Genomic DNA, 121,896 nt, shown 5'->3' with positions numbered 1-121,896 from the left:
GGCAGACTATTTAAATGCTTCAGTGGCTGGGATTGTAATTTACCTTGTTCTTCCAAAACCAGTGGACTGTTTCCCTGCAATGATGGAGCATCAAACCCTGTGGGATCATTTCTCCTTGTGTGTGTCCCTTCACTCAAACACACAAAAATGATCCTGGAATTGAGAGTCAGCTCCTCCAAACTCCTCACGGTGTCCTTGCTCCTCTTGAGCACTCCTGATTATCCCTTTGACCCAGGGGTGTGCTCACCTGGGAGGGAGACTTCTCCCTGCCCCCAGAGCATCAAAATGACCCATTTTACCACTTGTTTTCTCATTTTGCCATTAGTTTTCTGTCTTTCTAGAGGCACAAATGTCAGGGCCATACTCACAGATCTCTTGGGCCCAAGGTAGTTTGAAAGCCATTCTACACTGCAGACAGAAATGCTTCAAGCCAACAAATAATTAAGGGCTTTATTTTGACATAAGTGAATTCTACCCAATACTTATTCGATGTTCCTTCACACTTAAAGGCAACTTGTTTGTAGCTGACACTGCTTTTTCTTAGAAAAGTCTAGACAATGTCAGACTATACAAACAGAAAAAACTAAAGAGAAAAATATACTGAAGTACCATCAACGCTCACTCCCTCCTAAAAAAAAAAGTAGAAAACCCTTCAAGACCACAAAATGTATCTGCTTCCTTCCAGGATCTTGTCCGTAAGTCCTGCCTCCCTGGGGAGGAGAAGCTTGTTTAGAGATGGGCATGGGATGGCAGGAAACCACACCTCTCCTTTCCACTCCAAACTCAAGAGAAGCTTGTCAGGGCTAACGCAGAGAGAAGCAAGGCTCTTGCTGGAGGTCTAAGCTTGTAACCCATCTCATCTGAGAATTAACCAAGAGACAGCAGTACCAGCTGCTCCTGCGGGGAAGCAGCAAGGACAGAGCTGGTCAAGTGATGTTCTCATATGGTCGTTGTTCAAAATTCCTTCTGAATGAGCACCCAGGGATTGCGTGTGCGTGTTCAGGGGAACAGGCAGTGCTCTGTGGGAAAAAGCTGCTACCTTCTGAATGATGGGAGCTTTACAAAACACAGATTTCAAGCACCTAGGGAGGCATATGGGAGACTGGGAATGCAGTTCACCCAGATGCAGTGCATGCATTCCTAAAGACACTCCCACAGGAATCCAGTAGTGTTTGAAATGAGAGGGGGGTGTGTGTCAAAGTCAGGGCACAGCCACTCACATTAACACACAGCTACGTTGAATTAATTAACTTTATAATTTGGATAGAAGAGTTCAAACTTCCAACAGTGACAGTAAAAGTTCAAGTGAGATACACAAATAGATACCCTGTGAGTTGCTCTCTTATCTTCACCTGAGACCTTGTGACCGAGACAAAGGCAACTCGTGCTCAGAGGCAATTAACTCAAGCCCTTAGAGTGGTTTTCAAACACACAGATCTCACTCTGGGTGTTTGTGGCCTATTTCTCAAGGATTTGTGAAAGGCAGCTGAGGAAATCAGGGCTACTATCAGTAAATCTGCTATTCAAGCATGCTTGTGTGCTCTGAGAAACTGTTAACAGATCCCAAACTGCACAGTGACTGCACCCCAAATCTCTGGGCTGTAAGGAAGGCTCTACCATGGACACACTTGCCCTGGGGTCTCACAGCAATCTGGGCTCTTACAGTGGCGATGTTACCTTGGTACTCTGGAGATGCAGCTTGTGGAAAGCACTTCATGCATAATCCAAGCCAGGTTTCTCTCAGCAGCTTCATTTTCCTTGGGATATCACCCAGGTAGGAATGGTGCAATCAGCCCTGGGGGAACTCTCATCCCGGCTCTGCCACATTCTCGGTAGCTGAGTTTGGTCCCAGCTCAGATGCTCTCCTCTATGCAAACGAAACAGTCCTTCATTACCGTCAGGAATAAAATGCTTAAAGCTCTAAGGAAGCCACACAGAAAGCTTCAATAGTGTGCCCTTGCTTTGTTAAGGATGGCTAAAAGACGTTTCACACTAAACCTAAGGTCGTGCTTTGGAAAAACCTGCTCCAGTCACCAGCCCAGGCCTCGCCACCCATTCAAGGTCTGCCCTTCTCAGCTCTGGGGTGCTGTGTGTGCCTTTACAGCCCCACCATCCATGCAGGGGGTGCCCTGCTCAGCTCTGGGGTGCTGTGTGTGCCTTTACAGCCCCACCATCCATGCAGGGGGTGCCCTGCTCAGCTCTGGGGTGCTGTGTGTGCATTTACAGTCAGCCACTTTGGGACACTCGGCTGAGCATCACTGCAGACTCCAAATGGAGGCTGGCTTCAAAGAGCCAAAATTTTTGCTTTTATGGGAGACCTTTATCTCTCACACTGCATCCTCTCCAGAGCCCTGACCAGATAAACTCCCTCTTCCAATTATGCTCTTGGTTAAGACACTTGTCCCTACGCATGGTCCTCAGGAAAATGAGAACTTGGGATTAAGAAACTCTCAACCCCTACCCAAGGTCCATCATGGCCAACTACTCTGCACCAGGGAGAGCTTTTCCATTTTGCTTCTCACTCCTGTGTCAGACCCTGAACGCAGTTTGGCAGCTGGGGTATTGATCACTCTAGCCTGCTTGTTATTCAGCTGGTACAGGGCAGAGTCACCACTTCAGCCAAGCAGGTACAAACCTCCCATTTCCCTAAGTTATGTGTTGATCCAGCTGGGACTCCAGCTTACTCAGACAGGTGGGTCTGTAGGAGGAAAATGATTTTAATTGCAAGAGCTGTAGAAACAGCAGAGATGGATTTGAGGTCCCATGACTCTGGGCTGTTTCACGACTGGTTTGAAGCTCACAGCTGCCACTACAGTGACTGTCTGCTGTCCTCTGTACACATCTTCTGCTCTGGCTAATTTGATTACGCTCCCCCTCGGCTTTCCATCAACATCACCCCATGGGAAGTTGGCCCCACCACATTTGCAGAATGAGGTCTAAAGAGAACATGAACAGAAGGCAACGTAACATGCAACAGAAAATGAAACAAAAATGTGTACTTTATTCTTAATACTCTTCACTCATGTAACCATTTATTAATGTTAATTTTGTTTTAAACTACCTTTCTCCCAGTGACAGCTTTAGCACCAGTGAGTTCTCCTCATATCAGCTATTTTGGGACTCATTATAAGCAGAAGGTATAAGAGACTGTAGCTCAAGGGACAGAGCTGCACCTTCTTACTGAAGGTCCAAGTTACTCAGTTGTACTGCAAGACAAACTGTGGCAGAGTTCAATAACGACACAAAGCAAAGATATACTCCATAAAACATTAATATTTTAATGAAAAATCTTAGCTTCATGTTTCTATCCAAAGACACTCAAAACTAGTTTTTTCTCCCCCCTTAATTTTGACCTATAATGGGACCAGTTTGGAGACTTTTTTTTTTTTTGTATTTTGGAACTTTTTTTTTTAAAGATTAAACAACCAGGCTAGCAAAAAGGTACCCAATACATACTTTTCTTATATCAAACAAGCTAGTATTTCAATACAATGTAACTATACAGAATATATACATTACACGTATGATCACAAAGCAAACACTACAGGCTCAGAACAGATTTGAAAAAACATGATATTCACATTGATTACAATAACTCTAAAAATGATTGTAACGTTGAAACGGCACTTAGTTTACAAAAAAAGTCACAAAAATATATATAGCCACCAAGAACTATGGTTCCTGAAAAATACTAATAGCCAGATAGTATATAAAATGTGAAGTGTATTTAAACATCGTATACATTAAAAAACAAAACCAAACCCCAAAACCAATTCTGTTAGGTCAATAAACATGCCAAGTAATCTAGCTGTGGCCAGCATCAACAAGAGAAGCTGTACTGGGGATGAGATGATGACTGGATATACGGCTGGTGACTGGAGACTGGCACAGTTAAGGGGGTTTCACTGTTACAAAAATGCACAAAGAAGCCCAACAATAATTTAATTCACATTTTTTTCCTCCAGCTTCCGCTTTTCCCTCTTCGGGGTTTCACCACAGGGCAGCACCTCGAGTGAAGGCACTGCAGGAACAGAGCAAGGAAGCTGTCCAAGGACTCGGTGTAGCCAGGGTTACAGGTCAGAATATCAAAAGCATGCATCAGCTAAATGAATGGTGAAACAAAATCACTCTTCTGGTGACTTCAGCAACCCTCAGGAAGACTGTAGGTACAGTTGCCACACAGGCTGGCAGCACCAGATTCCACTTTTTTTTTAGTGCAATCAGATTTGTAGCTGAGACCTGTGGGACACGGAGTTACTGCGCTAGCACACACGGAGTGAACAAAAACCCGGAGCAGTAAGTACTGTTGCACTAAAAAAATTCACATTTGTTTCTTTTATGGTACATTTCCTCAACACTCGGAACCCACTCTATTTACCATGTACCTCTGATGTGGCTGAGGTACTGTCTGGCCTTGAACCCTCTTACCTGCCATCACGATGCTATGGGATTTATTATGTCTAGAGTTGGAGATGAGAACCCTCCAAAACTGGATTTCACCTTGTGAGCAAAACTCGAATGTAACCGGCCTGAATGAAAATTAGCTGTTTTCCATATTCTGATGGTGTGGAAGTTGCAATGGATGTAGGAGCAGCAGGTGCTCCTCCATCTGAATTCTCTCATCCCTGCAGGGTGCACAAAGCTCCCGTTGGATTTGCATATAAAATGCTTCCTGGTTTCTCTCAGAGAGAGACCAGCACTCATCTCAGCGCTCCCACACCCTGGGCTGCAGGGTGGAACCAGCAACCAAGAAGCGACTGAAGCCCTCATATAAAAACTTTAAACCCTAGCTTAAAAACAATAAAATTTCATCCCGCAGGGGACATATAGGGATCATAGTCTTATAAAATATACTTGACTGCATTGGCAGCTATTACTTTTTTAAAAAGTTTAAATTCACACCTTTTAGACTCAGAATCCTTGTGAACCCAGAACCTTTTTCAATAACCGAGTCTACTGATCTCTCAGTATGAGAGACTTGACCGTGGTCTCTGCGAGCCTGACAACTGAACTCCAGCTGTGGGAAACACCACTTGTGGCTGACTCTGCTTTGAGCATGAGGGCTGAACCAGATCAACCTTGACTCTTGTCAAGCAGAAATAGAAATGCATACTAAAAAATGGATTGGGGGGGCAGGGAGAAGAAATGAGAAAATGCATTCCAGAATTCAAAACCCTCTACTAATGTACTGAAAGAAATTTTTGTTTTAGGTTTAATCCCAAGTGTAGTTTAAGGCAAGTTTTTTCTATTTATCTCTCTTGCTTTATTTGGAATCCAAGCACATTAACAACATAAATTGTTTTAAGATGCCTGTGTTTTTACATTTCTCTTGTGAAGAACACCAGCATTTCAAAGAACTGAACATTTCCAACAAGTTGGAGAGGAGAAATAAAATGGTATTTGCATTTAAACTATATTAATTTCTATGGAGAAAAGAGATATTAACGAGAAACAATTACAGACAGGAAAATTAACAAGTAAACTCAACCCTAGACCAACCAACCAACCAAAATCCTCCAAGAACTCTACTGTTCCTCCAGTTGAACCAGATTGAAAAGTGAGAACTAAATTAAGATGTTACCCAGAGATCAGGAGGTTGAAAAGATAATGTGTAACGCACAATGCAATGAATAATGAACCCCAGGCCTTGTCTTGTACCTTGGTGTTAATGATCTTTACTTCTTTTCAAGGAAGAACAGATCAGAGCTATAAAGTCTTTGTAACTTTCCCCCTTCTCTTTGGTATTCTGAAAGCAATTTGCCTTCCGACTCAAAATTTTAAGTCTTAAAAATCCAATATCCAGATATGTCTATTGAGTATTTGCACCTTCTCACAGATGAACTCTTTAGGAAAATACTTAAGGGATGACAATGATCAGATTCTAATGATCAAATTATGTCCACCACCCTATACCTGACCACCTTTGATTATTACATCTCTGCAGTCAGGAAACGTGGTTGTGGGTGAAGCACTTTTCAGAACACGAATCACAAAGGACTCTCATTTACCTGCATAACACGTCAGGAAAAAAGAAAATGCTGTCTTTGAGTTCAGTGTTGTAGCCCTCTAATTCAGGATAAAGCTCAGCAAAAGGCATTGTCTTGTCTCACTGGCTTCTCAGTTGGAGAAATCAGAAGTGGAAGAGAAATGGTCTTTAAATTCAGCTCATCAACAGGCACTGGGCTATTTCACAGTACAGCAGCCCAGAAAAAGCATTTCTCCTTCAAGCCCTTTTAAGAAGCCTCACAAAGGTAGATATACAAGACTGAATTGCAGCACAGAACTTTGCAGCATGTTTCTAAAACACCCTTTGGATCTGGTGGAGAAACCTCATTCCAGCAACTTGGAAAGTACTTAAATCCCAACTGTTTTCACTCTATTTAACTAAAATATGTGGGTTTTACCTAAAAAAAGAAAAGTTGCTTAAGTCACTGAAACACTTTAAACTCTTTCCAAAGGTCAATAAACTCTTTTCCTTACAAAAGTTGGCTATTAATAGAAAGAACTCAGAGCCAGGGAGTATCAGGGCTGCCTAGGCTGACTGAATACAAATTGATGTGCAATATAATACGACTTTTGTGTCTTCTGTTTCTTCAGGAGCAACCTTTCTCTATTGGTTTCATTTCCCCCTCATGTTTGCATAAAACAAATCTGATCAGAAAACAACAAATTTACAAAAAACAAGACTCAAAACTAAGGGAATATATCATGCCTTTGGAATACTGAGATCAAGCAATACCTACTCACTCAGCACATCATCTGTAGGCCATGGGCATTTGGCACCAAACACTGAGTTAACTTCAGAAGCTGTAAGAAAAATCACAAATCTCCTAATATACTTCCTAATTTAGGTTTGTGTTAGTTTAAAAGCAGTCTAGTTTTTTAGTGGGCAGGAGAAGCTGCTCGAAGCTTCTACTGTGCCTGGCACAGAGCCAGCAGTGGCAGGCTCTGACGATGGGCAGGTTGCTAGCTCCATCAGAGCAGTTGGAAACGCCTCTGTGCTGACATATTTAAGAAAGAAAAAAGTGTGGGAAACTCTTTCATCCTCCCCACCAAGGGAGCTGCCAGGGCCCCTCCTGGTGCAGCGGCCAGGCCCTTTCCTGGCGTGGCAGCCGGGGCTGTGCCACCCATGCCGGTGCCGTGAGCGCCCACGCGGCTGAGGCGGTTTGGAGCCGGCGGCCGGTGTGGCTCGTGCGGTGCTGGCAGGGACCACGTGGCCAGTGGCGAGGGGCATGGCGAGCAGCTCCGCAGTGCAGAGCCCGGACAGCATCACCCTCTCGGTGTTGTAGAACTCTATAAAAACTTTTCAGCTGATAGAACTTGAGAACAAATGAACCTACGGACACCAAGCCTCTCCCGAGTCAGAGAAAAGACACATGAAGAGACCCAACATGGCAGCACCGAGGTCGGTGAAAAGAGGGAGGGGGAAGAAGTGCTTTGAGCGTTGGAGCTGAGATTCCTCTGCAAGCCGTGGTGAGGACTATGGTACAACAAATTGTTTCCCTGTAATTCATAAAGTGCATGGGGGGATGCAGAGATCCACTCGCAGCCCGTGAGGAAAAGTGCCCACACTTGAGCGAGTGGATGCTGGAAAGCTGTAACCTAGTGAGGAACTCGAACAGAGAGGGAAGACCATTGCTTCCAGAGATAAAGAGAACCATTGCTTCCAAACTAGAATAGCTTATCCTTAAAAGACTAAACCCCATGAACTAAAATGACGTACTTTCTTCCCAGCCCCTCCTTCTTTCCCACCGACTGCACAAGGAGACAAAACATGGGGTTTTTGGTCAGTCTTTCATTTCCTAGAAATCTTTCTTCAGTACTTAGGGAAAAGAGTTTCTTTCTTCTGCTGTGCCGTGGGATCCTTACCATGGGAGATAGTTCTCCGCGAATTTTCTAGCGTGGTCTTAATTTTCACAAATACCAGCCCCACCTGACCTGCTGTAATGCAAGTCCCTCCCATGAACATAATCTGGCCATGGTTTAAGAATTTCAGTTTAGGAAAACCTTCATTTTCCTTTGTGGTTCCCCATCTACAGACAGATGCAGTCAGCAGGTATTTGTCAGGCTTGCATGGCTATACACTTTTCCATCATTCCCAATTCCTGGTGCACCTTTAGACTTTCCATGTCTAACCTTAGCTGGGCAGATCTGTTTAGGCTATTTGATCAAGCAGTTTCTAAAAGGACTGGAATAGAAGAAGTAGGAATACCTGGCATTCATCTGGGATGGACAGGGATCATGTGTTTTGAAGAAGTGACTGTTCCTTTCAAAACCACTCACCATTTCCAAGCACGCGGGCACAGTAAGCGCTTTGAAAAACAGCAGGCACATATAAGAAGTGTCACTTCTTTATGCAGAAGATTAAAGTATCCACTGAAAACTAGTCACAACTGTTCAATCATGATCTCTAATGCATCCTTTTGTTTATCATTGAAAAAGGTTTCCTCTGATTTCTTTCCCTTAACCAGAGGGCCTGCAGAAGCAAGAGAAACTTAATGAGCTGCTCTAACTGTGGAAGAAGGAATAAAGTGATCTGAATCAGTTGTTCTTCTTTAGAAGTATATCACAGCTTCCATGATGTTCTGACACGATCTTTTTTTGTGCAATCAGTCTTAAATATTTTCACAGAAGTGATCATTCAGTCATGAAAAATAATGTAACATCTGTCGCAGTTTTCAGTTTAAAGCGTAGCTTACAAAGTAATAAGGGGAAAATATCCCCACTTTTTGTTTACAAAAATTAAATTAAAATGTACAGGACCAAACACAGGCACTTCCCAAAGAACAAAAATTAAACCAAACCATGAATTATTCGATAGTAATAGATGACAGCTCCGGTTTCGGAGGGTCACCCGCGGCTCCCTCAGCAGTGGCGTTAGTCTTTGGCTGCTCTGGCACATCTTCTTCCTTCTCTGCCAACCCACCCAGAGACCCCAAGGGGAAAGTGCTTTCACAATTCTGAGTTGACGACACCTGTGAAATGACAGGCATTTGGACAGAAGAGTTGTTTTCAAAGCCATGCTCCCCTAGCTCATACTGCCCGAGGGTCTCCTCTTGTTCCTGGTTTAAGTAGTCCGGTACTAGGAAGTCACTAGAAGAGGGGTAAAGGACAGAAGAGAAATGTCATTTCTCACACCATGGTATCAGCTACATCACATAAACTACACACGGCATTGCACAGAGAACAAAGGTACTCATTTCACATTGCCCAAGACTGTGGCAGTGACACACTCCACTAAGCACCATAACCTGGTTCTCATTTCCACGCAGAGAATTTATTCAATGGCATCTATTTCACATCTGTATTTCCTACACAGCAACTTCTTATTATTAGATTGTATCACCTTGATGAGAATGAAAGTTAATGTCTGGAACACATTTGGCACTGAAAACCTCATTGTAAAAAAGGGAGCACTCAAGCTTTAAAAATAGAGACAAAAAATGAGTTTAGCACTGGCAAAATGTGGCCCTTCCCATGTCTGAGGTACAATATCCCCCAGAGCAGCAGCAGGACTTCCTTTTAATCCTTTCTGGACAACCCTTCTGCTATGTACTCCTAACAGCTGAGGGCTGAGTGGATCCAAAGAAAACCTATCAAATGCTCCAGTTGTATTTTCAGAGCATGAGGACATAATGAAAATAAATTTCTTTGCAAGTTTTCAGCACCAGACATGAAGTTTGTACTTGAGACAAGTATATACATCTATCACATATATGCACTTTTGTATGCTTTGGTTCCACCTGGCAATGTGTCAGTTAAAAGAAATCCTTAAATGACAGCAGCATTCACTGCTCCAACCCAAACTCACAGTCAGCTCTGCTAAACCTCGTGTTTGTCAAATCAGACTGAAGGAATTGTGAGATATGCCAAGTCTTTTGTGCCCTGATAAAAAATGTCCAAGTGGCCCTTACTATTTCCAAACCTATTAGTCTAATCACTTAGTAATGTTATCTAGAAAAGGAAAAAGGAGAAGGTTTGGAGTCATGCAATCTTTCCACAGTGTTAAGCAAGCACTTAAAAGGAAGTCTGTGCCCTATGAAAGTGAACAGGCTACGTACAAGATTTTGAATAGCAAATCAATATCAAATCACAGATACTGTAGTATAGAACACTATGGCTTCCCACCATTAGCTTGGCCATAGATACTACTGAAAAGAGAAATTAAGTAACCCAGAACCAGCCTCTGCATATCACTGAATTCTTCAGTGGCTTCCTATATAGCTCCCGTGCTGTAAGACAGATCAGATACAACAGAGAGTGGAGCAGGAATCAATCTGACTGGAATTAGCTGGCAGCCTGATGAGAGGCACAGCAGGCTGCCCTGAAAGCAGGAAATGATGATCTAAGAAAAAAAAAAAAAAAGAAGAAAAAAAGGCAAAAAAAAAAAAAAGCAAGTTTCCCTGTTAGGTTTTTGCTGTGCACCTCACCTGCTCTGGAAGTAGTTTGCTAGCTCTGACGCTTCATGGTTCAAGCTCCTCAGGTGAACGATTAAATTTCCAGAGTTGGTGAACATGGCGCCACATGTTTTGCACTCGTAAATCCGAGGCTTGCGGATAATGTGCCGGGAAACGCGCATGTGGTGTTTATATTCCCCGAAGGAAGTGAAAGTGGCACTACATATCTGGCACCGGAAACAGCGTTTACCTTCGTGCTTCAGGCGATGCATCTTGAGCGAGTAAGCTCGGGTGAACTTTTTCCCACAGCGGTCACACTGAAATGGTTTAATGCCTGTGGAAGAGAGAGCGCAAACACGTTCACCTTTTGTAACCACGAGCCACGGGCAAAATCCTCCCCGAGTGCTACAGCACAGGGACAGCAGCTGTAGCTGGTCACAGCAAAGCCCTGTTTGAGGAAGAGATTCTCTGGTTAACTTTAAAACAATTAAAGCGGAGCTGCACTCCCTCAGTAACAACCTCCAGCAAATCTCATCGCTGTGACCTGTCCCGAGGCTCCTTCCCCACGGTTTGAACTGAACACAAGCCCCCATGGATTAAAGCATGGTTAAGATCCCGAGGCACAGGCAACAAGGACCTGATGCTGCAGTCATCTCCAATGCCTTTGAACTCCTTTGATCTCGGGAGATTCTTGTGCCAGACTGGTTCCCAACAATGCAATTATCAGCCTACCCTTAATTGCAATGTTTTTTTCTGGCTGCCTTTGGCCTCAGAGAAGTGTTCTGGCAGGGGGACTGTGTGCACACGGATGCCCCTGTAATGCAGCAGGAATGGTGATAAAAGGGAGCAGTGGGAGCCTTTATATTGCGTGGGAACCTTGCTACATGTCGTGGTTTGACACTGGCCCGATGCCAGGCACCCACGAGAGTCACTTGCTCATCCTCCCCTGCCACAGCTGGGCAGAGGAGAGAAGGAAAAAAATTAACGCAGGCTTCATTAATTGAGATAAGAACCAGGAGAAACACTCCAAGGGCAAAACAGGCTTAACTTAAAGTTACAAAGTGAATTTATTGCTAACAGAATCAGAGGAGGACAATGAGAAATAAAATAAGCCCTAAAAACACCTTTTCCCCCCAGCCCCTCCCTCCTTCCCAGAGACAGCACAGGGCATGGGGGTTTGGTCAGTCCATCATCATGATTTTCTTCTACTGCTCCAGGAGCGGAGTCCTTCCCCTGTGAGGCCATGGGGTCCCTCCCACGGGAGACAGTTCTCCACGAACCTCTCCGACGTGGGCCCACTCTCAGGAGCGCAGCCACACCACCCCTGCTGCAGCCTGAGCCCCTCCCACGGGCACACAGCCCCCCAAAACTGCTGCACTGTGGCTCTCTCTTCCACGGGGTGCAGTGCTCCAAGGCCAGGCTGCTCCAGCCTGGGAGCAGGGGCCCTCTCCATGGGTCTCCCACTGGATCACAGCCTCCTGCAGGCATCCACCCGCTCTGGCACGGGCACTTCCCCCAGGGGCTGCGGGTGGATCTCTCATCCCCCGTGGATCCCCAGGGGCTGCGGGTGGATCTCTGCATCCCCCGTGGATCCCCAGGGGCTGCGGGTGGATCTCTGCATCCCCCGTGGATCCCCAGGGGCTGCGGGTGGATCTCTGCATCCCCCGTGGATCCCCAGGGGCTGCGGGTGGATCTCTCATCCCCCGTGGATCCCCAAGGGCTGCAGGTGGATCTCTCATCCCCCGTGGATCCCCAGGGGCTGCGGGTGGATCTCTGCATCCCCCGTGGATCCCCAGGGGCTGCGGGTGGATCTCTGCATCCCCCGTGGATCCCCAGGGGCTGCGGGTGGATCTCTGCATCCCCCGTGGATCCCCAGGGGCTGCAGGGGCACAGCTGCTCCCCCATGGTCTCACCACGGCCTGCAGAGGAATCTCGGCTCTGGCTCCTGGAGCACCTCCTCCCCCTCCTTCTCCACTGCCCTTGGTGTCTCCCTGTTGTTTTCCCTCACATGTTCTGACCTCCTCCCCTTTGACTAGAAGCAAAACCTTGTGACTTTGTTTTGAATTTCTTCTTAAACACGTCGTCACAGAGACATTACCAGCCTCTTTCATTGGCCCAGGTTTGGCCAGCAGCATGTCCATCTTCAGAGCCATCAGAGATTGGGTCTGTTGGACATGGTGGAAACTTCCAAGAGGTTCTCAAAGGGCCACCTCTGTGCCCCCCCACTACCAAAAACCAGGCCAAGCAAAACCAATACACGATACAAGAATTTTTGGCAACTTTGCATGACAGACAGCTCTCTCAGACAGTTTAGCTTCATGCCTCTCATTTTTTTCTTGTATTAATTCAGAAATTCAGTTCCTAGCTCATTTTTCATTTCTTACCCAAAACCATATGAGCTCTGTAACATGTTGCAGTGGCTGAGTGTGTAATGACACCAACAGAACTATTACAACATAAAAGTCTGAGTCACCAAAACCTTCTGATTTAATAAAAAGTCTGAACTCCAGGAAGTGGGAAAATCCAAACATGAGGCTAAGAATCTGGAATATAGAGCTCTATTCATAATAGGGCTGTCAAGGAATAGAAAAGATTTTTTCAAAAGGCTGAATGTGCATCAGCCCTGGCTGTTAATTCCCCCAGTCTTTCACTCTGCTTTCCTTACTTTCAAAGCAGGAGGTGAACTTTTAATTGAGGGCTTTTAGACAGAGAAAGCTGTAGTTAAGGTTACACTGAAATGCCCTGTTAAGCATTTGAAAACAAGTTAATAAACTGGAATATGGTCTGGTGGAGCTCAAACTTTTCATGCTTTCCTACTGCCCAAGGGCATCTATTTCCTCTGGTAGTTTGAGGGAAATGTCTTTAGCCATTTTGCTCACGTGAAAACACTTTCAACATTTACAAGCTTTGAGAGGTTTTTTTTGCGTGGTAATTATTCTAAACCAGCTATTCAAATCTCTCCCAACTTTACCGAGGGGTTGCCAGCTGACAGGTTGGCCAGGGATGCTTTGCTGTCAGATTTTAACAACGGGCTTGGGCTCATTTCACACCTGATATGCCCACAGAATTTGCTTTTTAAAGTATTAAACACGTATTTTTATTTTGTTTGAAAGGATTCGACAAATAATTGCTGACAGTGAAAAAAATAGACCTTGTCAGTTGTGGCTGCTCTGTCCCAGAATGGTACAGCCTCTGTGTGCAGGTAAGAGTCAGACTCAAACCAGGAGATGCTAAAACACGAGGCTTAGTGCCCAAGTGCAATAACCCTTCAATATTCCCTTTATTCCCTCAAATGTCAATGCTATTGCCAGATAATGCTGACAAGTCTTGAAAAAACCAATAGCAAAGACATTAGGGAGTTCATGCTTGGTTAGAAATCAAAATTAATTTGGGGATCAAGGCCCAGAGGAGGCGTTCACACAAACCTCTGGCTGCTTGTGCTATCTGCAGGAGCAAAATTGATTATCAAACCAACTCAGTTGTCCTGCAATCCCTCCAAAAATTCTGAGATCCAAAGGCATACAACATTCTTCAGTGCAAGGACACAGACAGATAATACTTTCTTATGGTTGCAAGTCTCCTCTAAAACACAGCAGAGAATTACAACATGGCAGAGGAAGAATTTCAATCTACTTCTTTAGTGCCATAAAAGGGCCAAGTATACTTTATTTCATCTCAGATCTTTTTCAGGAAAATGACTTATCCTGATGAGTTCCAGGCAATCAGGTTTTTTCAGTCCATACAAATGCTAATCATCCATGAGCATAAACTATCAGTCAGACTCCAGGGAGCAAAACAAGCATTCAGTGAGAAAAACCTCTACCCAGTCTTTCTAAATCAGCTCTCAAACACTTGGCAGGTGAGTAAAAAACCTGCATTATTCCAGTTGCTGCACAGCGAGGCTGTGGATCAGGAATTCTGGGGAGCAGTGGTGTTTCTTACCTGAGTGGATAAGCATGTGTTGTTTTAGGTTCTGAATGCGAGTGAAGCGGACCCCGCACGTGGGACACTGAAAGGGTCTGTCGGGACCGTTTGGGCTGGGCCTCTCTGTGCTGCTGGTGGAAGGAGCAATGTAGAGTTGGTAGGGATACTGAGCGTTCTCCAGACTACAAAGAAAAAAGGCACTGTTTTACAAACAAGCCAGAGAAATGACTGAAGAAGCCTTGTCCGTGAAAATCTGACCCTTGAGCACTTTTGTGAAAGAAGAAGAAAGAGAGTGGCACGTCACAATTCTGCTGGAATCTCCATTTATTCTGGAAATCTCTGGGTCTGTAGCGACATGTCTGATCTGCACCTGAAGTCTTACAGTCACTGACTCTGCCTATCTGAACAAACCCAGGGAATAAGCTTGGATTCCTGTTTCTTTGGGCAACAGGCCTCAGCACAACTGCAAACTGAACATTATTTTCCAGGCGTGGGCATTTTCTCCAGCATATCGATGACTTGCAATCACTAAACAGTCCCTGAGCAAGAGTTTAAAGAGCTGAGCAAATGAAAAGCAAAGGAGTATTTTGCAGCTTCAGTGATATTTACAAATGAAATTAAAGCAAATTAATTTTTCATCTCAATCCAAGCTCCCTGAACAAATACTAGTATCTATAACTGCATATTTCTAAGTTTAAAATATTAATCTAATGAATCAATACTTGCTCTTTTTCTGATCTAAAGAACTCCATGAGCACAGCTCCAGCACTATGTTTAAAAAACAGCACACAGACTGCAATAAGGAACAATTTAACTTTCAAAGTAATTTATTTAAAACTGACTAATTGCTCCTTCACAGCCTCTGGCTGCAAACTGTTTAAGGGAACTACAGCGCTCTAATCCAAGTCCTCAGGCAAGGATCTGGCTAAAGGGCACAGTGAAATAAGAACAAATCTTCTGGTACAAACATGGGAACAACAGGATTTGTACCTACCTGGGGTTTCCCTTCCCTGAGCATTAAGATCTATAGTTTTTGGTGAAATAGTCACTTCAGCTTGCTCACAGCCCGCTGAAAGATCACACATCACTGGCAGCAGGGAACTGCTCTGACCCTGACTATTCATTCCATGGCCAGCACATTGCAACTTTAGCTCTACCAAATTGTAATGCCTGAAATGTCCTGAGAAAAGATACAATGATGCCTCCTCACAGTCAGAAAGTTTTCCTAACTGAGGAAATCCTTCGGCTGCTCTGCTTCCACAAGCCCAGAGGGCTGGCTTCAGGGTTATGCTGGATTTGGGGACTTTGCACAAATACATCTTCTTAGACATCGTACAAAAATCCACAGAGCAGATCAGCACAGGAGGGCAAGAACTAGGATCATCTCTTTAAAATCAACACTTACACTGTTTTTACTCCAGGAAAGGATGTCACTACAACTTTGAAGACAAGGGGTATCTGAATTCTGAGTGCAGAATTCTCAGCAGCAAAAGTTCCAGTTGTAAAATTTATCAGGAGAGAGAGCACAAGGTATCTCTTGATACACACAAGATTAAAGAGTTTCCTGTAGGAGTTGAGTATCACTCAGTCTGTAAAACCCATAAGGATTTCTGATCTCACATGGCATGGAGGTAAATATTCTTTCCTTCTCTGCATGGAAGAGATCTTTCAGTGGGAATTTTCAGTGTGTTTAAAGAATTTTTTGTTTTGAGTTTTCTATGCAGTTTGTGCTGAAGCTCTGCAGCTTTATAGGAAATTTCTGAAATAATCCACTGCTGAAAATATGTGTGCCACTTGACTTCAGAATTATAGGTGTAAAAGCCTGGATTAGTTCTACTGCAACATGTGCTCCTACTATTAATTCAACCCTTAAGTGCTGGGTGTTATTTTTATACTCAGGTTTGTCAGCAGATAGGTAAAATCTTCCATGTCATCCAAAAAGTCTTATCTAAGCAGTTATTTTCCCTTTTTAATCCTACAGTGGGACAGATTTTAGATGGAAATGACGGGAAAGGTTTTATGAGCTATGAAACGCAGCTCTTGGTTATTAGCTCTATAGGGAGCTTCTCTTGACACAGTTTCTGGAATAACTTCCAAAGGTTCACACTTCTTCCTCAAACCCACTTGTCTTACAAACCCCTGCAAAAACCAGTTTGGAAAATTGTGCTTAGAGAGGGAATAACTAAGAACTAGAAGTCCAAGCAGTTGTGTGCACCCCTGTATGCCATGTGGGGGTACCTCACTTGGCTCTAACAGAACTACAAGGTCTCTTTGACCAAACAGACACGGTTTAGTTTGGTTTTTTCTGCCAGCCTTCCCTTTTAAGGGATTCCCTTAAAACATCACTCAGCTCAGCTTGGCAAAAGCCTGCTAAATATTTACAGCAAGTGCCACACAGCCTCTTGGTAAGAAGCTACAGGCAGAAAGTTTGGGAGAAGAGATTTAAAGCTGCTCTGCCTGTTCTGTGGCTTGCAGTAGCGAGGTCTGGTGAAGTCAGGGCTAGGTCCTTGTTTTCAGTTTGCTGCTTTTGGGGCTGGGTATCACCTTCAGCATGCATGCTTCACATAGAGGTTTAATTAAAATTTATTAATAAGGAGCGATGATGAAGACACAGCAAAAACATGACTATCTTCACCAGTGCTGCCTGGAAATAGGAAATAAAAAGCAACGAGTAAGCAGAGTCTGACTTTCATCACCTACATTCCTCTAAAGCATCTGCCCCTCCAGGCACTGATTGTACTTTGATCAACAGAGAGAGCTAGATGTAGGAACAACTAAACATTGTGGGATTAAGGCTGGGGAGGTTAATTACAGCACAGCACTTGCTGCAGAACACTTTGCACACCAGGTTGGTACATACCGATCATCATCGTCTGCATGAGCGTTAGTGCCAGAGGTGCTTTGGAGTGTGGGCAATCCCTCTGTAACCCCCTCATCTATTGAGCCTAGGCAAAGAAAAAAAGGGCAATTTAATGCAAATAACTGTTCCAAAAGGGTTGGGGGGCAGGTAAATACACATTAAGCTTGCTTTCCCAAATCTCTGATAGATGCTGCTTCCTGGGTGATAATAAAAGTGCCTTGGGAAAGTAATTTAGAACTCCCAGAAGCAACTTGTTCCAAATCAGCTTCTCTCTGCACAGATTATCCAGTAAATTGACAACTCAATAAAGGGCACATATTTGGTACACCTAGAAAATGGAAATGTTAAATACAGTCAGTTTTCAAAAGACATCCAGTAGCAGTGTAAAGCAGAAATGTTACATTCACCTAAAGGGACTATTTTGTCAATTTTTCAAGACTTCCTGAGCAATCAGGAGTTCAAACCTGCTACACTAAATGGCTTCTGTGTTCCAAATCTTCCATAAATATATTAATTGATAATGTCTTCATTTATCAATAAGCAGCTGAGACAGGAAGAGCCCTCTGGGAAATGAGAAATGCAACACAAAAGAGAGCAAATACCTCTTAGAGAAATGTATAAACAAAACCACTCCAGAGCTCCGCTCAGTGCACCAGCATTGGGGCAAATGTAGTTCAAGGGGCTTGGGGAACAGAATGCAATGGAAATGCAGCACTAAAACAAACCCACACCTTAATTCACTGATGTGGCTGTTGCCACACCTCTCATCACCTCTGGGAGTTTGGTCAAGCCTCTGATCTCCCCCTCTGAATACAAGGACAGATGGGGAAGGAGATTTCTCTCCCTACCCCTCGAGGACAAGGAAAGCACAGGACAGTGCTACGAGCTGCTCTTGCTGCTGTGGTAAAATAATTCTGCTTTCTAAGAGTGGGGTACGTGAGCAATCTGAATTAGGGAACCCTAAAGCTCACCAGGAAAATCAAGTAGCATTAGGTGTACACTGGCAAGTGTGAGACAAAAGAGAAAACGAAAGAGAAGGAACAAAGATGTGAAAAGTAAAGCAGAAAATGCGCATATTCTGTCAAAAAGAATGAGAGATCTGAAGTGAAAGATTCTTGTCTTAATGTGATGCCATGTTATGGGGCCAGTGACGAGGAAAATTGCATCTCTGGCAGCTTCACAATTAGTAAAAGCAAAACCTTTGGTTTTGTTAAGAGGTGACAAACTATGCTTGGGAAATTCATCAACTAAGCAATCTATAAAGTTACAAAAGTTGATCCCATTTTGATTTATCCTTCTTTCTCATGAAATATTTAAATGAAAGTCTACTGAAAAACAAGCCTAACTGCTCTTAGGTTTAATTTCATGCCTTCACCTCTGAAATGCCAGAACTGCCAATGAATTATGAGAGTATCTTCTCAGACACAGCTGGTTTTGTACCCATAATGACTTATTTATCAAGTTCCTGCTCCATGTCTCCTTCTGTATTATAAAGTGCTTCCAAATATAATAAATTGCAAATGAACAATTCTTAAATTTCCCAAAGAGTGAATAAGAGCTTTCTGCATATCAGAGAGAGAGGCAAGAATGCTTTTGTAAGTGCACTATAAAACACTGAGATAAATATATGCAATTATATGAGGAAACTATGTTCAGGGAAGAAAAATCTGTACTTTACCAGATCTTGCTGCCTCCATTTACTGTTCTTACATTACTGCATAAAGTAATGCATCTTTGGGAGGTAAAAAGTGCTCTCTAGCTACAAAGTGTGCTGTATCAAAACTGTGCTAAAAAGCAAGAACACTGTTTCCCTTTATAGCAAAACATGAATAAAACCCCTTCTGAGGATGGTTATTATGCCAAGACCACTAAATATTAATTCAAACATATTCAAAGACAAAGAGCAGATTTGTATTTTAAAGATTTTGCCCTGGCATATTTTTCTTCTCTCTGCAGCTGTTTTAAGGCAGAACATGCTGTACTAAATGCAATGACAGATATTTAAGTTTAAAAATTATAATTGCTAAAGCCTGAGATTCTCTACCCCATGCACACAAAACTACTCATCTGTAGCCTGGAGTTTACACCTAGTTTGTTCTTTAAGCTGCCTTGGTGTGATATTTATTTATATATTTATGATATATATCACTTGATACGCTATTTTTAACTTTCCCTAATCATTATTGCTACTTGTTCTATTTTGTCTCTGATGATATAATTACTTTGATGAAATAATTTGCATCTTTTATCACATGTCCCTGGCAAAGTCTTTCAGTTCTGACTATAACGAGTTAAAAACTGAATCAATCAAAACCTGGTTTTGAACAAGGACCTCTTTTCCTGGTGACTCCCCAGCAAACAAATAGTTACTTTTAGTTTTTAATTTATGCACTATTTTGGCAAACTACATTTAAAGATTTAGAGTTAAACTATAAGATATTAAGTCTGTTTCTCAGCAAAGGTAAACATCCTTGTCCCCAATAAAGAAAATATTTTCATTTGGAAAAAGTATTACAACCTAAAACATCAACACGTGAGCTGTAAAAACTGGAGAACAACCCAACAGCAAAGGATGGCATAAATGGGAAATATTTTTATCTCTTTTTAGTGCCTATTACCTGAACAGTTTGACACTGATTGTATATTGCTACCCTGGAAGGTCAGCCTGATCTCACCTTCTCCAGAGAAGGCACAGTGTTGCACTGACCAAAGCAAGCAAATAATGCAGACTACAAGGCTATAGCTAATTACTTTGTTATAGTTATTTATTTAATTAACTGGGGCAGCCTTTCACATACACGTTATTTGAATGATGCAGAGCAGTACATTTGCCATTCTTATGGTCTTCAAACAGAACAGGCTTTATTAAAAATCTTTCAGTAAACAAACTCTGCTGAGCACAGATCAAGCCACTTGAGAGTAAAACAGCTGACTTGGGCAAAATTTTGATAATTAAACTAGAAATACTGCAAAACCTCTATCTTCTGATTTACTAAAAGCCATTCAATGCATTCTGTGCAGAGGAAAAAGCGGATTGTTCCAGTAAACTTTAAGTATTAGCTCTTAATAAAGAACAGCCTCCTATAAGAACCCAAAACTGGTTTCAAATTGTCTTTCATGGAAAAAAGATTTTTCTCAACAACCAGCAGCATTTGAAGAAGCAACTTGAGAATCAAATCCCAGAGAAATGGAAAGATTCTCAATGTTATGACTGTGTGGTTTTATTTTTGTCTGGGGCATTAAGATGACAGTGTTTCACCACTTATTTTGCAAATCCTCTTACAAAGGCTCTCTGTCACGATTATACAAGATTTGATGTCTGATGCAAAGTACTACTCTAACCCTTTGTGGCTACAGGCACAAGCCTTTCAAATCTGGTGCTGCAGCTCAGATGAGATCGTGCCTTTTGACACTAATGAAAGCAGAATTAAGTTTCCCCAGTCAGGCAACTAGAGGTAAAAAGGAGTTATCAACCTCTGCTGAATAAAGAGGGCTGCCACAGGCTTACCATTCTCAGCTGCCTTCTGCAAAGTTATTTAAAGAATTCCAAGTTTATGTGTAACATTTCATAAATCAGGGAAATAAAAGGGAGTTTCACAAAAGTAAAGCATGAAAACCCACGAGACAGATTTCCTCCAAGAAAATCACCAGTGCTCATGTGCCTGTTGCTATACGTAACTCCAGAAATGCTCATACCTATAGATGAAGACTGAGGGCTGATCAGGAGATCTTCCTGCACCTGCTCGCTCCCTGGGACCGTCTGCTGGTCACTCAGGGAGCTCTGGGATGCGCTCACAGGCTGTGACACCTCCTCGTGAACCTCCTCGTCACTCAGCCTTTCCACTTTGACACGCACATCTTCCTCGATCACCAGGGGAGAACTGGCTTTCGTGCTCTCACAAGTCACGTAATCCGTCATTCTCCTGTTGGACTCGGAGGGCCCAGGCATTTCCAAAGTCCTAGAGTTCTCCCCCTGCTTCACCTTTTCTGACTGAAGTCTTCGATCAATTCCAAAAGGAAAAGTCCAGGGAAAAGCTAAGGACGAGTCCACGGGCTGATTTCTGGACTCTGGGTAAGAAGTTGAAGGATTGAGCACTTGGGGGGAACTGGTCTGTGTGTTACACTTGAGGGGGCTCTCAGGAGACATAACGATGTAGCTTTTCCGCTTTCTCCGAGACTCCCGGCAAACGGGAATGGTTCTTTCCACTACACTGCACTCAGAGGAGACGGGAGACAGGCTGCCATCTCGGGAAGTGAAATTGCAGTTTGCACTGTTCTCCTGTCCCGCATCCAGCACCTTCTCCTGCTGGCTGTTGGGTGTATTCCATAAAATGCTGGACTTCATGAACTCTGAGCACGTGCTGGCCACGCTGAACATCTGCATGTAGCTGGCGGCAGCCAGCACATCGATAATGTTTTCTGTGTTAATGGATAGTGTCGCTGTGTAAGCGTATTCCAGGAGAGGGATGAACCCTGTCACCGTCACGTGGTGCAGGTCCAACACGCTCTTGCTCTCATCCTCTGCTTGGCCAACGAGTTTGGAGCGGAAGAAGTCACTGCAGGCTGCCAGAACCACCTTGTGTGCCCTGAAGATCTTGTCCTGGACGCGGATGGTGATGTCACAGAAGTGTCCGTCATTCCGGAGCATGTTCAGCTTCCCCAGCATCTCCTGACTGTGAGCAGGGGAGTTATGAGTGAATGTTTTAACACCCATTTTTAGCTGGTTCTCTTAGCGTTCTTCCCACATACGACAGATCAAAGGTATCCTGAAATAAAGAGGAAAACTGTCATTTTCATCTCTGAAAGCAAAAGTCAAGTGGATTCATGATTACAAGACTGTATGAAGAAAATTCATCTGAATTCTCTAAGGCCAGGTTCTTCTAGGACCCAGACTGTGCAAGGGACTAACTCTACAGAAATGCAATGACTTACTTGGAATTTTCATAATCACAGGTTAAACTATTTGCAATCTATCCCCATCATCTTCCATACATCGATGTATCTGTATCTCCCTACACACATGGGGGTATCTCTCTCTCTCTCTCCACATTCCTGTTACTGCCCGCTCAAAACCAAATTCCCAACACAGTTCAAAAAAATGTTTGTAATACGACAAATACAGCATTTTTGAAACTATTATCTGTGTAGAAACCTGTATTTTTATTTTCTGGGCCCAGAAAACTATTGTTCACGGTTCTTATACCTGACAGACTACCCAATGTGCCTTTTAAGCAGAAAAGTCATCAGCTTGAGTCAACAAGGGTGCAGGAGTAAGCAAATCTCCCAGGGAAGGTATTTAATACCAGAAAAGCCTTAGAGAAACTACAGCATGAATTTTCAGAGACCAGAGTACAAACTAGTAAACATAAAACAAAAGTTGCCAATAATTCTGATTTCCTGCTGTAGTGCAGGTATTGATTACCTAAAGCTGCTTTTAACAAATAGTTTTAGACTAGGATGAGAAGTTATTGAAAATTCATTCAAAATCACAATGCATTATAAATCTGAAAGGAAAGTTTAAGTTTAAATCAAATACACATAAACTGGTTTTATATATGTGATAAATAAAACAAGGAGGGCAACTTCTTTCTTCTGAAAAACACAAACCTGCCTTCTTGGGGACCAGCTCTCTCCATGTGGGAGCAAATGAATGTGTTTTGGGCAAGGTCCTGATGAGAATGGCATGTTTGACCCCTGGATTTCTCAAAAAATTTCAGAAACATTTCACTGTAAAGGGAACATAAACCCCCGTGTTTCACCTCCTTAAGCCCCTTCCAAGCTTCCATGGAAGTTTTCCGTGTTGTACATGCCTCACACAATTAACATGATATAGAATTGCCTCACTGGTTAAACATCAACAACATTATTGGATTTGATTAGTTCCTGGAGTCAGCCAGCTTCTGCGCATCATCCTTCTTTCCCTTTCACATAAAAAAACATACCATGCTTGCAAATGGCTCACGTGGAGCTTCGCAGATACAAAGAACAACTTCAAGTGTGGAACAACTTACCCCAAATGTGACATATTGAAACAGCAGCTGTCACAGCCCACCTGGTTCTACAGACATTTACACTTGGCTGCTTCTTGTTCCTGGGTTTTCACTTTTGATACTCAAACCCTTGCAGACAGAGGAAAACCGTTCAAGAGAACAGATTAACTAACACTTGATAATATATATAAAGTCTGGTGGAAACTATAAGGGCCATTTGGGTTTAAAATGAAATTTCACACTAGCGCAGAGGAAGAAGTTAAGCACAAGCAAAACATTCCCTTCACTGAAAGAAAACGGATCAACCTCAAGAGGCATCTGAATATCCAGACTGTTTGTTCTCCAGCATGAATCAAATGAAAAGCATATTTCATTGATCTCAGACCAAAACACTACAGCAAAATCTTGTAACAGCATATTCAGAAATGGCCTTTGGATACCCTTCCCTCTGAAATCCCGGTCGCTGCAGCAGTTCCTTGGCACATCAGAAGTCCACAAGCACTTCTGTTCAGCAGCTCGTACAAGAACAATACATTCACAAGGACAAGCCATGGAATAATTTGGTACTTAGAAATAGTACCAATACATCATTATAAACAAGCAGAAAAATCTCAGAGAAATCCTCCCAGTTCCTACAGGCCCAAAAGACAAAGCCCATTTTCCTCTCTGTTCTTCTGAACAAGCAATGCTCATCCCTCCAGTCCCAAAGTGAGACCTTGATTCTGCTACCCTATTCTAAACCATTCCTTGTCCTGCTCCCCGCTTCCTGCCTCCTCTCCCCTCTTGTGGCTTCCTTTCTCCTTCTCCTTTCATTTTTTGCTTCCTTGACCTTGATCTGGTTACAGAATTTAAAATAAAATAGCGGAAGTCAGTGATGTGCAATAAATTGATTTAAATTTATTACAGGAGCAGTGTTCCTGCCACGAATGTGGGATATTGCTCTGTTAAATCACTTCTGCAAAATGAGTTTCACCCTCATTGCACTGACACCTCCATTCAAACAAGTGGCTCCTACCCAGGCCTCAGTGTGAACAAGGAGCAGGCACACACATGCTATTTTCAGGAAAATCCAAAGGGTTGGGCTGAGGAGGGGGATCAGTATCAGTTCCTTACAGTTAATGATGTAGTAAAAACATCAAATATTTTTAGAAGGTAATTTAAACAGTATGAAAATATTTTCCACATGAAAAGACGAGTGTGCTAAAGCACAGCCAGATTATACAATGGTTCAACTCTCTTTCTAATCTTTCAGTGGCACAGGGCACTTTTACAGCTGCACTCCATTCACAGTGACCTAAGGGAGTAAAGTGCTGCATCATTACAGCTTCACCCCAAGTCCATCATCTCTGTGTCACCGCCACTTCAAAATAACACTTTGCCATGTTTTATTTCCCATTCTCAGGCAGTCCCTGACAGCAGCTCCTGGACCATAAGGTGCAGGATGCCACATCCATAGCGATTCCAGAACCAGAAACCAGAACTAAATATACCCATGCCCTTGGGAATGCTGGGGTGAGGAGATCAAGGTGCACACCTAAACTAAGTGGTAAGTGGGTTGGAGCCGGAAAAGTTGTTAATTTTGGAGCCACAAACCACCGGGGATTCTCTAAGCAGGGACCAGGGATGGAATCACAGAGACAGTGGCTTTTCCTTCCCAGCTGCTGAAAGCAGGGCTCCTCTTCCCAATCCCCAGGCACACACTTATGCCCAGGCCCACAACACATTTCAAACCTCCAGAGAAACACAGTGAAATTCAAAGACACTTTTACAAGTTTTAAAAATATTCACAGTGGGACACTTCAGTCCATATTTAATGGGCTGCATTTAACTTTGCCACAGACATTTACAGCTGGAGAGAATGGTTTTTCCAGCATGCATTCCTGCCCTGGAAACATGTGAGGAATCACCATCACAGCACAGATCCGTGAACAAGGCGAGAACTCAAACACGAGCACTTCAGGGCTTCCAGAGCAAGGACAATTTTGTCCACTATTAGCCAAAAGCAGTCTGAAGGGAAGTGCTACTGTACCAAAGACTCTGTACAATTAATTTGAAAATTAGTTGGGATTCTTTTTACTCCTAGGAGCACGAATGAAGACCTGACCTTTAAGTGGTTTGGAGTAACTCAGCTCATTCTCACTGTTTCAAGGCTACTGAAATGCAATTTTTAGCAACAGCTACCACGTCACATACACTGTTTTAGGATTAAACAGGTGTCAAGTTTCTGAGCTTAGAAAGAGCAAAGATGAAACTGTACACTCTAAGTGTAATGTTATAATGTAATGAAACTGTAAATGGAAAAGAAACTATAATGGAATTGAAAAATATCGCTTATGTGACCTTGTGTACTTCCATGTACACAAAATTTAGCTCCTTAGTCACCTGCTGCCTAATGTTATGGCTCAAATCACTGGGTTTGAAACATGGTATCTATAATAACTTTTTGGAAGAGTCAGTGAATCAAACTCACAGAGCTGTCTGCATTCAGTTTCTCACTTAGTCACATCATTTCAAAACAAAAGTAATTTGTAGCACCACAAAATGACCACCCCACCTTTAACCTCTCTATCCTGACCCGTGGCAATTTACAGCATGAAAACATCAACTTTTTCTGAATACGGAAACCAACAGACTTCATACCACTTTGCAGCCACATAAGTCCTAAAAAGATTAGGAAATTCCCACCCTGGTGCTCACCAAGCCCTCAGATACGTTCATCCAACTGCGAGCCCATGGTGTAAATCCAACCACTGGTTGATTTACTATTATTAATTTTTAATGCAGATCACTCCTTGGGCATTGGTTAGAGCAGCATCCCATCAACAGCAGCAGTCCAGACACAGACAAATCTTCCACAGGGATAAACGTGTGACCTGGATAATTTTATCTCTGTCATCCTCTGCAGTACACAGGTACCAGCACCCCTCCCTCCCTCAAATTAACTGGTTAGTATAATTAAGTACAATTAAGTTCATAATTGAATCAGAACAGCTGTTTCAATCAGAACAAATTTCAAGTTTGCTATTTTTATTTCTATCTAAACACACATCTGTTTCCCAAAAGCAGCTGGCCTAATAAAAGGTACTATCGCCACTATGAATCTTGCCCTGCTTCACTTCACAAACTGCTGGCCACAGCTACTACACCATTCTAATTTCAAATCAACAGCACTTTCTAAACTTTATTTAAAAACATATTTTAGGTCAGCAAACCCAGTCTGACCTCAACCCACTGCCAAGCCTGACAGTATTCATGTAAAAGAAAAGGCAAACACGAGGTTTCTGTGCTCAAGATGATGTCAGTTCGTAGCATTCACTTTGGCGCTCTGGAATCTCTGGAATGCAAACCTGTAACCTTTGTCTGCAGCGGGTGAATGGACCAGGGAAATGGCCCATTCTGGGAAGTATGCAGGGCTTGAGAACCTCACTTTCCTCCAGGAGAGCAGACTCCAAACGTGAGTGCACAAAGGAGCCAGTGTTAAGGCAGCTACTGCATAAACACTGTTATGTTAAACCTGAAAGAGATGCCAAGCTCCAGCCTGTACTGGGAGTGAGGTGATGCCATATCCTGCAAAAAACTGGGAGCATTCAGTGCTGGGGCTGACCTGGTCCTTGGTCTCTCAGTTCAGGAACCAGACACTGACTCTCCAAACCATTTCACTGAAATATCCCAGGACACTGACACTGCTCCTGTATCCCTTTCCTCTCAGCTTCTCAGAAGAGGCCTATTTTCAGGCACTTTCTGTTTTAAAGACTTTGGAGGTGTTTTGTTCTTGGGCAGGGCTCAAACTGCACATTGAACAGTCCCCTGGGAAGATCTCTGTCTGCCCAGCAAAGAGTGGCTGATGACAGGTTAGTAACTCCAGAGAACTCCACTTGGGAGCTGGAATGGAAGAGCAATTTCACCTAACGAACGGAAAGCTTGAAATACTACAACCCACCTATTTATTGTTAGCAGTTAATGCTCCCTTTCACAGCAGAAGGCATATAAAGAGTGTGTTGTGCTTTCCCAATTTGCTCCAAAAATACTGCATTTGACAGGACCATATATTTTGTAAAGATTGGGGTTTTGGCATACCACTGTTGACAAGCTCATGTGCCACAGCTTTTGAGGCCACTGACTTCGTGACCATTAGTGTCGCTCACAGAGAGCATTTGTTGCGTGCTCTGTACTCACCCCAAAGCCTGTTCCTTTGTTCCACACTTCATTTTTTAATTTTTTTTTTAAAAGGGTACTTTCCAAGGATGCTACAGTGGCAAATTGCTTCAAAAACAGCCACCTCTTCCTCTGAACAACTCTTGGCAAAGAGACTTTCCAAATTCTAGAATTTAGATCTTCCTAAATTTTAGGTATAGCCCACCAGAAGCTGCTGCTGAAGGGTGGCAGGCAGTACTCCAGAACTAGACTTCAGCTCCATAGAGGGAGACTAAAATACTATCAAGGAAGCAGCCGTGGCTCAAACTGATCCAGGTCAATGTAAACAACCTACATAATTTTCAGAGGCTCTGAATGTTTATCACTCCCAGAAACTGCATTGTACCAATAAGCTCCTCTCATCCCCTGATTTTAAATGAATTTGTAAGCATTTAGGTAAGTTTCTTGTGAGTGCTGTAAGAGCTGAGGTTTACAAAGTCAACGCATCAAGGCTGCAACTCTTCACAAAAAATTGCTGAAAAGATTTGCACATCTGGAAATCCTGAGCTGTGACAGGGCCCACCATAATTTTTGGTAGCAACCAAGGTAAACCTCTTCAGGGCAGGAAAGAGATAAGGGCAAAAGCACATAATATTTCTTTACTGTAAGTCCTCCAACAGACCAGGTACAGTGTTTATCTGCAAAGGACAAGGCAAAAAGCATCCAACAATTCCTCTTCCAAACTAATTACTCAGGAAAAAAGCATGCCCAGTATCCATGAAATACATGTTTCGTATTCCTAACAGATCTCTTCAGTTTCCCCAAAATTAAACCCTGTAATAACAGAAAACAAAAGCTTTAACTGTACCATGCCACAAGAGGAAAGCAGATGTGTGCGGCCATGGCAAAGCCCCAGCTCGCAGTTACAGCTCTGACTCACACTGTCACTGCTATCGAAAACATTAATCTTTCATGGGGGTAGGAAAAAACTGACTCAGATCATGGAAAAATGCATTTGCATGATGCAAATCTAGTAGGTGTATTTTAATTCTCAGGGCTGGTGGAAGCATAGAGACAAGTAGTGGGGTGCCAAACCCATCAATTTACTCTACAAAATGGTTTTATTGTAAGTCGAGATGGGATGTCAGCTGCAACAGAACACTTCTGAAAGGATAAAATTAGAAAACATTTACATACACATTTTAAGGGAACAGTACCAACAGACTTTCCCCAAGCAGAAGAGCACAGATTATCTTAGACTGGTTTGCATGACTGGAACTTCAGCTGAGTGTTGAATCCAGGAGCTGATACCCCTCCTCTTGGAGGTGCCAAGGCTCCCAGCCACTTATCACCCCTTCAATTTATCACTCAAAACCAGCCACTGGTTTTGGAACAATGCCTTAATCACTGTTAGCTTTTTGAAAAAAGTTAATCTAATTAACTGCTTGATGTATATTCCCATACAAGAGAGAGCAAAAAATTCTCCTATTTTGGCATTCTGTTTTAATTCTTACCAGCAGCAAGGTGTAAGATATGGTCAGACACTGCACCATCCTTGCAATCAACTTCTACACCTTCCTAGTACTTCATTTAACTTCCCTTGCCAAAAGATGGACAACACCTTAGCATGTACTTCCTGTTCCTCTGTGGTTTTGCAGAATTTTTGTACTTTAACACCATGGATGCTAAGCACACCATCTGCTGTTAAAGCAATACAGACCAAGAACAAATCAGAAATATTTGCTTAATTCCAAATATCTCAGTTGTCCTCATTCAAAACTGTAAAACTTGAAAAAAAGGTTTACAGTTTCCAAAGTGAGATGACCAAAGTCTTCCTCATGTCACAAGACTGCCTTAGCATATAAAAGTCAAAAAAACCCCCCAAAAGATCTACTGTAATGGAAAAGATGTATATACGTGTCTACTACTTTTAGTTTAGAGTATTAAAACCAACACAAAACACATCCCAGAGCTCTTGTTCCTGTACTGTGAGGTCACAACAAAGAAAAAGCTGAAAACCGTTAGTTAAACCATCATGGTTTTTCAGGAGTTGCTGCTTCTACATTTAAGGTGAAGCACAACGTGTCTTAGGGATTTTTGTTTGTTTTCCTGACTAGCCATTTGCATGGAAATTAAGAAGCTGGACGTTAAAATTCAGCAGTTGTGTTCTGACAGTGTGAAAGGAAATATTAGAAAGCCTGTGCGGGCTGATAGGAAGAATTACAGCCTGCAGAGGAGAGCCCAGCACACGGCAGAGGATGGAAATGGTGTGCATCCAAACCAAACCAAACCAAACCTGTCGATCACAGCAACTTCACAAACCTTCAAAAACCTCCCAGCGATGGAACAGAACAAGGCACAGAACTTACCTATTTGGGCTGATGCATCTTCCAGAGTGTTTCTGCAGAGTGTATCTGTTTGAAACACCCAGGCATGTCCTAGAGTGGACAGAGTGGAACTCTCCCATCTGGCAGAATTAAGCACTCATCTGCCTGACTGTCATAATTACAGATTCCAAGGCCACATTCATTAACTTCACCAGCAGCCACATACTTGCAGCAGACTCTCATGCAGCTCTGGCTTGTCATTTCCTCATGAAAGTGACACTTCTAGATTTATTCTTGTCCCTTATCAACCCTTATATATGGCCTACAGGAGGGGGCCTGCAAGACTTTCTCCTGTCTGATCTCAAATTGGCAGGAGAGTTTAATCCTACCTCAATCCTTTCTTTCTAATTTTTATGGCAGGAATTGCACATCAGTTATGTCTCAGGCAAATGAGAGTTCTGGTCTCTGCAGCTGATGGGCTCACAGCTGCCATGAAGCAGGTCTAGAGTGGGAAACCGATACACAGATAAATGGGGACATCATTAACAGCAGAAATGTCACAGAGCTGGAATTTAAGTCATCCATAGTGAAGTTTCTACTGCTAAATGCTCCTGTTGGCTTCAGGGCAATGGAAATTCATCTGTACAGCTCTGTAAATGGCCATGGCTGAGCACAGACCCTTCTGACTGATGGGAAAAGCTGCGAGTTGGCAACAGCTTGTAATCCAAATGCTTGGGAATCACTGAGAGCCGACCTGGAGCTCTGTACGTAGGCACTGAGTGTGCTGGATTAATGCAGCAAGATTAAAGCATAGCTACAACTCCTGGCCCAGATAAAACTTCCAGATTAAATGTCCCGTTGTAGGTGTGTAGAACATGTTACCACTCCTTTCATTAGAAGGCAGTCTAAAAGTGTTTCCATTAGACACTGCTGTGATTAAACACTGATACTTTAATTCTCAGGGAAAAGGTGTCAGTGTAGCAGGAGCAGAGGCAGGACTGTTCAAAGACTGCCTCATTTTGTGGTACACACCTGCAAAAAAGCTTGGCAACATTAGCACTACGATAATTTTGTCTCTCAAATATTTAGTGTACAAGGTCTGATTATTAAAAAATATAGAGATGTTTTCATCTCTCAAAGATACATGATTGCAGGTGTTTGCGTACAACTGCAGAAATCCAGCCAAAAGAAAACAAATGGAAGAAAAAAAGAATGAAGAATAAGAAAACAAACAGAAATTGGGATAGCACCGGCGTTTACTGAAGTATCTCAAACTGAATTGCTAATACATTTTTCAGAAAAAGAGGAAAGGCCACCTATGATGAGAACTTCATTAGATGTTTGACTAACATGACAGAGAGAGCTATTACTGAAAACACGGAGATGAACGGACAAATTGAAGGTGAAGAGCCAGCTGAAAGAAAGTAATTCACGTACTTGGAATAACAAATTAAAGAATTCACCTATGAAGTGCCATAAGAACTTATTTTAGCAAAGATCTCCAAGACACTGGCTCAAAAAACGCTGATCAAAAGGTTAAGATGCATCGTCAGCATAACACACAAAAACAAATGACTGAGAGCTGGAGCTCCAGGAACAGAACAAAATTCATAGGAAATCCAACAGTATGAACTTAACACTTGATGTGATACATCAGGGAGCTAGAATGGACTTGAGCTGTAAACTGGAAGCTAATGAGTTAACAGTGACTTTGGAGTAGGATCTCCATACTATTGAATTAAATTAACAGCTAAGTAAAAGGCACACAGAACACCAGCCTACTGCAATGCTTCCTTTTTTGCCAGGTATTTGTCAATATCTATTTTAACCTCCTGATAGCTTCTCAAGAAGGGGGGTTTGGTGTATTTTTCTTCTCTGTGCAGCTGTCCCTTAATGTGTCTGTAAAGTAAACTGTGCTTAGATCTTTTCAGAGCATCTTTCACAAGGGACACCGCAGCAGCTAGGACGAGTGCACTGAGCAGCACAACAGCTCCTAATCTCAGCATCTAATTAAAAGCAGAGATTACAATAATCAGGGCAGGACAGTAGTGCCTGCTGTATGTAAACTGATCTGACGCCACAGACTGCTTTTATGCAACAGGAAGATGTTTCTTGAGACCATTTACAGATAGAGAAAGATGTATGTCCTTTTTTACGACTCTCTACCTTTTAACATTCTGTTCTCCAAAACCCATGTGTCATGCAACAGTGATACTCTGAAATAAGATTTATCTGGGGAGAATTGTCTTGTTTTCCTCAGCCATGACAGTTTTTTGAGGTTTGGTGTGATCATTTGAAGTCATCTCTTTTGGAGAACAGAATGTTACCATTCACTACTTCAAAGGACCTAGATTTAACTTGTTGCCTTTTTGAAGCTGCAGTGTAGTGTAGAAAGTTTATGTGCCTAATATAGCTTTCACATGGTTGAATAAGCAAACCAGATAAATGCCACCTTCCCCAGCCTCTGCTGCTTTAAACTTTGCATTGTAGGAATCTCACATTAGCATTCCATATAACACATAAAAGCACATTTTCTGAGAGCACTTAAAACTGAGGCTCGTTTAACAATATGAGCAGTAACTGTGAAAAGGTCTTGTTCCACACTGAATTTCCTTTATTCTCATAATTAAAATTAATGTGTGAACTTCACTAGTCAGAGTGTTTTGGGATATTTCACAGCAGATTCACTACCCTGTACTTTTGGTTTTCACCAGTTCTCCAAAAAAGCACATGAGCAAACTACTAAATGTGCCATCAACATATGAAATAAATCTCCATTGGTTTTTTTTTCTTGGTAGAATAAAAGCAACAAGTGAATTCAGTCCTCATCATATCCTTATGCAGGGAAGCGCCTCAGAATGTAATCAGATTATAGCGAACAGACTGATGTGTTACAGCCCTAAGGCACACATTCAAATTTAACCACGCTTTCCATGACAGTGTTCGTGCATAATTTTTATGTGATCTCAGTAACTTTTTTATACTTTTGCTCCATGCAAATTCAGGTTAAATTCTTCCCGAATTTCTTAGTGTAGAAAAGCTGTTACATGACCATTTCCCACTCTGTGTAATAAAAAGCAAGGCTTCAGTTTTATAGTCCCTGGTCTTTAACAACAGTACAAAAAAGCCCAGTTGAATATTAAATACTTTTAAGTACTGCAAATTGCCAAAAAATGTCCATATATTACTTTCATTTGCACATGGCAGCAACTGCTGCAACCTGCTAATTTAAACTAATTCCAGAAAGCTATTTTTTCTTGTTTTACCATGGCTACCCACAGCATTTGAGCCTTCATTTTCAGAAGCTCTGCAAGCATATTGACACAAAGTCAGGAAAAATATACATGATGAAGACTACTCAAGCCAGCCTCCCAAATTAGTCACAAAAGCAAAAATCTCCAAGCCCTTTCAGGTGATGGCATGTGGAAGTAATATCAGGAAAAATGGCACACCAAAGCAGTATGGCTCAAGATTTTCTTGGTATCACTCCTCCGCTGAATCCCTGAAAGAGTCAAAAAAGACAAAAATAGCAAAACCCTCCCTATCTGTGGTTCCCCACACATCATTTTTTCCTTTCCTCCAAGGCAAAATCAGGGCCTATCTGGGTGCATGACACCAAGAGCAGCCGAAGTGCAGAGCCCCTCCTCTCCACTATCCCTCAAACCATGCCTCCCACCTCACTGTGTTTCCTCCTGTCCCTTGGAAACGACTCCCTTGTCTCCTCATTTGACAGATATAAATGACTGGAAGGCATACCACGACCAGTAGGTTTGTGACAACCAAATTTGGCTAAGTGCTAGTTTTCACTAGTTCAGCACAAAGCTTACCTGTCAACTGACTGGTTGTTTGAAATAGTGAGGTTTATTACACAAAATGACAGCTTTTCTCTCTCACTTTTATTCCAGGAAGCATTACACCCTAATGAAATCTACATTAACTATAACAAACGATTTTTTCTGAAGGGCAATGCAAATCTGAACTCTCCCTGAAGCACACCAGCCCCATTAACACCCCGAGTGCTGGAAGCAACACTGAAGAAAAACCTTCGTAAAGAGCAGAAGGGAGAGATCAAGGCAAAGTCTCACATCCCGTACGATCCGAGGAGGAGAAAAGGCACTGCTAATCCAGACAGCATGGACTGCTGCCAGCCAGTCAAGGTGTCACAGACATATAAACAACAGCCACCTTCCCAACGGAAGCAGCTATAAAGAATCCTGAACAAGTTCAAGCAAGGCAGGAATGTGGTTGTGTCATCACCCTTTCAGCACTACGTGTACCTTTATTTTCCTAATGACTCATTTATGCAGATAAATGCCTAAAAGGAGTTCTTCTTGGCTCCGAGACCTAAAAGTCCTTGTATTTGTCCACAAATCACGTTATCAGGTGAGCAGCAACTCCACAGGCTGTAGTTGTCTGCCCTTGTATGGCCAAAGCTGGCCTGGCAGAAACATATCCATGATTTGTGCTGGGCATAAGGAGAGTTTTGGGGTTTTTTTTTTAACTTTCAGTATCTTTACTAACATTTTACAGAAACTTCTCACAGTAGGTATTTCAAAACAGGGGTATTTATCCGCTTAAAAAACCAAAAACAAGACTTTGAAAGAAAACTGCAGGAACTGTTGGACCACAGAGCTCCAACACTGTCAGTATCTGTCCCTAACACAGAAGTGTCCCTTAACCCACCAGTTATTCCCAAACCCATCAGTAATTTCTAGGACTCTTAGGTCTCCACAGGACACAGCATCTTCATGCTTCCAACAGACTTAACTCTGGCAAGCATCCACCATGACTGTAGTTTTTCCATAGTGCTCTCTTGGTAATATCCAAATACAAAATGCCTTATCAACTGCCATCTGTAGCTGTATTTATAAACGAAGATCTTCTTCAGTATCTGTACTTCCACTACAGTATCTTTCACTACGATTACTATGTTCACTTGTACTTTGAATATAAAACATTACCCACAGTAAGTGTTTACAACGTTATCACAGATGAGCTACAAAGTATCCCTTAATTAGAAAGCCTATCTCCCTTTATTCTTGGGTAAAGCAACCAAGCAAATGGTATGGCCAAATCACCTCAAAACAATAGAGCAGAGCTCAAAGGGAAAAAAACCCCCAAAGTGATGTAGAGCTGCCTCTGCAGACAGATGTACTAAACAGACTGGGACAACGCAGCCTGGAAAAGGAAAAGAACCCAAAGAGAGAAAACTGAGAACATGGAAACCTATAAAATCACAAATGAGGTGCTGATGGGAAAAAGATTCTTTATTCTTTCCCATACTACAAAAAGTAGGAGGGACTCAATGAGACCACAGTTTAAAAAGAAGCAAAAAAACCCCAGAAGCCAGGTATTATTTTTGTACAAATTGAGGGATTCATCACAGGGTATTCCGTGGAAGCTCCAGGTATAAACTGTTCAAAATGTTTAGGCAAATCCCTCAAGGACAGGTCCGACAGGCACTGCCAGCTCAGACCCTCTTGCTCAGGACACCTCGAAACCCAGGAGTTGGGGATGATGACTGAGCTGTCTGGGGTTGCTCCTCCACTCTTCCCTAATGATTTACTTCTGGCCACTGTCACAGACCACATGCTGAGCCCAACACACTTTTTGCAGCCCTTATTATCCCACCCTTCGCGTACTCTGATAAATATATTCACGTGAAATAATTATTTCCCCAGCTCTAAATTGGAACGCATTAAAAACACGCTATTTACAAATAATGCACAGTTTAAGTCACTTCCTTAACCTGATTAAATGGAATGTAAGAATTAAATGAAATGCTGAGCATTTACATTTCCTGTCATCCCATTTTATCAGGTTTGCAGCTCGTTTCCTACCACCACCATTTCATTTCAGCACCTTGCACAAAGCAGTCCTAGACATCTGCTTTCATCCAGAGAAACCATTAGAAGAATCAATTTGCTCTCCAACGCAAGAACAGTGATGGACTCCTATGTTTACTTAGCAATAAGCACACAACTATTTAATTAGATCTAGATGCTGGAAACTGCATCTTTGAGGCAATAGCCGCAGCCACAAAGAATGAAGCGTTTCAATTTGTTATATAAATCAATGTTTTCAGTATTTTTTTTTTTCTGCTTGTAACTGCTGACTTCCATATGGGAACACTGTCACAGGTATAGAGGCACATCTCCCACCCGGTTTGGCTCTTGTACTCTCACACAACACTTCCTCAAAGAAACAAGCAATTAAGTTGCTGCCCCTTCTCAGCCACATGCGATTCCAAGATTGATGTCGTATTTCAAGCGACAGACTGTGAACACGCTCTGCAACCGTGGCATTTAATTTAGAAGTCAGCACTTGACACATTGAAGTATTTGGAATTCCTGAAGTCTGGCTGTCTGCACAGTTGCATAATTTGAGCAGGGATAACCTACTTATAACCGGGAGAGGGAGAAGAATGTCAACAGACAATCCCTTCTACGTCAGGGGACATCTCCTTCCTCGTCACATGCCAGCAAAAGCATCACTGCTTTGTCACAGGTTGACTTTCTTTTTCTTTAAACTAGGGGATTACAGTTCCTAAAAGGAGTGAAGCTACATATATCACCAGATGCTCTCCTAGGAATACACTCAGATGTTCTCAAAGCTCACAGAAAAACAGCTTTACCAGACATAATGGATGAGGCCAGAGAAACACTGATGTGAAATGCCCCACAAGGGTGAAGGACCCAAGACTTGATGCTGGTCACATAAACACCTCACAAGGCACAAGCACCACACATCCATTCAAAGAAAGGCCATAAAGATACAAAACAAGTCACAGGATACAACCAAAACCAATGTCTGGGTGGTTGTTCACCCTCAGACAAGGGGGAAGCTGTATTTGCTTTTGATCCTCTTGGCAAACAGCTGAGCAGACCCTCCGAGCAGCACAATTCCCTACCGACACTGCAGAATGAAACCACCCCTTTGGAAAGTGCCACAGTTTATGATTAACCTCCTGTTGCAACAAACATGGCAAGGATTCAGTTTCACTCTCTGACTGCTCCTCTTACATACTGCAGAAAGAATACATAAGGACACTCTCTCCCCTCCAAACCTCACAGTCACTGAAGCAGGAATTCCCTCACCCTGTAAACAAAACCAGGGCAAAACCTCCCAAGCATGATCCTCCCTCAGCATCCATGCATCATCCACCTGGGGAGACTAAAGTAGGGCTGGAAATTCCCTTCCCATGGAAAGAGACTGCTTGGAGTGTTCGCACCAATTAAAGCTTCGGATCAAAACCAGCTGTTTAAATAGAAGTAGTCCCAAGGGAGAGGCACTTAGAGCATTGTAACTGGTTCCTGGAATAAACAGTTTGACATCAATGGAGGCATTTACACTGGGAGAGCTGTGTCTGAGCTCTCAGGCTCAGCTTCACCTTCTTAAATAGCTACACTTAAACCCAGGCAAGGTCTCCAGGCTCATCGCACCTTGGATCTGCGTCACATGTAGACACCAAGCTGCAGTAAGAGACCTCGAGGGCAGAAGAAAAGCACATTGCACTCCAAATACCCTGAAAGACTCCTGGATGCTGGTCTGCGACCTGCCTGCATAGGAGTCACTGCCACTCAGCATCACCTTGCAGGGTCCACAGAGCAGTGCCACAGGTGTGTCCCACATATGACAAGTAACACATCACCTCGTCTACGGAAATATCCAGCTCAGAGCCAGGGATCCATTCAGGAGTGAACTGGGTGACCTCTACCTAAGTAAGAGCTGTCATGTGGATACCTGGTGGATACACCCCGAGAATAAATAAAATAGAAATTTAAAAAGGGGAAAGGTAAAGCCTCGTATCAGGCAGAAGCATAGAAAGAAAGCAGGGGCAAACATGTAACTAGGAACACTGAGAAACTCCCCATGTGGGCATGGCAAACCCAGAATATCAGCTGAGGACAATTATGGAAGTAGAAGACTTCTAGAAACATCACAAAATGGTTTGGGTTTGAAGGCACCTTAAAGATCACGTCCAACTCCCCTGCCACAGGCAGGGACACCTTCCACTAGACCAGGCTGCTCCAAGCCCCGTCCAATCTGGCCTGCAATGTTCCCAGGGATGGGGCAGCCACAGCTTCTCTGGGCAACCTGTGCCAGGGCCTCACCACCCTCCCAGGGAAGAATTTCTTCTCAATATCCCATCTAACCCTGCCCTCTGGCAGTTTGAAGCCATTCCCCCTTGTCCTGTCACTCCATGGCCTTGTCAAAAGTCTCCGTCCTGCTTTCCTGGAAACCCTTCAGGCACTGGAAGGGGGTGTAAGATCTCAGAAAAAAATCCTGGAGTGGACAAATTATGTATATGACCAGAAAAAGAGAAAGTGATGGTATTTTAGACCCATGGGATGTGCAGATACCTAGGAAGTACACAGACTACTTAATTGTATTCTGCTGGACTGCTCAGCAAAGGAAACCCCAGAGTCAAAGCAAAAACCAAGCTAGGCTTAACCTGAGAGTCTCACACTGCAGGATCAGCAGGGCCCAGGAAGGACAAGGGTGGAAGTTTCAGCCATGGAAGATTTAATAGCCAAGAAGAGATCAGAGTGGGTACAGGGGTGACCTCTCTGGCACGTGCAGCAGGGAAGTGATGGGAGCAAGCACGGGAACAGCTGCCACTGGGCATCTGTGGGAACATTCAAGACATGAAAGGACAACAGTGGAAACCTCCACATGCATGAGCAGTGCCTGTCTGCAGAAAGGCCGCTGGCCTGCACCTTCCCTGGGGTGTACAAACACACACAATGCGGGATGCACCAGCTTTTGGCAGGAAATCAGTGGGATAACCCTGGTGAGTGTGGAGGAGGAGCCAGACATCCCTCATCAGTGGGCAGAACAGGCTCCACAGCACAGGAGATGGGCTGGAGGAGTCATCCCTTAGGATTTGGAGGAGGAGATGTCTTTCTGGGTGGGGAAAAAGTCAGCAGCTTTTTGCAGACAGGTAGGAGCCCCCTGAGGTGTGGGATTTAACAGGCTGTGCTGGTCAAGCATGGAGTTCATTCCATCTGTGCGTGGAAACAGGTACAGCAGATTTTGGGAGGCACTGGTACCCTGTGTGTATTAAATGAGACAACAGGCTTTTGGCAAGCAAGAAGCTGATGATACCCTCCCAGAATCTGCTGATTATGTTTATATAGGAAAATGACTCTGGAGAGATGGAAGGAGAGCAGGAAAACACGAAGCGGTTCTTGGCAGATGAGCACTATATCACCCTCATGGTGCGTGGACACAGAGACAGCACAGCAGACCCTGGCAGATGGACACTAAGGAACATGCAGAAGGGGCTGTTGTAGGAAAAAAACAAACAACAACAAAGGGACAGCCTAACAGCTAGTGGGAATCCCTCTATTTCCTCCCATAAGCCGGCACTGGATGCAGCAGGTATCCCGTTGGGACGAAGGAAACAACACAACTTCCCCCCCCGCCCCCCCCCACCCCTTGAAACTACAGGTTTGCGTGCGTACCCACAGGCTTCGCCAGCCAGTGCGGCTCCCTCGGGGCAGGGGACATCCCCGGAGGGCCGACCACCGGCACAGGGGACACCCCCAAACACGGCGACACGAGGCAGGGGACACCCCTAAACACCGGAACACGGGGCAGAGGACACCCCGAGGGAGGTGACACCCCCAAACACCGGCAAAAGGGACAGGAGACACCCGCGGAGAAAGGTGACACCCTCAAACACCCGCACAGGAGACACCCCTCGCCCCGGGAACCGACGGTGAGGCGCGGGGGTGACACGGCCCCGCGGGAGGGGGACACACGGGCTGTGCACCACGCAATGGGATCCCCCGGGGGGGTGAGCGCAGCCCCGGGGCCGCGGGGCACGGACGGGAAACACAGGGCAAGGGACGGGACGGGACTGTAAGGGAGTGGGGAGAGGGGCCGGAGCCAGATCCCTCCCGCCCCCCGCCCCTGAGGGGCACCAGCGGCCGCCGCGCCACCGACCGGCCCCCTCCCGCGCCAGGCCCGGCCGCGCTCCCCGGTTACCTGCGGGCGGTCGGTGAGGCCGGGCCGCTATCTGGGGGCCATGACGGCGGGGCGGGATGACCGGGATGAGCGGGATATTGTCGGGGGGCGGGGGGGGGGGGGGAGCGGAGGCCGCCGCCTCCCCCTCAGGCGGCGCGCGGGAAACTCGGGGAGGGGGGGAAGGGGGGGGGGGAAAGCGGGGGGCGCGCGACCCCCCCGCGCGAGGGGCGTGAGGGGCGCGCGCGCGCTGCGCGTGCACGCGGGGGAGGGGGGGGCGGCGGGGGGGGGGCAGCGCGCGCCTCCGTCCGAGCTCCCGCGCGCGCGCCGCCCGGGCACTTTGTTTGTGTCCCACAGTGCACCGCGAGCGGCGGCGGGGGCGGGGGCCCTGCGCGTGCGCACTGAGCGCCCGGCGGCGCCGAGCGGAGCCGGGCACCCCGCGGAGGGACCGCGCCGCAGAGCGGGGGGAAAAGGGGTTCTGCGGCTCCCAACGGCGGACACGGCGGCCTGCTGCGTCCCGACGGGGCTCCTAGTGACCCCCAGCGGGGCTAACGGGGTTTAGTGTCCCCCCGCAGGCGGAAAACGGGGCCCTGGTGCCCCGCAATGGGGTAACGGCGGCCTAGTGCCGCCCGACGGAGGCTAAGCAGGGTCCTAGCGCGCCCTGCCGAAGAGGGCACGGAGTCCCCACGAGCCGGGCAGAGAACGGGGTGATAGTGCCCCACACCCCCCCACAGCCGGGGGAGGCACCGGGGAGTGAGGGGCTCCGGGACGTGCGGGCAGCGGGGAGTGGGCAGCGGGGAGTGGGCAGTGCCTCCCCTCGGCTGCGCACCCCCGAGCACGGGGTGCCCCGCTGGAGCGGGGTGCTCCAGTGGTGCATCCCCGGGGAGCGGGATGCTGCAGTGCTCGCGTTCTCCTCCACCCCCGGCACGCGGTGCTCCGGCGCAGTGGGATGCTCTGCTCCTGCATCCTCCGGCCGCGGGATGTCCGGCATTGCGTTCTGCCCCGCCCGGGATGTGGGGTGCCTGGTGCATGCACCACGCCCCAAAACCCCTCAAACCACCCACCAGTTTGCAACCAGTCTTTAATGAGTCTCTAAATAATCCACCCTGATAGTTTGGTCCAAGTATGCACTAATTCGGGTAAACACAGCTTAATCCAACAGGATTAACGCAACCCTTTCCTCCGTGGATTGTTTTATGGCATGTTTTTTTTGTTGGTTTGGATTTGTTGTCTTTGGTGATGAGCACTCGGTAAATTGGAGCAGGAAACAGATTGAAGGGCCACAGTCCAAAAGTGTTAATCAGCAGTGAAAAATTTAACACCCGTCCCTGGAAAAGCCACACTGCTCCATGAGCATAAAGAAAAAGAGGCCAACCCCTCCCGCCCCGTGCTGTTGTGAAAACTCAGGGATCCTTTTAGGTGCTTCCTTGCAAAACTGGGGGGAGAACCAGAGCACAGAGTTGGACTCTGCTTAATTCTCATTTCACTTCCTCTTATATTGGTTTTATATTCCCAAGGCTCTCTCTTGCAATCCTGACAACATGCAGCCTCCCACTGCAATCTACTCCTGTGTAAAGCAGGAGTCAAACAGTGCCAATTTCAGAGCATTACACGTGTGCAGGTGTTGTTTCCACTTTAGGAGACATAATTTTCAAGGAAGTCTGCTCCTGGCTATCCATGGTAACTCCTGAATCACAGAGGATTACGGATAAAACCTCAGGCTGCTATCCCTTATCTTCAAAAAGCTCTGAAAAGTCTCGATCAGGGCCTGTTTGATGGTGAAATTGTAGAATGAGTGATTTTAGTCAACTGAGAGCCAGTGCTGTTTCCTGTAGATGCAGAATCTGATGTGCCTTTTCTTGTTGACTTCCTAGATGTGTTGTTGCGACTTTAAAATTGCTTTAAAATGCTGATTTGTAACAATTCCATGCATAAAGTGTCAGGTAAGCACAGCAGAGACACTCAGTGCTGTGGGTTGCCACCAATGCTCGTATCCAGCTTGAAACTTGCTCTGAGCAGGTCATGGGCTTTGCACAGGGGGGAAAACAGGTCTAAACTACACAAATTTGTGGCAGGAGGACAGTAGAATTAAGCATGGCCTGTGTCCTCACTGTGCTTCAGAAATGAACATCCTCCAAGTGAAGCATTGAACCAACAGTCTTTAAACCTGCTCCATGCGACCTGGAAATAAAGCCATAAAACTTCAAAATAAAGAACTACCTGAACTTTCTTTTTAAAGAATTAATCCAGTGATTAACTACTCACTGCTGCGTGCAGGAAGCTGGCAGGTTTGGGCTACAGAGCACTCTACACATCATCACCATGGAGGGGCACATCAGCCTGGCTCTGACCTCAATTTCTTCGCCCTGCACTGGAAGGGGCTGTTTTATTAACACCATTTTATCAGCCCTCGATACCTGGAGAGGTTCTCCAGTGATTCCCAGAGCTGTGTCATTTGGTGGAAGGAGCTGCACTGATTCACACCTGCTCAGGTTTCCTAAGTGACTGGGTTGTCCTTTATTACTCTGCTTTTTCCACGGAGTTGCAGTTTCTCAGCGAGAGGCATTGCACTGAAATGCCAAATCCTGACTCCTGGTATTTGCCCAGGGATTTGCTCTTACATGCATTTTACAATATTCTGGGATTGATTTGTGGACATAGATGGAGCAACCCCAACATAAACCCTGAGTGATTCAGTGATAAAACTGGTCTGTGCATCTGCTGCTCGCTTATAGGGACGTAGAGGGATCTCAGGAGCTCCTGGGTGGAACCACCTGGAACTTGATGGGTATAAAACAGGAGAAAGCTTTCAATGGGATTCCTGTCTGCAGCGTGAGGGAAGTGACTGGAGTCTCTGCCATCTCTGTAAATTAGCCTCCTTTGTCTGTCTGAACAGAAGTCCTGGTTTCCCATACATCCAGAAAACACCCAGATGTATCTCCCATCCATTCCTGGGATCTGTCCCTTTTTTAAATCCTTGAATCTCTCCCTTGCTTACCCCATTCAAGCACCCAGAAGGTGCAATTTCTGGCTGGAAGCTGGTTTACCCTCTTTTTGCAGCCTGTGGGATGTGTTTTCCTGTGCTCCAGCAGCTCTCGGAGCAGATGCTGCGCTCCCAGGAGCCTGCTCCTGGCAGGATTCATCCATTAGCAACCAAAGCAAGTGACACCTTCTCTGCACAGCCTTTCTCTCACCTCCCTGACCCAGCAGCTCCTGAGGGAAAACCTCTTTGCTCCCACGCTCAAGGACTTGTTGCCTGCTCCTGAATTTACCACCGGAGTGCAGGAGCTGTTTCCTCTCCATTTTCCTGTCTCTTGTGGTCTCCAGGGCTCAGTTGATCTGCTTTCACTCAATCCTGCTGACTTCTCTCTTTGGAAATCCCTGATTTTCTCCTGACATGGGGAAGATTTGGGGTTTATGTCTTCCCCAGACCTGGAAATGCTTTACCTGGTCCTCAGTGAGTGTAGTCCCGAGGGCTAAAGCAGCCTAGTTGGCAGGAGAGGAGGTTGAAGCAGGAATTTAGGAGAGAAACCTGTTTTCTAAAATGCTCTGAATTACAATAGCCCCTCAGAAATGCCATCACCAAGGAACCAGACCAGTTGCTTGGGCACCTGAGGATGGATTTATCAGGTATCTGTATGGAGAAAGAGGGATGTAACAGAGCAGAGGGGTCATAAGACCAAGATGGATGAGCAGAGCAGAGGATAACGGCAGAAAAGGGACAGTATGGTTCTAGGACATGGCAAAGAAGGATGTTTCCATCAGGAATAAGGATGGATTTGTGGCTGAAGCACCAGCTGCTGGTGTGACCCTGCTGGGACACTGTGGTCCCTTCTGTCCAGGGATAATAAATTCAGCCGAGAGCTGAGGAGGGTGTTTTATGAGGTGAGCCTTGCAAAGTGTAGCAAAATAAGGCTGGAAGAGGTATGACTCCTGTCCACAAACACATAGGGAGGGAGGGATGAAGCCAGGAGAGAGGAAAAGCGTTGAAATAAAGAACAGTTTTAGCACAAGGACAAGCGGGAGCAGCTATCCAGCAAGAGCTGGGGTTGGAGATCAGGAGAGCCCAGTCCTTGGAGGGAGGAGTTCTTGGGATCAAGGGGCAAACCACCTTTTCAACACATACCTGGTAACGTTCATGCCTGGGGGAGAAGCCTGTGGCATCCTACATCCTTTGAAAGTGCCTTTTAAGAGGAAATATGCCCATAAATATAATTACCCTGACTGGGGAGCAGCATTATGTGCAGCACAGGCTGGGGAGGTTCAGCCATGGGTTGACCCCAATCATTTCCCCTGGTGGGACTGCAGAAATACATCTCTGCCTGCTGGTCCCCATTCTCTCTATGGTACCATCATGGTACCAGTGTAAGAAACGTTCCCATAAGGTTTATTTCTGACCACAGAGTTTATTTTCTTATCCCACTATTTTTTTTTTTTTTTAAAGTTAAATTATGATAGTTACACTGCTATCATTAATTAAGGGCTTTTCCCCTACCTGGTAGTATCCCAAACCCTTTGGCATTGTTTGAAATTCCAATCATTCAACTCAAACCCAGCGATGGCAACAAAACGAGGAAGTAAAAATGTGGGGGAAAAGCCAGGGCAGGCTTAATGAGCTGAAAGCCAGGGCCTGTCCGTGTGCCAAGGGAAGTCATCTGGAATGAATGTCACACCTGGTTATAAATAGGGTGGCAGGAGTGGCTGTGCCCATTAATGTGGGGACACGTCCCATGGTGGCTTAACCCGTGGCAGGGTGAACACGGGCAGCCTCTGCAGCATCGTTTTCTCACTGCATCAGTGGATGGAAATCCCCAATAAATAGACAATAATAATATAATAGAACGCTGTAATAATAAAATTGTATATATTACATGTATTATGTATTATAATAATGTGGTATAATAATATAATGGTTATAATATAAATAACAGTAACAGCAAATACTACATAGAACATCATAATGTCTGGAAAATAAACCAGAGCTGCTGTTCAACGTCAGGGTGGGCTTTCACCCAGGACAGCTGGCAGGTGTCCAGATTCCCCTGTAGGGAGCCCATGCTTATTCCAAAGAGATGGCTCCAAAATTCCCGTTGCCATATAGCAAATTTAGCCCTCCTGTGTTTCAGAGAACTACAGCACATCTAGGGAGACAGCACCGAATTCCCACTGCCTGTGGTTATTACACAGTTAAGTGAAGGAGTCAGAATCCCCTCTGGTTAAGTCCTGTTTAGGCTGTCTGTCCTCCTAGTCAACAGCAGAATTATCGATACGTAGGAACAGATTTATATTCTGTATGTATATATAGATATACTGTGTCTGTGTTATGTCTATATAATATATATAATGTATATATAATACACATTCTGTATATATAGATACATTATACAGAATATGACTATTAATTATAATTATTACATATTGTAATAGTTATAAAAGTCTATGACAATGTGTGTATGTATGTATTATGTATATATAATATATATATGACATATATAAAAATATATCATCATAGAATAATAGGGTTCTATGATAATATAATTTATATATATCTAATATATGATGTAAATATAGATACATAATAAAATTAGAGTTCTATGATACTATGTGTATAATATGTATATTATACATATATAATATATATTATATATAGCTATATTATTATAGCTCTTATATCTATATAATAGATCTAATAATATATTATATAATAGATAATATATATTATCATAGACCCATATAATTCTATAATGATATAAGTATATAATATGCATAGCTAGATATACTGTATATATATAGAAAGGAGGTAGGTGCTCATAAGGCATCTGCAAAACAGACTTGATTCAAAATTTCTGCAGAATCATTTTGGCTCCATGGATTCTGTCTATTTTCTCATGTAGTATTTCAGTTCAGCTTCTTAAAACTGAATGAGCCATTTATTATCAATAAGATACAGAAAAGAGAGATTTAAAATCTCTCTGGGATGGAGATAATAATAATCCTGAGGAAAGTGCAAATAAAGACAAATGCAGAGAGATAAAAGGCAGGAAATCCTTTATTGAATGGGTAAAGGCAGAGCCACAAACAGACTGTTTTCAAAATTAAAAACAAATACAAACAAGAGGCTAAAAATCAGAAAATTGTATTTTTCCCCCTCTCCTCAAGATGAATTCCAAAGCTTAATTTTGGCCGGATTTGTTATGCTTGCACAGCTTGGTTGGTACACCCGGGAGGAGGGAAACACCAGTCAGATACCAGAGTGGATAAACAATGAGCAAGGACATCCCTTCTCCGACCTCACTGCAGCTTTCAGAGAGGGGATGTGGGAGCAGCATGTTAAAACACAGTCTTTTTAAATCTCTTTTTTCCTTCTTTTTTTTCCCCTTTCCAGACCACTACTGTACAAAACCAAACAGAAATTTATAATAAATACCTAACACAAGAGGCTCAGTACATTGCTACAATCCTTCACTGAAGGGAAACATACATATATATATACATATATATAGCCTAATATATAACCTCTTAGACTTAAATCAGCATAAAGGCTACTTGTTTTTACAGAAGCCTGGGGCAGGAATTCCACTTGGCATCACTCAGACCCCACACCTCAACAGAGCATCACTGCCTCTGGTTCCCCCCATCCCAGGGGGATCCCCCACCTTCTTCCTTGCTGGAAAAGCAGCAGGATTTGCCCTCAACAAGGAGTCTTTACATCTAGGAAGCTCCAGCTAAGCAGCTGCACAGTGATTATAAAAAAACTGGAAAAGCCCCTTGGCGTGCACGACTCCTGTGTGATAAATACAGACGTTTTCCTTGGCACTGTCTCAGACTGATATTCCTGACCCATCCTAAATGCTGGTGGTGACACTGGAGAGGAAACACATGCTGGCTTTGAGTTAAAACCCTGCCAGACTCAGAGGGGAAAAAGAAAATAACCCTGCAAGGCTACATGACTTTAGCATCCAGCTATTTGTTAGAACTTAAATTCCTGGAGATTAATTAGCAGATGCAGAACATTGCCCAAAGGTAGGTCTGTACCACAGCCCAAACAGCTCTGCATCCAAACGCTGCAGCTGGCCTTTGGTTTTTTCCTCCCTTTCCTAAAAAAAATAAATGAGCCAAGCCCTTAATACCCTCAATCCTGGGCTGTAGCTCCCGTGGTTTTGATAGAATCATGTATGGGAGACGGAACAGGAATATTTCATGTTTTCAGGTAAATAGTAGGGTTTCTGTCTTCAATAGAGCAGCTCACCCCACCATCCCATTCCAAACCTGTCTGGACAGCGAGTAAAGGGTCTCACACGAGCTTGGCTCGCTCATGCAAAAGGGACAAGGAAAAGGATTCGCTCCATAAATGTGAATGGGGAATCTGAAACATCAAAAATTCCAGCCCTCCTCCCCTTCCTATAAGAAAAAGGCAGATCCCACTGGAAATTCAACATTTTGCTGCCAAGAAGGAAGCCAATGCAGGGTATGAGAGAGGAGCATGGAGATACTGAATTGCTCATCCAGCAATAGCAAAACCTTTCCAAATTCCATCCCAGCTCCCCAGGCACTGGCTGCTGCCAGCACATGGCCAGAGATTGCTTCGGAAAGGGCAAAGTTCAGGGTCTGAACAGCCATCTGTGCTGGGGCCAGGCAGCAGCTGGGCTGGTGAGAGGGATGTGGCTGCTTCCCACTGGGAAAGAGCAGCTCCAGCCTTGCCAGGCTTGGTTTTGGACTGAGAATTGCTTAAGCAAGGCTGGAGCTGGCACCAGATCTGAGCATCTTCACATATCCCAGGAAAGCAGAGGTGAACAGCAGCACTGGTCACCTCTGGCATGATCTACAGATCCTGGGCTCATCCCTGCTGCAAGCCAGGCTATTGAATTATCTCCAAAATTAGAGCAGAGCTGAAAAAATGAGCCCACAGGGGACTGAAAGCCAAGGATGGGAAAGGAAACGCTGGCACACCAGAGTGCCTGCTCCAGAGGGCATCCCAATACGCATTTCACAGTCAGAGCACTGCAGAATTAGGAATTAATTAATCCTCACAGTGGCCCTGTAAGACAGATCAGGTGTAATTAAGCCTTGGTTTTATAGCTGGGGAAACAGAGGTGTGGGGTAACAGCTCTAGGAATAACTGCAGATGCTAGGGGTGTTTGGAGATAGAGATTTGTCACCTTGTAGATTATAAATCCAGCAGAAACCACCAGGACCACCTCTCACCTGTCCTCCTGCCCAATTCATACTAGGATCTGGCCCTCAGCTTATTCCTTCTCCCATCCACACGAGCAATTCATCTCCCAAGTTAAACCCACAGCTGATAAAACACTCCTCATGCTCAAGAACACCCACGCTGCTGCAGGGAGGGGATGGCAACCCATTCCATGCCTTTTGTGAAGGGATCCCAGTTTTATCAGCAGACACCCACCCCGGACCTCCTTGACCTGCAGCTGGGATGGGGCGACGGCAAAACCAGGCTCCACATTTTCTCCAGTGCCAAACCCCAGCAAACCTTACAAAAGGAACCTGCAACCACATTCAACAACAGCTCTTCGGAAACACCCTACGGATACGCTTATTTTTCCCTTTAAGTTACAACTTGCCTGCGAGCAGCCAGCCAGAAAGAAAAGGAAGAAAGAAAGGAAAAGAAGTGATTCCTCCCTGTTTTGCCGCCGTTATTCTCCCCTCTGAGGTAGACATCGATGCGGTGGGGATGAACCACTGGAAAGTGGTTATTTATCTGGCGAGCAAGCCCACGGCACCCTCGCTGTCCCGCCCCAGGGTGGTGGAAGCCCGTGGCACCCTTGACTCTGAGCACCCCGGCAGGGCTCAGCACTGACGCAGCACGCAGGCCGTGGTGGCCAGCGGTGGCCCTGGCGAGCTGCATTTCTCCGGGGCAGTGATTTTACCAGCGTAGTCAATGCAAGAGGCGTTGCGCGTCCGCACGCCCTCCCCGCACGTTTGGGAGCACGGGGACCAGGGACCCAGGCGCCAGAGAGGGCAGGGCATGTCTCCACAGGGCTTGATGTCCTCAGGCTTGAGGGATCTGTTGCAGGCTGAGGAGGTTTGACCCTCCACATCCCGGCAATCCACCGTCCGCCGCTGCCAGCCGGAGCCACACGTCTTGGAGCACTCAGACCAGTCACCCAGGACCCACTGGGAGGTCAGCATTGGTCGGATGACGTTGACTGACTTCTTCTCTTTGCCTTTCTGCTTGCTGAAAGGGACGTCCTTGGGGATGAAGAAGGTGTACTTGACTTTTGGTGGGAAGACCTCACTGGCAATTGTCAGCAGCTGGACGGTCAGGGGCTCTGGGAGCTGTCGGAAGCTCTGCAGCCTCTCCAGAGTCGTCATGGAGCCGCTGTATTTCAGGATTGTCCCTTTAATGAGGATGTCCTGCTCCATGGCTGAGATGGCAAAGTCTCCATTCAGCAGGTACTTGCCCTCCAGGGTCTTCAGGGCCAGGTAATTCCCATCGTGCCGGATGCCTCGGTGGCTGCGCTGTTTGATGTCGATGTTGGTGGCTCCGGCGGGGATGGTGACAATGTCATTGTAGCCATATCTGCACACGAAAAAGGGACACGGTTATTTTTCAAGGCTTACTAACCCGTGTCGGGAACAGCACTTGGGATCCTGGCTCTGAAGCCATCTCTCTGTAACCCCGAGTGCTCAAGAGCCAGAAATATTGCAGATGTTCTAGATGAGAGCTCAGCTGGAAGATTTCACTGATTTCCATATGAAAATGAGCGATGCAATCAAATGAACAGCCCTGTGATTACCAGCCTAGGTGGGAAAGCCCCCTCACTCCCTATGTTTGGAGATGGTGAAGTGTTTGGGACTGCAAGCCTGCCACAGGTGATGCTGAAGGATGACATCGTCTACTGACAGATAATATGGAAATTATACAGAGGTAGCTATAGATACGGATACAGATATAGAACAACAGAATAGGAGGCAGTCTCTGCACCCTCAACCCACTTTTTGAAGGGTTTTGCAGCCACCACTACAATGCAGACGTAATCCCATTGGAGGATACAGAGGGCATTCCCATGCCAGGGAAACATCTTCCTGCAGAGCCAGCCAAGGCCCATCCCTGGAGCACCACAGCTCCCAGGACAGCACGCGGAAGGTTTCACTTGAGCCCTCAGCACTGTGACTCACACTGTGGGGCCAGCAGGATCGTTTTCCATGGATCCCCATGGTGGATGCTGCGGTCAGTAATTAGGTTCAGAGTATTTTGGAAAAAAGTCTTTGAGTCAAACTCTGTCCTCCGTCACCCTGGCCTCCCTCACTCTGATCTTAATGGGATCTCTTCTTGGCTGTAGCTCCTACGCTAATCTCCCTTTAGTCAACCACAAACAACTCACAGGAGAGTGGAAGCCCCGTTTCAGCTGTTCCCTGGAAGGAAAGCTTTTAGGAAATCTAATTTGACTGTGTGAGTCACCTCGCTGCATGGAATTGGACGGTTGGGCTTTTGTTATGGTTTCCCAACAAAAGCCTTAAACTCTGCTCTTTGGCAAAGCCACGGAGATGTTGGGTGAGGGAAGTGGCTGCCTCAGTGCCCTTGTCCCAGGATTCAAATTCACCCCCGAGCCCAGGGAAAAGTTATTCAATATTTACATCACACGTCAGCCCTTGAATATGCGTCCAACTCACTGCACGGGGGTGAAACGTGTTTTGTAAACTTGTTGGGGCAGCAGATTTATTTGTGGTGGTGTACCGAGCCCGTCACATCAGTTATTATTTTAGGAAATAAGCTCTACTTGGCTTGTATAATTCTGCCCCGAAATAAACTGAGCTTAAGCCCCGGAGTCTGGGGAGGAGCCCAGGCTCTTGCGGTGCCAGCCGGCTGAGGATGCTGGCTTGGATCCTTATATATTCCAAGCCTAGAACTTCAGCCATAGAAAAAGGGGAATGAGAGAGGATGCTGGTTTTTCTCCCACAGCCCATCCCTGCAGAACCTTCTCCCTGGCGCCTCACTTGGATCTGTTGAGCGAGCCGGATATTTTCCTGCAAGTGGAGCCATTGCCACCGCACACCCCGCACTTGTCCAGCTTCTTGGAGGACCCAATGACGTGATCACAGCCAGCCTTGATGCACTGCCCGTGGACGCAGATGGAGAGGGTCTCTGGGCCACACAGCGTCCCATCGACCACCTGGGAAAGGGGGATGCAGAGGAGTAATGAGAGGATGAGTTCTGAAATGGGGTAAACAGGAGTGATTCCCATCACCAGGGATCTTACTGTGGTGATTCCCATCACCAGGAATCTTACTTTGGCCTCAAAGACTTTGAATTCGCTCCTCCCTCGGGCTCGGCAGAAGAGTTTGCATCGGTCTCGGGGGGACACTCCTGCATACTTAGGAACCCACTCCAAGTGATTCCCTTCCAGATCCGTGAAGTTGTAGCTGTTGTACTTCTCACACTGCTGCTCCCGAAAGCTTTTCCCTGAAAGGAAAGGTGAAACATGGCCCAAAATCCACGGGAAGCTGGAAGGAGCTGCTGCCCTTAGCCATCACAGAGATGTGGGAGTGAGCTAAGGATAGCGGGTACACAGGGTGAGCGTGCAAGCAGAGGAGGAATGTCATGAAGGAGGGATCTCACACGCCTTCCATCAGCCAGAGAAGGTCACAGCCCCCAGCAGGAAGCTGTTGCTCCCCCCAGATATGAATATTCAAGGATGAGCAGAGCAATCCCTGTAATGCGTTCTGGAGGAGCAGGAGTGGGAGCTGAGCGTGCAGTTGGGAATTGTCATCCTTACCATCCAGCGGGCACTCTTCGGTGTGGCAGGACTGGTACTTGGTTCTCTGGCCCTCACAGTAGCTGCCGCCGTGCCGGGGCTTGGGGCTGTCGCAGTGGCGGTGGGAGAACTGGATGCCTCCCCCACAGCTCCGGGAGCAGGGGCCCCAGGCGCTCCACGGGCCCCAGCCGCCGTTCACCGCTGGCTGCAAGAGGCCAGGAGAAGCTGCTAAATCCACCTCTGAGCCTGTCCAGCCCCAGCTGCTCCCTCCCAGAGCATTCCCACCATCCCCCAGCGCCCCCATTACCTGGGGTTTCAGGGCATCCTGCTGCACACAGCGCCCGTCCCAGCACAGCCCCTCGGCTTTGCAGGGGGTTCCATCGGCCCAGGGCAAGCTGCCATTCTTGGTGTGGCAGAGGGGCTCCCCGCTGCCGGTCCTGCACCACAGCTGGGTGCAAATGTCCTCCTCCGTGGTGTTGGGGCAGTGCTGGAAGTCCTTGCCAAAGATCTGCTGGCATTGCTGGTCCAGGCTGTACAGGGCTCTTTGGCCGGGCAGCTCGGCAGGCAGGGAGATGGGCTGGGCTGGGGCATCCAGCAAGCAGTCACCTGGGCAAAGTTCAAGAGTTAGGCTGGAGGTGGATCTATCAGGGCTTGATGCCACTGACTGCACCAAACAGGCACCCCTCTGTCCACGGTCTGGTTTGATTCCCCCTTCACCCCACACACCCCTCCAGACATTGCAAAGAACCGGAGCAATTAAGGAAAAGGTTGTTTTGAGTGATGAGGTAGCTGACTGAGCCTTACCATGCCCTCCGTCCAGGAACTCGGTGAGGTACATGGCGCTGCAAGGAGACCAGGGCTGGGTCTTGTTCAAGTGGACGAAGAGCGCGGCCATCACGTGGTGCTCGCCAAGGGGCCCGAAGAGCCGCTCGCAGTTCTTGGAGTCGTCGTGGGGCATGCTGAGCACGTGGCCTGGGAGGGAGCAGAGAGCATGGCAGAGCTGAGCTCCCCAGCCCAGCTGCTGCTCCTCAGCAGATGGTGCGTGGGAGCATCTGTAAGGTATCAGGCAGCTCCTACTTCTGCAAAAGCTTTTTCCTTCCATAAATCAGAAGGAATAAAAAGCCGCTTTCTCTGTCTCAGTGGTACAGCCTGCTGTGTGCAGGGCAAAGCAGCCCAAACTTGTAGAAACTCGGAATGCTTTGGGACAAAAGGGAATTAAAGCTCATCTTGTTCCACCCCCTGCCAAGGACAGGGACACCTTCCACTATCCCAGGGTGCTCCATGCCCCGTCCAACCTGACCTTGAATGTTCCCATGGATGTGGCAGCCACAGCTTCTCTGGGCAAAAATTAGTCGGTGCAGGAATGGCAAACCAAGGGAGAGACGTGCTTGATCCCATGCCTGAACTCATCACAGCAGGTAAGTCATAGAATCATTAAGGTTGGAAAAGACCTCCAAAATCCTCAAGTCCAACCTGTGACCAATCCCCACCTTGTCAACCACACCAGAGCACTGAGTGCCACGTCCAGGCATTTCTTGAACAGCTCCGGGGGTGGGAACTCCACCACCTCCCTGGGCAGCCCCTTCCAATACTTGACAACCCTTCCAGTGAAGAAATTCTTCATGAATTGGTGCAAATGCACCAATTTACAACAATTTGGGCACTTCTCAGTGTTTCTGCTGGTGCAAACCAGCTTTTATCAGTGCCAGAAGCTCCCCACGGCTTAGTGGGTGGTCCCCAGACAAGAGATGCTGGTGCTGGGCTGTGCCACAACCCCTCCCAGCAGCAGGTTGGAAGAAGCAGACTTCCCCTTGGGAAGGGACGTGTTACCCAGTTCATGAGCCAGGGTGTAGGCTGCCTGCAGGCCCTCGTCCTCGATCACGGAGCAGCTCTTGTTGCGGTCGCACATGGTGCCGATATCCGCCACTCCCAGCGTGTCGCAGCTCTGGTGTCCGCAGAAATCCTGTTTGTGCCGGGCAGGGGGAGCGGTCAGCAGGGGAAGGGTGTCCCAAATTCAGTCCCAACATCTCTGTGGGCAGCCCACCACTGGTCTGCACCCCAAAGGAAACCACCCCCCCAGCTGCTTTGCTGCAAGCTCCATTCTTTGCACGGCAGGGCATCGACCTCCGTGGCCAACCCCCCTCTCTCCCTCCATGGATGCTTTGACCCCTTTCCTTTCCACCCTGGAGCATTCCCCAGGGATGCTGACCTGTCTGGTGAGGAGGATGGCAGTGTCGTAGTGCTCTGGGTGCCGGTCGCTCGGGGGGTTGAACCTTTGCTGCCAGCTGCAGAAGTTGCGCAGGGTGAGCCCCCCATTGTCGGACACCTCCGGCCCCGCCGCTGCCTCCTCCACCACCAGCACCTTCACCACCACCAGGTTGATGGAGTTCCTCAGGCTGGGGTGCTTGTAGATGCGAGCTGCCATGGACATCAGGGTCAGGACATGGTTCTGTGGGGGAAGAGATGGCCAGGCAGAGCCTGGGTAAAACCTCTGCTACGGGGCAATTTTTTTTGATTGAAAAGAAGGAATCAGCCTCGTTTATGAAGCCCATGACATCTAGACCATGGGCTGATGGAGTCAGCACTGCCTTTCCTGTAAGTGATGCTTTACCTTGTGCTGGTGGACAAGCCCTGCATCCCCTTCTCCAAACGCTGTGTCTCCCCTCCCATGGAGCCTTTGCACCTAGAAATCCCTCTGGAAGAAATTCCTTGGGGAAAACCTCAGCATTCTGGAGAGTTCTGTGCATATTCCCAAAGCATTAACCCTGCCCTCACTGCCCCAGGGCAGGAGCCTCATCTTGCTCACACACATCTTGCTGGTGCAAAACCACCCAGTAAAACTTCTGCCTGTGCTGGTCACAGGGTTTGAATCCGACATCCTTGGCGACAAACTGGGACTAAAACACTTTGACAGCCAAGTCTTTGCCCGGCAGCATCCCCTGCTCGGCGATGAGCAGGGATTACTTCATATGTCAAAAGCGCCAGCAATGTTTAGGCTGATGTAAACATCTTATCGGAGCATCAGAATTCCTCCTCTTCTTGGCATCCTCACGGCCCGGAGTCAGGAGAAAAAAATGCAGCTATTACACAATATAGTATTGGGAAAGAGAAAGTGGCTTCTCTCCTCCCCAGACAAATTACACCCTGCGGTCTCAATTCAGAGCCTAATTAAACTGGAAGGACTCGATGGGAGCCCTCTCCGACAGCCAAGTTTCACCCAAAATACATTTCCTGAGCAAAGCTGACTCTGTGTGCCCATCCATCACAGGACTGCCAGGACAATGCCATTTTCTGAGACACAAAATGCTGTTTCCTTAGCAAATGAGGGAGATGGTGAGGGAGATACAGCATATTTGCTGCACTGAGAGCCACTTGCCCAGGGCACTTGTGGCTATTTTAAATTATTCTGCCACATTTTATCCCACCACCGGCAGCTCCATGTAAACAGATGTTTTGTTTCAACAAGACATGTCCCAAGTCCTCCCCGGCTCATTATCCAAGGGCAGGCCCCAGCAAGGCTGATGGGAGCAGTGAATAGACTGGTTTATTTAGACTGGCCAGATCTCTACGCCGTGACTCACATCCCAGCCCGGAGCATGCAACTCATGTCATGGAGAAGTCACCACAGAGGCAAGAAATCCAGGCGAGACCCCCACAAGTGTTTGCTCCATGAAACCTGAGGGAATTGTTCACCCTGTGGGGAAAGTCCATTGGGAACCTCGCTAAAAATATCACAAAGCCTTCCTAAAATTACACCCCTGAAGATCTAGAAGGATGCTCTGCACTGGAGCTGCCCATCATGGGATCACCCGTCATTTCCAAGGGAACGAATCCAGCCGCATCCTTTTCTGACCCATTAGAGGGTTCTGTCCGTAACAGTAGATTTGACCTGGGAGATCTCAGTTCATACCACAAATCCCCCAGGACACCAACCCTCACATCCTCAGGGGTACATCCAGCCAAAAACCTCTTTCAGCAGCAGGAACAGAGGGACTTGGAAAACATCTGTCCACCTTCCCTGTGTGTGGAAAGGGAAGATGGAAAGCAAACCAAACAAACAGCTATTTAGTGAAGATTAAAAGGTCAAATTCACTTGTTCCACCATCTGGTATCTATTTATACCCATCCCTGGCCCGTGCAGGAGTTGGTTGGGTTTCAGATGGACCCTGACTGCTCTGGGGAGAGCAGCAATCCACCTGCACTGCCTCGGCTTGGCCACGGGCTTGAAGCCATGGCCAAACGCAAATTACAGGATCCTCAGGGCTCGGGAGAGGCCAGCTGAGCACTTCTGGCCAACAACTGGCTGTGGATGGGCTGAGTCCTGCTGGTCCCATCCTCCTTCTGCCTTTGCAAACAGGCTCTGGCTTGACCATGCACTCGGGAGGGAATGCTGCCTTCTCCGGGGTTTCCTTCCCAGCACTGAGGCTGAGGATGTGGGTATTGGGATCAGGTGCAGGGCAGGATTTTGGGTTGGGTTTGGGGAGCCCAAGGCTGCAAACAGACTGGTTTCTGCATTCCTGCCAGGCACTGCAGGCACAAGGAGTTTTGCTGCCGTTTCCAACCAGCATCCTGGGAGATCTGGCAGGATGTCTGGTAAACACAGCTGGAAAGTTGGCCTCTCACCTGCTCTAGGGGGAGAGGACGCCAGTGTGAGCCAGAGAGGGTCGTGCAGTATCCCTTCTCTGCCCCATGCACTGCATTTATGCCAAGGCACTATGGAGGGTGATGCCCCCACAAACCTCGCGCCCCTTTTCCCCCCAGCTGCAGTCCTGGGCTCCCTCTGCTCTCAATATCAAATTCCACCCACTTCCCCCTAAAAATGAGGAGGGATGACTTTTGCCTGACACACCTGCACTACAGCAGCCCCGATATCCCTCCCGCCTCAGCATCCCTGTGTCTGGGAGAGCCCTGCCCTGAGCCAGACACTGCCTGCCAGGAGCCTTCCAGCAGCAAACTGCACAGGCAGAGGGACAGGAAAAATAAATACGAATCAGAGCAAGGGGAACTGAAGTGGTTGTCTTTACCCTCGTAACACTGAAGGATTTAGGTTTCTGATACAGGCTCTTGCAAAGTCTCTGCTTACATTCCCTTTCATGGGAACCACTCAGAAGCTGAAGGCTGCAAAGATCCCCAAACGCTGGGGTTTATTTTTAATTATTATTTTGATGGGTGAAACTGCTCTTCCCCAGACACTGTTACTGTGGTATGCACAGAATGGTTTAACATTGCTGGACCCACCCAGAACAGAAGGATAGCAGGGAGCACCCACAGAACACCCCAGCACAACTCGCCTCCCTCCAACATGCTCCCCCAACGTGTGGGGAGCAATGTTCAGCCCAGCCTGGGGCTGTAGGAATTGTAGGATCCAATTATTGGTTGGATTTGGTTGGGCTTTTTCCCCTGCTTTCTCCCTAGAAGCCAACATTTCTGCAGAGGAGGGAAAAGAAGACAGAAATGCTGAGATTCTGGAGCGCGGACACATGGAAGGCAGCAAACCCAGGGTCAGACGCAAGGACTGTCCAGCTTTTAAAAATCAACTAGTAAAAACATCCCAGGCTGTCCTTTTCCCCCAAAGCACCATCTGTGAGCTCACCCCTGGCTTGGGTGCCCAGGGGCTGCTGGCTGCCCTGCCAGCTACTCCTGTGGTTTCAAGCCCGGGGCAAGAATTCCCTTGCAAAAATGTGGGAGGCAGCCGAGGGAAATGGGGGGCAAGCCTGGGGAGAGTGGAATACCTTGCCAGCCTGCCTGCCCTCCTGCCTTCCTGGCTCTCTGTCCATCCCTGTTCCGTCTGCCACATGATTTTCCCCCCCTTTCTCTTTGCCGGGTATTTGGGGCTGAACCACAAAAGCAGCAATCACCCGTGTTCAAGGCAGGGGAAACTGAGGCACACCCAGACTGCCCCCACCTCCCCAGAGGCACCGATGAAGATGGAGTAAAACCCCATCCTGAGAGCATCCCAGAGCAGGAGTGCTACAGTTTGGGAGTCGCTTCAGTGGGAGCCAGCTCCCTTCAGGCTGCACAGTTCATTCCGAAGCCCTGAAATGCAGCAGCTGTTGAATGTCCTGGCGTCAGGCAAGTGCACCAGCCAGAGGAATATTTAGGGAGGCTCCCTGGTCCTCCAGCCCCCTGCCCCGAAGTGGATGCAGGCTCAGGGTCACACTCAGAGGACAAATCCCAGAAGAAAAGCTGGCGGATGGCAGCATCATCCTTGCAGGTCCCTCTTTGCAAAGATCCCCTTTAATCCCACTCCAGTTGCCTCTGGGATGGGTTTAGGAGGGGCTGGCTTCTTTTGTCAAGGGATTAAGCAAATATACCCACTCACGCTGCAAAATACCCTAAAGCAAGCCTAAGAGCCGGACATGAGGGGACGGGGGCTCCAGGGTGGCTTTGGATTTACCTCCAGTCGATCTGGGTGTGGGAGAGCCGGCAGCAGGACCCCGGCAATGCCCCGTGCCCTGCACTCCAGCACCTGTCTGGTCTTAGAGGGAAGGGTTTGCAACAGCACTCCTAAAACCTTGTACATCTGCCTGGAAAAAACACAGAAGTCAGCAAGGAATCCCAGCTTTTCCAGACTGATCTGATTCTGCTGTGGTCCTCAGTCATTACCAGCCCCTGGAATCAGGAACGGCAGATTCCTCACTTGCAAGAGGAGAAGGGAAAGGGGATCACAGCCATCGTGCTTGCGGAGGAAAGCCTGGAAATGCGTCTCATCTGCACCCAAGAGACTGGAGAAATCCCACCACAGGAATCCCGTTTGGCTGCCAACTGGCTGGGGATGCTGCAGCTGGGTTTTGGAACCGCCTGGTGCTTTAGGTGTCTTGGCAAATGTTCCTGAGCCATGCAGAGCATCCTTGCAAGTGCAGCCCCAGCTGCAGGTGCTCGGCCCTTCTGCACAGCAGCAGAATCAGCCCCATCTCCTGCCTCAGCTCCCCCTACTCAAACCCCCACTTAATTCTGTGAGTGATGCTCACAGTCCCTTTGTTTTCAAGCATTTGGGATCCTCTGCAAGAAAAATGCAAAAACTCGTGTGTCCAGCCTGGAGCCTTGCTCCCATCCCTGTAGGAAGGCTCTTCCCAGTCACTGCAGGTTGAATCCTGCTCCATCCTCACAGGATTTATTGCCCAGCACTGTCCTGCTGCTAATGCTCCCCCAATACCCCATCCCCTGCAATCATCAAGCCCAAACAATGATTAAACCCCCAAATTTCAGGTCTAGTTCTGCTCTCCCTTCACCATTCCCTCCTGGTTTACACAAAAGTATTGATGAAGGTAGAATAAGCTCTTATTACCTAAATTAGGGCACCAGCTGAGCTATAAGGCTCAAATTGATTAGAAATAAATCACTAACAGCATTTTCCCACCAAGAGCATGGCATTGATTATAACTCACAACGCTTGAGCGCATCTTAGGGTGACTCTTCTGCTCGAGCTGTTACAACTTATGCAAGAAAATAACTGGGAATACAAACAATGCTGGTGACCTTTACTAAATATTTGGTAATTAAAGTGTGGTTACGGGAAGAAAAGTCATTATATAAATGTGGTTTGTTCTGACTCAACATTTCTACTCCCTGGGCATCTTCCCTAGTCAGCTCTCTAAGATCTCACCAGCACTTGCCACTGCTTTTTTCAACCCACAAAAAAGGTATTTAGGGAGAAGCACGATGGCTATGCTGCTCCCTGCATTTTTGTTCCAGAGAACAAAAGACACAGAAACACAGCAGGTGGCTTTTTGGTTGTTTTCAGCTGCTACACCAGAGCTGGTGGAAGTTTTCTCCCAAATATTTTAACATGCTGTTGCTCTATTCATCCAAAACAAGATCTTTAAAGGTTTCCCTCCCATCCCTGAGAGCTGATGCAAAGATACTGCTCTTGGGGCCAAGGAAATGATGGTAAAATGGGAACCAACCAGGCAGCATCATCCAGCCCAGGGCTGGAACAGCCAAACCAGGGCAGGCTGCCAGTGCTCCAGCCCCTTGGTTATGTGTAGGTGCCGTTTCCTCTCCTGCTGCCTTCACAGATTTACCCACAGGGTTGTTCCTTTTCCCCCAGCTCAGGCTGGGCATTATCAGGATTTCCCCAACCCAAATACATCACCTGATTTCTAGCAATTTAGAGACCCTTGGGTCTTGCTTTAAAACCATCTGGTGCCCAGCTGGGTGCAGAAGGTTCACTGTACTATTTTTCTTGTCCTCCTGGGGAATCAGAGACCAACTTCACACTATAGGGAGGGTAATTCCCACCACCATTTATATGTCTGTTGCTTAAAAATCCAGCTTACTCCACTTCAAACTCTTTTCTGAGTGCTGTGAGCACTCAGGGTATCACCCCTCATTCACTGACCCTCTGCTATCTGCTTCTGGCAACCTGCCTTGGCAGCAAAACAAAGCAAGGGGCAAAACCAGAGTGATGCTGAGCAGCTGAAATCAGCTGGAGCCCCAAGGTTTAGCATTTCCCAAGGTCCAGCCTGGCCTGAGCAGGGCTGGCATTAAAACACTGCTTTGTTAGGAGCGGAGAAGCCCCTGGGGGAAGGATAAAGTCAGTAGAAGTGGCAAAGCCAGGCTGCCAAAGTGCAGCCCCTGGTTTCAGCTGCTCCCTGCTCTTGAGCTCCGGCTTCAAGAACTCTTTTCCCAGCCCCGAGCCCAAGCAACAGAGAATGAGCAGTTTCAGTGCACAGTTATCCCTTGCAAAGACCGCAGAGCATTTCCCAGGGTGCAAACCTGAATTTGGACCTGAACCACCCATCCCTGCAGGGTAGGGGCGGGGAGCTGGCTTTGCCAGAGGCATGAAAAATGACCTGGTGCTGATGAATGAGGCACATCACGAGCCCTGGAGATGGGTGTGGGGGCTGAGGCACCACGGTCTCTGCTCCTGGGGTCTCCCCAAAGCCTGCTCGGGGCAGGGTCTCCGCAGACAGAGTGTTTAAGGAGGGTGAGAATTCCCGGCGCTGGTGGCTGAGGGAAAGAGCTGTTCATCCATCTGCTCAGCTGCTAACAGGTGGCTCAGGAGCGGGACTGCGCATTACTCAGCCCCTGGTTTATTTACTATCTGGCCCCGGCTCCCACCCGGAAGGGAGTTCAGCCCATTGCTTTGCAGCGCGGCTCTTTCCTTGTAGCAGGAAGGGCATTAACCCGCTCTGTTCCCCACCTTTGCGGACACCAGGCTGATGGGACATCACAGTGCCCGGTGTGTGCAGAAACAGGCTCGCCGGGATGGATGCTGGGTCTGGGAAAGGGTCCCCAAACACTGACTGAACCCCACAGATCAACACTGCAGCCTTTGCCCGGGGACTTACAGCCCCTACACAGCAAGGGAAGGTGGGCACCAAGGTCCCCCCGCCCCGCCCCTCGCCCGCTCAAAGTTGTCCCTGGTGTCCCGGGGCTGGGGGGACGGGGAGGGCGAGGGGGGACCCGGCAGCGGGCAGGCAAGCGGGAGGACAGGAGGGGACGGAGAGGCAGCAGGGCTGGGGGAGGAGAGGCAACGGGGATGGGGACAGGAGACAGCGGGATGAAGGGGATGAAGGGATGCATGCGTAGGGAGGACGGAGGATGGGGGGATGAAGGCGATAGAGACGCAGCGGGAACGCAGGAGTGAAGATGGGGGGAGGCGGAGAGGCGGCTGGGATGGGGACAGCAAGGGACGGAAGGATGCAGAGGCTGTGGGGACGAAAGAGCTGCAAACAGGACAGGCGCAAGCGAGGACAGAAGGATGCGGGCAGGGGGGACGGCAGACCCCGCCAGCCCTTACCTCCACGTCCTCCCCGTAGAACCGCACCATGGACGCGTCAGCCACCAGCAGCGTCTCCACGTACCGCGCCTGCGAGACGAACCGCTTGGCCCTGGCGAGCGGCTCCGCGCTGCCGCTGCCGGCGGGACGCGCTCCCGGCGGGGCCGCCCGGCGCCGCAGCCGGTGCAGCCGCCTCCAGGGCGGCCCGGGCGCGGCGAGCCCGAGCGGCTGCAGCTCGTAGGCCGCCCCGTCCAGCAGGAAAGCGGCGCTGAGGCCGCCGCCGCCGCAGCTGCTGAGCACGGCGGGGGCGTCGGGGCTCCCCTCGACGGCGCCCGCGTAGAAGCAGCCCCGGCGCGGCGGCGGCGGCGGGCGGCGGCCCCCCAGGCGCTGGAGGCGGAGGCGGGGGGCCAGGAACGCGTTGTCGGGGCGGAGGCGGAGGACGACGGCGCGGCCGAAGGCGGCCAGGCGCAGGGCCAGCTGCCCCGACGGCGCGGGCAGGCGGGCGGGCAGCACCGGCTGCGCGTCCCGCGGGGGCGGCGGCGGCAGCGCCCACGCGTGGCACAGCAGCAGCAGGTGGAGGGGGGCCCGGCCGCCCAGCAGCACCCGCCGCCCCATCCCGGCACGGCCCCGCACCCCCCGGGCTCTCCCCCGCAGCCTCCGCGCCGGCCGCCGAGCCCGCTGTATTTATACTTTCTCCCCCCGGCTTTGACATAAGAGGTTTATTTTTGATCTCTCGCTGTTCTCCCCACTCCCCTCCCCTGCCAGCCGGAGCCTGGGGGAGGAGGAGAAGTGAAAGAGAGAGAGAGAGAGAGAGAGAGAGAGAGAGAACGCAGCCGAAAAAAAAAAAAAGGGAAAAAAACCACGACCAAAAAAAAATCCAACTCCCCCCCCCCAAAAAAAAAAAAACCCAGGGAAAAAAAAAGAAAAAAAAAAAGAAGATGGAGAAGCAGAGAAGGAAAAAAAAAAAAAAAGAAAAAAAAAAAAAAAAAGGAAAAAAACCGAAAAACCCCAACCCACTTTTGGATAGGATTTGAGGCCAATCAGGCGCCGGCAGCCCCGCCTGCCTCCAAGTGTCAACTCCAGCCTGTTGCTCTCCCTGTATTAACCCCTTCTTCAGCCCCAGCGCTGCCCGCACGGGTCTGGTCCTACCCAGGCTCAGGGGGTCCTGCCCCTGGGACAGGGGCTGGCACACTTCCCCTCCACCACCATGGAAGGATTTACTCCAGAAGGCTGATTCTCAGCATCCCTTCCCAGCTGGAAAGCACCCGGCCCGTGCCAGCTGGAGAGCATCTCGTTTCAGAAGGTGCCTCGGGAGGTTCCCATGTCCTTCCCTTAGCCAGGGACAGAGAGGGCTTTGGGCCCCAGGGAAAACTCCAACAGGACACACGTACAAGGAGTTTCCATGCTCTGAACCAACAGCTGGATCCACATGGGGTTTCCTCCAGCTGGAATAAGACAACGGGCTAAATCAGACTTGTGGAAAATACCTATGAGAATAATACAATGCAGCCAGCTCCTCCTGTTGCTCTTTTTTTTTTTGTTTGTTTCTCTGTGTGTGTTGTGTGACTTCATTTACAAACCCTTCATTCACCCCGTTTCAGACTGAATTCGAATTCCCAACTGAATTCCCTTGCAGTGAGGGAAAATCCTGCAGCAATATAAAAGTCTCAGGCTGTAAATCCAGGTAGCTGCTGTGTGCTCAGCGTGGCAAACACCAGGAGATGGGCAGAAACATTCTGTCCCTGGCTGGGAACCCACTCAGAAGCAGGGAACAACCAGCTGTCACGGAGAAAGGGAAATCACTACGTATATATTACTCCTTCTTTCCTCTTAAGCCCTCCTTCTCCATTAGTTCATGAAATTCCTGGCCTCTGGAGCGTCCTTTGTGCAGCACTGGAACATCCTGGGACGTCCTTGCTGCAGTCTGGGGGTGGTGGATTCTATCCTGCTCCATGCCCTGATTGTCTAAACCTTCTACAGGGAGTAGCACTCGCTCAGGACTTCGGCTGTGCTCCTTTAACCTCGCTGTGAGCGCCGGCCCAAGGACCGGCTCCTCCACACCTCAGCCTAATCTTAAAAAGGACGGAATGAGCAAAGCAGCATCTGGCACCTCAGGATTCCTGGGAAGCCAGAGTCCAGCCAGTGCTGAGTAACGAGGCACGGGGTGAGAGGCTGCTCTCCCTTTACTCCAGGATGTATTTACATCTCCCTCTCTATTATTATCTCCACTTAAAAGCCACATCCTTACCTCTACAGTAAACACACAGCAGCTGCCCTGGGGCCAGGGCTCTGGTTACTCCTTTGTAAAGTGTGGGGTTTGCGACCATAGAAGAGGAGGAAATAATAATTAAAAATAATTTTGGATGCTTGTGGTGGACAGCGATACAGTTGTGGAAGGGGACACATCCAATCCAGATGTTGAGTGGACAGAAAACTGCAGGGAGGGAGGAAAGCAAGCCCAGGTACAGCGTAGCTTGGTCTGGGCCACGTCTCCATACCTAAGGTGGTCCTTCAACACCCTGAGCCTTGGCGGGTGTCCTCAGCAGCCCCCTCCTCTCCTGGCAGGGAGCTCCGTCTGCAGCTGGAGCTGCTGCTTTCCACTGACTTGGGTGGGTTTTCCTCCCTCTACAGCTTCGTTTGGCTGGGGACAGTTGGTGTTTCAATACCAGCAGGAAAGCGCAGAGCCAGGACAGGAAGCCAAAAGTGAGCCCTGACTCTGCCTCCTCCAAGCCCAAACCCCACTGAAGGTGCCAACATCTCCCCGGGCTTTGCCTTCCCGCAGGAGGGCAGGCAGGGAGGCGGTGCCCCTGCTCTGAACTAGGACAGGTGAGGCTGCAGGCAACAGGATGTAATTTATTCCCGGCTTTCCGCTCCCGGAGCTGCATCTTTGATCTGGGAGGACGTGCTTGCATCTTAGCTTGGAGGCACCGCTGGTTTTCATTAGCGGCTCGCTCTGCAAACAGTAGCTGGAATTCCTCGTAGCCTCGCCGGGCTCGTTTCAAACCAGCCCAAAGACGCGCTGGGAAAGAACAAAACCTCACCTGGCTGCCCCTCTGCACCTCCTCCCAGCGAAGGATGAAGCACCTCGAGACTTTTTTGGGGGTTCTTGCTTCTTAACCCCTCGCGGGATGCGCCGTCACCAAAGCTCGCCCTCCGCTCTCATTTCCAGGGGCTGCCGGAGCATGTGAAAGCCATTAACTCCCCAGTCACTGTGATTTAGAGACCCTTTTGATCAAGCAGCTTGGAAACGTCTGCCCCGCTCCCCTGTGCGTGTCCCCAGCCCTGCAGAGCCAGGCAGCGGGCAGGGCCCTCCTGCCCCCTTCCCGAAGGGCTGCTCCTGCCCCGCACCCAGCTCCCCAGGGATTTTTGGCTACCAGGACGAGCCCCAGGTTGCGTTGGCTGTTCCTGCTCTGCAGCAGCAGGATCGCCCCGTTTCGGGGAAGCCTGGGGTGCTTTGCTGTCCCCTCTTTGCTTTGCAAATGGGTTCAACGTCCAAATTTGCAGCTCCAGGCTGAGTTTTAGTTATTCCCTTCTGCCCCCAGCCCAGAGAAAATGCTTGGGACAATTATTTGAGCTGCTAAAGAAGCAGCGCCAAGCCCCAGAAATGAGACCACTAGATGTCAGTGCTGCCCTATGCTGCGGTGGGAAACCCTAAATCCATCCCTGGAAGTCTGCTGGGAAAGTGAGAGGGAAGGGACAGCCAGCTCAAACCGCACCTGATAGCAGAAGGAATATTTCCAATAGTTTTAATTTAGAGCAATCAGGTGGGCGGAAATCTCTCCCAGAAACGCAGCTGGGCTTTAAATCAGAGTCCTGGCCTGTGTCCTGCCAAGTTACCTTCAGTGAAACCATCCTGGCTGTGAGGGTTGGTAAGGGGGAGTCAGGGAAATGGTTGTTCCTCTGAGGAAAGGGGAGATCTGGGGTCGATTTGGAGCCAGGGAATGAATTAAGCAGCAAAATGTGCCAGCTGAATCAGTAGTCACTGCCTTGCCCTCCCCTGCCCCCATGGCCACAGCCACGAGAGGGCCCTCCTGCCTTAAAAGTGGCGGTGATTTAGGGTTTGGTGCCTCAAAACCCTGAGTACCCCATAAAAAAAAGTTTTTCTTCCCCTTGGTGCTGTATTTGAACGCCCCCACTGTGCAGCAGCTCATCCCTGGCGCTGATTTATCAGCAGCACCAGAGGGCTGGCTGCTGTGAGGCTGATGCTGGGCTAATTCTCCTGGTTAATTCCCCCTAAGCTTGGGAAAGGAAGATTTTTAGGAGTCAGGGAAGGGCAGGGACATCCGGGCTGGGTCTCGGTTTATCAGCTGATGATGCTGCCTCTGATACATTCGGTGCCCTTGATGCTGGGGACATCCAGAGCCACGCTGTGATTTGATGGTTTAATTTGATTTGATGTGATTTGTAAGGATTCCACTTCTAATTTCTAAACAATCTTTAGATTTTTTTTCCCCTATAATTTTCTCTATTTTCCATATTTATTCTCTATTTTTATTTGCATTTTGATCCGTTGCCTTCATTCAATTTCATACCGGGATTTACAGAGCAAGGACGTGGCACCAGAGGGCAGCCTTGCCTCAGGGTGGGTTTGGAGCTCCCGGCGTAAGGGAAGCAGGTTTATGGCTTTCCAAAATCAAGGGCTAAATCCTATTTCCAACATTCTCTACTTCCTGTCTGGATCTTGGGGCTTCCAAGGTGTCCTGAGACCAGCAGGACAGTGAGAAGATCCTCCAGGGATTGTCTGGTCCTTCCTGAAACTCCACAGCTGTGTCTGATCTGGGGTTAAAACCCTCCAAACCCCTCCAAGCCTGCTGCAGGGCTGCTTTTCCTACGGAGCAGCCCCTAAATTCTCTAAACAAATATGGGGTGTTAGAATGAAAATACCCTTTTCTACAAATAATAATTATAATAATAAAGAAAATCTCCCCTCCTCTCTGTCCCACTCTCTCATGGTTTATGGGTTGATGAAAACGAATGAACTTTATAATGGTTTTCCTGAGTGACAAGCACCCTCCAGAGCTGGAATCTCCATCAGCCCAGCTTTATTCCAGATGTTCATCATTTTAACGACCCCTCAGGCTCACCCCGACCTGCAGCCTCACCCCCGTGAAAGCTCGGTGGCTTTGTGCACCTTTGGTGTCGGTGCTCCTGACACAGGCATCCCCTAAAGGGAATTAATCAAGGATGGGCCCTGCCTCAGGTGGGAGCAATACAGTGCTGGCAGTCCTGGGTCATAAATCTCCAGCTGAAGGTGATAAGAAACACGTGATACCGGGTTTGGGGATGTGTGGGACTCTCATCTGGCTCTTCTAAATTTCCACGTTCTGTTTCAAACCACCCTGGAAAAACCTGTGTCCCTCTTCCTCAAACAGGAGAAAGCCTTAAATACCAAGGGCAGTGAAGAGAGGGGGGATTTGAGATGCTTTCAGAGGGAATGAACTCTCAGCAACCCCAGGACCTGCAATACCAGCTGGAAATCAGGCAAAACCAAGAGTTCTGTTGGGTTTTTTTTTCAGCATACCATGATATTCCCATATGGAAGCCCTGCCAGACTCCAGAGGTGACATTATGTGTCAGGACCATGTGGGAAGGCAGCAGGGATGGATGAGGCACAGGGATCCTTCTCCTGTGCACAGGGGGAGCAGGCTGGTTTGATTTTTGTTGCGGGACACACAGATATGTGCTTGAAGACCTTGAATGCAAAGATCCTCCTCTCCCACCATCCCTGTTGTGCAGGAGAGTGTGGGAAACCCCAGCAGGAGCACCCTGCCCATCTCCTGTCCTATCATCCAGTCAGGATAAAGCTAATTAAATCCAGCATCTTCCTGGCCCAAGGGCGGGGCAGGTTTTAGGTCACTGAGTCCTCCACATGCTCAGGTTCCTTGCGTATCTTACCCTCAATGACCTGACCAAACCCAGCTGGATTTTTTTTCTCCGAGCCTTTCTTTCCTGGAAAACTGACTAACAATGCCCTTTGACTCACCCTCAATCCCTGGAGACAGTCTTCCTTCCTGCCCAGGTCATGGGGAGCTGGGAGAGCACAGCTTGAACTTTTGGGTGAGAGCCCAAGCCTCTGATATGCCAACGCTTTAGCCAAAGTCAAGTAAAGGCCTTGAGTGCCAGTTTTCCCTGCCTTAACCACCTTTCCACTCTATCTTTGGCCTAAAATTCTCAGATGGTCTATTTAAAACTATTTATTTGGTGAACTGGAACATCCAAGAGATATGTGAGGTTTGAGGTGGTTATTTTTTTCTGGTTTGTATTTTAAAATGAAAAAATTTGCATCACAGCGATGAATAAAAGACACAAAGTAACTTGTTGCTTCCTGGAGATGCTTGGGATGAAGCAAGAGGAGGGTGGGAGAAAGACAATCCACGCTGCAGACCAGCTCACACTGATATTTCAAGATCAGAGTGAGCAGTGGATTAAGCCTGAGTGAGATAGGCTTTACCTTAAAGTGGTTTCCGGACAAAAATCAAAGTAGAAACAGAATTCCCCTTATACACCTTAATAGATTGCATTATCTGTAGCTGCCCAGAAAGTTCCAAAGGCATCTTCCATCTCCATTCCCTGCTTTCCTGTGCTCTCCTTCAAGTCACACATGTTCATCCCATTTCCATCCAATCCAGACAAACTGCAGGGGGTGAGGAGCCGCCAGGCTCAGCCCCAAGCACCTGGAAAGACGTGGAGTGACACCAAGGTGTTACCTCGGACCAGCTCCTGCCTGCAGGTGTGGGGAGCAAGCAACTGCTGGTTCGTCCCCAGAGAGAAAAACCACATCCTTGAGCAAGGGGAAAACTAGAAAAGAGTGTTCCTCCTTCTTTTATGGAGCGCCCTGAAACATTCCTGGAGCTGCCTGGAAAGGTGACCAATGTGTGCTCCTGGTACTCCGCAGCTTTCCTGCTCCCCGTGGGCAATGCAGGTGGTTTGGTTGGCAAACAAAGCAACCTGCCTTGGGGTGGGTGATTCCCAGCTGTTCAGAGCGAGGACTGGGGAGGCTGGGACAGAGCAGTCGGCTGATCCATCGCTGAGCTTCCAGCCCGGGGATGCTGGCACACTGTCAGCATCATGGGACACGGCGAGTCCTGTGCCTGGCGGGTGCAGCGGCTCTCAGCCCAGGCACAGCCAAACCACTCGCATTTGCTGCCTGCCTTTCCCCATCAGGAGGCAATCAGATGTTTTCCAGGCTGAAGATAAAGTTCTTGCCAGTTCGGTTTGACTCATCCTCTTGATGAGAGTTCCCAGATGGAGGGGCTGGAGCTCCTGGGGCAGCAGTGACTAACTCTGGCTTGATGACCTCTAGGCTGAGGCAGCTGGTGGCAGCTCTGGGACCTGTGGCACGCTGGATGCTGCTGTGGTTTTTGGAGAAACTCATCCTGCTGAGCGGAGCAAGGGCATGGGAAGGAGAAGTTCCCTCCTGGCACCTCAAGATGCTCAAGTCCCTCTTTCCGTCACTCCTCCACTCCCTGTGCTGCCCACTACCAACACCCCTGGGCACGCTGCACTTTGGCCAGCAGACAAAATCCCTGATTCCATCAGCCCAGTGCAGTCAGTTGGTTTTTGGGGTCACAAGTTCAGCTGCAAGGCACACGACTGAGCAAACCACAGCACGGGGACGCACTGACAGCAAAATGAGCCGGGCTGTGGGCTGTGGGCTGAGGGCTGAGGGCTGTGGGCTGTGGGCTCTGTGCCTTAGGCAATTCTGTTTCATAAGTGCACACATTCTTCAGCTGTGCTTGGATTTCAAAGGATTCCAATCTTTTCTGAAATCACATCAAAGCCAGCTTGTCCATGAGAGGCCTTCATTTTCTCACTAAACCAAACCGTGGTGCTTCTCGGTGCTGATAAATCTGTTCCTCAGCTACAGGTTGTTGCTGAGGATCCTTCACTGCTCTCCTTTCGGCTGTTCTGGCCCCCAAAATCCCATCCACAGTGAGATCTTTCTACCTCCCAAGAGCATTAACTGCCCCAGCGCCCTCCACAGCCTGTTCTGGCGATCCCCGTGTTTGGTGGGCATGGGGAATTCCCACGTACTCCATACAGGGTGTCCTGCTGTCTGTCAGGAGAGGATACTGCAGGTGCTGACACTTATGGAGTGCTGTCTTTGGTGGTCAGGGATGAAGGGAGGCCGAGCTCCACCTCAGAAGCAGAGATCACCTTTGCCCCCCAGCTGGAGCCCCGTGCACTGGAAGCTGGTTTGCTCGGGAGAAGAGGGATCCCCCCAGTGTGAATGCAGGAATTGTTGGGGCAGTGTTTCATTGGGTCTGGAGGTGCATGGAGGGACAGAGCCCAGATCTCAGTGCTAGACACCCCATGGCTGTGAAAAACATTCATCTTCCTGAATAAATCAGGGAACTAAGCCCTCAGCTGCCAAATAGCGGGTTCCCCTCTCCACTGAACTGTCCAAAATACCAGCACAGAGCAGAGCATGGAGGGCTGGAATAGCTGACCTTTAAAGGTCCCTTCCAACCCAAACTATTCCATGACTCAATGATTCTATGACCTTTTATCTTCCCTGCACACCCCTCCTGTAACCAGAGGCCCCCTCCCCGCGGGGTCACAGAGCTCCATCACTTTGCTTAGAGCAGGATCCAGAAAAACTGGAGAGTGGCAGGAGGGAGCCTGGCAGGTGGGAGCATCCCTGGGGGGCTGCAGAGTTTCCCTCTTTGCTGCAGGAATGAAAGTGAAGAGGGTCTCCTCCCACTCCATCCCATCCAACACCCCAACCCTACCCTGTCCCACCCCTCACATCCCACCTCAGCCCGTCCCATCCCACCCCTTATCCCACCCCATCTCACCTCACCCCATCCCATCCCACCCTATCCTATTTCCTCAACTGAATCTCACCCCAGTCCCCCACCCCACCTCATTCCATCCCACCCCACCCCACCCCTTGTTCCATACTGTTCCAACCCCTCGCATCCCGTTCCATCCCACACAATCCTATCCCACTCCTCAATCCCATCCATCTCACCCCATCTCATCCCACCCCCTATACCGCCCCATCTCAAACCCCCATCCCGTTCCATCCCACCCTATCCCATCCCATCTCATCCCACCCCATCATTCCATCCCCTCCCGTGCTCACCGCGGTGCCGCCCCCCCACCCCGCTCCGCCCCGGGGAGGCGGTGGCAGCCCCGGGTGGAGCGCGGTTCTCTCCCGGCTCCGCTCGCTCCTCCGCCGGCCCCGCTCGGCCCCGCTCGGCTCCGGCCCCCCGGCCCGGAGTGGCTGCGGCGGGGCCAAGCCGCGCCCCGCTCCCGCGCTATAAAAGCGCCGTGCGCCCCGCAAAGCAGGTACCGGCGGGGCCGCTCCGCTCCTCCAGCCTCCGCGGGTCCAGGAGGAGGAGGAGGAGGAGGAGGAAGGGGGGGGCCGGGTCCTGCTTTCTCCCCCCCGCGCCTCCCCCGAACCCCGATGCCGCCGGCCTGAGCCCGCCGAGACGATGCTGCCGCTGCTGCCGCTGCTGCTGCTGGGCGCCCGGGGCTGAGCCTGACCTCGGGGGGACCCCGGACCCCGACTCCGCGCTGGTCACTCCCCTGCGCCTGGACCCCGACATCAACGGGCCGGCTTATTTCAGGGGGGGCCCGGCCGAGCCGCCCCGGGGGGGACAGGCGGTGGTGATCCAGCTCTCGGCTTTCGGGGAGGATTTCTACCTCCACCTCTCCCCCGACGCCCGTTTCATCGCGCCCGCCTTCGCCGCCCACTACCTGGGGGCGGCCGCCCGCCCGCTGCCCGCGCTCCGCCACTGCTTCTACTCGGGGGATGTCAACGCCGACCGCGAGTCCTTCGCCGCCCTCAGCCTGTGCGGGGGGCTCCGGGGGGCTTTCGGCTACCGGGAGCCGAGTACCTGATCAGCCCGCTGGCGGGGGGGGCGGCCGGGGGACTCCATCGCCTGCAGCGCCGCAGCCCCGAGCGCCCCGTCGGGGCCGGAGCATCCCGCTGCGCCGTGGGCTCCGGGCTCACCCCCGGCGTGCTGCAGGCGCTCGACAAGTACCGGGGGCGTGCGGGGGGGAAAGGCGGTCGGGCCAAGCGCTTTGCCTCGGTCCCGCGTTACGTGGAGACCTTGGTGGTGGCCGACGAGTCGATGGTGAAGTTCCACGGGGATGACCTCCAGCACTACCTGCTCACCCTGATGGCCACGGCCGCCCGCCTCTACAAGCACCCCAGCATCCGTAACCCCATCCAGATCTCCGTAGTCAAGTTTCTCCTCATCGGGCAGGATGACAAGGGGCCCAAAGTCACCAGCAACGCCGCCCTCACCCTGCGCAACTTCTGCGCCTGGCAGAAGAAGTGGAACAAGGTCAGCGACAAGCACCCCGAGTACTGGGACACCGCCATCCTCTTCACCAAGCAGGTGGGTGCAGGGGGGACGGCCCGGAGGAGCTGTCCTCCCTGTCATGGAGCCCTGCACTGGGCTAAGGTGTTCTGCCACCTGTGTGCATGGTAGGGGAGGTTGTGCTTGTGGCTGATCCCTCTGTCCCAAGGGAACCTCCACTGTCAGATGCTGGGGTGGGGGGAGCAGAGGCATGGAGCAAGCCGGCTTGAGCCAGCCCTTGCTGTCCCTTGGGCAGGTTTTGGCTATCAGCCTGGAAGAATCCCTGCCGTGGGGTGAATGAGGCCAGGAGGTGCCCAAGGCAGATTGCCCCACGGGCAGAAATCTGCCGCTCTATCTCCTGCCTCCGTGCAGGAGCCTTGGCAGCAAGTGCCCTGCAGCTCTGGCGTGCACCCTGAGACGAGAGGCCTGAGCCCAGAAAAGGAGGAGCATGGTCCCGCTTCCCCCTCCCCAGCTGGGAAGAGCTCACAGTGCCACCTGCCAAGAAAAAACCTCTCCCTGCTTCCTCTGACTCATGTGCGAGGTCCTCCTGAGAACCTGGACCTCTCCTCAGCACTGGCTGCGCTGCATGGACCCAGTTCAGGGCTGGAAGTGAAGCACCAGAGATTCAGCCAAGCGCTACAGCCCTCGAGTGGGGGAGAGGGGAGAGCCAATGCCACCACTGCCGTGGGCTGGCTGCATCCCTGCGGTGGGAGAGGGGCTTGGAGCTGCCTTTGGCACGGCTCCGTGGTGATGTGGGGTGTGGGATAAATTCTGCATCCTCCCACCCCCACAAACTGGGTGACACCAAAGCTCCCAGAGCCTTCCCCCACTGTTCCTCCTTCCCTGTAGTCCTGTCTCAGTGTGGACATCGGTTCAGTGCCTGCATCCCAAAATCACTGATGGGATGGGAGGAGGATGAGCCCAGCTTGGAGAGGACAGTCACGTCTTATCCTGGCTGCTGCAGGCTTTGGCAGCAAAGGCTCCTTGCATTTTCTCCTTCTCCTATCCCTGCCCAGATGTTTTTGGATTAGGGACAGGACAGGAACTCCCCTCAGTGGCAGGGAGACCATTCCCAAAACATTTTTCCAGGTCAAGCACTTGTGGGTGGGAAGGATATAGTGTCCAGCTCAGTTCAGCTGTCCCTTGCCTGGCTCAGCGAGGGCTGACAATGGCCTGGAGCAGGAATGGTGCTGTGCAGGACGTGTGAGATCTTGTCCTGTCCTGTCTGTCTTCTTGTCCCACCCCACCCCGGGCCAGCTGTAAATCCTATGGGAGCACAGACAGGATTGAAGCCCAGGCTGCTGGAGCCGCTCCTGCCTGCACGGGGCTGCTCAAAGAGGAGGACGTGCTGACACCTCTGCAGGGACAAGCCAGCTCCACCTCTGGTGGAAACCCAGTGAGGTCACTGGAGCTGCACGTGGGACAGAGTCGGTCCCAGCGATTTAAAAGACGTGGATCACGTCTGGGCTGCATTTTTTACACATTGCTAAACCATCCATTCCTGAAATCCCAAAGCAAGCTCAATGCAAAGGCACACGGTCAGGGAGACATCTGCCTTCCTTGAGTGCATCCATCTGTGGTCCCCTGACACCCCGAAGCTTATCTTCCTGCCAAAAAGCTGTTACATAAGCCCCCGACTTAAATTTCACCTCCAGGCTGGTTGATAGGCAGTTTTCAGTTGTGCTGATGAGTTGCTGACAAATGGGGCTCTCTTACTGCTTGGATTTGCTCCCTCCTGACGTCGGTCATGCTGAATGATGGATTTGCCTTTGGGAAGCTCAGTCCTCACCAGCTCGTGGGTGCAAATGCCCCTTCCTACCTGAGCTGCTGCTTGTTGGAGGGTCCTGCAGAGCATCCAGCCTTCAGCTGCACTCCTGCCTCCTGGAAATATCCTTGCACACCACGGCAAAGGGCTTGTCCATTCTTCCCACCCATCCTGGACCTTGATGTCTCACCAGCAAACGTTTGCTGCACATCTTTGCTTTGCTGTGAAACCAAAGGGATGTTGCATGAAGGAACATCTGGCTGCAGCCTAGCGTGTGGCAGATGCTGTGGGGGAATTTGGAAACTGTAGCTCAAGCCTCAGCTTTTTGGAATTGCTTTGGATGCACACAGGAAGCCTCCATGGTAGGGAGAGTGCTTATGACTCTGAGTAGGTGAATTAATGCACGAGCCACAAGGATCCCCCTAACTGAGCTGTGGAACATCTTGAGAAGTTCACAAGGGATGACAAAAAGCCTTGGAAGGCCCCATACAGGAAGGTCAGGCTGGCAGGAGAGTGCTGATGCACTGAGCAGGGTGCCTGCAGCCCCTTGGGGGCCAAGCATCCTCCCTGCATCTGTGCCGGCAGCGGGGGACCCCGGTGACAGTGAGCAAAGGCAGAGCCGGCTCCTCGCACGGCGCTTTCCCACCCTGAACCTGTTTCATTTCTCTCTCCTCCCCTCCTGAGCAGGCTCGACAGCTGGCAGGGCTGAAGGAGGTATTTAGGTGCAGGATCAGGGGCTCTCATTAAAGCCCAGAGATGCTGCCTGGCATCCCCAGGCTGTCCTGAGGTGGGGAGTGAGGGAAAACCCCTTGAAGAGCCGCTGGTCGTGTATCCCAGCGAGGTTCAGAGCGAGAAGTGGGTCAGTGTGTCAGTGCAGGTGTTGGGCCGGGAGCCAAAGCTCGCTGTGCTGGCGAGGAAAGAGCTCTTCAAAGAGCAGTGAGCGGGGAGCTGTGAGCTGTGACATTCCTCTCCATGCCCCATCCTCACCTCCAAACCCCCAGCCCTGGGCAGAGCACAGGCAGGGGGGGCCTGGGCAAGCTGCACCCCTGGATTAGCTCAGCGTGGCGGTGGCACTGGCTCTTGGTGGTGTTTTGGGACTGGGACTCTGCACCTGGGCTTGCCAGCACCATGAATCAACCTGTGCCCATCAGTGGTGGCCCTGCCACTGCAACGTGGGGTTGCCACCTCTTCTCCCTGCTGACATGGATGTGTGATGGGATCAGGGTGCAGCAGGGTCCCAGCTGGTGGGGAAAATTGGTGCAGAGCAAAGCACTGAACCCAGTTGTGTGATGGGGTTTTCCACCACCAGTGCAGACCCAGACATTTCTTCACGTCACCTCTCTGGAGATCATGGTCTTGCCTGTTCCTCCACACTCTGTAGCCCCAGGTCTCCTGTTAAAGCCATCTCAGCCCTGGCTGGGGCTCTCTGAAGTCATCAGGACTGTTACTTACCCACGGCTGAACCTGCCTGCGCGGGAATGCCTTCAGCTTGGAAACCTTGCTGGAAATATTGGCACAGCAGCTCCTGCAGGATTTTGAGCAACCCAGGCGCTTTGGCTGGGCGAGTGCTGAGCATGAATCACACTTATTTATAGCATGGGAGTGCCCAGTGAGTCCCTTACTTTTCTTTTCATGTGGAAAACAGCTCCCTGCCCACTGCATGCCTCCCCGGCACCTCTGGGGCAGCACCAAGGGAGGGGATGATGCTCCAGCCCTCCCAAACCAAAACCACATCCCAGCAGGGGAAGGGAGCACCTGGGACAAGGTTACTGCCAGGCTGCAGCACCGCTGTTTCTTAAATGGACTTTTTTTCTTAGCACCAGCACCTGGAGAAGGGCAGATCTGCCTAGGATGAGACCCTTCCCAGCCTCTCTCCTGGCAACATCCATGTAGGATCTGGCTGTCCTCAGTTTGGGGGTGGAAGCCTGGGCTGGTTCCTCCTTTGATCAGCTGGGCTTGGTTGCTCCTTGAAGGATGGCTGCAGAGTGTCTTAGAAAGGCAGGAGCACTTTCTCTAGCCTTGGAAACCTCTGGACCTGGTCCAGGGCTTTCTTGTTCCTTGGAAGAAGCTGAGAAATGAGATTGAGAAGTGGTTCAACCCTGAGTCCAAGGCCAGATGTGTTCCCATCCACCCACCTGGGTCTAGTCCTTGAGCTCACGCTTAAGAAGAAGGGAACCAGACTGACTCCTCCATGACAAAACCAGCTCCACCCTGGCCGGAGGAGCTGTTTGGGGAGGAAAAGCTGTTGCTGAAGGCAGGGCAGGATGCTACACATATCCTTGTTGCCAGGGTTAAGTGCAAACGCACCGTTGCAGCCTGGCCTGGGTCAGGATTGAGGTTTCCTGCCTCCGTATCCTGGTGTGGTTCCCACCCCTTTGGGCTTTCTTCCCATCAGTAGCTCCCCGTGTGTGGGACACCAGGGATGAGGTGGGAAAGGGGAGCCGTGATGTCTGTGCTGTCCCCAGAACTAACCCCTTCCCTCTGTGACTGGCAGGACCTGTGTGGTGCCACCACCTGTGACACGTTGGGAATGGCAGACGTGGGCACCATGTGCGATCCCAAGCGCAGCTGCTCCGTCATCGAGGACGATGGGCTGCCCTCGGCTTTCACCACCGCCCATGAGCTGGGTAAGGCTCCCAGCTCTCCTCTTCCTTTCAGGGGAATTCCAGGAGCTGGCAAGGTTCAGAATAGCCCTGGTTCCAGCCTCTGGGAGATGAGACCATAGGCGGTACACGGTGATAGGGAAACTGTGCCTTGGGTACAAGAGTCTCCCTGAGCCAGGTGGGAAAGGACTGCTGAGGAAGCAAAAGGCTTTGCTCTCATAGTTGCTACCGCAGCTGGGTTTCCAGGATTCAGGAGTCCTGAAGTAACAGGCAGACGGCACACCTGCCTCTGGGAGGAGAGAGTGGGGCAAGTGCTGAAGTCACCTGTCACCTTCTCTTCACAATTTCCCTTGCCCTTCCTTTCCCGTGTGCTTTCCACGTGCATGAGGCATCCAGGAGAGAGCTGGAATGTTTGCTGACTCTTCTGGGCTGTCCACAGCTGCCATGCTTGCAAGGGTCTGCCCCGGTCCCTGCTCATCGTGCCGTGCTGGGTTATTCATGCTGCCTCCCTTATCCCACCCCCAGGCCACGTGTTCAACATGCCCCACGACAACGTGAAGGCCTGTGAGGAGGTCTTCGGCCGGCTGAAGACCAACCACATGATGTCCCCCACCCTCATCCAGATCGACCGTGCCAACCCCTGGTCAGCCTGCAGCGCTGCCATCATCACCGACTTCCTTGACAGTGGCCACGGTGAGCCCTCCTGTGTCCCTATCCCCTAGGAACAGGTCTGTCCCTGCAGGTGTTTACTGGGAAAAGATGGTTGGCTGTAGAGCGCTTCATCTCCTGGCTCCGTAAACAAATTTAGAGAGAAATGGGAGTTTGGCAGCATTTCTGTAGCATCCAGACTTCCTGGGTGTCCCCAGCAGTGACATCTGCACTCAGGCTGCTGGCACAGCTCTGGCATCCCCAGGAGATGGAATCACCTGTGTCTGGGATACAGCCAAGATCGAGGGCATCCCTGGGGTAGCACCTGGATAGTTTTGGCCCAATCCCTCCCTCATCTCCCTGCAGCGGTGCTTTCCCTCCCCACTCTGCTCCATACAATCCCCCAGGACCTGGTAGACCCCCTCTCCCCACTCCTGCAGGGGACTGTTTGCTGGACCAGCCTGCCAAACCCATCCCGCTGCCCGAAGACCTGCCAGGGACGAGCTACAGCCTGAACCAGCAGTGCGAGCTGGCCTTCGGGGTGGGCTCCAAGCCCTGCCCCTACATGCAGTACTGCGCCAAGCTCTGGTGCACGGGGAAGGCGCGCGGGCAGATCGTCTGCCAGACCCGGCACTTCCCCTGGGCTGACGGCACCGGCTGCGGCGACGGGCGCTTCTGCCTCAAGGGCGCCTGCGTGGAGAGGCACAACGTCAGTAAGTACAGGGTGAGTACCTGTGCCAGGAGCCCCAAAAACATCCCGCAGGGCCGCTCTGAGTGGGTGCTGGTGGAGCTATCCCCAACCTCCTGATGGTGGAGAGCCAGCGTGGGGACACTGATGTGGGAAGAGCTGGTGATCCCTTGGGTATCGTGTATTTCTCAAGGAGTGAGGATGCTGCTCTTCTCCAGCCAGCCCTGGGCAAGTCTCACAGAATTTGCTGTTTTGGAAGGGATCATTGAGTCCAGCTGCTGTCCCTGCTCAAGACCATTCCCAAGAGTCACACCACATGCCTGAGGGTATTGTCCAAATCCTTCGTGAGCTCTGCCAGGCTTGGGGCTGTGACCACTTCCCTGGGGGGCCTGCTCTGTGCCCAACCACCCTCTGGGAGAAGAAACTTTTCCTACTATCCAACCTAACCCTCCCCTGTCACAACTTCAGACCACTTTTTTGGGTCCTGCCACTGGTCACCACAGAGAAAAGATCAGTGTCTGCCCCTTGGATTCCCCTCACAAGGAAGGTTTGTGGGCAGTTGGAGGTTTTGCCTGTGAGTTGTGGAGACAGTGAAGGGTGTGCAGTGCCTCATGCCGTCCATCCCTGCAGGTGGACGGTGGCTGGGCCAAGTGGGCGCCGTACGGGCCGTGCTCACGGACGTGCGGCGGTGGGGTGCAGCTGGCCAGGCGGGAATGCAGCGACCCCGTGCCAGCCAACGGGGGCTCCTACTGCGAGGGCATCCGTGTCAAGTACCGCTCCTGCAACCTGGAGCCCTGTGCTGCTGCAGGTAAGGGCTGGAGCTCGGCTTGAGCTGTAACAACCCCCTGAAACTAAAGCTGGAGGTCCAGGCTGGTGCCCAACACCACACCCCTCTTATTTTCAGTGCCAGGGAAGAGCTTCCGTGAGGAACAGTGTGAGGCTTTCAATGGCTACAGTCACAGCACAAACCGCCTCACTGCCTCCGTCTCCTGGGTTCCCAAATACTCCGGTGTCTCGCCCCGGGATAAGTGCAAGCTCATCTGCCGGGCTAACGGCACCGGCTACTTCTATGTGCTGGCACCCAAGGTTGGTGAGAGACCCCCAGGGTCAGTGTCTGGACAGTGGGATGGCTCCAGGCTCCCTGGAAATGAATAGATTTTCATTGTCTGCTGGGTGGATGGTGTTAGATGAGGTGGTAGAAGAGGGGAGTCCACCAGTCTAGTATGAATCAGCTTGGGGCTGGAGTTGGTCCATGGAGGGTCTTCCTCTGGAAGTCCTCATTTTTTACCTCTTGTAAAGGTGCCTCTGGCACATTCCTGTAGTCCTGGGGTAGAGGATGATAGTTATGGTACTGGGGAAGCAATGGGCAGGACAGGGTGGCTGTCCAGACATGGGACCGAGTGGGGTGGTGTCAGCAGTGTCCCCTGTGCAGCTTGTTCCCTGCAATGCAAAGGGCAGGAAATTCTGCAGATGGGAGCAGAAAAGGGATGTAGTCCCATCCATCTCTTCTCAGAGACCCCAAAAATCCTGCCTTCAAAGCAGAACATGAGCGAAGAGCGACATGGTGCTGCTGGCATCTCCTCAGGATCGGTCGGATGGATTGGGGTTGGATGGACACAGCTGGGGGACCTCGGGGGGTGTGAGAGGGAAATGCAGCAGCTTGTTTTGCTCACCTGGTTTAGGTTGTGGATGGCACCCCTTGCTCCCCGGACTCCACTTCGGTCTGCGTCCAGGGCAAATGCATCAAGGCGGGCTGTGATGGGAAGTTGGGCTCCAAGAAGAAGTTCGACAAATGCAGTGTCTGCGGAGGGGACAACAAGAGCTGCAAGAAGGTCTCGGGCTTGTTCACCAAACCCATGTGAGTGTTTGGTCACCATGTATGCTTCCCCTTCTCCCAGCTCTATGTTTTGGTGTGGGGGATGCAGGAAGGTCGTGGAGATGGTGATGGGATAAATCCAGCCCAAGCAAAATCTGCTGGTGCTCGTGTCCATCACTGCACAGAGACCTGGGCTGGCTCTGAAGGAGAAGCGGGACACATTTAATGTTCTGTTGACTTCTGCTGGTGGAGTGCTGTTGAGCCAGAGGAGCTGAAGCATCTTCCTGTAGCTGGGTGACATCAGCCTAGAAAAACCTCAACACAGGGAGGAGATTCAAAATGATCTTCACAGGACAAAGACAAATGTAGGGGTGGGAGGATCTCAGGGCTGCAGCTGTAGAGGGCTGAAGTAATGCAGTAGCACGATGTCCCTGTGCCTGATGTCCTGCCCTGCCTGCTCTTCTCTTCCAGGCACGGCTACAACTTTGTGGTGGTCATCCCCGCGGGCGCCTCCAACATTGACATCCGGCAGCGGGGCTACAAAGGACTCATCAGCGATGACAACTACCTGGCGCTGAAGAACGCGCAGGGCAAGTACCTGCTGAACGGCCACTTCATCGTCTCGGCCGTCGAGAGGGACCTGATGGTGAAGGGCAGCGTCCTGCGGTACAGCGGCACCGGCACCGCCGTCGAGAGCCTCCAAGCCTTCAAGCCCATCCAGGAACCCCTGACTCTGGAGGTGCTCTCCGTGGGAAAGATGACCCCTCCTCGGGTACGCTACTCCTTCTACCTCCCCAAGGAGAGCAAGGAGGAAAAGTCCTCCTACAAGAAGGAGGGCAAGACCCCACCGGACCTCAACAACAACGTCCTCAGCCTGTCCAACCGCTTGGATGGCGGGAGACCAAGCTACAAGCGCCCCTCCTACAAGTGGGCGGTGGGCGGTTGGGAGGCGTGTTCTGTCACCTGCGGCGATGGCCTGCAGAAGCGCTCGGTGGCTTGTCGCGACTCCTACGGCCAGCCGGCCGCCGAGTGTGACGCGGCGCAGCGCCCCGCCGACGTCCGGCTGTGCGGGGAGCCCTGCCCGGCCTGGGAAGCTGGACCGTGGTCTCCTTGCTCCAAGAGCTGCGGTCGGGGTTTCAAGAGACGGGCATTGAAGTGCTTGGTCCCTACTGGGCGCCTGCTGCCCCGGGAGAGTTGCAATTTTCGGAGGAAGCCGCAGGAGCTGGATTTCTGCACCTTGAGGCCGTGCTGAGCAGGTCAAGGGGTGTCTGCAAGGAAGGGCGTGGTGTTCCTATGGCTGGGTGCAGCCAAGCAGCCGCCAGAGGTTGGGCGTGGGGGAGATGTCCATAGCACATAGCAAAAGGGGGAAAAATAAGAAAAAATGGGAATAAAAAGGGACCTGGGTGTGGGGACAACCCCATGCTCCTGGGAGAGAGGGCTTTTACCAGCCAGGTCGCTTGGAGACAGCGGGAATGAACATCTACCTCGAAGCCACTGAACAACGCGGAAACCACCGGTGGAGGCTGGGAACTGGGGGGACAGATGGAAATGAGGAGGATCATCACTGCCTGTGATGGATCTGTGGTACAGGCAGGGAGATGCCCCTAAATTGCACAGATGAAGCCTCCCCCCACCTTCCCAGGACCAACCCTACCTCCCTTCTCCCTGGACTCTCCCAACACTCATGCTAAACAGGACCAAAAGGATTTACCAATGCAATGACCACCGGTGCGATGAGGCACTGGGACTGATGCCTCCAGGGCTTGCTGGTGGTGACTTTGTTGTCCCAGTGGCATCCCCGGGTCAGGCTGGAAGGTGGTGGCTTTATTTTCATTCTCTCCTCACTTTTATGACCTGACCAGTGTAAATTTTATGGTGCTTAACTCTGTATTTTTTGAACCTCCTTCTTCCCCTCCTGATGGATGTAAACCTTGCATAGCAGGGCTGGTGTTATTCCCAGGGGATCTCACCTGCCTGAGGTTTCCTATGGTGCTTTGGGATGGGGCTGTGTGAACATCTGGACGCTCCTTTACAGCCTGGTCCACCTGAAGCTTTTCAGGGCTAAAACGGATCACTGCGGACCTGAGGTTTGAGCTGTCATTCCAAAAAAGCAACAAGCAACTGTGCTGTAGCTCCACAGGGTCAGACACAGCCCCCCCAGTCGCTGATACTTCACTCTGCTCTGGAAATGGTGCTCAATGCTTAACGGGACCAGTATGTCATGCCCAGACATCCCATAGTCTCCAATCTTTAACCAGGTTGGGGTATTTTCCCTCTGTTTAAAGCCTCCCTGAGATATCCTGAGCTCTATCAGAACTGGGGTGACTTCCCTGGCATCTACTTTTGGGTAGATTAATTTGGGTCTTTGGCTTTCCTGGGGAAGAGGGGCTCAGTGGGGTTCAGGCATGCAGGGAACGAGGGACTATTGAACCTCTTGCTGCTGCAAATCATCTACAACCAGCTTCCCCCTCCAGTTATTCTGGGGTTATTCTGCACCTCTGATGGTTTTGTAGCATCGTGCCCGTTGTGGTCAGAGGCTGTTTTACCTCTCCCAAGCACGATTGAACCCATCATTGAGGTCTCTTGCTCGGATCAAATCATCCGGCAGCGCTGAATTTTTTGCTTTCTCACTGATGAAGGTGCCTCTTAATCAACGAGCTGTGACTGTGGGCAGGCCAAAGCTTCTGGGTCAAGCTGTGTGGTTACTGGGATCAGCAGAAAGGTATTTCAGGGATGAGATGCAGATTTTGGGTAGGCAGAAGATTCCATGTCAGCAAACAGGGGCTTGGAGCCTGCCTTGCTTGTTCAGTCCCTTGGAGGTACAACGTGGAGACTCTGTTGCCCCTTGGGTGGCTCCAGAAGGTGTGAGCAAGGTGAGAATGACAAGGAACGGGACAGGTGCCATGAGGGTTCCCTTGTGGGGTCTTTCCAGCAGCTCTCAAACTCCTGGTGACAATGTTTGTGGGCTCATCCTCCCTGGATTGATGTAATGCCTTTTTCAACACAATAATATTTTAGGTCTCCACGCTGCTCCACAGAGCCAGGAGCAGATGTTGTGGTTGCTCTGCACAGCAGGGAACGGGAGTTAATGTTCTTAGGAAATCCCTTCCAGGTCTCCATTCCCATGAACATACCATCCATTTTCCAAGGGTTTTCCTGCATATCTGAGCCTGCTGCGCTTTCCTCTGGGGACAGAGCTCTGAGGAGCTGCCCTTTAGAGTCTTGCCATCCCACAGCTGGTTTCTAAGCCACCAAGAAATTGTCAGCCTCATTCCTGAGGAGGGGAGGGATTCCTTGTGTGTGGTTCTTTTGCTGAGGGTGCAGCAGAAGGACGGAGATGCCGATGGTACTGGCTGCTTTGTGTATACCATGTATACTGAACATCGATCTCTGCTGTTTGTGCGTCAATAGCAAACCTGAAATAAATCTGTATTTAAAGTTACACCTGGTTCTCGGGGGACACGGTCTTGCAAAAGTTGTTTTGTTGGAGGCTGCAGGGCATTCCTTGTCTTACTGTGATCCTGACCCCTTTATAGTGTCAGCTCCTTAACTAAAGAACAAAACCATCACCTTTAAAAGCCCAACAGGTTTCTTCTGACTTGGTTCTGCTACACGATTGGTTATTGGTAAAAAACAAACCCAGGCTGAAGGAGCTCAGTGGTGAATCAGTCCCTGTGAGCCCCAAGGGAACTGGGGATGTTAAAGGAAAGAGGTTGGTTTTCCTCAGGCTTGAATCAGGATGTTCTTTTGTCAGGGTAACAGGAATATGGAGTTAAAAGGATTGATGTAAGCTGGAACAGCACTCTCACATCCTGGAGCAACCCTGTCTGTGTGTTTCTCCTGAAATTCTCAGCACACCCTCCCTGAGTCAGAGCTCTTTCTTCCCTGTTGCACCAGGGCCAACGGTGAGATAAAGCCCTTCCTTTTCCTGGGCCGTGTCAGCTCAGGGATGCCTGATGTCACCCCCTCCAGCTCTCAGCTGAGTGCCTGGGATTTTATTTTCCCCCAGCAAATGCAATTTATTTCCCTGTTATGATGTAATGATTTGGCAAATTTCATGTGTTTTATTGGGGGGGAAAGCTCAGTTTGCTTTTCATCATCACAGAATCCCAGAATGGTTTGTGATGGAAGGGACCTTCAAGCTCATCTCATCCCACCCCCTGCCATGGGCAGGGACACCTTGCACTATCCCAGGCTGCTCCATGCCCTGTCCAACCGGGCCTTGGACACTTCCTGGGATGGGGCAGTCACAGTTTCTCTGTGCCAGGGGTGTGAGAATTTCTCCCTAATGTTTAATCATAAAGAAACGGACACAACTGGGAGCCTTCCCCCTCAGCAGCTCCTACAGGGATATAAAGGATTTATTGCCTGTGCCTCCCCTCAGAGTAAAATTCACTTTCACCCCAAAATATCCCACACTGCAAAGGCACCAGCTGCAAATGAATTTATTTGGAACAGGGAGGAAGATTTCCACCCGGTATAGCCATAACTTCTGCCTCAAGTATCTGTTCAAGAGCAGAAAATTCAGTTAAAACTATCACCTTGCTCCTCCAGGTGACAGCCCCACACTTTTAACCAGGTGCCCCTAAAGATCACCCAGAGAGATAAAAACCCCACACAATCTCCAAATATTTACTTGGTGAGGAGGAAATAGACCCAGCATCGATGCCAGAAACACCCTCTGGAAGGGAAGGGGGGTGTTGAGGCAGGGAAAGCTGGTGATGGCCTCGTGGGGCAGCAGGAGGGTGACTCAGGGGATGTCCTGCATCAGTAGCAAGGCTCAGGCCACAGGAACAGGCTCCTGGTGCAAGAGCAAGGCCGTGCCCGAGCAGAAGGGATGGCTTTTCCCAGTGCCACGAGATGCTGCCAGCGATGCTTCTCCGGATCCCTCATTTTCCAGCACTAAAAGGTTTTATTGTTTCTTCCCCTCACTGAGAATTTGTCATCTTTGGATTCTCGAGTACCTAATAAAGGACTGAACTGGCTGCTTTTCCCTTCAGGGGACACTGATGTGTCTTCACCTGCAGGGAAGTGAAGGTGGAGGATGGTCTGATGGAGCAATAGGCATGAGACTCATCCCCTCAGGCCAAGGAATCATGGCCAGGAATCCCCATTTTGGTCCAACTCCATCCCTGGCTGAGCTGGAGAGCTGAAGATGGCTTGGGCAGAGCACTCCAAAGGTCTTTAGGAAGCTAAAACTCAATCCTGCCTCTGGGACCGCCTGCAAATCTGCTTGTTTACATTTGTCCTGTGCTGAAACCCAAGAAGCTTTAAAAAAAGAAATTAAAAAAAAAGGGACTACCTGGAGTGCAGTGTGAGGGAGAGAAACCATGGAGGGTGAGGGAAATGCTCCTGCCTCATCTGTTGTTCTGGTGCAGGGCTTTGATGTGGCTGTGGATCGGTTCCCTGGGGCTGGGGTGCTGCCTTGCTATTTTTGTATCTCTATACACACACACACACACACATAAATATATATTACTGCCATTACTATTAATAATAATTATAATTACTGGGCTTTGCCAGGAGACAAAAGCAAAACCAGACGTACATGGAACTAATGGACTTAATTGATAACACATGTCCTGCAGAAAACCTCTCCTGGGAGAAGAAAGAAACTGGGAAGGGCTCTGCTGTGCCTGGGAAAATGGGAATGTTCACTTGAGCTTGGAGTTGTAAAACAAAATGCTGCCGTGGAGCCAGGATGTGAGACCCCAGCCCCTCTTCCTGCTTTTCTCTGTCAGCTCCCCCGGCACCGACACCTCGATAATGCGGCTCCAGCTGGTTCTCCCTGAACCTGGCAGGGAAAATCCTGCTCTTCAGGCACAAAAGGCCTTTTCCCCACTCTGAGAATGATCCGAATCCCGGGCCAGGCACTCAGAGGAAGCCTGGGCAGCTTGGGATGGAGACGAGCCCCAGCACGGCTGTGGGCCCTGCTGGGAAGGGATGCCAAGCCCCCGGCAATGCCGACCCCCCGGCAATGCCGGCCCTTGCAGCAGACTAAACTTGCCCTGTTGTCCTCCCAGCCAGCAAACTGACACATTCCCACAAGCATTTCTGCTGCTTTGGGTTTATTTCTTTTTTTCTTTTTTCTAATATTTTTTTTCTAATTGTACAACACGGTCAGTGCCAAATTTATCTGGCCGACACTAACCTGGCAAGCAGAGCTCATGGATTTATGGCAAGCAAACTCCCACCTCGTTATTGACCAGCGGCAGGAGGAGGGTTTTATCTTTTTGGAGGTCTCCATCACATGCTTTCACTCCTATAAAGGCATCATCCTCGGAGAAGCGATGGCAGGAGGAGCAGGACAGGATTTATCAGCTGAGCACGGTGTCAGCATCTCCGAGGGAATGAGCTGAGTAAATCAGGCAGCTGTTAAAGATTATAATCCTTAACTAGGTAAAACCCTTGGAAATTGCAGCCACGGGGTGAGTGGTGAGAGCTTTCCAGCCAACTCCTGGGGAAGGTGCTGCCTTTGGATTTAGCCTAATTAATATCAAGTTCAGCCAAGCAAACCTGGGAGGTGGATGGGCTCCCAAATGGTTCTTTAATGTGCCTTGATTATTTTTTAAAGGTTTTTTATTTTCCCCCCACTTGTAAATGAATTTAGCGCCAGTGAAAGGTGTTGGATTGACAGCCCTGGAAATACAAGTCCTCAAGGAACAATGTTTTGGAGTTGTGAAGGGAACAACACTGTGTAATCCAGACGTAAGGGTAATTATTCGCAGTAACAGCTGCTTTTTGCCCTAAATTAAAAAATAGAGACCACAGGGATCCATCAGAGCATCTGAGACATTTTCAGGTGGCTGAAGCTTTGGGCACGGTCAGAGCTGGCTAAACAACACACTGTCCCCGAGCTGCTGAGGCACTCGGGGCCACGTTTCAGTATTTAATTGCTATTTTCACTTAAAAAACTGCACATTTTTTTCAGCCCTTAAGCACAGTCTTTATGTTGAGCAGGGACCTCAGCACCTCCCTGCTTGATACAGCCTGTAAGCAAAGCTGGAAGCTTCCACTGAGGTTGAATCAAAGCCTTTGGGGTGCACAGAGAGGAGAAAATATCCTGAATATATCCCTCCCCACCTTGCAAAGCAGGGAGGGCTTTTTTGTTAATGTACGCCGTGGCCTTGTCTGCAACTCTGTACCACTCAGAATGTTTTCAAGGGGCAGAGTATAAACACGTCTCCAAATTGTGCTCATTGCAGAGAATCATCGTGACAGAGCTAATGAAGGATCTCTGTGTTCTCCATGCTGTGTGCTGCCCAGGAGCAGCCCCATATGCTGTAGAAACCTGGCATGAGAGGTAGGGAAGGACATCTGGACCAGGGATGGAGGGAAAGAAGCAGCAGGATGATGAGGAGCAGACTGAGTCTATTGAAGCATGGTCAATCTGGGCATCTTAAAAAAATCTCAGGGAATTTGGGGATGAAAAACCGATATCCCAATGCTAGATGTTACATGAAATGAGGGACACTAAAGGCCACACCTTCATCCATCTTCGGATACCCCCAGGATTCAGGAGGTGAGATCTGGCGTTTAGGGTCTTACTTGGGGTCGTGCAGGATCATCGTGGCAAGGAATGGCCTTGATTAGAGTTTTCCCAAGCTGCCCATTAACCCCCGGGTTCAGCACTTACTTTGGAGGTGAGGATATATTAGGTGGAAAAACAAACACAGGGGAAAATGGACACTGAAAGACAGGGGGAACCTGGGCTGAGCTGCTTGCTCCCAAAGGAAGGAGAAAAAGAGTGAGCAGAGAGAAAAGGAAATGAGGAGAAAGAATAAAAACAAGAGAAACCTCAAGAGGGAGATGCTAATGCAAAGCAGATGTTATCCCACCTGAATCCTGGGGGTTTTGGCTGCTCCACATCCCTGGAGCACCACAGAGCAGCCGGAGCCCCTCAGAGAGTTGGTGCCTGCTGTGCTCCACCATCCCTGGAGGGGCTGCCACAAGGAGATGGGAGAGGAAGGGAAAATCCCTTTCCTGCTGCTCACACTGTGCTTTTTTGGGGTGCATAAAACTGTTTGAAGTGTGTAGTTTTTTGAAAAGAAGGCCTGTGGCTCAGTCCCTTTGAAAGTTTTTTCTGCTTTTGAGGAAGAGAAGGGAAGTGAAAAGAGATGACGCATCTCCTGTCAGTCCTTAGACTGTGTCCTCAAGAGCTGGGACCTGGCATCTTGAAGAAAATGGGAAGCACAGGATTTTAAAGCAATTAAGATTCTCTTTATTATAGAAATTCTGTCTCTGTATAAACAAGTCTCCACAATTCCTTCCTTCCTTCCTTCCTTCCTTCCTTCCTTCCTTCCTTCCTTCCTTCCTTCCTTCCTTCCTTCCTTCCTTCCTTCCTTCCTTCCTTCCTTCCTTCCTTCCTTCCTTCCTTCCTTCCTTCCTTCCTTCCTTCCTTCCTTCCTTCCTTCCTTCCTTCCTTCCTTCCTTCCTTCCTTCCTTCCTTCCTTCCTTCCTTCCTTCCTTCCTTCCTTCCTTCCTTCCTTCCTTCCTTCCTTCCTTCCTTCCTTCCTTCCTTCCTTCCTCCCTCCCTTCCTTCCTTCCTTCCTTCCTTCCTCCTGTTTTTAATGCATCCAAAGGATTACTGGAAGTGTTGGTTTTCCAGTCATGGCTGATGGTGATGATGTTTCAGGTCCTATTTGGACCTGGAAAAGCCAAGTTTCCTGGAATTAGTGTGTCATGTGAGCTGGAGGTGTCAATGGTTTGTTTCCTCCTAGTAAAGAAAAATCAAAGCCCCAAAATTGGTACAAAGTGAGGGGCACGCAAATATTCCCTCTGGAGCTGCCCCTGGGGAAGGCACAGTTGGTCCTTGGCCCCTGGGGCGATGCTGAGCAGAGCATCCCACACAGCTGGGCCCTCAGCCCGGCACGTGCCACACGCCTCCACACCCAGGCCTGGGAATTCCTCACCAAATCCAGCTGGGATTCACTCCTAACAACACCACTGGGGCTATTATATGTATTTTTTGGGGGGGAGGAGTGAGTTTATATGGGAAAAGAATAACCGTGCCCTTGGCTTTGCCCAGACTGCAGGGCTTTGTTCTGCTCCCTGCCAGGGATTCCTCTTGCCTTTTGTTGTTTCCATTGTTTCTGCTTGGTGGGAAGCCAAAAGCACCAGGGAACCTGTTTCTGATTCATCCTCTGTCTCCTTCCTGCTGCTGGAGGATCTCAGCCCTCTCCATGGTGCAGAGATGTGGCTCTGGGAAGGGTTAACTCTTCCAGCCGCCTTTCCACATTTTTCCATTTAATATTGCCTCTGAGGAAACAAACAGAGGCGAATCCCACCCTCTCCCCAGAGACTCTTTCTTGGCTTGTTCCAGAGAACATGTAAATAACAATTATTTGTCCTATATTTTCTTTTTCGGTGCCTCATTTCAGCAGCGTGGGGGACTGAGTAAACGAAACGACAAAACGAACAAGGAAGGCAATAAACCCAAATAAATAACCAACTGATAAAACTGGAGTGAGAAGGAGATAAAAAAACCCCAACAACATTCCCCTTGTGGTGTGGAGAGGCTGAAAATGTGGGACAGACGGGCAGGGGACGTGGAGCTCCGCTGATGGATGCCAGCAGTGTACTGGGAGAGATACGAGCGCAGATATCTAGGAAAAGGCCTTAAATCCTCCTTACTCTGGGTAGAGAGCCCAAATGTTTGGGGATGAATCCTTCATGGAGCAGCAGTGAGATGTTTCAGTGCCTACATTTGCTCGTATTAAGGTGAAACCCACTTGGGATGGGACCTTCTGGTTCTGCATCCCATGTGCTGCTATTTCCATCCCTTTTTCTCTCCTTTTAGTGTTCCTCATTGTATTTTTAGTCCCCCAAATTGGTTCACCTGTATATCTATATCTCTATCTAAATGTATGGACATACAGATACCTCTTCTCCCCTGACTGTTGGGTGTTGTGCCAAACAACCTCTGAAGCCAGATTTAAACCTGAGCTCTTGCTCAAATCTAGGCTGCAGAGGCTCAGCCCCTGCTCAGGACATGGCTGCTCCTGCTGGACAGATTCCAAACCCATTGGAGTTGTGTTAGGGCTCAAGTTTGGATAATGAGCAAAAGACATGTATGGAGTTTTTCACTGGAAAAATGTGTATTTACAAGAAACCACATTGCTCTGCTGGATCAGAGACCATCCAGCTGCAGGGGACGAACAAAACTCCTCTCTTGACCCATCACCTTCGATTTCTGCAGGTGCCTCTTAAAAAAAAGAAATCCTGCAGCACAAAATAAAATTGCCACAGTTAGTTTTCCCAAATGGGAAAAAAATATCAAGTTGGTGGGTGCACCCCATGATGTTGAGAAATTCCTGATTCCTTGCCAGGCTTCAGGTCCTGGTTGTGCCTGTGGTGTGCAGGCTGGAAACACCACATTACATAGTCATCATCATCATCATCATCATCATCATCATCATATCTAATAATGCAACACAGTGATCATAGAAGTAAAGAATTTTCTGAGTTGGAAATGATGACCCACGAGGAGCATCGAGTTCAACTCCTTTGACTGGTACTATTATAATAAATAACATTATATAATACATAACAGATGCAATATACAATGCATAGCATATAAAATGTGTAATAATATAGAATAATACAACACAAATAGAGACAATGTCTTACTCTGGATGCAGCCAGTATTTCCAAGACATTTTCACATCTTACCAAAGAGCAATCCTGTATTTTTCTTTCCTGGAGCAGTGGATTTGTGCCTTTCCCTCTAATCTCTCATCTCCGAACTCCTCGGAGCCGATAATGAAAAACTTCCCGCCGCGTTGGGCCCTCTGCTTTTCCAGATTAAGAAAGGCTCCTCGAGGAAGCCGACAACCATAACAAACCCATTTGCTAAGATAACATTATTCCAGGATCGTGGCTGCTCTCCTACACGTGCCTCAGCTCAGCCCCTGCGGATAATAAACGTCCACGACCAACGAACCCTGCCCGGAGCGTGCCCTGCCAAGGTGATCCCCACCCCGGCACACCCCGTGGGGGATTTGGGCTGAATCAGAGCCAAACAAGGCACATGGGAGTGAGTTTGGGGATGCTCTGAGCTGCTGCCTCCTGCATCCCACCCACCGGAAAGGACCAGATCCAGAGGCCACAGCACCTCTCCCTCCTGGGTCGCCTTTTCCTTTACGCTCCTGGCACATCCCTGCCTGCTGGCTGCTCACATCTGCCAGGATAGCCCTGTTCTCAGGAGTGTTTGTACAGGCTCCGCAGTCTGCGCTTCCATGTTTACTCACATCGGGCTTGTTTAAAGCCAGCTTGACAGGAAAATGGATGTGTGTGGTTTTTTCATGACCCAGGGCAAGCTGACATTCACCCCCCTTCCCCAAGCCCAACATTGCCTTGGTGCAGGGACAGCAAACCCAATCCACAGTCCAGGGATTTGGATCCGTGTGCCGGAAACCAGGGAGAGGCGAGAGGAACATGAACAGCGCAGGAGGATTTTGTTGTACGTGGATTTTGCTGTGAAGGAGGGAATGTCCTTCCCAGTCGATGTCACCCCCATTTACACCAGTTGGTGATGAGACCTCTCCCATTTCAGGGCTGCATGAGATGGAAAACGATGCTTGAGGGCTTGGCTCTTGGGTTAGAAAAGGTGCTCAGCGTCCCTTTCCCTTTGGAAAGCAAAGCCCACAAAGCCTCGGAGACGACACTATTCCCCTAGAAAGGTGGAAGTGAAGGTGTGAGAAAGACGCAGAAGGGAAAGGAACAATTACAAAAACCCTCTAGACTCGCAAAAATTGGGATGCTCCTGCTCAGAGATTAGGAGAGTTTAAAAAAAGCATATTTTCCTAAATTGTGCAAATCACATCTTAACAAATCCTATAAATGCCCGATAGAGAAGGAGAGCAGGTTTGATCGCACCTGATGGCAGCAGGATCGTTTCCCAGCAGGAGGCTTTTTTGGGCAGTGGATTGTGGGAACTTAGATGGATTGACCTTGGGCTTACATCGGAGCAGGGGGAAGGGATGTTCCCCAGGGAGGAGGGAAACAGGAGCATCAAAGCAGGGAGAAATTCCTCCTTGTTCGCTGATTTCTTCAGAAATCTAAATATCACAAACAGCCTGAGGAGACTGCGCAGCAGATGGGATTTGAGCCCTTTGGGGCAGCTTTGTGTTCCTGCCACTAAGCATCCATCATGGGAATCTGATCTTGGGAGGCTGCAAAGCTGCAGGCCCAGGAGGCTTGGGCAGCTTGGGAAACTTCAGAGTTCTGCCTTGCCCTGAACCTTGGACAGGAGCCCAGCTCCCATCCTGCTCCATTTAAGCCGTGCCACTGAGCCCCTTCCCAGCCCTCGTCCCTAAACCTTGCCTTGCTGGGTCCAGCTCTGCAAGACCCCCTTGAGCCCCACACACCAGACCCCAAACATCCAGTGAAAGCCACTTTTGTCCCAAACCCACATCCTTACCCCTTTCCTTCTTCCAAGGACTCTTGCACCCAAGCAGAGTCATCTCTGCTGTCGTCAAAAGCTTTCCCACTGTCCTTTCCTGGCACTGTTGACTTGCTCCAGCCTTTTCTGGATGTCCCTTTCCTGGGGACATCTTGCACTCATCAGTGCAATCCCAGCCCTCCTGCTCATTGCACAACCAGGCTCGAATGCCAGGAGCTGGACAGCATTTCTGCCTGCATTGCTCTGAGTGATCCTTGCAGGGAATTTATTTATCTCCTTTGTGGTCCCTTGTGCAATTTGTGTAAAGTCAGGGTGCTGGCCTCCAGCAGAACACACGGAAATTATGGGGTTGCTCAGATTTCCCCAGATTTCGACATTTTGAGTTTAGGAGGTGGAAAAGAAGGGTGAATTTTCCATTAAATTTGGGAAATTTATTGGAATTGATTTCACAGGTATTCTGTGATCAAAGCACACAATCCAGGATCAAGAGACAGCAAAGCATCCTTGCACACAGCATCTCCTTCATGGCGTCCAAAAAAGTTTTGGGAGAATTAAGGCTGGGGATGAGAATTTTCCAAGCTCTCTGACATTTTGGGGATTGCTGCAACCCCCTAAGCTCTGGCTGGCTCATCCTTTCGGTTTTCCTTTGAAAAAATCCCAGTTTAGCACCTACTTTGCAGAGCTTTGTCTCCTCCCATCTCTCCATAAAGGGGAGCAGGAATCGGGTCGAGCATTTGGTGGGTCCCAAACCCACCCCAAGGGGTCCAGCCAGAAGTGCTGAACCTCTGGAGGTGTGGAACCTCTGGAAGTGCGGGGACCCCCTCGTAAGGGGGTAATTTTGGGTTGTGCTTTAACAAGAGGAGCGTTGCCCCTACAGTGGTGCCTCCCCAGAACTCTGCTTTTCACTCTCGAGTGCTTAATGGCTTGTGTTTATGAGAGCTAAAAATATTTACACGGGGAGGAAGGGGCAGGGAGAGGGGACGTTGCTTGAAGATTTTATAGGGCATGTTTGGGAAAGAGGCTTAAATAAAAATAATGTGGTATTAAAGAACAAAAAACCCAAGCACAACCCAACAACAGCCCGGGACAAGGCCCCTGTGTGACCCCAAGGATGATGCTGGAGGATGGAGACCCCGGCAGGAGCCCAGTCCTTTGGAAACTTTGCCCAAATTTCGCGGCCAGGAGGGTTGATGTTGTGACCTGAGCTTTCCCCAGCATTTTACCCGGTCCCAACCTCTCACATTCTGCTACCAGCAGTCCCAGGAGGAGGGAGGTTTGGGGGAGATGCCGACTCTGGCAGGATAAAGGGCTCAGACAAAACCCAAGCAGGGCTGCTGGCAAGGAGTGGGAGGAATTTCGGCACAGGACAGCCTGGATGCCGTCAGGCCGGGCCTCTGCTCCCGCCTTGCACGTTAGAAATATGAAGTGCTAATTCCCTTCTCCCCGGGGGCTGGGCCAGCGTGAGCCGGGGTTATCGGCACGGCCAGGGCATCCCCCGGAAAGGCCACACAAGGGGGGATGCGCAGGATCCAGACCCAAGGCACGGCCAGTTCAGCTCTTTCGCTTTGTTTTTAAAGAGCATTTTGTTTCCAGGGAGGAATCGATGACGTCCATCACCCTGAGAAAGGAGTGCCTGTAGCCACCACCATAAACCCCTTCTTGTGCTGCCGGCGGCCCCGCGAGGGATCGGTGCGGCGATGCGCCGACGGGCACAGGCTGTACATTGTGTGAGGCATTCCTGGGGTGGAGTGGGGCCTTGTGACACTGCAGAATGTCAGCACAGCCCTCCCTGCTGGCATGAGCCCCTCGAGCAGTCAATGGGATATTGTCTCTAAGAGCTGCGGGTGGCATGGAGGAGCGTGGAGTGGTGGCATGGGGGTCAAGGGCATAAAGCCGACACCAAAGCCTTTCACTTGTGCTTTTTAATGCTCTCCATCTGCTCCCATCCCAGCACACCTTGGAGGTTTGAGCAGCAAGCACCAATATTCAATGTTAAAGCCTGACAAGCGTGAACGAGGAGCTCAGGGTACAGGAGGTGTCTCGCAGAGCAGGAATGGGTCTCTCCGGGGTGGTAAATGGCAGCAGGGTCACTGGGAGCTCCCACTGCTGCTCCATCAGGGAAGGAAAAGCACGATGAGACATGCACCATGGTGCTCAAGGACCCCGGGAGCACTGCCAAGCACTTTGCTCTGGACCAGGGCTCATGGATGGTTTGCAGGAAGGCAAATTACTGGGAGCAGCTCTGCATTGGAGTTCAGAGCCCAAATATGGTCTGATCCGAATTTTACTACTTTGCCTTTGTTTCAGCCATGAGCTGAACCCAAACCAGGCCCGAGGCCATCAGTACTTGCTCAGCAGTGATGCTTGGGATTGGTGGTGCAGGTTTGCACACCAAGGAGACGAGTGAGGGCAGGGTCCCTGCACAGGGTGTGGCAGTTTTAGAGGTGACAGCCTCTCTGGTTATTTTGGAGCCTTGTGCCAGCAGGTTTTGGGATAACCAGAGACAGCAGCTGCATTTGTTGAATTTTCGGTGTTTGGAGCATGGTGAAGTCAACAGAAACCTCCTGCGAGTTCTAACAGGAATGGGGTTGGGGCCGGAAGGAATCTGAAATCTAAACGCCCACAGACCCCATGGACATCTGGACATGGACCTGACTTCTTCCATGGTCCTGAGCCACTGCTGAGGTCACACATTCCTCATGGAATAAGCCCCAAACATCCTTTGATGTTGCAGATGGAGTGAGTTTGTTCAGCAAATCCCTACCTGGGATCCTACCTGGCCTCAGGGAGCGATGGCACCAGGAGACATCTGCTGGCACGTCCCACCAGCAGGGACGATGGCACCAAGAAGTATAATTTGATGGCCTCCAGAAGGAGAAATCCTGGGTTGCTGAGGTTGATGAGACCCCCCCCAGTCCCTCACAGCTGAGCTCAGGAGATGTCTGATTAAAGGACAGGGTCCTCAGCAGTTAACCCTGAGAAGGAGAAGGCAGCATCAGTCTCTGTTCCCAAATTCCTACTTCATCCACACGGCATCATTTTCCCCACTTGAATTCCTCATGTCTGCTCAGATCACATCTGACTTCTATCCCCAGCACGTTTGGATGACTGGAAAGGGAAAACAAGAGTTGGTAGGATGGAGATAAGGTTTCTGCTGCTGGAAATGTGTTTATCTCCCTGGTCCCGGGGGTTACCTGCAGCGTGTAAGAAATTCTCCATGAAAAATCAAGTTTCTCCAAGACTCCCAGGAAAAATCTGCATTCCTGCCTGTCTCACATTGTATCGATGCTCTGCAGACAAAATCACCCTCTGTGCCCAACACGGATGATTTTTTTCACGTGTCTTGGCCCCACCAAGCGGCCCTGAAGCCTGGCCATAAACAGTGAGTCAGCTAATCCAAACCACACGGCCGTAAAACACTTGAGGTCAACCCAGTGCACGGTCCCGATCCTGAAAAGCAGAACTGCTATCTTTGGCAAAACCAGAAATGAGACAGGGATGGAGAAACAGCCTCCCCTTGGCAGGGCAGCAGAGCTGAGGCCCCAGCAGCAAGTGGGACAGCACCCAGTGCCACCAAGGAGCAGAGCTGGCTCTGGTGGCACCCACCTGGGACACAGTTCCCGGGAAGGTGTTGGCTTCCCCTTCTCCCGGACTGCTTTGCTCTGCAGATCCTTCCCACTTCACAGTCTCTGGACCAAATTCTCTGTTACCTTGCTGCCCCATCCCTCTTCCTTTGGGGGTTATTTCCACCCCCAGTTCCCTGCACTTCCCTCTCTTTTGTTTGCCACCTTTCTCTCCTGGGAAGGTCTGGCTGGGACATGCTCACATGAAGTTCAACCCGACCTCCCAGCTGCCAGCTCTGCCTTTGGCCTATTGCTCCAGTTTCATATTTGACTCTAATTCCACAATTTATACAGCAGAAAGCTCTGGGCCAAACTGACTGTCTCGGGAACCTGCCAGAAACCTCAGCTTTTCCTAAGCCTTATAAACATTTCCTGCCCCCATCCCTGCACCTGCTGTCCGTGCTGTGCCTCCAGCCAGGATGCTGGACCATCCAGGGGAAGGGATGCCCACAGGGTGCCCTGAGCTGCCTGATCTCACTGGCATTGAGACTGGCTGCTCCTCGTGCTGATGGGAAATGAGCTAATGGCACTGCTCCCCTGGGATAACACTGTTTTTCCTGGCAGGTCAGGCACCAGCCCTCTCCAAAAAGTGCATTTCTGCTCAAAGCTGTTTGCAGCTTTTTTATCACGTGGTGCTCCATGGCTGGAGCATCCTTTGGAGGGATGGGTGCCCACGTCCTGTGGTGGTAGCCCCAGAACCCAGGGGGAGGCTGGGATATTTAGGAGGAGGATTCGTTAGTGACTTTCTCTTCCTGCAATATCTGAGGGTTGTAAAATGCTCCCTCGAGGCTGGAACAGGGAAGAACAAAACAAGCACCTCCTGTGTGCCCTTGGGCATTCCAAGAGGAGGTCATGGGAGCAGGGACAGGAACAGGCATGCAGGTGTCCCAGGCAAAGGGATATCCAGAATCCACGAGCGGTTTGGGTTGGAAGGGATGTTATAACTCATCTCATTCCTACCCCCCACACCTTCCACTAGACCAGGTTGCTCCAAGCACATCCTGGCCTTGAAAAGGAGAGCACCAGCTTGTAAGACATGGAAAGAGAAGAAAGGAAAACCTTCAGCTCTTGCCTCCAAGGCCGCTTGCTCATCTGAGCCATTGTGCTTCACCCCTCTCCATTTGCACATGAGAAAAACCAAAGCCTCCTCTGCAGCAGATGGAAGTGGAACATCCAGGGCAGATAAAGCCAACCACACGATTAGGGGTTTTATCTTCCCAGGCCACTGGGAGATTCTTTTGACACTGAACTGCAACGTCCTTTTTTCATGTTATTTTTCCTCCTCCAAATGTTTTCTGACCAAACAAAACCTTTGGGGTGCAAACAAGCAGCAGGGTCAATAAAAAGCTGCTTTTCTGGGTAATACCATGATGTGTTTGAAACAAAGTCAGCACGAAGCAATAAACTGTGCCTCAGCTTGCCCTGGCTCTTTTGGTGCAACAAATGCTTTTTAATCCTCCTTCTGCTGGGAATGGACCAGCTCATCCCAGCCAGGATGCTGCAAATTATTGAGCACCATCTGCTGGCACCTGATTTATGAACTCCATTTATTTGCATGCGACACACGATGTCCTTTTCCTAATGGAGCCTGTTCTGCTTTGCTGAGCAGCCAAACAGCCCCTCTCCATCTGGTCTTGCTCCTCATCCACGCACTGAGGAGGCTTTCTGTGGGTGTTACACGAGGATAACATCTAAAATAAATGTTAAAAGGGGGATGAAAAAAGGATGGTCAGCACGTGGTGCAGAAAGAGTTGCTCTGCAGGAGACTAAGGCAAAGTCTAGCACTGAGGGCGGGAGTTCATCCATGAACCTGACCAAAAGGTGAATGCAGAATTTAAATTCGTTACATTGGTGCTGTCCTTAGCGAGCACAAGGTTGAAAGCAGGAGGTTTTGCAGGTCTGTTGGCAGTGGTCAGGACTCCAGTCACAAAGGACACAAAGCTGTTCCTCCTGTGTAAATCATCTGAATATTTGAGCTTGCTCTGAGGCCTAAACCAATGACTTCAGACTCCAGTTTGTTTCTTGGTAATTCCTCCTGGCAGCTGGCTCCTTCAGTCCCTGGAACAGGCAGGTAGCTCGAGCCTCTGGCGAGTGCTGATTTACGGCTTCAGAGAGGAAATCAGCACAAAAATCATCACAGTGGTGGCTGATATTTTTCCAAGCGGAGCCTTCTCACAGGGAAGGTGAAAGGTCCTGGGACCCAGCACAAGAGCCCTTGTGCTTATTTTGGGAGACAAACCACAGGCTGTTCTCACCAATGTCCTGAGTCCTGCTCACACTGCAAAGGAGCGTCCAAACCAAATCCCTGTGGTGCGGAGGGACGGAGATGCTGGGAAAGGAGCGCAGCTGCTGTGAAGGCAGCTTGTCAAGCTGGCATTGCACTGCTCTGCCAGTGGGATTTCAGTGTGGAATCTGTAGTAGTGGTGGGCTCAGTGGCTCCATCACAGCCAGGAGCTCTTCACCTGTGTAAATCCGTGTGAGATCCAACTTGCTCCCTGTTATCACAGAGGAAACAGAGGGCAGTGATGCTCCTTAGGTGAATTAACAGTGTGATGTTATGGGGGTGATGCTGGAGCAGTGTAAATGAGCCAGGGTCTGTGATTCCCAGCATGGATGTCTCTCCTGTGCGCTGTTCTTCTGGCAGTACGGGAATGTGAAATTTTCATGCTTCAAAGCCCCTCTTGCAGTCTGGGCTGTGTGATCCGAGCCAAAGTGCAGCCCTAATCCATCATCCAAAAAAGGGATGTTTGTATATTTATGTAAAATGACAGATTGGAGAGACCCAGCACTGGAAACCAGATGCTTTCCCAAGAAATTGAAAGGGCTGAGGATTTAGAAATGCAGGAACGCAGAGAGAGCCTGTGACAAAAACATCCCTGCAGCTACTGTCTTAAAAATACCAATCCTGGGCTTTCCACAGGCTGAGGGGCTGGGGATGGCTGCACACCCACGAGCACCACAGGGCACCTCTCACGCAGGAGATGAGGGAGGTGAGATCACCAGGGTCACCCAGCAGGTCCATGCTGGAGTGGAAAGCAGCAGCCAGTCACCCCTCGGGATCAGAGGAGGTTCTCCTTTTGCAGTTCCCAACTATTTCACCATCAATGGGTAAGTCCTTAATGGGGTCAGTAAGCCAGGAAGTTCGAAGGAATTGCAGAAGTGAACATCCACCATCACTGAGAGCTCAGACTCTCTCCAAACAAATACCCATCAGGAGGAGGAGATGTCTGACGGATCGGTTTGTTTCTGTAAACAGTCTCTTCATCCCCCAGTCCCACTGGATCCTCCCCAGTTGGAAATAAAAAGCAAAGGACAGCAGGGTTGAAACCCATCCCGCAGCCCTACCAAGATATGAGAGCACGTGGTGATTTCATTCCTGGCTTGGATTTCTTCTTTTCCTCTTTTTGTTTTTTTTTTTTTTTTAAATTTTTAAATTGTTTGGATTTGGCCATAAGCAGGAAAAGCTGCTCTTATTACAGCTGAAAATCTGCTCTGAGCTCTGGTGTCAGGCAGGTGCAAAGGAAACCTCCTGCAGGATCCCAAAATGCTGGGCAGGCCCCGCTGACCTCCAGCATCTCCTGGCACAAGCCTAAGTCCTTCCCACCTATCCCAGGTGGATTAAAATCCATCTCTGTGTTTCTGTAGGGCATGAACCTGCTCCTGGGAGGAGATTTGTCTCCCCAGCCACCCCCTGGGAGCAGAGGTGTCTCCCCAGCACAGTCCCACATGCATGGGGTCTGTTTGGAAAAAGCATTTCCCTCATGGATTCAGCAGAGGATGCTGCTCCGGCCCTTGCTGGTAACAATAATTCCCGAGAGCAGAGAAGGGTGTTAACAGTCCAACAAAGCTGTTAAAAATGTGCAGGGGGGGCTGGCACACAGGCTGAGTCTGTAAAAACACAGATCAGTTCCCAGGTGCTACCCAGGAACAGGGAAAACTGCTTTTTTCAGAGTGTTTTGGAAATTTCTCAGCCATCAAGATGGGATCAGCTGCCAGCTCTTGGGTCCTGCTGGTCTATGGGCATGAGGAAACCAGCAGGATTTGTTGCTGAAGACCCTAAGAAGAGGTTTCTTATTCCCTGATGTGTTCCCTGCACAGCCCAGGCTCTGGCTGTTCCCAAAAGCCCGTGCAAACAATCCTGTTCCATTTCACACGCTGTGATCAGCCCTGTGTATGATGGGGTTGACCACTGGTATGTGTGGCAATGCCAGAAGTAAATGAAACCCTTCCCTGGGGAGAAGGGTCAATTGCTTTTGGCTGCAAAACTTGCAACATTTTCATTCTTTTTCTCCAAAATGTCTCCTTGGAAAACACCTCTGCGTTTTTGTGCAAAGGGAAAATAAGCCCCTGCTTTTGATTGTGTAAGTTTTAAAAAAAAAAAAAAAAAAAAAAAAGTCATTTATATCTTTGAAAGCTGGATAATTTTAGCCAAACATGGGGAACAGCATTTGAACAGGATCCATGGCCATTGGAAGGGCTTTAGAGGGTTTGGAGGAGTCTGCTGACAAGGGAGCATTAGCCTGTTGACACCTTTCAGATGCAATGAGCTGAGCTTCTTGCTACAACACAAAACACACTGGGGAGGATGGCAGGCAAGTTTTTGCTGGGATCTGGGGTGCTTCTCCCTTGTCTTTATCAAAAAATAGAGGTTGGAAGAAAGCAATGGCAGGAAAAGAGAGTGTAAAAGATAAAAGGATAGAGAAACCCACTGATTTTTACAGTTTAATTTCCTTCTTTGGGTGGGAGCTGCTTTAATGATATGCACAAGGAGTGAATAATGCTCTCAAATATCCCCAGAGAATGAATAATATGTAATAATATTCCCAGAGTATTTATTTGACTAATTTCCCCCAGTGTTTTTGAACTGAGATCTAACAGCCCTGGATCTTAAAGTGGAGATCTGACTTCCTTGGAAGCGTGGATCAGGCCCCAAACCCGATGAACCCACGTTCAAACATCACCAAAGGGTCAGCGGACGGACATCCAGTAAATTGTTGGGTCACTTTTCCCTGCTGATCCACAAATAAATTACCTGCCAATAAATGGAACCAGAAGTGGCTTGGCCAGGTGTTCCACTGGGGCCCCAGAGAGCTGTGGTGAAGAAAGGGGAAAATGGGGGGGGGGAAAGGAAAAAAAAAGCTAATAAAAAATATAAAATATTAACATCCCCAGCTCATTTGCTGCTCGGTGCCTGCAGCAGCTGTGCCCGTGTCACGGGGCGAGCTGCAATGGCCCAGCTGGGAGGACGTGCCAAAAGCAGGATATGGGAAAAGACTGTTTCTAAACGCAGATGGATTAAACCCTTATTCCCTTTTAAATTACATTTTAATGCACTGGCTACTCTGGAGGTGTCGGTGGGACTCGCTGGGCTTGAGCAGGTTTGGGATGAGTGTCCCCAGGGAACCTGCTAAACCCAATCCTCTGTGACTTGGGGAGCCCTGGCAGGTCTCTGTGCCCCCAGCCCCCCTTCCCCATCCTGCTGTTATTCCCAAGCCCATCCTCGTGGTCTGCATCACCTCTGGCTGCTCCAGGTCAGCTCCATCCCAGTTTCAGTGCCGAGGGGTCACTGAGCAGCTCCCAGCCTTTGTCCCGTGTTCAGCTCCTGTCTCCCGTTGGAGAAGCACATCTGGAAAGGCTGGGCTTGCTCCCCTTCCAAAACACCTCTTGGAGCATTTGGAGTCCTCAGCAGAGCTTCTCACTGTGAATTATCCATTAATTTAGAGATTTGGTTACTTTGACAGCATAAATCAGGGCTAAATCCAGGCATTCCTGGATTCTGCCCCTCCACCCTGCTGGGACAGCACCCCAGACCCAAACAGTGACACCCAGAGCAAGGTGCCACCCTGGGAATAAAAAGAAATTCCTAAATGTTTCCTGCCCAAGGCAGACAGGCACACAGACAGGTGTGCTGAGCTCTGTGGGTGGAAAGGGGTGTCTGCACATCCCCAGCCTGGCACTTCTTGGGGCTTTTGGTGAGTGGTTTGAGTGGGAAGGGGTGATAAAGGGGCTGTGTGGGTGACCCTGGTGGTGGGAGAGTTGGCAGAGGGACATGGAGGTGGATCAGGCTCCTCACCCAGCAGCCTGTGTGAGAGGGGACAGTCCAAGTGCTCCACAGCCCACCAGAGAGTGCAGATTTACAGATAAGGAAGGGGACTAAAAGAAACTGTTCCGTTTGTTTTGTTTTTCCATCTGGAAAGAGAACGAGAAGGGAACATTCCCATGGTGCAAACACTGTATTTACTTCTTTTTGTTGCTTTTTTCATGTGATTGAGCTGAGCTGTACCAAGCAGCTTCAGCCCCCTGGAACACAGGATTTTCTCACTTTTCGGTAAACTGCAGTTACCATGGAGAGGGCTGAGCCGAGCCAAATGCAAAACATTGGAAACTACACCCAAACTCACCGCAGCCATATCAAACAGTTAATTAGAAAGCCCGTCCATGTGTTTCCCATTCCCTGGAATGGTTTGAATCAATGGCCCTGTGATTTATCACCTGTTTTCTGTGTGAGAGGTTCAGCTCTGCTCTTGTGCATGTGCTGGAAAGGGGATTTGTGCTGTACAGTGAAAGAAGGAAGGGAGATATTAAGGACTTTAAAAAAAACCCCAACACAATCATCAAATAACCACTTCTGCCCCTTCCCCCAGTATAAATCTCCCACTGGAATGACACACTTTGGATCTTGATGGGATTCCTAGGCTTTGGCAAGAGGGAAAAAGGAGACAGAGCTTTTGTCTTGCTTTGATTTTGGAGAGTGAGAGATCAGAGGGTGCTGGGCCATTCCCCTTATGCGGGGGTGCCTTATGCTGTGCTCAGATGGAAATTCAGAGCTTGCTTCCCTGGGGCTGCTTCCTTTCCCACTGCCCTGGGTGGAGAAGCAGGAAAGGGGTGGCTGGAGGGGAGGAGGGAGGAGAGAGGGAGAGGAAGAAGAAATCCAAACTTCCCACAAGTTCTCTCGATGTGTGAGGTTGTTCTCCCACTAAGCAGGAACACCTTGACGGTGGCAGAGGTGCTCCAGTGACATGGCTTATGGCTGGAAGGCCACTTGGAGGAGGTCCTGTAGGAAGCAGAGTCTGTCCATCCATCCATCCATCCATCCATCCATCCGTCCATTATCTATTCATCCCTCCATCCATCATCCATCCATCCATCATCCCACCATCCCGCCATCCATCATCCATCCATCCATCATCCCTCCATCCATCCATCATCCCTCCATCGCTCCATCCCTCCATCCTTCCATCCATCCGTCCATTATCTATTCATCCCTCCATCCATCATCCATCCATCCATCATCCCTCCATCATCCCACCATCCCGCCATCCATCCATCCATCATCCCTCCATCCATCCATCCATCCATCCATCCCTCCATCCATCCATCCCTCCATCCATCCATCCATCCATCCATCCATCCCTCCATCCATCCCTCCATCCATTCATCCATTCATCCATCCATCCATCCATCCATCCATCCATCCATCCCTCCATCCATCCATCCATCCCTCCATCCATCCATCCATCCATCCATCCCTCCATCCCTCCATCCATCCATCCATCCATCCATCCATCCATCATCCATCCTCCATCCATCATCCATCCATCCATCCATCCATCCATCCATCCATCCTCCATCCATCCATCCTCCATCCATCCATCATCCATCCCTCATCCATACCATCCATCCCATCCATCCATACCATCTCTCCCATCCATCCATCCATCTCATCCATCCATCCATTCATCATCCATCCATCCATCCATCCATCCATCCCTCCATCCATCCATCCTCATCCATCCATCCATCCATCATCCTCCATCCATCCATCATCCTCCATCCATCCATCCCTCCATCCATCCATCCATCCATCCATCCATCCATTGCCCGTCCATGTGCCCAGAGATGTGGATCTTCTCCAGCCTGCCCACATCTGTGACTCCTCCTTCCCTGGGTGCCATCTCCTGCCCATTAATGCATCAAGTCCCTCTGCTGCCCAGGTGCCCCATCGCCGCCATGCAAAGTGGGTGACCAGCCAAGGGGGTAACAAGCTGATGGAAAAACACCTGGAAAATTTCACTCCTGAGCCTGATTTGTCCTCCCAACATGTGCTGGGGCATCAGCCCTGCCATATTCCTGCTCCCCCTTCACTGGGCACAGGGGAAAAACATGCCTTGGTCTTCAAAGCAGTGTTGGTTCCTCCTTCCTCCTGCTGGGACAGCCTGAGCATCCAAAAGAGGTCTTGGACGAAATCCCTCTGTGCTTCAGCTCTTTCCAAAGCAAGCTGAGCTGGTTTTATCTCTGCAATCTCCTGAGCTGCCAAGCGGAGCAGTTGCTGTGGCTTCCCAAGGTGGGATGGCCCGGGATGAATGCGGCGTTATCCCGGCCAGCATCCCCCGCAGCCCTGCTCCGCTGAATCCCCTGGCTGGGATGTGTGGGGCTGCCTGGAAATCCTGCATGTTTATCTAACCCATCCCCCGAAGCAGCTGCTGGCCTGAAAGGTGGCTGCACCTCTCCACATCCACATTCCACCTTCCCTGCCAAGACCGGGGAAGAGAGGGAATAAAAACTGCTTTCCTTTCATTAAGAGATGATTGGAAAACCTTACAGCTCCCCTGAGCCAAGAGTGAGAGATACCAGCCCCTCTGGGATCAAAAAAGGGTTTTTTTGGGTTTTGGGGGGCTTGGGAGTGAGGGTCATACCTGAGAGAGATGGAAAGGGAGATCTGTGTAGGATCCCAGAGCGGAGAAAATCTCTGTTCAAGGGGAAACCGAAGCATGGAAGTACAGTCAAATCCCTGTCTGGCAAACAGGGGTATGTGCCCCATCTCTTCAGATCACACAGAGGTCTGGAGAAGGTCTCCTAAAAAGGTCAGATTTGTGCCTCAGTTTCCCCTGTTGCTGCAAAGGAGAGGGATGGTGTCAGGGAACACACGGTACTGCCGTGGGAAGGAGGGAAGCAGTGACCTCCTGGGAAATAGCTGGGAGAGCTGGAGAGGCTGTTCTGGTCTGGTCTGTTCTGTTCTCACTGGCACATCGCTGCTTTTATTGCAATCTGCAAGGAAGGAAACTGGCCTCAAGCAGCAGGAGAAAAGAGACATTTCCTAGGAATTTCCAAAAGTTTTCCCACCCTGGGAAAAAATGGAAACAGTGAATGTGAGCCCTGAGATTGCTGCACTACCCAAACCCAGGAGACCCCAGCGTGGCCCAGGGCTGAGGTCCTGCAGGAAGCAGGGTACAATCCTGATGCATTCCATTAGGCTCAATGTACTTCTCAACACCCTCTCCCAGATCTGCTGGAGCTGCTCCTTGGGAAGCTCCTGCACTGGATTTCATTTCAGCCTCGCAGCAGTGACCCTGTGAAACCACAAAGAAACCACCAACACCTCATTTTGGGGCTCTGGGTTGCTCGTCCCAGCCTCAGGCTGTCAGCAGGAGCAAATTCTGCTCTCAGCTCTGGGTCCTGCTGATGAAAATGGACCTGTTTTATACAACAGAGGTGCTGGTGGGACATTTCCCAGGAAAGCTGAGTGAGGAGCAGGTGGTTTCACCAGCAAAAGGGAAGAGGAGCTCTGCTGAAGGCCCTGAAACCTCACAGCAGGAGGGAGGAAAATGGCAGAGATGTTTGCAAGGCAAGAGGGAACGAGGCTTGCAAAGAGCAATGACCTCTGCAAAGTGCTCTGAGGAGAAGCAGCTTGGAAAGCAGGATCACAGCTACAGATGTGTGAGGGATGGATCCAAGATTATTCAGCTGGGATCCAGCTCAAATGGGCGGCTTTTCATCACTGCGATACACTCCCTTCCATGGCAGCCCTCTTCAAACACTGCTCCCATGGTTTAAGGTGTCCCTGCCCATGGCAGGGGGCTGGGCTAGATGGTCCTTAAGGTCCCTTGCAACCCAAACCCTTCTGTGATTCCATGATTCTATGATTAAACCCCATTCTTCCTAACTTTGTTATCCAAATCCAGAGCCAAGTCACAGTTTGGTTGGTTTTATTCTGAAAATAAGGCACTTAGGGGACCCTTTCCCCACTTTGGGAGCTGAAGTTTTGCGTGGGGTTGCATGAACTTCCTTCAGTCTTACCTATTTCAGTGAGCAGGTCTCTAAATCAAAACCAGAGCTCCCAAAACCAGAGGCCTACACACATCCCAGGGGCTCACAGCTGGCAAAGGGGTGTTGGTCACCCCGCAACCTGCAGGAATTAATGGATATGGAGGAGCAGAGCCAAGATTTGCTTTGCAGGCACACAAATGCCTCGTGCAATGGGGAAAAACCCAACCTGCTTGATCTGCGGGTCCCCGTGTGCCGGTGGAGCGCAGGAAGGCTCTGCAGGTGGGAGTGATGGCAGCAGGTGTTGCTGGCCCAGATTTGTTCCTGGACTTGAACCTCATGATCTCAGCCCCTGCAACAGCTTCAATTGAGGATAATCACCCAGGTAAGCACAGAGCACATCCCTGCCCTGGGCTGGGGTAGGAGGCACCTTTCTGTGCTTGGAGTCAAGGTTACGCTGCCTTCTCATTTATCAGGAAGATGCTGTGGGGGTTTGCATTTTATTATGTTTAATGGGTTATTATTTTGTTGTTGCTGGCTGTTTGCTTGAGAAATTTCTCCCAGGGGAGCCTTTTTTTGATGGCTCGGTTGCCAGACAGAATGACGTCAGACAGACGCTTGGAGGGATGATGAAAAGACAGAGCCTTATTTCTTAATAACAGTCTCTGGCAAAACACAGAGCGGAGCTAAACACCCTGGAGAGCACCAGGCCCCGATGCTGACAGGGCACAGGGCAGGGGAGGGAGGAGGAGGAGGCTGCTCTGCCCAGCTTGGACACCAATATCTCCACACCAGCCAGGGGTGCTGCCAGTGTCAGCTCCAAGGGCATGGGGTGACAGAGGGAATGGGTTTTGCCAGAGGGCAGGGATGGATGGGATATTGAGAAGGAATTGTTCCCTGTGAGGTTGGGGAGGGCCTGGCACAGGGTGCCCAGAGCAGCTGTGGCTGCCCCTGGATCCCTGAAGTGTCCAAGGCCAGGCTGCACAGGGCTTGCAGAAATCTGGTCTGGTGGAAGGCCTAGCAGGGCTAGGTGAGTTTAAGGTTCCTTTCAACCCAAATCATCCTGTGACTCTGCGATTCTGCCTTTCTTCAAAGAAGAGGAAAAGGAGCAGCAGAGGATGCTCATGTCCTCGCCCTATCCTAATTATCCCTTATCATTGCCCACGGAATCTGTGCAAGTCTCCTCCATCCTGGTTTAGCTGAGATTTTCTATGTAATCCTTGGGCCCCACTGCAGTGCTGTTACTGATTTCTCCCTCAAAAACTGGTACCAGCTTAAGAAGATCTGAGCCCGTCTTTGTAACGGGGAAATCCTGTGCCTTGAGCATCTCTCAGCCTCATCCCTTACCCCACCCTGGCAGACAGAGGTTCAGCCAAGGATGTCCTTGCCGAAGGAGCCCTTGTTGGCGTTGCAGGAGCTCACTCCAGTAGCTCACTCCAGTTTCTGGTGGGGGGTGTTTGCTTTGTCCCCCTCAAAAGCCGCTTGTCCCCGTTGTGAACAGGACCTTTCCTCCTCAACTCACCCCCTCCTGATCGTCCCTCAGCAAAGCCAAGGTTTGCTGGTGTTCCCAGGTCAGGCCAGAGTGTGAGTGTTACGAAGAATACAACACACGAGGCCTTGCTGACCTGTTTAATTTGAACAATTTCTTTCTTTGGAGCTACTTCCCCAGGGTGTGCCTTCCAGAGGAGCTCTGCGCTGCTTGGGGTGTTTCACAGCTCCTGATTCCATGTTTTCACAGCATTTCTGCTGATTCCTGCTGTTCTCTTCCTCATCTCAGCATCTAAAAGCAAGAGGTTAACGAGATGGTCAGATACTCCCTCTTGGATGTGGGCAGAAGACCAAGAAATAAGTGATCAAAAGTTCACGGTTGCCTCAATACCCGATTGCAGACCCGTTGCAAAAATCCACCAGTTCCCTGTCAGAGCCCCTAAAAAATCTGAAACTAAACTAAAAGCCATCTAAAACTGCAGTTACATCTGGCTTTCAGTTTCTTCTCACTGCCTTCTCCTTTTAAGTTGCTCATAAATTCTTTGGATACAATTCCTTTTGGGCTAAAGTTCCCTAAGTTTGGCCATCCCTCAAAAGTACGTTAAAAAATAAATAGAAAACTTGAGAAAAAGGGTTTGGCAGTTGACATAAATTTGTCATGCAAAAATCCTGTCCTGCCCTCACTTTCCCCAAACCAGTTTCCCCCCCAGTCAGACAGACTGCATCAGTGTGCAAACTGGGATTTGGTTGGCGAGGCCACGGGACCCTCGGAGGGGCTGGGTGGAAGAGGACTCGGATCTCCGTCTTCCCGGCCCCTTCCTCCCGGCACTTCTGCAGAGAAATAGGTCAGATTATTTTCTTTACAGCTCCTTTCGCACAGCTGCTCCCTGCTCCACACCACCATGGGATGCATCACAGCGCCAGGCAGACAGGGTTTGCAGGCTGGGTGAGGAGGGGATGGAGTCCGCAACAATTCTGGGATGGTATCAGCTAGGAAAAACCTCATCCAGGGCTCCCATGGTCATGTATAGTCCCCAAAACCCTTTAATTTCTCTGCTAATATCCTGTTTCCTGAGGTGTTCAAGGTGTTCAAGGTGTTCAAGGCCAGGTGGGACGGGGCTTGGAGCTACCTGGTCTAGTGAAAGGTGTCCCTGCCCTTGGTTGGAATGGGATGGGTGTGGAGCTCCCTTCCAACCTGAACTGTTCTGGGGTTCTCTGCTCCTGGAACATGCCAGACATTGGCATGGAAAATGCTAAACCCCAGTGTCCTCTGCACACTCTGGGTGGATTTGTGCCCTCACCTTTCTAGGAAGTGGCTGAGGTGGTTTAAGGAAAATACAAAGCTTGTGTGAGTATCATCCAACAGCCTGGCTATTCCGGAGGGCTCTCCCTCCTCTGTTCCCTTGCCACGCTCCTATGAGCGGATTTTGTGGGAGACTCCTCAAGAACCACCAGTAAATAAGGCTGTAAAAGAATATTTTCCTTCTCCTCTCTGTTTTTTTAATTATCCAGGAGCTGTGAGAAGCAGCAATGCAGCGCTAGGAAGATCAAAGCAGGGATTTCCTGGGGGGGGGAACGTTCCCTTCACCCAGGAGCTGGGAACTCGCCTGGGGAACAGAGAGCTGGTTGTCAGCTCAACACAGGAGATCATTTTCCATTCATTCTCCATCCCCATTGTCTGGATCACAGCGGCCATCCCCAGCCTCGGGCAGGGCGGTGGTACCACGCTCCGGTAGGTGACGAACAAAGGATGCAGTGTGGTCCTTCCTGGGCCAGGGAGGAAGGGGATGCACGCCTTCATTCAGACATACACAGAGGGGTTTGTAGGAATCGGGTGTTTTCTGCTTTTGCTTGTGTTGGTTCTTTCCTCCAGGCTGAATTCCCACTTTTCCAGGCAAGTCTGCAGAACATGGACACCCTGGTTTAACCTGCAATGCAGAAAAACAGGATTTGAATAAGGAAATCCAGCAAAACTCAGACCTTGGAGATTTATTAGATCAAATTTCTCTTCCAGGTTTTTGAGGGACACCTGTAGGATTCAAGACCATATGAACCTTGATTTCTCCAACTGCAGGCAAGTTTGGGACGGGTCCTTAGATAATCTGCATTTAAATGACTTTGCCTCACCTGCACATGCCTTAAAGGAGCTTAAAAATTGTGGGTTTGGAGATGGAGGAGTAAATGTTTTAACCCCTCAAGGGTGCTCTTGGAGCAGGGATCCTGGGTCCACACCCAGAGCTATACTGGCAGTTAAATTAACGTCCTTAATGCAGCATTTGCTTTCCTTGTCCCCTTCCAAACCCTTCCTCTAAGATGCAAACCCAACTTCACTGCCCCTGAGCACACAGGGATGGCTTGACCCTGTGATGTTCATCAATTGGATTTGAACAAAAACCTCAAACAACTAAGGGAGAAAAAACCCCAACCAGAGCCCAATTCCAATGCCTGGCATCGCTTTCCCTCCTGCCAAAAATTGTCCATGTCCAGCTGGGATGGACACTGGACTGCAGGCAACTGGGCTCATGTGAAACAGATCATCTTGAGAGGTCCTGGAAGAACTGGCAGTACTGGAAACATCCCTGGAGAATGCTCTGGAGTGGTGGGAGGATGGGACAGCGAAGGTTTCTTCCAGGAAAGAGCCAGCTGAGATTGTTACAGGCAGCTTGTCATCATTTCCAACAAAAAGTGGCCTTGGAAGGCTGGGGTGGGAGCTGGCCTTCCCTGGAAAGAGGGGTCTGGATGGCTGGACAGCACATGTGCACCCTCCTTGCCTGTGTGAACCCCTTTGCTTTCTTCTCTCCTGCTCACAACTTTCCAAATGAAGTGGGAGGTTTCCACCCCTGCCTGTTCTGGTGCCTGTGGGCTCACACTGTCCTCCAGCTCATGCCCCAAGAGAAGGCAGTCTTTGGCCAAATTACCTGGAAGAACCCCCCAAACCCAGACCTTGCACCCCCCACTGGGATGAGCTGGGTGAGTACATGGATCCTCCTAAAATTCACGATTCCTGGAGCTGGCACTGTCCAGAAGCACTGCCCAAGAGCCAGGCTGTGGGTAAGTGCAGCAGTAGCGCCTCATACGTGGCCGCTGCCTTTTGCTGTCCAAGCGCCTTTCCCGCATTATCCACCTCGTTAACGGGTAAGGGAAGGAAGTGGGAAGGGCTTTTCCAGCCGGAGCCACGATGCCAGATGAAGGATGCATGATACATTTCCCTAAACTTCAATTTGGCCCTTTTTCCTCCTGCCAAAACAAGCAAACAAATAAACATCTGAGAGCTCACTGTGGTTTTGGGGGACTGGAAGTCACGGGGGCAATGCTGATTCTCCAAGGTGTCTGCAGGATCGCTTTGCAGGGCTGGAGAAGTGCTGGCTCTGATGGAGGAGCACTCCTGATCCAGGTACACAGCTGCCCTTGCCCTGGGGACAATGCTGACAGGACACAGAACAATGGCCCGGGAAGGAGTTGAAAGGTTTTGATCACGGCTGAAGTCAGGAATCAGCAACATTCCTTTCCCTGGAGGTTCCTGTGGCATGGATTAAAAGCAGGACTAAAGTTCAAGCAAAACGTGAGCCAGCATTGCACAATGCTGGCAAAAGGTCCCGCCATGAACGCTTTGAGATTGTGGGGAAAAAGCAATTCAATCCATTTTCCAGCTCCTTTCCTACTGCTGTGCCACCCAGATGATCTCCAGGAGGTCGAGGGGGATCTGCTGAGCTTCCTGATGGCAGCCGTGTGATTTGGCAGTCCAAAGGCATGAGGTGATGGAGGGTTTGCTTTCTCTGACAGGCCTGCCTGTCACACGACCTGCCCTGGGGACAGCTCGGAGAAACCAAGGCGAGAGGCTGTTCCCCACAACTCCCCTGTCAGGCCACTTGGGATGGTGGTTTCACTTTGGGACCCTGGATTTAGGAAGAAAAGAAAGGGGCTTGTTTTCAGAGCAATGCAGCACAGAAACAGGGGCCAGATCTCTTTCCAAATGACCCTACACACCCACCTGCACCTTCCTAACCTCTCACGAGTGCTTGGCCCTGCATCCCCGTCCTGGATTTGTTCCATCCCTCTTTCCATCAGAGATGTGATATCTATTTCCTGAAACAAGTCCAGCTCCCAGCCATCCCGCTGTTCCTAAGGGGAATTTGGGTCTCAGCTGTCCCAGAGATCACTGCCTGCACCTCCTTACAGAGGACATAAAGCCCATGGTCCCCCTCTGGGAACTTCAGCCTCCTGCAGGGGCACTGAATCCTGAGAAAAGGCTCCCAGATCCACGTGGGCAGCGTGTCCCCGGTGGTTTAGGGGAAGAAGGATCCTCATCTGCACAAGCCCCCAGGAGCACCCCACACCTATGCGTGCATAGGCACAAGGAGGGGCCACGGATGAGGGCTCAGGGCTCAGCTCCCCCTCTCTCCCTGCTGCTGGAATCTGTGAGCTCAGCAAGCCGGGAGCTGCCAGCTCCAGGCAGGATGTGGAGCAGCCTGGCACCAGGGCTGGAGGGAGCCAGGGATTTTCACCCCTGGGCTCTGTGTGATCCGAGCTGTGACACCGATGTCCCCTGTGGCAGCGTGGCAGCCCCGAGCTGAAGCATTTCCATGGAATAGCAGGGCTCTCCACCCCATGGAAAAACCATCCCTGGCAGGGGAGGCGATGAGGAAAGTATCATGCCCAACACAGCTGGAATTCAGAAACTCCATCTCTCCCTGCCGAGGCATGAGCCTCTGACACACCAGAGTGCTGGCTTGTGCCTGCTTTCACCACAGCCAGATGAAGTCCAGGAGATAGGCTAGGAAAAATATGGGCTTGGAAAGCGGAGACACGGCTTTGATGTGCAACCACCACCCCTCTCCTCTTTGTTATTCCTTCTCCCTCATGCCAAGCTGCTCTAATAGATGCTTTCCCTCTGCCCCACGATTCAGGGGTCCCTGTGCAGATGAATTCATCACTCAGATAACTATCCAGCAGCCACGAGGCACACAACGCCAAGGAAAACACACATCCGTCAGCAGATGCGTGGTGAAGCTCTCCCCCTCTGTGAGGGATTCACCTTGGGGGTTTGACTGCGAGGTGATGGCTGCAGTAAGGAGAGGTGGGAGGGAATCCAGGACCCCACCAAATCCCACAGAGGCTGCTGCCAGTGTCCCTGCCAGCGTGATTCACTGGAGAGGAACACAGCCCCCACCTGAGGTGCTCCCAGCCTTTGCCAGCCAAACTCACCTCCTGCGAAGTCTCTGAGGGGAAGGTGTTGGTGCTGCCTGTGCTGGTGGCTGCATCAGGACAGGACAGAGGCCATCAGCTCACGGCCACCGACCTTCCTGAGCTGTAGAAAAACAAAAATAGCATCTTGTGGTTTAAAATATCCCCCCCAAAAGAAAAATAATTTTAAAAAAGTGAAAGCAACACAAATTCCCATGAAGACACAGCTTCACCACGTCTTCCCTCTTGCCTTCCCACGGAGGCACGGATGGCCCCTGGCTCATCTCCAGCCCCCAGCTGGGCAGCAGCACAGCTTTCCCAACACAACACACTGATATGTGTGACACAGGGAGCTGCCTCCCGAGCAGAGGGACACCGGGAAAGACCCTCCCCCCCTCACCCACCCCAGAACCGCAGGAATTTGTGGCCTGCTGGGCCAAGTGAGATAAAAGATGTGCCAATCCCATCCAGGACTGGGGGGGGATGCTGGGACTGCAGAGATGGGGTTTTTTTGGCTAAACTGGGAGAAGGAGTCAGGCTGAGGGATCACAGCCAGCCCAAGGGCAGGCTGGGGTGGGAGGGACTGGGCTGCCCAGTATCAGGCATTAGCAGAGGGAGAATGGCTCTAGAAACCACGACCACGCACGTGTCTCATGGATCCTGACCGTTCCTCCCGGCTGCTCTCATCAGGAACACCTTTAATCTTGATCAATCCATTCTTTCCACAGGCTGTGAGCACACGACATGCCTCAAGGAGGACTCCTCCACCTCCCACCTCATCCCAGTAAAGCCCTTCACGGAGCTGCTCTACCCAGAGCGGGGCTGGAACTTCTCCTGATCTAAGGGTGACCTGTGCCATGTGCTGCACTGGTTCCTTGCAGGGTTAATGCTCGAGGAACACAACTTGGAGACTCTGTGGGATGTGATGGGAGCTGCTCGGGGCTCTGAGGAGGAGGCCAAAGTCAACAGCGATGCTGGGAGAGGAGCTCAGGCACTGGCTGGGAGAACAAGGATCGCATCAGGATGGATCTGAAAACGTGACACATTTGCCTGGAGCTGTCAAGGAAAACAAATTTATGTGGTGTCAGGGTGGTGTCAAAGAAGAGTGAGGGAAACAACAAGAGGGTGTAGCAGGTTCTCTCAATGCTTTGCTCCACTTCAATCCCACCCTTGGGTGGATTTGGGTCTGTTCGGACGGAAGAGCAGAAATTGGAGTGAAGTCAGGATCAAAGCCTTAGGAAGTTGTTGGCACTGACACAGTGCAAGAAATAGATGTATAATACAACATTTTCCTGTCATCCCAGTCCATTTTCCATGTATCTGGTGGGAGCCCTGACTCTTCCCTCCCACCAGCTCCATGAGATACAAGTGCTGTGCCTTTAAGTGCTGATCTAAGGGAAACCTGAGAGCTTGGTGCTGTTCCCATGTGATAGATCACCATGAACAGTCTCTCCTCCATGATATTACGGGCCCCAACCCGTGATCTTGGGAAGAATTCAAAGTCTGGCTTATCAGCAAAAAAATAATCTAGTTAAACTTAAAACAGCAAGACTCAACTCAGGCTAGAGGATGATTTATTAAGAATCGTGGACTTTGGAGACAGAGAGAGGGAAAGGAAGCCACAAACCCCACATACAGCCTGTAAAAGTTCCAGTTTATAATCCAACATGAGTGGCTGGACAGCTCAGGCTGGAAAATCAGCTGGGATTCATCACAAGGTAGAGATGAGACTGCGCTGAGTTCAGGGGCAGAAGCTCGACCATGGGCATGAGGCAGAATCTGATTCCTGCCCCCTCCCTGGGTACCCTCATCTCCTGCACTGCCCAGGCTTGGGAGATGTGGCAGATCTCACCTGATCTGGGCACAGCCTGGCTTCCAGAGGAGCTCACAGCAAACTCCCTTTCAGTTACAAAGAGCTGCATTTTTTCTCTCTGAACCAGGCAGAAATATTTCATTTAATTACCAAATAATTTGTTTAAAGCAGGCATCTCTGTTATAAATACATATCTAAATACATACCTGGCAAGGTTTTTTTTACAAGAGCAAGACGAAAAGCTGGAAATAAAGTGAAAAGAATTCATCAGAAACAAGGTGTCATCTTTGCAAAACATTATAATTGGAAATAATCCCTTTTTCCACTAGGAAGCTGTTACATCCCAAATCTTTGGCTCATCCTTACAGAAAGCACTGCAGGCATTATTAATGATCCCTAAAACCTAACGGTGAAAACATCCAAGCTCACCCCTCCCTTTCTGCAGAAGTATTGTGTTCATTCATACAAGGGGGAAAACCCCACACCCACCAACCTGACAGCATCAGCTGGGATGGAAATATTCAGGAAACAAAGCAGTGAGGCTGGACTTGTTCCCTGTATCGTTCTCATTAAGGCCTTACATTTGAATAAAGACACTGATGCCTTGAGGTGGCCACCTAAAAACAGAGGCTAGATGAAAATAAGAGAATAAAAGTAGGATAATAATAATAATTAAAAAGAAATATATATAAAACATAATAAAAAGAGAATAAAAGTGGGCCTTCAAAGGTTCACCCTGGGCAGTCCAAAGGCTCCACCCCAGATGGACCCTGGGTCATGGGTTCCTCACATTTTTATGAGTTTGGTCCATTTGCATATCAGGGTTAATTCTCCAATTACAGCCTCAGTTCCTGATGTAATTACCTCAAGTTTGTCCCTCCTCTTCAGAGGTTTTTAGTTTACACCTTTTGGGGCCTGGTGTCCTTGGAGGGCAAACCTAGCGAGGTTTGTTATGTCTGACCAGCACGAGAGAACAGCAGCTGAGAGGCCACACCAAACTTCAGAGTGACACAGCAGGCAGTGCAGGATTTGAGAAATACAAAAGTTAAAACCTAAGGCATCACCCTGAAAACAGGCAAAAACCTGAGATTCCCTCAAGAGCAAAGTCACAGCTTGGCTTCCAGATGGGTCCCAGACAGGGAAAATGGATTAACGAAGCCAGAAATTATTAGGGAGAATTCACAGGGGGAACCTTCCCTTCCCTGCTGCCTGCCCCAAAGGGGTTTTTCTGGGGAGGGGGTTACAGGGACTCGTGAGGGGTTCTGTGGGGATGGGAATGTGTTGGGAGGGCTGTTAAAGGCAGGGCTTTAATTCCCACCAGGGCCCAAACCTGGCAGAGCAGCTGAGCACTGCTGGCATTTAATCCCCAGATCTGTGTCCTGCAGGACTGTGGGATGGGGACAGATGTGGGTGGCAGGAGGCTGCTCCCAAAAACCTCCCATGCACTGCTCCTGGAGGAGGCGGCTGCTCTTTGGAGAAGCAGTCCTGAGCGACCTCAAACGAGGATGTCGGTCCCCAGTGTTGGAAAGACCTGGATTATTGCAGTGAGCAATGGAAAGGCCCTGCATATTAATTCCTGCTGATTTCTCTCTCCTTCTTCTTATCAGGTCAGGAAACCCAAGCTGAGTCTTGGGTTAAATTGAGTTAGATAAATCCTAGATAAAGAAAAACCAGGTTTCTTTTCCCTGGTTTAATACTTATGACCCTGTGGTGGGCAAAATATGCTCCCCCCCCTGAAAACCAGGCCTCTTAACCCCCCAAATGGTGATTTGGAACCCCTCCTCATCCCTTTAAATATTAATTTTTGCTTTTTTGGGGGATCTTCATCTTGCTCTGATAAAACACCCACCGCCAAGGCTCACACGGGATTTACATTTGGGAGGGAGGGATTCCAGTCAGCTGAATTCACCAAGGAAATAAGAGCCCACCCAGCCCCAGCATGTGTTCTGTCTCCTGAATTCCCAAATCCCTGCCAGTGGGAAGTGCGAGGTTTCAGCACCACCAGGGGCTCGGCAGCAGGAGCAGAGGGCAGAGGCATCACTCCCCACATCCTGCGTGGGGCTGACATCAGTTCCTCCTGCTTTTATTGACGTGGTCCCAGCTCTGGCCTGATTTTTTTTTTTTTTTTTAATTACCTCATAATTCCTGCAGCACTCAGAGCTTTTATAAGCCTCCTGCTTTCCTCCAGGTCAAGAATGAGTGGCCCCAGCTGCCCCATTTTTTAATCACCCAATAGCAGCGAGCAGTAAAAGAGGAACGCAGATGCATTTCCTTGAACTGATGAGAGACTCACGGTGGGGTTTAAAGGAGGAAAAATTACTCAAATTTTAAGAAGTTTTGGGGCCTTTCTTGCCCCCTCCATCTCTTGGTGCCAGGAGGTACCCAGAGAGGTGGAGATGCTCTAAAGCCACGGGCATCCTCCACACCCTGAGAGCTCCAGGCTCCTGCTTCAGGGAGGTTTCTGAGTGTGTTTTAGTCAGACACTTTGGAAATGTCTTACAGGAGAGGGTAGCAGTCAGAGGTGAGTTTAGACCTGGAAAGTAGAGGAGGGGGCCTGGTGGGCTGCCTGTGGGTGGTAGGAAGCAGGTGGGGCTTGGCTTGTTTTCTGGCAATTAGGAACAGATCGAAGCTATACGAGAGCAGGGAGAAAGGGCTGGTTTGAGCTGCAGCCAGGCAGGGTTTTTAGGGAAGGTTTCCCATTAAAACACCCACCATGCAACAAACCTGAGTGCAGCGATGGAGATAATCCCATCCCACACTGGTGATGTTCCCACTGCCCACAAAGAAGCACAGCTCTGCTCTGTGATCTGGCCAAGACACAGACAAGATATTTTCTTCTCCAACCAACCAGGCAGATCCCCCGGGGCCAGGAGCCATCCTTTTCTCAGGGCACAGAAATTCCTCTGCAGCAGACACCCAGCAGGCAGCAGCTCTGAGGAGAAGATTATATTCTAATACAATATAAAATATGTTACTGGGTCACTCGGCCCTGTTTGGGTTGGCTGGGGGACACGGGGACAGCACATCTGCCAGCATGGCCCCGTTCACAGCACAGCCACGCTCTGCAGCCCTGGGAAACCACGTCCTCCCCACAGGGAGAGGGCTGAGGGAGGGGAGGAATCCATGGATCCGTCTGTGTGAGATACTCGAGCTGGTGGTTTCATGCAGCTCGTAAAAGTGACACAAGCTGTGCTGCAGCCCCCACCTGAGGCTCTACAGGGCAGGCAGGCCCAAAGGCAGGACAGGAGCTGCTTTTTGGGGAAAAACACAGAGAAGGGCTAAAAGTGACCGTGTTTGGAGAGGGGCAGGAGTCAGAGGGTATTACCTGGTGTGGGGTCTGTGGGGTGGAGCTGGCTCTGGCCCTCAGCAGTCGCACGTGGGCCAGCACAGAGACAGACCCTGATCATCGCCGTGTGAAGCCAACGCAACAAAACGCTGCCAACGCATCCGCGAGGCAAAGCTGGTGCTGGTTGCAGCATTTTCACTCCAACACCAGGAGCCCAGACATGTCACCTCCTGCCATCCTCCCACCCTCTGGGAACTGCAACCCTGCCACAGAAGCCTTCCCTGTGCCCCAGGTGAGCAGAGGAGAAGAGAAGTGCTCAGGGTGTCCACACTGACCCCATTCCTTCCCCTGGATGGAAGCTGGAGGGAGGATGAGCAACAAAATATCCACTAGAGAGAGACAAGTCCTTCTGACCCACCAGTCAGACCAGTAGCCCAGGCTGGGGAAAAGGGCCAGCCACGTGAATCCTTTGCTGGGGCACTGGAACAGCTGGCAGCAACTGATTGTGTTTGTTCAGATGAGAACAATTTTCCTTTGCTTGTGCTCTTGACAAATTCAACCTGGAGGCCTCCAAGCCTTCCTGCCAACAACAACACCAGGGCGGGATGGGACCGTATCTATTTCCAGCAGAGCTGTCAGCTGCACTGGGGGCTCTGGGGTTCACTGGGCTCTTCAGTCCTACAAGCCTCAAAGGGGAAATGTGAAATCACACACCCTCCAGAGCATTGCCAGACCCCTCCTTCCTTCCTCATCATCCACCTTTGAGAGCTCCCACCCATCCCCAAGGCCACAGGGATGGACAGCAGGGCCTTGGCCAGGGCCAGTGTTTGCTGTGGGGGGAGAGGTGTCAGGATCACACGCACAAATACGCCCAGGCAGGGGTCGCTTGGACGGACCAAGTCTGCTCTTCCCATGAGAAAGTCAGCCTGGAGCTTCCAGTGAGAGCAGCTGCTACAGAAATACCTCCTTATCCCTCGCCAAGCCCTCTGGAGAGGGCCAGAGCTCCTCCCAACCTTGGCATTCCTGGGTACCAGGATGAACAGAAATAACACAGGAAACATGGAATAGAATCACAGAATATCCTGAGCTGCAAGGGACCCACAAGGATCATCGACCTCAGATCTTGGCCCTGCACAGGAGAGTTCCAAAAACCCAACTATGTGCCTGAGAGACAGGGACTGAAGCAGAAATGTCCCAAGTGAAATCCTCAAGTCGCAGGACATGAGACAGGAGCTGCTTCCCAGCACACGACTGTCTCCATCCCTTTGCACGCTTCCCAGGAGCGCCGTGTGCTGAGAGCATCACTAACCACCCTATCCCCATCCCCACCGTAACCCTACCCCTACTCTATCCCCATCCCTATCCCCATCCCTATCCCCATCCCTATCCCCATCCCTATCCCCATCCCTATCCCTAGCCCCATCCCCATCCCTATCCCCATCCCCATCCCTATCCCCATCCCTATCCCCATCCCTATCCCCATCCCTATCCCTATCCCTATCCCTATCCCTATCCCTATCCCTATCCCTATCCCCATCCCCATCCCTATCCCTATCCCTATCCCCATCCCTATCCCCATCCCTAACCCCATCCCTATCCCTATCCCTAGCCCTATCCCCATCTCTATCCCCATCCCTATCCCCATCCCTATCCCCATCCCTATCCCCATCCCTATCCCTATCCCTATCCCTATCCCTAGCCCCATCCCCATCCCTATCCCTATCCCTATCCCCATCCCTATCCCTATCCCCATCCCTATCCCCATCCCTATCCCCATCCCCATCCCCATCCCTATCCCTATCCCTATCCCTATCCCTATCCCTATCCCTGTCCCTACCCCTGTCCCTATCCCACTTTTCCCTAGGTTTGAACTTTCAGAGGTATCTGGTGGTACTTTGTGTCACGTGCTGAACAATTCCAGCAGCACCTTCAGTGCAGCGAATAAGAAAACGCGTTTCTGCTTCCGAAACTCACGGAGAAGCTCCGAGACATCCGAGAGTGGATCCAACCACAGCAGGAACAGAAGCCACTGAAATGAAATTAAAAAGAGAGGCAAATCATGATTTGTGGGCGCCTTGAGATGGAGAAGTGGAGCCCAACTCAGAAAGGAGTGAAAAAATAAGACTTTGTATGAGGTCTAGAGAGAGAACTCCAAGGGGAAAGCTGGACGGTGCTTTTCCAGCTGGATAGAGCTTTACCAGACAGCATTTTGCAGGCCCATTTTGGCTTGATGAAAACCTCTTCAGAGAACACCTCCTCAGGGTTCTGAGAGCGTTGTGTTTCGGGAGGGTCAGTGCCTTGTGCTGTGCCTTACTCCTCTCCTGTAGTCAGTTTGACTTGTAAAGGCAAGAGGAGATTTTTCCTCTTGTGGATATTTCTCTGCAGGTGAAATTCCCAGCTTCTGTATTTAAAGATGATCCCCACAGTCGGACACGTTTGAATTTTTGGCAGGATGGAAATTCCTTATATCTTTAGCACCCTCTGTGTTCTACTGGTGGGACTGAGGCATTGTGAAGCAGGAGGATCCTCCGGGATCCTCTGGGAACCTCCTGCCTCAGTTTCCCCTCACACAAAGCAAGGATATGTTGGGAAGGGGTGAACACATCCCTGGCATGTGCATTGCTGCAGGGCTAATGGTCCTTGTGGTGTCTCTTTCTGATGGAGATCCAGACGACTCTCAGGCTGCTTGCTCCTGGATCTGGGAATACTGTTGGGAAGCTGGATGGAGCAGAGAGGGTCAGTGGAGGGCTTCCCTCGGTGCTCACAGACAGCCTCTTCCTTCTCACCAGACATCCTGGCTGACGCTCGCCGCTCCTCTGGTGGGAGAAGCGCCAGCTCTGTCTCCTGGCACACGGCGGGGCGGTGATGGAGGGATGGAGGGGAAGCCGGGCTGAGCTGCAGCTCTGCCTCCCAAATTGCATCTCCAGCACGAGGCCGCCCGGACCGCGCCGCTGCCGACAGCTTTATTGCTGCTGAGACAGGCCCGTGGCGAGAGCTGGCCCTGCACCATCCCTGCTGCACAGCTGCGCAGGCAGGGAGAAGGGTTTTGGAGAAAAGGGGGAGAAATCCCCTGGAAAGCGGTGATGGAAAGTCGGCCACCCTCAGGGAAGTTCCTGCTTGTGCAGAGGAAGGCTGGTGGGAAAAACTGCTGAGATGAGGTTTGTGTAACAGGAAAAAAGGGGAAAAACCCCAGAGGTTTTGCACATCAGCTGCTCTTGACCCTCCTAACCCTGCCCCAGCTCCTGCCACAGAGGGGGTCTCACCTGCCCCACGCAGAGCCCAGCACTAGCCCAAAGACAGTGCTTCAGAGTCCCAGGCAGCTGGGGGGACATCAATCCCCCCCAGCCCTGCTTGACTCAAGTTCCCCCTTTCCCCAGACCTTGTTCCTGCTGGGATTTGAGCCACACAAAATGCACATTTTAACCTTTTAACAGTGAAGGTGTCACTTCATGAAGGAAAGGTCTGCATGGATGGAGAGAACTACATCCTGGGCTGGGCTTAGGGGCTTTTTTCCCCTCTTTTTTTTCCACATTGTCCACAGCAACTCCTGGGCATCCTCATTGCTCCTGCAACCACCTGCATCCTCCCCAGGCTCCTGGTACCCACCACGCTCCATGTCATGGTCATTAGGGAGCATTTCAGAGCTCGTTGCCTTGCAGAAGATGCATGAAGCAATGCAGGGCAATATCCCATGGAAAAGGAGAGCGGAAACAGCCGTGCTGGAAGGGATCACGGGGACAGGGATGGGGAAGGGAGGTCTTGCCCAGCATCCCACCACCATCCACCACTGTGAGGAGGGCAGGCATGGAAGCAGCACCTGGCCATGAGGATATTTGGCTGTGCCACAGCCCAAGGAGCTGCTGGGTGCGATTGAAGGCCAGGAATGGGGAAGTTTAGAAGGCGGACTGTGGAAAACTGTCCAGCAGCTCCGCAGACAAAGCCTCCCTCACTCCAAAACAAACAGCACACGGGGCTGGGGGGCTCCCACACGACACGGGGTGCCAGTGGGACGCTGCAAAGTGAGCTCAGGCCCTTAAGGGCTGCCTGGGCTGCTCCTGGGCTTGCAGTGCTGCTGGAGAAGGGTCCAGTGGGATGTCACCTCTCCCTGGCTGCTGCCCGCGATCCCCGAGCACTGACCCCGTCTCCTCATCCTCCCTCTGTGCTCAGCTCACTTGTGGTGCCCCAGACAGTCCCAGAAATGCCAGTGCCCGCCGTGACCCAGGTGTGGAGGGCAGTGTGGGCGGTGGCCGCGAGCCGGCTGCCCCGCCATGAGATCTCCCACTGTTCTCCAAAGAATATCCCCTTGTCTTCCCCGACAGCCCCCTTGGCCAAGGGGCTGGGGGCAGTGGGGCAGGGTGGTGGTGGGGACAAAACCCATCAGTGTGGAGTCCCAGACACAAAAGGGCCACAAAAGGCGTCAGACAGGGCTCCCAGCAGTGGCAGAGTGACGGCTCCGTGCCAGGGCGCTCTGAAGGCAAAGGCTGCTGCCCCTTCCCTGTTAGGGCACTGGGAACACGGGGAACGAGTGGCACACTGGGGACAGGGCGAGGGGGTGCCGGGCACTGAGGGGGTCCCACACATCTGCATTTCCTTGGCTCAGCACGGAGCAGCCTGGATGGCAGGGAGCCCTCCTGCTGCATGGCAGCACCTCCTGCTCAGCTGGGGAGGCACCAGGCAGGCACTGGCTTCGAGCAGCATCAAGAGTTTATTTTTCCAGCTAAAATAACTTAATCCAGTGGAAATTCTTTCTTTTGCTCAACCTGTCTTCTGCTGCAAGCAGCCCATCCTGGGGAATGGCTGATGAGCTGGATGGGATGGCAAGTGGGCAGGCACAGGAAAAGCCAGCGTTTATGTCATTTATTTTCCTACCAAGCATAGCTGAGCTGGGGGGGGGGGTGGCTTGTTTTCTTCTCCCCATCAGAAACCTAAAGCCCAAAATGACATTTCTACTGGAATTTGTTATTCCTTATGTCACAGCAGGGGGGATATGTTGTACTTGCAGCTTCTTACAACCCCAACAGGCGGCATGGCAAATAATCAGGTCCAGTGATGCAGCGAAATCCACTCACCTGCTCAGGGCTCGGCAAATTCCTCTCCCTGTGAAGATCCTTGTACAGCAAATGCACCAGCTGGGATCCCTGTGGGATGTGGATGGGTTGGATATCGAAGCTGAGCCA

At 49.8% G+C, this 121,896-nt stretch overlaps 3 protein-coding genes and 1 long non-coding RNA gene across 5 annotated transcripts; 1 reads left to right on the top strand and 3 right to left on the bottom strand.

Annotated features, from left to right (window-relative positions):
- Nucleotides 1-3,253: 3,253 nt before the first annotated feature.
- On the bottom strand, nt 3,254-39,710 carry ZBTB44 (zinc finger and BTB domain containing 44). Of its 2 annotated transcripts, none has more exons than XM_039564850.1 (6): nt 39,626-39,710; nt 20,878-21,947; nt 17,182-17,266; nt 14,340-14,503; nt 10,431-10,731; nt 3,254-9,093 (listed from the first exon to the last, which is right to left on the bottom strand). In XM_039564850.1, exons 2-6 carry the CDS (start codon nt 21,893-21,895, stop codon nt 8,811-8,813), a joined length of 1,851 nt encoding a protein of 616 aa, XP_039420784.1. In that variant the 5' UTR covers nt 21,896-21,947; nt 39,626-39,710; the 3' UTR covers nt 3,254-8,810. The 2 variants fall into 2 exon arrangements, with proteins under 2 accessions (XP_039420784.1, XP_039420785.1); XM_039564851.1 differs by having other exon boundaries at nt 9,001-9,093; nt 10,648-10,731.
- Nucleotides 39,711-45,632: 5,922 nt separating this feature from the next.
- On the bottom strand, nt 45,633-61,675 carry ADAMTS8 (ADAM metallopeptidase with thrombospondin type 1 motif 8). The gene is made up of 9 exons (XM_039564958.1): nt 61,067-61,675; nt 53,531-53,770; nt 53,152-53,284; nt 52,126-52,293; nt 51,629-51,927; nt 51,343-51,526; nt 50,857-51,029; nt 50,564-50,739; nt 45,633-49,145 (listed from the first exon to the last, which is right to left on the bottom strand). Exons 1-9 carry the CDS (start codon nt 61,658-61,660, stop codon nt 48,413-48,415), a joined length of 2,700 nt encoding a protein of 899 aa, XP_039420892.1. The 5' UTR covers nt 61,661-61,675; the 3' UTR covers nt 45,633-48,412.
- Nucleotides 61,676-70,485: 8,810 nt separating this feature from the next.
- Nucleotides 70,486-82,320, top strand: ADAMTS15 (ADAM metallopeptidase with thrombospondin type 1 motif 15). The gene is given in 10 exon segments (XM_010404046.4): nt 70,486-70,557; nt 70,559-70,874; nt 70,877-71,397; nt 75,618-75,750; nt 76,252-76,419; nt 76,815-77,098; nt 77,693-77,870; nt 77,967-78,148; nt 78,745-78,920; nt 79,350-82,320. Coding segments are annotated over 10 exon segments (2,811 nt in total). The 3' UTR covers nt 80,131-82,320.
- Nucleotides 82,321-107,955: 25,635 nt separating this feature from the next.
- On the bottom strand, nt 107,956-118,008 carry LOC104692127. Its single transcript, XR_005603638.1, has 7 exons — nt 116,158-118,008; nt 113,927-114,050; nt 113,640-113,675; nt 112,267-112,676; nt 111,642-111,744; nt 109,714-110,332; nt 107,956-108,364 (listed from the first exon to the last, which is right to left on the bottom strand). It is a non-coding gene; the product is annotated as an uncharacterized LOC104692127 (long non-coding RNA).
- Between the last annotated feature and the right edge of the window lie 3,888 nt (nt 118,009-121,896).

This window comes from Corvus cornix, chromosome 24 (genome assembly GCF_000738735.6).
Source record: "Corvus cornix cornix isolate S_Up_H32 chromosome 24, ASM73873v5, whole genome shotgun sequence".
Lineage (NCBI taxonomy): Eukaryota > Metazoa > Chordata > Aves > Passeriformes > Corvidae > Corvus > Corvus cornix.
This window is presented reverse-complemented; position numbering and strand designations above follow the sequence as displayed.

Coding starts and splice junctions, on each gene's coding strand:
- ADAMTS8 (XM_039564958.1), bottom strand. CDS start 61,660: ATGGGGCGGCGGGTGCTGCTGGGCGGCCGGGCCCCCCTCCACCTGCTG. Junction 51,527..51,628: donor AGGATGCCCTGAAACCCCAG/GTAATGGGGGCG, acceptor GGCCTCTTGCAG/CCAGCGGTGAACGGCGGCTG. Junction 50,740..50,856: donor TCAAAGTCTTTGAGGCCAAA/GTAAGATTCCTG, acceptor CCCCTTTCCCAG/GTGGTCGATGGGACGCTGTG.
- ZBTB44 (XM_039564850.1), bottom strand. CDS start 21,895: ATGGGTGTTAAAACATTCACTCATAACTCCCCTGCTCACAGTCAGGAG. Junction 14,504..17,181: donor CATGCAGACGATGATGATCG/GTATGTACCAAC, acceptor TTTTCTTTGTAG/TCTGGAGAACGCTCAGTATC. Junction 10,732..14,339: donor ACACATGCTTATCCACTCAG/GTAAGAAACACC, acceptor TCTCTTCCACAG/GCATTAAACCATTTCAGTGT.